This window comes from Dermacentor albipictus, chromosome 4, assembly GCF_038994185.2.
Source record: "Dermacentor albipictus isolate Rhodes 1998 colony chromosome 4, USDA_Dalb.pri_finalv2, whole genome shotgun sequence".
In the NCBI taxonomy this organism is placed as follows: Eukaryota; Metazoa; Arthropoda; class Arachnida; order Ixodida; family Ixodidae; genus Dermacentor; species Dermacentor albipictus.
Window position 1 is genome coordinate 164,163,166 of NC_091824.1, and position 107,713 is coordinate 164,270,878.

Consider the following 107,713-nt stretch of genomic DNA (forward strand, 5'->3'; position numbering starts at 1 on the left):
CACTAGTCTATTCCTTCTAAATTTATACAGTTCACCCAGGCAAAGGAAGGTAAGGTTCAGGGCTCTGCTTCGCAAGGCCCTCAAAATTTCAAGCAACCAGCCACTGTTTATAGTGGGGACTTTAATGCACATCACCAGGAATGGGGTACCCGCCCCAAAGCCCGAAAGGCAGACAGCTGTGGGAAGATACGCATGACATAGGGCTCACTCTGCACACGGACCCTGAGAGTCCAACGAGGGTGTGCAATAGCGTTAGTAAGGGTACATCTCCAGATCTGACATTCTCGAAAAACGTAAAAGATCTAGAATGGCATAATTTGGATCAAAATTTTGGCAGCGACCACTACATAATTGTTTCCATACTGAAAGAGGGCCTTCAAACGCGCAGGGCTCGCGCGCCGGTCGTCGTTGAGTGGGATAAGTTTAGAGATATCAGCAGGGCGCGGGAACCGGGGCCAATCAGAAACATCGAGGAATGGGCGACGGTACTCAAATCGGACGTTAGAGAGACGACAAAAACACTCGAAGGGGATAACGCCCCGGAGATAGTGGACAGCCATCTTCTGCATATGTGGAAGCTAAGCAAAGCATGGAGCGTCGTCTCAAAAATCAGAAATGGAACCGCAATCTCAAAAGAAGGATTGCGAGGCATAATAAGGAAATCGAAGATTATACTTTTACATTATGCGAACAACATTGGGGCAACAAGTGTGACGAAATGGAGGGGAGCATGAACCTCTCCAAGACGTGGAACATACTCCGGCACTTGTTGGACCCCGAAAGCTCGAAGACTCAATCCGGTATAAGATTGGTAAAAGCGAGGCACGCGTTCGAAGGGAACGATGATTATTTCATGAAGAAATTAATTGAGACGTTCGTGGTGGAAACATCGCGAACTCCACTTCCCCGACTATGGTGGAGCGCCTAACGAGGCGTTGGACGCCCCCATCACAAAAGCGGAAATGAGGGCAGAGATTCTAAGACTCAGAACGAAGTCGGCTCTGGGCCCTGACGGGGTAACGAACAAAATGCTCAGGAACTTAGACGATGATTTCATTAGTTATCTAACAAAGTACATGCAGGAATGTTGGGATAAAGGCGAGCTCCCACAACGGTGGAAGACAGCAAGCATTATTTTAATACCGAAACCCAGGAAGCCGCCACAATTGGCAAACTGACGGCCGATTTCCTGAACTTCATGCGTGGGGAAATTGATGGAGCACGTCGTCCAGACCACACTGATGGGCTTCATGGAGCAGGGCGATCTGTGGCCACACGAGATAGTCGGGTTCCGACCTCACTTGTGTACGCAGGACGTCATGCTCCAAATCAAACATGATACAATAGACTCAAGGTCTAAAGATGCAAAACCTATTCTGGGACTGTACCTCACGAAGGCTTTTGACAACGTAAAGCATGAGACGGTCCTGGAAGGGCTGAACAAGATTAATGTAGGTACCATGGAGGACATATCGATACATCAGGGACTTCCTGACGGGAAGAACTGCCTGCATGAGGTTCCAAACGCTGGAATCCCCCACAATTGAGCTAGGGAGTAAGGGTACGGCCCAGGGATCAGTGCTGTCTCCCCTACTCTTCAACGTGGCTATGAGAAAACTCCCCGAGCAATTGGCAAAGCTCGAGGGATTAAAATTTAGTATATATGCGGAAGATATCACCCTCTAGTTCAACCGGGGAAGTGATTCAGCTGTAGAAAGCCTGCTCCAGGCCGCCACCGACATCATATATAGTCGATTACGCGGCCGAGAGAGGCCTAGCATGCTCGCCATAGAAATCAGAATTGTTTATATACAATCCGAAGCACTTAAGGTGCAAGGCACCGTCGGAGATCAAAATTAAAGTGGCGGGTCATGAGGTACCAATAGTCGAGCAAATTAGAATCTTGGGCCTGATTCTCCAGTCATACGGCCACAATGGCGAGACCGTCAAGAGGCTGCAGAATCACGCAGTGCAGACCCTGAGCCTAACTAGGCGGGCGGCCAGCAAAGGCTGAGAGTTAAAGGAGAAAAATTTGATTAAACTATTACAGGCGTACATATTCAGCCGGGTGAGCTACGCAACGCCATATCTCGATTTGAAAGCGGTGGAAAAAGAAAAGACTGATTCTCTAATGAGGAAATGCGTAAAAGGAGCCTGGGACTGCCCACGTGCACATCCACAGAGAGACTGACGGCTCTAGGAGTGCACAACACATGGGCAGAACTGGCGGAAGCGGTGCGAACCTCTCAAATTGAGAGACTTAGCACCACGAGGACAGGAAGAGCCGCCGGCAACGAGACGGCCCACGAGCTGGCTCGAGATCTCTACCGCCGAGCCGCTATTATACGGGGCCCCTCGATGACCAAGGGAGCGGAGAGAGCATGCTAAAATATGGGGAGATCACGCAGCATTATAGAATGGCTCGTAGACTGGTAATCCCGCCCGACCCGAAATTAAACAGCATACAAGCAGTCGCGCGGAGACGACTGCAAACGTATACGTATCCGCACCCGGTTATGGCGAACCACATGTTCCCCGAGACCAGGAGCGATAGGTGTAATCTTTGTGGGGCGAGAGGGACCATCGACCACATAATATGGGAATGTCCGTACTCTCCCGGGGGAACGCACGATATAGGTAGTACAGACACCTGGGAGACCCTGCTGCACAGCTCGGACACTGAGCTCCAGCTCCGGCTCGTCCAACTGGCTGAAGAGGCTGCTGCGACCCATGACCTCCCATGCAGCCTGCATCTGAGGCGGCGGCATTCGCCAGCTGACCTGCGTCTAGGGGAGGGGGGGCAGGGGTAGATCACTTTATCCGTTGGAGAATAAAGTTTATTCTATCTATCCACGCTTCCTCCTTGCGCGCCAGCGATATACGAATGTAGCCGCGAGGTGCCCCTCTTGCGATTGGCGCTGTGGCGACTTCGACGAGCAAAACTATGTAAAACGTGAGCTTGCGCGCGCCGCTACACTCTAAAACAAAATCACACCCTTTGGGTTGTATCTTGCCGCACAACAATAAACATCATCTGTCTTGTCCGCATTTTCTTTCTTTACGGCTGTGAGCCCGGTACTTCTCAGTAACGAACGGCATGCGCGTTATGAGCATGACATAGCATTCTCGACAGGAAGGTAGCGGGCTCGGCGCTTTCAAGATAGAAAACACAAGCAAGCAAGATGACGATTATTGTTCACTCTAAAAACAGTTGCACCCTTTGGGGTGCACATTTGCCACATAACGATAATCGTCATCTGTCTCATTTCCTTTCTGTAACGGGGCGAGCTCGATACTTTCCAGTAACGAAAGGCATGTGCGTTCTCAGCGTGACAGAGCATTCCCGACAGGAAAGTAACGAGCGCAGCGTTTTCAAGGAAGGACTCGCGGGCAAGACAGATGACAATTATCATTGTGTGGCAAATATACACACCAAAGGGTGTAAACTTTTTTTACCCCCGTATGCAGAAATGCAACTTAAGTTGAAGCGCATGCTTGACTTGATCCGAGTGACGCCTATCGGGAACGCGCCGAAGGAAACGCAGTGAGCGTCTCTGGGCACGTTAACACCAGGCGTCATCTAAATCAAGTCAAGCATGTGCTTCGACTTAAGTTGCATTTCTGCATACGGGGGTTAGAGTGTTGTGTGGCAAATATACACCATATAGGGTGTACCCCTGTCTGAGAATGTACGGTCGCTTTTTGTCGACTTACGAGCGCGGACGCATAGGGCCCGGCGAAGAACGCATTAAGTCATTTGTTTTTCTGCGCTGCACCTTTTCGTGCCCAATCTTCGTTGTTTCTTTCCTTTTATGAACGAGGCATTATCCTGCAGAAGAGCGCGGCAGAAAACGCACTCTACACACTTAGGCGGAAGTACACCCTTTGGGGTGTATATCTGCCACACAACGATAATCGTCATCTGCCTTGCCTGCATTTCCTTTCTTGAAATCACCGCGCCCGCTACTTTCCTGTCGGGAATGCTATGTCATGCTGATAACGCGCATGCCGTTCGTTACTGGGAAGTACCAGGCTCACCGCGTAAAAGAAAGGAAATGCGGACAAGGCAGATGACGATTATCGTTGCGGCAAAAGGGTGTGATTTTGCTTAAGAGAGTATACACTCTTTAAAAAGTTTACACCCTTTTGCCACAAAAATAATCGTCATCACTCTTAAAAAAGTTTACACGCTTTGGGGTATATATCTGTCACACAACGATAATCGTCTTCTGCCTTGCTTGCGTTTCCTTTCTTGCAAACGCCGCGCCTGCTACTTTCCTGTCGGCAATGTTATGTCATGCTGATAACGCGCATGCCATTCGTTACTGGGAAGTACCGGGCTCGCAGCGTTAAAGAAAGGAAATGCGGACCAGACAGATGACGTTTATCGCTGTGTGGGAAAATACGACTCAAAGAGTGTAAACTTTTCTGAGAGTGTAGGAGACAGACAAGATGAAAATGAAACGAAGTTTTGCCCGTCGAAGACCCCGCAGCGCCAATCGCATGAGGGGCACCTCGCGGCTACATTCGGATATCGCTGGCGCGCGAGGAGGAAGCGTGGAAACATGCACGCTTGCAGTACCGGAAAGACGCGCTGGCTGCGGGGAAGTGGCAGCCCCGCGTGCAGCAACTGCGCCGATTTGGAGACACTTGAGCACCTCTTACTTCACTGCCCTGCTTTCGGTGTGGAGCGCACGGACTTGTGTGCATCCTATCGACGACTGGGACTGCCTTTCGATACGACGACCGCGCTGCTTCTTCCTGCAGCCCACTCGTCCATCGTAAAGCACGCTCTTTCAGCAATGCTTGACTTCTGCAATGCGACGCACTTGAAAGCGAGGCTCTGAGCCCCGCACTCATTTCTTTTTTTCCCCTTGCCACATTCTTCCTCTCTTTCTCTCCATCTTTTTCTCCCCGCACCCCTTTCCCCATGCAGTGCTGTTGAGGTATCCTCCTGTGAGAGACAGTTACGGCGCTGCACTTATATCTTCCATCTCCCTTCAGAATCACTTCACACACAAGGACGCGCATGCGTGCAGTTGTCGGTCTCGACAACAGGGGTGCGCCGCTAGACGTCGCGGAGAGCCGTTTCACCACCGCGCTCGATCGCGCGGCCCTCAATATTTTGTGGGCGAGTGTACAATTTTTTTTTTCGGACTGGTAAAGAAACCTCACGAAAAATGAGAAATAACCCATGACTGTGCTCCCACTTACATCATAAAGCAGTGCCCTCAAATAAGCTGACTGAAAGCAACTGATTTGCCTCTCGCAAACACGAAGAGACAGCGCATCACCTTGATGGATGATACAGAGGGAGCACCAACAGCAGGTTTCGCGGCTTCGCAGCTATTCCTTCCTATCATTTCTACGTCACACTTATTATCCGACTCCCGATTGATTAGAAAAGCCCCTTGATAACGCGGCTGAAGTGCAGCTCTGACGGAATAGGCGTAGACTGTTTCAGAATCCCGACTCTGCTCGCACCGCATGCATATGAGTGCGCGCGCAACTATATTTCGCACCAGAAACTTCCTTCGGACCAAAGCCAAATCAAAGAGACGGTTTTATATTTCATCAGAGTATACGTGCTCCAAAACAAGCTAGTGGCAAAAAATGAAAGCGAAATGAACAGATCGGGAGAAGACTCACCTGTAGAGAAAATGTAAAACCGACGCGTTCAAAACCGACGCGCCGGCTCCCGCTTTCTCGCCAATTTAAATGTGCCTTTCGCCCAGTTTTGTGCCTTTTCTACTCGGAATCGGATTCTTGAAGTTCTCTTCTACCTAGGGAGACCACATTTCGGCAAGTGCGTGACCTCTGGACTTTTTTACGAGTGATTTCAGCTCTCGCCGCCCCGCTTCGGGCTCTAAGCCTAACGGCGAGTACGGCCGCCACCATTAACCCACGTCTCGACTCCGACCAAGCCGCCGCCGACCCCAGACGTCCCCGCGCCCACCCCGGCTGTGGTGGCCTCCAGCGATCACAACAAACGAGCCTTCCACCCAACAACGACCCTACAGCGATGGCATACGAAGTCAATGGGCAAGACATGAGCCCGGAAGACTTCACCGCAGACGCAGGGTGGACTATCGTGGCGCCGCGCCCGTCAGTAATCAAGACTGCGTTGAGCCAGCCCAACCTCGTTAACCATCAACGAAAGGGAGGATATACGAACGGAACTGTCTCAACAGCCAGAAACGCCTTGATCAAAGCAAGCAGGATGCCCGCGCTGCCCCAAGATGACATCAAGATCGTGATTCGCATACGTGGCGGTATCAACATAGCCAAGGTAGGCCAACTTACGGTCACCAAAGCAATTTGCATGGCTGCTTGCATCGAATCTACCGAGCGAAGCGCGGACACGATATGCCCCAATTTGAAGCAGAACATCATGGTGGTCAGCACACCGTCCGAACCGAACGCAGCTAAATACCTCAGGATCCGCAGCATTTCCATAGGAGAGCAAACGTTTGAAACCACTGCATATAGGACGGCGCCGCACGAAACATGCAAAGGCGTTATAAGAGGAGTTCCGCTCGATGAGACGCAGGACTCCATAAACCGCAAGATCGTCAACCCACGCAACCCGCTCGCTCTGGCGGCAAAGAGAATCAAGGAAACTGGCACGGTCATCATCGCCTTCGACGGCTTTCGAGTCCCGAACTATGTCAGATACGACAACGCCTTGATCAAGTGTTCCCTTTACCGCAAGCAGATCGCCATGTGCCATGTGTGCGGCAGACTCGGCCATCGTGCCGACGTATGCCCCTCGCCCGACGACGCAATTTGCAAAGGCTGTGGACTAGCTAACCCTACCGCAGATCATGTGTGCACCTCGATCAAATGTGCGCTCTGCGAGGGAAATCATGTCACGGCAAGCAAGGAATGCAAGAACCGCTTCCAACTCCCTTACGTCGTCCGAAGAAGACGAGTTGAAAGAAAAATTGCAGCAAACGCAAGCAACAGCACCACGAGATCAGGGCCAATCGCCCTGAGTCAGCACGACTTCCCGCCGCTCAAGGACGCCGAGTGTAGCGCCATCAACCACAACGTGGCCGCCAACGCAGATGCTCGCTTGTCCGGCGAGCGGGGCCGCTCGAGATCGAGGAACCGCGGTCGCCTGTCGTCACGATCGCGAGGACGCTCCAGGAACCCGAGCCAGAGATCCTCGTCAAGGATACGATTCACCCCCAGCTCACGAGTTGGCGGTGATGATCGGTTGACGTGGGCCCAACGAGTTCAGCAGCACCAACAACAGGAGCTACAAGAACAGCAGCACCAACAGCAGGCCGCCAGCCAGGTGAGTCCGATGGCACGGCCAGAGCAAGTAGAAATAGCAAATACGATTAAAAGACTAGAACACGAAAACAAAGAGTTAAGGCAAACCATCACACAACTTGTCGAGGAAATCAGACAACTCAAAACGCCACCACCCCCCGACTCTAATCAAACCGAAGTCACATCAGAACCCATGGTAGTGGAAGTACCGGTCGCGGAATCCACGCGCAATCCGCATAAGAGAAAAGCCGTGACAAACACACATCCATCGGGCACGGACAGCGACATTAGGGAAATCAAGGAACTGCTCAGCGGGCTTGCAACTACCGTCGCGTCACTAAAGGAAGGGCAAGACAAACTTGCGACGAGAGTAGGGACCCTCAAGGAAGGTTACGACAAGATAACGCTACAGATCAACCACATGATGGAGACGATCAACATCCATGGTGCAAGGCTCAACGCGCTAGAAATGGCAGACCACCCGCCTGTGACGTCACAGCCTGCTATCACCAAGCTACCTCGGGCGTTGTCGCTCGATAGACATAGCAACAACGTGGCCTCACAAATGCCACCCAACGCCAACAACAAAGATGGCTGTGCAAACTGAAACGTTTCGTCTTTGGCAATGGAATTGTAGGGGCTACGTCCGTAAAAAGGCCCCCCTGCAACAATACATTCGAGCCAAAAAAGACAAACCCCAAGTCATTCTCCTACAAGAGACAAATACCGCTACACCTTCGCTACCCGGCTATGACGTGACCGCAACGACACCGCAACACAAATGTAGAGGTATCGCCACGTTGGTCAGCACCAAGCTAGCCCACACGACACACAACGTTAATCACGACCGCAGCAATTGCGAATTCATTCTCACGGAAGTCTTCCCTAGAGCCAAGAACGCCAAGAGCATATTCATCCTAAACGTTTACAGCAGCCCCAAGCACAGAGCACAAAAATTTAAGCAAATACTCCAGCTCGCCCGCAACCGTGCCAGCGACAACCCCGTGATCGTGGCCGGGGACTTCAACGCCCCTAACACGGCCTGGGGATACGTCGCCAGCAGAGCCAAAGGCAAGGACTTGCTAAACGACGCCGATGAACTTGACCTAACGCTCATCACGAACGCCGAGCACCCCACAAGAACGGGTAACTCGGTCAACCGCGACACAACGCCAGATCTCACTTTCGTCCGCAACGTTCCAAACTATCAGTGGAACAACCTGTTCGAGGATCTCGGCAGCGATCATCACATTGTTGAGACAACAATTGACACCCCATCCAGAGGACCCAGGAAAATGACGTACGTCGACTGGGACAAGTTCCGCGAGTTCAGACACGAACGCCGAACAGGCAAAGAATCAATGGAACAATGGACGTCGCAACTAAAGGCCGACATTAAGGCGGCCACGAAAGAAATAGAGACAGATCTTCCCGTTCATAGCATGGACAGCCGACTGGCCCACATGCTCGAAGCCAACAATCGCTCACCAGGAGATGGAAAGAACAAAGACACAATCGACGGCTCAGGAAAAGAATTTCTTCCCTCAACCGGCTGATTGCAGAATATTGCACGCAACTATCTAACCAGCAATGGAACGAGGTGTGCGACGCCGCGGACGGCCGCATCAACAGCGGGACGACGTGGCACCTGCTCAAACATCTTTTAGATAGAACCAAAACCAAAGCGGACCAGGGTCGTACGCTGAACAAGATCATGCACGAGGAACTCAAAATTACTACGGAAAATGAGCTCATTGACCGTCTCGCCGACAAGTACCTCCCGCTGGCCAAAAATGTTAGAGGCACGACCGCCGATGCATATCGCGGCAAAGCCAACCCAGAGCTTGATCGGGACTTCTCAACCGAAGAGATACGCACCGCGCTTCAGAACCTAAACAGCAAGTCAGCGCCGGGGCCGGATGGCGTAACTAACAAGACACTTAGAAACCTCGACGAAACCTCAATCGAAACCCTCACAGAGGAAATCAACAACATCTGGAGGAATGGAGCACTACCAGAAGACTGGAAAACGGCCCTTATCGTGCTCATCCCAAAGCCTGGCAAGGCGCCCAACATCAATAACCTCAGACCTATCTCGCTGACGTCTTGCGTCGGCAAGGTAGCCGAGCACGCGGTCCTAAACAGGCTCTCGAAACATCTCGAAGATAAAGATGTCTACCCCGCAGCAATGATCGGCTTTAGACCCGGGCTATCCACCCAAGACGCCATGAAGCTCCTCAAGCATCAGATCATTGACGCAGACACGAGAGACGCGAGAGTAATCCTAGGGCTAGACCTCGAAAAGGCATTCGCTAATTTATCACATGACTACATACTGGACACGATCTCCAACCTCGACCCTCGGCACGAGACTCTACGCTTATACAAAATCATTCCTGAGTGACAGAACGGCCACCCTCCGTCTAGGAGAAATCAAGTCCCAGAAATACAAACTCGGAGGCAGGGGCACCCCGCAAGGTTCTGTCATCTCTCCGACGCTTTTTAACCTTGCGCTAGCCGGCCTAGGCAAGAAATTGGGCCAAATCGAGAACGTCAAATACACGATATACGCCGATGACGTAACGCTCTGGGTCCCCGGAGGTAGCCTGGGATCAATTGAAAGCGCTCTGCAGGAAGCGATCGACGTGATCGAGGAATACCTCGCTCCCACTGGCCTGCGATGTTCGCCTGCGAAGTCAGAGCTCCTCGTCTACAAACCATCGCGGAGCGGTCCCAAACCAAAGAACGAAATCAGAGACACACACGTCGTTACTCTAAGAACAAAAGACGGAGGAACCATTCCACACGTCAGCAAAATCAGAGTCCTTGGGATGTTCATTGAGAGCAACGGCTCTAACGCCGCTACAGTGGAGAAGATCGTAACAAAGTCGAATAATGCCTTGAATCTCATACGACGCGTAGCCAACAGACAACACGGCCTTAAGGAAGAAAATCTCCTCAAGCTAAGACACGCCTTTGCGCTATGCCACTTCACCTACGAGGCGGCCATGCACAGATGGAAGGTAGCGGAGAAGGACAAACTCAACGTACAACTGAGGAAGCTATAGTCAAACAAGCGCTGGGCATCCCCAAGAACACCGAGACAGAGCTCCTGCTGCAACTGGGGGTACACAACACACTTGAAGAAATCGCCGAAGCTCAAGAACGGGCTCAATGGACAAGACTCTCTGGAACCAAACAGGGTAGAGAAATCCTAGCCAAACTAGGCCATGAGACCACAGTAATCGAGACTCTATATCAAAGCGTTCCGACGGACACACGCAACTCCTACACGGTTCGCCCACTGCCGCGGAACATGAACCCCACGCACCATCAACCCAGAAGGCTGGCACGCGGATCGTTCATCCTGCGCGAAATACGTGATAAGAAAATCCTAGCCTGTTTCGTTGACGCGGCACAGTACCCAACCAGGAAGGCCTTCGTTGCCACCACGATCAACAAGCAAAGTCAAGTGAGGAACGCTCTCACAGTCAATACCCACATGTCCGAGATAGCAGAACAGGTTGCCATCGCACTCGCGCTCACAGACCCGACCACCACCCACGTCTACAGCGATTCACGCTCAGCCGTCAAAGCCTTTCAGAAAGGCACAGTTGCAAGACAAGCACTACAAATAATCAATCGATCCGCACCGCTGCAGCATCACGCCATCTGCTGGTTCCCGGCACACCTCGGAGAGATCGAGGACGCCCCTCGCAATCTCAATGAGATGGCTCACAGGAGCGCGCGAGACCTAACCTTCCGCGACGCCACCTATTCTGGTCGTGACCATACCAGCGAGAATCGGGACCCTCCCTCCACATATAACGAGATCATAAAGCACTTTTATCTAGACCGCAGAATATACAGCACACCTCACAATAAGCTCACCGGGCCTCAAACCCTGACGTTCAGAATGCTTCAAACAAACACGTACCCCACGCAGAACAGACTACATCACTACATGCCTGACCTATACAAAACATCACATTGCGAAAATTGCCATAGCACACTAGACGTACATCACTTGCTCTGGCCGTGTGGTCGGACCCACGCAAACAAGGATCAAGACTCCGCCAGGCTACAAGACGCATTACGCAGCACGGACCTGGCGGAGCAGCTCTGGGCCGTCCAGCGAGCCCACGATGCGGCCAGGGAGTTACAACTCCCGGTCCCAACGTGGGAGTAGCCCGCTCTATGGGACCTTGCGCCCCGTAGCTCGCAGGACCTTTCTATAAAGTTACTCCATCCATCCATGTACCGCTTCTAAATAAACTGAATTGCCAATCAAGACCTATGCCCACACACACACAAAAAAAGGGAAATCCGCGCAGAATTTTTTTTTTTTTTTTGGGGGGGGGGGGGGTTTTATCTGAATGATGCGTAAGCATTTCGTAGTACTGGCGTGGTGTTTCGGGGTAGTATGCTGGTGTGTTTCGTATAACCTCGAGAACGAGTGCGAACGAACCGTGAAACGGAGAAGCGCGCTTGCAACACCGAGCTGTTAAGTGAGGCCTGCACGAGACGACGTAGAATAGGCGAGTATAATCAATGTTCACTGCTGTTATAGATAGCCCGTAGCGGATGTGGACGTGGGATGAAATGACCAGGGAGATGTAGCAAATGAAAGAAATACATGCAATATTTATTAGGTACACTGAACCACTATGAACCGTGCTCTGGCGGCGGCGCGGCCCGTATCTTGAAAGCATTCTGCGAAATCAGCAGAGTGCGGCATGTGCTGAGAGCTCCGTGAGCGCTGTGTTCTCGGCGTTTCGTTGGCGTTGAAGCGAGTGATGCAGCGGTGGCATAGAAGTAGAACACCCGCCTCGCGTGCAAGAGGTCCGTGGTTCGAATCCCGGTGCCGCGCAATTTTCCACCGGATTAAAAAAAAATCCGCGTGTTGATAAAATTGCATAAAACAGGTCTGGAGTGTGTCCTGATCCCGGTGACCAGAACGGTAACGCACTCCCTCACCACAGCAGGATTGGCCACCCTGGTGCAGTACTTGGCCACAACCTCCTATATGAACACAATAATCAAACCCCGGCCCCTCAGTCCCCAGCAGCTGCGAAGCAACTGACCACGGCGGCGGTCAGACCTGCGACGCAGCAGAGGGTGCTAAGAATCCCTGGCTCCGGACAGGCCGCCATTGGAACATGAACCTGGCAACGTTTAACGCTAGAACGTTATCTAGTGAGGAGAGTCTAGCAGTGCTATTGGAGGAATTAGAGGGCAATAAATGGGATATAATAGGGCTCAGTGAAGTTAGGAGGCCAAAAGAGGCATGTGCAGTGCTAAAAAGCGGGCACGTCCTGTGCTACCGGGGTTTAGCGGAGAGGCGAGAACTAGGAGTCGGATTCCTGATTAATAAGAATAGAGCTGCTAACATACAGGAATTCTATAGCATTAACGAGAGGGTGGCAGGTCTTGTTGTGAAACTTAATAAGAGGTACAAAATGAAGGTTGTACAGGTCTATGCCCCTACATCCAGTCATGATGACCAGGAAGTCGAAAGCTTCTATGAAGACGTCGAATCGGCGATGGGTAAAGTCAGAACAAAATACACTATACTGATGGGCGACTTCAATGCCAAGGTAGGCAAGAAGCAGGCTGGAGACAAAGCAGTGGAGGAATATGGCATAGGCACTAGGAATAGCATGGGAGAGTTATTAGTAGAGTTTGCGGAACAGAATAATATGCGGATAATAAATACCTTCTTCCGCAAGCGGGATAGCCGAAAGTGGACGTGGAGGAGCCCAAATGGCGAGACTAGAAATGAAATAGACTTCATACTCTGCGCTAACCCTGGCATCATACAAGATGTGGACGTGCTCGGCAAGGTGCGCTGCAGTGATTATAGGATGGTAAGAACTCGCATTAGCCTAGACCTGAGGAGGGAACGGAAGAAACTGGTACTTAAGAAGCCGATCAATGAGTTAGCGATAAGAGGGAAAATAGAGGAATTCCAGATCAAGCTACAGAACAGGTATTCGGCTTTAACTCGAAAAGAGGACCTTAGTGTTGAAGCAATGAACGACGATCTTGTGGGCATCGTTAAGGAGTGTGCAGTGGAAGTCGGTGGTAACTCCGTTAGACAGGATACCAGTAAGCTATCGCAGGAGACGAAAGATCTGATCAAGAAACGCCAATGTATGAAAGCCTCTAACCCTACAGCTAGAATAGAACTGACAGAACTTTCGAAGTTAATCAACAAGCGTAAGACAGCTGACATGAGGAAGTATATTATGGATAGAATTGAACATGCTCTCAGGAACGGAGGAAGCCTAAAAGCAGTGAAGAAGAAACTAGGAATAGGCAAGAATAAGATGTATGCGTTAAGAGACAAAGCCGGCAATATCATTACTAATATGAATGAGATAGTTCAAGTGGCTGAGGAGTTCTATGGAGATTTATACAGTACCAGTGGCACTTACGACGATAATGGAAGAGATAATAGTCTAGAGGAATTTGAAATGCCACAAGTAACGCCGGACGAAGTAAAGAAAGCCTTGGGAGCTATGCAAAGGGGGAAGGCAGCTGGGGAGGATCAGGTAACAGCATATTTGTTGAAGGATGGTGGGCAGATTGTTCTAGAGAAACTGGCCACCCTGTATACGCAATGCCTCATCACTTCGAGCGTACCGGAATCTTGGAAAAACGCTCACATAATTCTAATCCATAAGAAAGGGGACGCCAAAGACTTGAAAAATTATAGACCGATCAGCTTACTGTCCGTTGCCTACAAAGTATTTACGAAGGTAATTGCAAAGAGAATCAAGAACACCTTAGACTTCCGTCAACCAAAGGACCAGGCAGGATTCCGTAAAGGCTACTCAACTATAGACCGTATTCACACCATCAATCAGGTGATAGAAAAATGTGCGGAATATAACCAACCTTTATATATAGCTTTCATTGATTATGGGAAAGCGTTTGATTCAGTCGAAACGTCAGCAGTCATGCAGGCATTACGGAATCGGGGTGTAGACGAGCCGTATTTAAAAATACTGAAGAATATCTATAGAGCGGCTCCACAGCCACCGCAGTCCTCCATAAAGCAAGCAACAATATCCCAATAAAGAAAGGCGTCAGGCAGGGAGATACGATCTCTTCAATGCTATTCACAGCGTGTTTACAAGAGGTATTCAGAGACCTGGATTGGGAAGAATTGGGGATAAAAGTTAATGGAGAATACCTCAGTAACTTGCGATTCGCTGATGATATTGCCTTGCTTAGTAACTCAGGGGACCAATTGCAATGCATGCTCACTGACCTGGAGAGGCAAAGCAGAAGAGTGGGTCTAAAAATTAATCTGCAGAAAACTAAAGTAATGCTTAACAGTCTCGGAAGAGAACAGCAATTTACAATAGGCAGCGAGGCACTGGAAGTCGTAAGGGAATACACCTACTTAGGGCAGGTAGTGACGGCGGATCCGGATCATGAGACGGAAATAATCAGAAGAATAAGAATGGGCTGGGGTGCATCTGGCAGGCATTCTCAGATCATGAACAGCAGATTGCCATTATCCCTCAAGAGAAAAGTATATAATAGCTGTGTCTTACCAGTACTCATTTACGGGGCAGAAACCTGGAGGCTTACGAAAAGGGTTCTACTCAAATTGAGGACGACGCAACGAGCTATGGAAAGAAGAATTATAGGTGTAACGTTAAGGGATAAGAAAAGAGCTGATTAAAGTGAGGGAACAAACGCGAGTTAATGATATCTTAGTTGAAATCAAGAAGAAATGGGCATGGGCAGGACACGTAATCAGGAGGGAAGATAACCGATCGTCATTAAGAGTTACGGAGTGGATTCCAAGGGAAGGGAAGCGTAGCAGAGGGCGGCACAAAGTTAGGTGGGCGAATGAGATTAATAAGTTTGCAGAGACAACATGGCCACACTTAGTACATGACCGGGGTAGTTGGAGAAGTATTGGAGAGGCCGTTGCCCTGCAGTGGGCGTAACCAGGCTGATGATGATGATGATGAAGCGAGAGGCAGCACGCAAGTGAGTTCGCTCGCTGCAGCGGGCGCTATGTTGAAAGCGATCGTCTTGCGGGACGGGCGGTTTTCCCTTGGGCAAGGACAGAAATGCGTGCGCATTTAAAACCATGAGAACTCCGTGTGCCCTTGTTATCTGTAAATTCGTAAGCGCCGTTGAACACCAGAGATCACGCTTAGAGGACGTGTTCGAACAGGTATCCTTCTTCAACTATACGCAGTACTGAGTCCGCTTTATCTTCATGACCGACACTGGAATTCTACGGCAGACATCCGTTATTATTGCCTTGAGCTCATCTTAAGTCCGTCTCGATCATGCATCACGATCGTTCACATAACCCCAAAGAAATAAATCTAACGGAGAGAGGTCAGGTAACCTAGCCGGCCAATTTAAAGGCTTCCAATCTATTGCGTATGCAAAGTCGCATCCAGCCAGTTTCGTGCTCGGCTGCTGCTGTGCGCTGGTGCCCCATCGTGTCGATACCGCAGAAGTGGAAGACGTGACAGCGGGACTTCGCCGAGAAACTCATCCACCATTCCTTCAAGGATTTCGTCCATGTAACGCTGTCCAGTCAGTGTGTAATCGAAGATGAGACCAATTATAGCCCCCCCCCCCCCCCTCCTTAGTCGGCGCTTACGGATGTTACGTGAGCTTAGATTAGGGGGACGCAAGGGACTGGGACCCCCAACGCCTTGCGTCCCCATAATCTAAAACCACCTATAGACCAGAAAACGTTAGTCTCGCACCCAGACTAACCGAACGCATACTCACGCACCCGGGTCGCCCGGTCGACCGGCGCCGTTTTGTACTGGGCTGCCAAAGTGTGTTCACCGGCGACCAGTAGACATGGCAAGCGCCAGCTCTAGGGCTCCAAAGTGCGGAAATGTGCCCGTTCACACGGATCCAAAGTAGAAGAAGTCATCTGGGCATCATTGCGTCGTGTTTTGATGCCAAAACAACCAGCGGAAAAGGAGCAGGTCGCTTAGCGCTGTTTGCGAAGAGCACAACACACGTAGGGAATCGTGTCGGTGCGGTGTTTTCAGCCTGCGCCGATTTCCATCCGCAACGAAGAATGCCAAGCTGCGCCACCGGTGGATAGCTGCAGTGAATAGGAAGAACTACCAACCCAGTGAAAATGCACGAGTGAGTATTCGATCTGTGTATATTTTGGTGCCACGTTCAACTTTGCGCCCTACGAACGTAATACGTGTAACACGCAGGTTTGCTCCGAGCACTTTCTGGGCAACAAGCCTACAGAGCAGAATCCCGCGCCGGTGCTTCGCCTTGGCTATAACAAAAAGGCAAGCCTTTTCGTGTTTTCATTCAGGCAGAGCTCCCGACGGTTAAGCGGAACAGTTGAGTTTGCGGTTAGCGATACTTGCAGCTGGTGCACGGAATGACCATTAAGCGTGAACGACAAGTTGTAGGCCTTGCTGGTGAGCGTTATTGCTAGTGAAAGTAAACCGAAGTCTGCTCGTCACGTAGCATGCGTCCACAAAAACGTAAACGACGACTACTCGTCGCCGAAGGTGTTCTTGCAGCGCACCTACCTTTACGTGCTGGTGTTGCAGGTGTCATTCGTAACGAATTCGTTTGAGCCTCCTGAGCTCTAAACTGCGTGCGGGCTGTTATGCGGGGCAAAGCGCAAAATATTTCATATGGCGAGGAAAATAAAGTGCTTAATTATTCTTGTATTTTGTAACAAAATTTTGATCGTTCTCACTAGTTTTTTTTTACTGCTTTCTTTTCTAAGGGAGCGCCAACAATCCGATGGCCTCGCACAAGCGAAACAGGTCTGGTACCAGGTAGCTGCAGTTGGTGGGATAATTTCTTGGAATGCAGGTGCGGTTGTTGTCTTGTACCAAAGGGGTCCTGATGATGCAGCTTTAAGTAGGGATGGTAATTTTACGTGCCCTGTCATGGTTTGTGCAACTGTACAACATCTGCATCTGTCATGCTCGACCTGTTATACGGGCTTTGAATGCATATGTAGTTGAACATTATAACTACTGTAGTACCTCATTTTCCAATGAGTGCAGGTTTAGCATCATATGCTGCTTGTTCGAGTACTGTAGGCTTTTGTTCTGAATGTTGTACTCTTAAGTGGTTGCAGGATACAATTGGCCTGGTGTATTTTCTATTTCATTTTGAGAGGACTTTATATCTTCGCAACAGTGATGGCATGGGAAAGAACTACAGCCCTTCTTACTATAACATCTATTTTGTTTTCAATGTGCAGATGGTGAAGGGCAGGCGTCTGCTAACCAGGCAGTCAAACGACCTCGCCAGTTGGGTGCCAAACGCGGCCAACCCAGTAGAGACCATGACAAACAAGACCAAACTGAAAGTGCAGATGACAGTGTTCTGCGTGCTTTAATAATATATGGCACCAACACAGTGCTGTAAATTCCTTCACAGGTTACGTGCCAAAAAGCTCACACGTGTTCTAGCATATAGCGCGCGGTTTGTACAAACGAAATAGCGTACCTACCTGATGTATTCGCTTCTGCAGTCTGCACAGCACTCAGTGTGGCCATTGCGGACTTGCATGAGGTCTTGAAGTTTGATAGAATCCAGACAGCGAAAATGACAGGTTAGAAAAAACGCGAAACACGCCTTCTGCCCAGCTAAACAGCCCAAGTTTCGCTTTCGCGCCGGGTCGCATCTCCCGCCGTGGCAGCCCAGGCCTGCTACTTCGCGGCGCTTGGGATAGTTGGCGCGACCGGCGCTCATCAATATGGCGGCGCCCTTTGAATTCACGGTGTTCTGGTGTATACTGTGCGCGAAACATTGTACGACAGGAAGCGGCGCTACTGTCTTAGGCATTGTTTAACGAGCGGTACTCGCTCTTGCCGATGTTCCGGGGTTGAAGCATTTTCTTTGAAGGTTAGCAACACAACGCTGGCGGATGAGCGAATTTCTGTATTGTCGAAGAAAGCCATACATATCGTAGTGCCGGTAACACGCACGGACAGTTGCAGCAGCGGTCCGCGAACTTGGCTACAGATTCATTGCATTCTTTAATACGCCAGCCACTATTTTTGCAGCCAACTACTGCTCGTCTTCAATCCACATGATTGGAGCACAGTGCGTTAGCGAAAACTCAGTTGCATTTCCGACAGCTGGTCGCACAAAATCAAGGTGGAAGCGTATTCGTGCGCTGTCGCTGAAGCGACGTTCGGCGCGCTGTTTCTCTAGAACAAACTGCTCCGCGAAAAGGGTAAAGACTCTATGGTACATAAAGACATGAGTCATCGAAGGTTCCGAGTAATCGCTGGTGCCCGCGTGTTCCAGAAAGTGCTACACAATTCGCGTCGCGCATACATTTACATAAGATTCAATGACGACAGCGGATAGAACCAGCGAAAGGATTCGAGAAACTACCGTTGCATGCTGGCACGACGTGCGCCGAACAATAACATTTTACAGCGAAGCTATGCATGCGGACCCTGTGCCTTGGACTTCGCTAAAAAAAGGGGCCACGTGACCTAGCGGGAGAAGGAAAGAGCAGCTCAAGAGGGGAAAGAGGTTGAATGACCCCTTTCCCCCTGTCTGAATCTTCTACGTTTGTCACGCGGTGCATTTTCGGCGATCACGCCAGATCGGCATCGAATTCATTGAAAGTTGATTCCACCCTGCCGCGAAAGAAATGTTTTGCTAGCGGTTTGTGGCCAACGAACATTGTCCAGCGATTGAAACGAGATACTAGGAGCGCGTGGCTGCTGGTACTTTTCGCGCCAGCGGGAAGTGCCGGCAGCCACGTCAAATTGATCCAACCAATCGTCAAAAATTGGAGGCTTATCAAGGTTAAGCCCAGTGGATGCGAAGCATCCACTGGACTTAACCTTAGCGTATCCTTAGTGTTTGGAGGCATCTTGACCGCATACACGCCCGACGCAAAGACGCTGGCGCGGTTGCGGGCACAGAGACTGACGCGACGGCGGGCGCGCGCCGCTTCATCCCTGGCGTGACGTCACATATCACGTGATGCAGCGATGGTGGCGCCGCCGCCGCGTCGCTCGCGACGGCGCGAACCGAAGCGTGGAGGCCTCCGCCGGGCGACGTCCGACGGCGCGATGAGGCTCCATATGCAGCCGGTGGACGTCATCACGTGACGTCACATCATGTGATCTCACTTCAGGGTCAATGGTGGCCACCGCCGGGAGGCGACCGACGGCGCGATATGAGGCCCCATCTGCAGCCGGTGTGACGTCATCACGTGACCTACTTGATCACTTGAAGGTCAATGGTGGCCACCGCCGGGAGGCGACCGACGGCGCGATATGAGGCCCCATCTGCAGCCTGTGTGACGTCATGTCACGTGACCCCACTTCAGAGTCGATGGTGGCCACCGCCGGGCGTCGCGCGAAGGCCCGAAACCTACGTTATATGCTTCGCATAAAATTATTGCAGCGCCCGCATCTCCAGTGGTGGGCCTAGCGCTAAATTACGGAGCTTTCAATCAGTGGTTCCGCACATTCCATTTCAGCTAGAACTATGGGAAGACCACGAGTAGTGCGTATTCCCGAGGAAGAAACTGCTTACCGCGAGCGTCAGCGAGAGTTGGCTCGTGAACGGGCTCGGCGTCGTAGGGCCGACCCCGTGCTGCGCGCCAGAGATGCAGAGTTTAAACGGCAATGCTCCTAAAGCACACACACCATGCAAAAGCGAAAATGAGGTGAAAGAATGGTGAAACAAAAGATTAATATGCTGGAAAGTTTGACTCGCATGGCGTAACACTCGGTACAACTAGCACAGCTTCCCGAACCATCTTCACATACTGGAAGGGATTTTTTTTTTTTTTGACGGCGGAACACGGTCACGCGATAAAGAAGTACACATGTCAATTTGATGGCGCGCTGTCCAATCGCTGTGCCCGCTTCCTCAGCTTACAATGTACCCATGTAGCTCGCGCTTAAAAAGAATAATCGACTGATAGTTTGTTCAATCCACTGAAAAATCAGGACCTTCTCATAGCTAACTGAAAACATGAACAGCAGAAGCAACTGCATCCACAGCACTGCGTTCAGCGATCCCCCGCTGGACCAGCACACCAAAACCCACAGAAGGGGCCCAATCGATGTTTGAAGAACAAATCAGGGAACACACAGCTCATTTTCAAACGAGAATTTAAGAGAATTTATTCAATACTTTACCCAACGGTTGCATTAATTTGAATATTACAAATTTACACATCCATATAAAGGTAAAGTCCTCAAAGTGTGTGTGTCTCAGAGCCCCCTCTGAATGACCTGACAAAGCATTATGTTTTCGTCAAGAGCTCGTATCATTTATATATATTTATATATTTTATGTATGTATAATATATACATGCACACACACAATACATGCACACCTTGTCCCGTACTAGGTGGGAGTCCATTCCTGTTCTGTCTGGTGCTGCTATCTTCTGCACAATGGTCACACACACTGCAGTTTTCCTGGAGATGCAGCGTGTCTCGTCATCGAGGAAGCGCCATATACATTGTAATGAGAGTCCGTACAGCCGCGCAGCGCGCCATGCACGATCAACAAAAGAAATTTCATGTGTGTGCAGCACAAACAATAAGAAAAAAACAATCAACATGACAAAGAAAAAATGCATGACAAGAAACAAACAAGTCGCCTCTTCCAGCCTTCACACAACAAGGCCCCCAAGGCGAAAACGCATACTTTGCAACAAGCGTAAAGTAGCTGAAGAAACATCAGCTTGACTTCCGCACTATGCAGAAACCCCAAAATAGTTTGGCAAGGCATCGGACGGGGGCAAAAAAAAAAATGCACTGTTAAAACACAACAGGCAAGTATCCTACGAAACTAATATATATATATATATATATATCTCCTCTCAACTATAAACGACGCTCCGAACAATACTGTACAAAACACAGGAGCAATAATAATAATAATAATAATAATAATAATAGTGAATAAATGATTAGGCTTTGTTCTACATTGCAAAAAAAAAAAGACAATAGGCTGCAAACAGCAGATGCTCCGATCCCCCCCCCTTTTTTTTCCTTTGAGCCTAAGAAAAGGGCTGAAAAGCACGGTGAAGAGGAGTGGTGAGAGAATGTCAAGCAAAGTGTAAAGAAGGAAAGAAGAAATTAGAGAAATGGCCAAACGCACGCACACTATTCTCCTCCCAGCCTAGCCCCCCGCCCAGAAGTCGCCGGAACGTCATTGGTGTGCCCCCAGAAAAAGTACAACTACCAAGTTCAACTCCTGCACCATGCACCTATGAAAGCGAAGTCCAGCGCTTTGAAAAAAACTCTGTCCTCCTGCCTTATGTGACAAGAATCAGGTACCAAGTATGTTTTTTTTTCTTGTTTCATCGAATAGGTCACCGAAAAGGGAACTGCGGTAATGATTAAGGATGGAGGGATGAGCCAAAAGCGGGAACCACGCAGGAGAGGAAATCCACCTTTAACTGCAGCGAGACAACACAACACAGGGAAATTGAGGAGAGAGGTTGGGACAGAGATTAACCGCACGCAATGAGGAAGGTGGGGGCAGGCTGTGAAGAGAATGGAGGACCAAGGAGGAACAAGCACTTCGGGAATGACAGTGGAAAGGGGCTTAAGAAGGGGACCATATGCATTGCTCTATAAAACACTAATCATACTCTTTACACACTGTCCTCTTTTAAATAACTAGCATTTTTTTTCCTTATATATATATATATAAAAAAAGATAGGCCTGACATACACACCATACTAAGATACACATTTTGTCTTCTTTTGCACGCGGTCGGACTTCAAAAAAGCTCATTTGCACATCTTTTTGTTTTTCCCTGTCAAACAACACAAACACACCACAGTCGCACAATGCGCGCATGCGCAAGCTTATAAAAAACATCAGCACACACCCCATTTTTTTTTTCTTCTGCTGTTGTCTTCTCACAGTCCTACACGCATACTTCCAGCAACAGCAGCAGCAACAGCAGCAGCAAGGCATTGTGAAAAAAGTAGAGAAGGGGGCTGGGGTTCAGAGAGGGAGGATGAAGTAACAAGTGGAGAGCATGTCACCCTTTCACTGAGGGCGCACTACACCTGTTGTAGCTGAAAACTACACACCCATTTGCTCATTCAGAAGGATGTCTGCGAGAATAAGTGAGACACCATTGTGTGGTTTGTTGCCTCCGTCAGGACGAAACGTCGCACCACAAACACTTTGGGATGGCGACAATGAAGAGCTTTTCGAGGAAAGCCTCTCTCAATGCACCATGGCAAGCAGTCTGTGAACACTGACAAGCTTCCAAATCAGCCCAACTCCCAAACAAACAGGAGGACCAGTGTTTTCCTCGCATTCGCTCACATCCTGGCGTATTTGCAACGTGGCAGTATAATTATGTCCCAGCCCCCGCCTTGGAGAATGAAACATGCGAAAAAGGGTCTGTACCCTGAAGACTCCTAGGCTGCTCTCAAAATGTAGGTCTGCCAGAATAAACAAAAAGAGACAAAGAAAAATGATTGGAGAGAGAGACATGCATACATAAAATACAGTGGGCAGTTGTGTTTTGGTAATCCACATGAAGACTTTGCAGAGGATGAAAGGTGTCATAGAAAATGAGCAACTAGTACAGCAATACTCAATGTTCAATACATTATTGTAAATGTCAGTCATCATGGGGCTGCCAGCTGATACAGAGACTAAAACCAAGCATAACCACTAGCGACTTTGACAAAAAGGTAAAAACCAATACTGTGCGTTACACAGCGGATTCTGATAAGGTCCATCTATAATATGGCCAAAATCCCGCTCTTATGAACACAGCAATTGATTGGCAATTGATTCTAAATGGGTTCACCTAGTGTTGTGAAAAAAAAGGGGGGTGGGGGTGGAATGAAAAAAGAAATATAGCTATACTTCAGCAGCCTAAAAGGGGGTTGTCCTCCAACTGCACCTTTGTCTGGAGAACTGTACTTGTTTGTTTGTTTGTTTGCCCAATATCTAAAACACACATGCACACATTCAAGACAGAAGCATGCTGAGAATAGCAGGTGCAGCACAATCATTCCAAGGAGACGCACAATGGCCAAAAAAGGGAACCAAGCCAGAGCTGCGCATCCACAATACTGCTGACAGGTCTCGGCTATGAGGCCTACTGCGGCACTTCAGGCACCTTCTCGCAGAGCCTGTCTCGCAAGTTGTTTCCCCTCTCCCCCCTAAGCACTTGCACAACACACATTCCCAATGGTTGCGTTTAGGCGCTGACAGAATGGTGTGCTTGCCAAGGAGTGCAGAATTGGACCCACAGCTGTTCCAGAACTCGCAATGACGCACAATGCCACCTGCCATGTTGCCTATGTACAAAACGCTGACTAGGTAAAAGGGTTTGAACAAAACCTGCTGAAAAAAAGAAAAAAAAGAAGGGTGGGGGGAGGGACAAAAACTCGCAAACTGGCAGACAGGTGGGCACTTGTGAACGACACGAGGAGAAAGCAATAGTAAGAAAAATGAAAGAAGGAACTCGCATACAGATGTGCACCAAACACTAGCATATACGAAGCATGGCAATTGGTTTCAAAAGGACTGCCACAAAAGTCCACAAGCGTGGACTTGTTCACCCCTGTCATTATTTGAGCTTGTTAAGGGCAGGCAGGTCTACAAATCTGCAACGAGTGCACTGTACCGACGTACAACCATAGGCTCTGGCACAGATGTGCTGCATCAATGCCTCACCAGTGCGGTGTGACAACACTATTCTCTCATGCTTCCAGCCATGCTGACCAATGTGGCAAAAGTACTTGCAGCTGGCAAGCAGCACACATCCGAACACCTTTCTTTTTTGGCACTCCTTTAAAAACGGACTTAAGAAAAAAGAAGAGAAAACTGGCAGCATGTGCAGGGACAACATACATGGAGCAGCACAAATGTCCTTAAGTGGCTTCAGGGTTGCAACCCTCAAGAAGGTTATCCCAGGCATGTGTAACACTTTCTTATCTAATAGACATGAACAGCAGCTGCTCACAAAGGTATGTTAAAGAAAAAAAAAATCACAGAAGTGTTGTAACAAATTTTCAGTGGAACAAAACAACAGCAACAGAGTGTGGTGGGCATAGCATAATAAAGAGAAAACTTACAGGGCAGCAAGACTGAAACAAGTGTACAGGCTGTGTTTGCGAGTCCAAGAGAAAGGAGAAGCGTCTGCCAAGGTGTGTGTGGCTACAACAAGGCATGTCTTTCATCCTCCCCAGTAATGGCACCACGCAGTGGGTTAAAAGAGTCGCAACCCCCCCTGTTGTAGGAAGAGGCAGGAGAGCAGGACTCTCTCACACGGTCTCTTCTCCTTTATAGGAAAACAAGCATATGTGTTGTCCATATGTGCGCCAGCAAAGTATCCACAGTGATGTCACTCTTGGCATTGTGTTGCCTCCACCAGAGGAAGCAGTGGGGAGCGTCGTCTCTGTCGGTTTATCGCGGCAAGCGATCTTCACCGAGCTTGTGATGTTCTCTTCCTCTTGCAAGCCGGACGAGAGGGAGCAAGATGTGAGAAGGGGCAGAGAGAGAGAAGACAACCTGCCTCCAGGGGTGGGCTGGGGAAAACCTGTGGTCAACTTCAGGCAATTTCTACACTAGGTTGTACTCCTTCAAGTTCAGCTGCAGGATGGTGTCCTTTACGGCGGCAAACACGAACCGGATGTTCTCTGTGTCTGCAGGTAAGAAAGCAGAGGAAACGGGGAAGGGAGACGAGCGTCGCTTTCAAGACAAGAAAATCAGAGAGAGAAAAGAAAATTCGCCAGTAAAATGAGAGTCTGCTAACATCGGGAAGCCCGTAGGATGACAATATAAGTTTTGGGACTGGCACTGACACACGACTGCTTCAGTAAGTACACTGTGTAAACCTGGACAGCACAGTAAAGGATTTTTTTCCACTACCTTCAATGTAAGGTCACTAAAAAAAGAAGGTGCAATGACTGCAGCATGTGTAAACAGTTAGCTAAGAAGCACTGGTCATGGCAGGGAGCACATTCTGAATTGGTTATGTTCAAGAATATTACCTTTAATAAGCGCAGGTTTTTGAAGCCAGTGGGAACTATGCCATCCCAATGAGGTCTCATGCTAAATACTACATTACGCAAAAGTGTAAATATTTTCAAAGAGGTCAATCAAAAACATGTTTCTTGTTTGTGTAACTACCTCAGAGTCCAGTGTTGTTCCATAAGTTGTATAAATATAGACTTTCCACCTACAACTTTTGATCATGCCTCATGAACAAAAGGAAGATCAGAGGCTTTCATGGCTACAATCACATGCCACTGGGTGAATCTAATCCAAACTGGCCACAGTTCCAGTGGTACAAAGACACAAGACATAACTCTTGTGTGCTCATACACTGACCAATGTGACGGCTAACGCAAAAGCCAATTCCCACAGAGATGACCAACGTAACACGATTCTCATACACTGAAATGAAACTAATATGCTCAGACAGCAGCCATCCTCTGCACTACACTAACAGGATTTGCTATGCCAAGCACTCGTGCTTGAAGACTTCACAACCTGGCATCAAAAAAGCATAAAATTTAAAAACCTAAATGGTTGCCGGACCACAATAAAGTTTTCCAGTCCAGTTCCCTAGCAACATATTGGTTAAAACTGGCAACTGCTCCAAAACATTGATGCCCATGTTTCCAGCGTAATATGCTTTGTTTCATAGATGGCAGGCAATGCTGCGGAAACTATGCAAGTAGTTCGATCATACAAGTCTCAATCTGTGTTTCTCGCAGTGTGAGCTACTTCATATCTTAGAAATTGTGGATGCAACTTTATGCCAAATCACATATTTCTTGTGCATACTTCAGCTTCTAGTAGGCGATGCACCATATTTCAGTTGCGAGTGCAAGTGATGCGTTATGGCAGCTGGTCACAGAAACATGCTACTACACTACCGTATTTACTCGCATAATGATCGCACTCGCGTAATGATAGCACCCCTAAAATTTGTCGTCAAAATTCGAGTTTTCTTATTTCCCGCGTAATGATCGCACCCCGAACTTGCCGCAGCGATATGTCGTGTGCTAAGTCTAGCGAATAATGATCGCGCTTACCACCTGTCGAATGCTACGCGAACGACTCTTCCAAGACAAGCCAAGCGGCCTCCACGCACTAAACATTCTTAAGTAGATGCCTCATTTCATTACTTTCATCACTTTCCGCACTTCCATGACAAAATGAGGTACAAACAAACTTGCCTTTATTATGGTTTGGCTTTATAATGGCTGATGTCAACCAAAACAATAAAGGCGCATTTCGATTCTTTTCATCTGCTTTTGCACTCGTGAGCATGCAACAAATCGCGCGCGGCAATGATAGTAGCCACGTTTACTCTGATACGTTAAAAGTGTACCCTATTCATACGCCGACGCTTGTAACACAGCTAAGATATTCGCCCACCCTTAGCGGAAAGTAGTGAAGACAGATGCCGCAGTTTCCGCAGCATGCCCGTCATGTGTTTCTGTCACTGGCAGCTAAGCGCGCCCACCTATTTCTGTCCCCTCAAAGTGGACATGGCTACGTTATTGCCGCAAACTTGCCGATATTAACGATATTATTCATCACTAATACGGAAGAAACTGTTTCAATGCACGTAATGTACTCACGAGAAGAAAAAAAAAATCGCGTTCGGCGCGTTCGGCTCGCTCCGCTAGCCGCCATTTTTGTTTTGGTGTCCCGCACCCGCAATCTCGCATCCCGCAGCAAACGCAGACGAAAAAAAAATTTTTTTCCCCGGTCCCGGGAAATTTAACCCGCGTAATGATCGCACCCCTGAATTTGCTTCAATTTTTCTGACAAAAAAAGTGCGATCATTATGCGAGTAAATACGGTAATATGGTGGTAAATAAGTTTACATCTCTAATGCCTTTAATATGGAATATATATGTTATATTCGGTGAAGTAAAATTAGAAGACTTATGTTACACTGAACAGTCGGTGACTAGTAATTCAGACCCAATGGGGACCACCAGGATGTTTGAATAAGCAGGAGTCTGAAATACCGAATTCGCCCAAAAATAAATGAGCGTTCCACAAGTGGTCAAATGTGGTGTGTCATATTCTAGAATTGTCACTTTCAGAAATACCTTCAATTTAGTGCAACTATAGTGCAAGACACATCTGCATCTAGGAGCACCAGCATTGTTAATCCAGTGTCAAGCACCCTATCTCTGGTGTGACTAGTGCCAGATACAATGGCTTCTACGAGTAGTGGCATTCTTGGCACAGTGCCAAGCATGCTATCTTATCATTGTGTGGAGGCACTGCTGCCCACTGATGGGTACAGTGCTAGTCATGAGAAATATAGCAAAAACGAAAGTATCTTTTAAGAGTGATAGTTCAAGAATGCATCCAAGTTCGTCAACGCAAGCTGCTGCGCATGCATATGCTTGCTTTTGTCCTAGACATACAGTGGCCATGATTTTCTAGCAATGTCTTTTATGCTACTCCGTTTCATGCTTTTTTGCACTTCATCATTGGTCAGTGCTACGCTCCGCACACACTATCAATAGAATTAGCCGGCCATAGACAGTACATGACAAGAGCGGCACAGAATGGAGCGGAAGGCGGCGCTACACTATCTCAGCCTGTATCTCGACCATTATCATTATGTCACTACAGATAGATGAAAGTACAGTCAATGCATGCACCAAATTCTCATTGGCTATTACTTAATTGACTAAGCTTTACTAGTTTCGGTTTCGCGGTGCACCAACGACATGGCTGACGACAACGTTGGTAATATCTCAAAACGAAAATATAGCCATTTCTGCTTGACTCGGTAGCCATATTAGCTCACGGTCATGCAAGCAGAGTCGTAATTGCCATGCGATGAGCTGCAAGGTGTCTGAAATATTGGTCATCCTTACGCACCAAGTCTATGGGGCCACTGGCGGTGCAGTGGGGTGGTCTGAATAATTGAGGATGTCCGAATCATCGCTGTCCGAATAATTTGAGGTTAACTATCTTTCTATCACATGTAAAGCAATATTTTTGGTCACAGATGCAAACAGTGAGAGAAGTATCTCTAGCTTTCACAGCACTGCCTGCTATGTATGAAATGGAGTACAATCATCGGAACATGCAGCCAGCATGTCGTGAAAGTTCGAGTGACCTGTGTGTTCTTGCACTGCACAATGTGAACTCCACCAGAAGAGTGAAAATGAACAAGGCAAAGCAGGACAAACACAGGAAAAAAACAGCGCCACGTAATATATTCCCCCCCCCCCCCCCACCTCCCCATAGGTCTTGTCATCTGGATTTAATTGTGATCCTAACTCACCCAAGTCAAATTTCTCTAAAACAGGAATGAATTTTGGCCTATTCGGACATATACAAAAATTGTCAAAATTTTACCATCAATGTAATTTATGTAATGTAATAAATTTCATCATCCCTGTAAGTACCTAAATATTTACTTTAAAAAATTTGATTTGTTGCAATCTTCTCAATTTGTTTTTTGTGCTGGCAGTTCAACTACGTTAGCTTTAATATCCCTAGCTGACTACATTCGTCACTCGATTATATGGGTAACTTCATTGATTCGGTATTTTTGGACTTCACTAAAGCTTTTGATACGATTATACATAACATACTTTTTACTAAGCTAGAAGCCCTGGGAATAACTGGTCCAGTACTAAAACTCCTAAAAAGTTACCTGCATGATAGAGAACAAAGAGTTTTTCTGGAGGTGCTTATTCTGATGCTAAAGTTATTAACCAAGGTGTACCACAAGGCTCTGTTTATATTAATGATTTACCCACGTGTCCTAAATCTGCACATTGTGCACTATTACACAGATTATATTACTATCTCATTGTGTGACAAATCTTTAACAACCTTAATCCTTAAAGTAAACAATGACCTTGAACATATTGTTGCACCCTGCTATTTTTTCAATCATTTAATTATACATCCTACCAAAACTTGCCATGATTTTCCAATCTAGCCAAAGAATACTACCTGGCTTGCCTGAGATAACTCTAGATGGTTATCACATTCCCATCTTCGACTGTGTATGATTTTTGGATATCAAATTAGATTCTAACCTAAAGTTCTCTCAACACATTGCCTTCATTAAGCAAAAGTGTACCTTTGGCATGAGAACATTAATCAAATCAAGAGCATATTTCTCCAAAGACGCATATTAGCATTATACTTTGCTTTCATTCACAGTCACATTAATTACGGCATTGTTTCCTGGGGAAACATATTACTGTCATATCTCGTCTATTCAGCACTTTCAAAACCAAGCAATACGCATTATTACTAAAAGCAAGTTTTTCATGAGTGCTACTCCATTACTTCGTGAAAATAACATTGTAACAAACTTCTTCAACTATCATCTAATAAGTATGTTTTATAAATTACTTGCTAAACAGCTTTCATATGAAGTCATTGATTCCAGTACCTCATCAATAATAGTAATACCAGGTTTGCACATAACTCAAATTTTCTACTGCCTATGGTTCATTCTAACTATGGAAATATGACATCATCCTTCGCTGCTATAAATTGTGGAATGGTTTACCCAACAGCATTAAACCTTCATGTGTTCATGCATTTAGTCTTGCCCTTAAGCTTTTTTTACATGTATAACTAAGTTTACATCATTCATTACACTCCATTTGCCATTTGTATGTATTGACAGCTTTTTTATGCACAATAGGCTTGTATACTGACAATTGTTTTTGTTTATTTAATTTTTCTATGTTGCATATTTCGCGATTGTGTTTGTTACTTTTACTCAGCTTGCTCATCTTTCATATGTATTTCCATTGTTATTATTAACCGAGGGTTCTGTTGCAGTCTGACTTTGGGACCCTCGTCTGTGTATTCTCTCTTTGCCATTCATTGTATTTGAAGAATAATAAACTGCCAATTGTCAATAGCAAGATGGAAAAATGGGCCCAATCTGGAATGGAAAGGGCGGTGTGGTTTTGTCTCCTGAAGAACACCCCCCATTGAACAACGGCGCATGCCTCACCTAGCACAGCCGCTGCTAAAGACCAGCTCAGCCAAGCACGTTTCAGCAAACCGCCAAATGTACTACATGACAACTAATGTCAATAATGCAACCCATGCCTTTAATGTTTTGATGTTATTTTCTTTACATCCAGGTTGCTGTACATGTCCATAATTTTCTGAGGGTAAAACAGTTGCTGTTCTTTTGAAATAAAACACTTGCCAATCAGCATTTACGTCATTTCTCACTATCACTTGTGATTGTGCTGTTTAGTTGTGCACGTGCAGACATGGATGACATGGGCAGTACTTTAGAATGCAACGTTGCTGGATAGAGCACGTACAAAGATGCATCAACAGGACCAGTGCCACTGGTAAAGTGCCATCATCGCTGACCAATTCATAGAACGCACTTTGCAGTCACGACAGCCCAGTTCTGAATGGACTCAGCCTAAAAATTTCCATGTGCATAGATGCTTGTCCATGGGTAGTTAACCAATGAAGCCTTTGTCAGCAGAGTAGGCAAGACTGGTGACATCAAGGACCGAGATTTTGTGCACTCTGATGCTCAAGGAGAGGAGAATGGAATTTACAGTATGTACAAGAACTGTTGATTCCAAGCTATCGATGATAACAGGGCAATGGAGTGCTTTCTGAGTAGCAAAAATACAGTCCTCAAGTCACTCCAAAGAATGTTTCAGCAGAGTAATAACGAAATATTTGCAGTTGTAGGCTATCTGTGCATTTCCAAATTTGGACCATTCATTTCACACAACTGAGTTCCTCTCAAAGACATCTTTTTTTTTTTTCCTCCCCTACTTTTAACAGTGCTTTCATAATTGCAGGGTTTAACTGCAACACGGTGACTAAATAACAATGATTACATTCACCAATGCCTTGCAAGCCCGTGATGCTATCATCACCAGGTTCAGTGGTCCTGCACCCCGACGAGAATGGAATGAAATCACGAAGCAAACCAATATATGGTAGAGAAAGAGACAGAAGGGAGGAAGGAAAGGCAGGGACGTTAACTAGACTGAGTCCAGTTTGTACCTAACTAAGGTCACGGCTGACATACTGTGGAGCCTGGTGTAGCATGTATCTTTGATACAATCACTTTAAGGGACATTCTTTAATGATGCCATGCTTTGCATAGTAGCTAATACACATGACATGCTGGCCACAAAAATGCTCCAAATACAACAAGGCATTCCCTACAGAGGTCACTGCAGAGCATCCCCACTACTATAAACATGAAACGAGGTCACAAATGCAATGTGCAACTTGGATCAATCTGCCGTATTTGTTCCAATATAATGCAAAGTTTATTCCCCAGAGCCCTAAGCCTCAAAACCATGCCTCAAAGCCTCATATATGAGGCTGATAGAGTCAGTTACTGTTTCGATAATGGCGTGTACATTGTTTTTCCAGTGACAATTTTCCACAGGCTAATAAATATTACAAAGGTATCGCTAGAACTTCTTCTATCATCCTTCTATTCTCTATTAGAACTTTCTTGAATGTTGTTGCCAATTCTATAGGAAAATAATCTTTGTGTAATCACTGTGCACACAAAGCAAATGGTGGCGTACTTTTTGGAATGTACATGAGCACCAGCAATTATGCTGGAATGTATAACACGTTTGACCTGTAGGTCCTATCGGCAAACAACTACTGTGCTCGCCACTATAGTTATGCTTTTAGTGTCACTTGTCTTTCTGGTCACGAGCTCACCCAATAAAAGGTTAAACTTGAGACTCACAGTTTTGATACTGTGTGGTTTGTCACTATTACTATGTGACAATATGGCATCAGCAGCACCATATTTCCGGTGATCCAAATTTTACACGGCAGTACAAATTGTAGCAACTAAAAAACTTTGGCAAATGAGGCAGTATTTGCCATCAAACCAACGCAAAATGAATGCTGTCGATTGTTATTTTCGACGAGCCATTGGGGGAACAAAGTGTCGCCTTGAGTGGTGTACAGCAGTTGCAGGACATGGCACAAAGTGGCGAACCTAGGATGTGTTGATGTTATGAAGTTTCCAAGTCAGATTAGAAATGAACCAAACTGAGTCAGTCACCAAACAATTTTTCGTAAATCATTGCGATGCCACCTCCCTATATATATACAATGACTGCAATTTTAAACACCCCGCAACATGTTGCTCTAACTTTTGAACTACACCTACAGACGACATGAGAACTCTGACACCGCTATGAGCAGAAGGAACCAAGTTTTTGTTTTCCTACACTGCAGGTGCATCCTCAACGCTAAAGGTAATGAGATGGCACTGCTGGCCTAGTCCATAGTCTAGCGAACCTAGTAGTCTCCAACCAAACCAACAAGGCAAGCGAAATAATCGCTGGTGAGCTGCATAATTGCGCACAGGCCTTACGTGTAGCAGACATCCAATGTTTCTTGATTACATAACAAATAGCAACAGGGTCTCAGGCGACCTAGTTGTATTCTTTTACAAGTTTTTGTCACAGAGAATCATTAGCAAACTCCACCCTTACTCTGTCTGTGCAGACACAATCTGCAATGAAGTGAGACAAGTGCCCCGCAACCAAAGTTGTGATCCTGTTATCGTTCTGCTCGTTGAAAGCGGTAAAGTTCTCCAAGTTGCCAGAAGATAAAAATTTAATGCATGCTCTGACTGTACTTTCCTATGTTTATAGGGATGGCAGGACAATGGCCTTTGAAAATAAGCTGCCCTGTTAGCCCGCAAACAAAAGCCCACAACATCGCATGCACAAGCTTTCCTGGCAGCTTGCAAAATCTGGACACTTTTTCACCACAGTGAAACTTTTTGTTTTCTCCCTCTCTCTTCTTTACTTCCTAGTTTTCAGTATTTCAGGCACATGCCACTGAGTGAATGATCCGTTAACTGTATATCGCTTTATAATTGTGACAACCTTATAACCGAAAAAAGATATGGTAGTTCACCAGAAAAGGTAACAAACCTTATTTACAGTGAAAGCAGCACAGCCCAATATCACCATGGAGGGTGTGTGACTATCAGTTAGAGCTAGAGACAAAATTCTAGAAGCAAGTAGTAATCCTTCATTTATGCGTAATTCATAAAATCACTTAGTCTAAACGAACCAAGTTCACAATAAACTATTCTACAATAATGTTCTCAGGAAAAGATTGCAATGCACTCCAGTTAAGACATTTGCAATTCACAACAGAAGCCATTCACCGTTCCAGCAAGACAAAAACTTGTGCCCAAGACGTCATGGGCACTTGCATCTATTTAAAATGTAAATGTATGAGTGAGGTCTTAATGCTCTTCAAGCATTTGCATAATTCAAAACAGCAAGGTGCCCCCGAACTGTATTTTTCTAAAGAGTGTTTACCGAGATGGATGCACATGAGAACCAATATCTTGCAGGAATGTTGAATGTGATTCAAAATGAACACGAGGCACTGGTAGAACTTTCCAAAATGTGAAAATAAGGAGAAAAGTGGCAAGTCACACAAACCCATTCAAACCCAAGGCATGCGGCTCAAAAGGAATGCAGGACTGAGAATGAAAGCATCAGGCAAAGTTGTACTCTTTAAGGTTGTTCTGCATAATGGTGTCCTTGACAGCACAGAACACCATCCGAATGTTCTCCGTGTCTTACGCCCGCAAGGCATGCAAGAGGGAAGAAAAGAAAGGAGGGAAAGAAAGAAATAAACATCACGCACAGGGTGACAGAAAGTGAGGCCAACAAAGCCAGGAGACATTAAAACACTGTAAAGTACAAACCAGAAAACGGGCTGCAGTCAAAGGGCACAACAGTCAAAGAGTGAGGCTGTTCAAAGGAGTGAAGAATTGAATCTAACTCAAGAAAAGCAAATGGTCACAGGAAATGCAAGCTTGGCAACAGTGCTGCAGTGAGGTGCAAACATGCCGAGGACCACCAACGCAGCATTCTGGGAGCAGTGGAGAAGAGTTACGGTGAGTTGCCCATGCAGGCCTCCACCAAAAAACAGCACCAGACAGCAGCAGCAACGCACAGGCCAACAAGGCTGCCACACGCTCCTACCTGTTGCGCATGTGAAATGAGAATAGATGATTTTTTCACTGTCCGGGTTGAGGTCCACAAACATTTTAAGGATGAACTCCCTAGCATGAATGGCATCTTTCTTTGGTCCTACAAGAGCAAACAAATAAAGCAACGTCTACATGAAGATCAGCAGGTAAATGAACCAGAGGGGAAGGGGGGGTTGCCAGCAAGGAGCAACTACATGTTTGCAAAAGTGTCACAAAGAATGAGCATACAGCCGTTTACAGACCACAAGCACTAGTTGTTAAAAATTACTTGAGACTGCAGCAATCAGCTACCTACTGTACGTTAGATACTTATAATGAGAAAAAAAAAAAACAAGACTACTTTGTAACAAAGCAACGTAATAATTTAAGACACTTCTGAAAGCCAAGCTTTAAAACCTACTAGTACACAGTTAAGCAGCCCTCAGCAGAGAGAATGTGTGGCAAGATAAACAGCACAACAGTGCAAGTAATCAAGTGAAAAGTAAGGCATGTTTGCTTGTTCTTTGTAAAAGCGATTGCTGTAACAACAATAACCCAAGAATGGGGCTTGTCACCACTACTAACAAAGCACACAGAACATGGACAGCAATGGCATAAGCACTAACTCTGGACACCTTGATCGCCTAATAGTCACCTGGCCCTGTGCACCACCACACACAAAGTGAAGTTCACAGCTACTAAACAGCATAGGACAGCATTGTACAGTTCCCACAGTGAACTCCCAGGCCACAGGGCACGCCTTAGCTAAACAAGCTCCTGCAAGGGTTTCATCAAGGTAAAGCTCCTGTGCAACTCAATAACTGTCGAAAGAAAGGGTGTTCTAAAAACCACTCAAACACTCAGGAAAGGCACGACTTGAACCCCACTTCACACTCTGAAATCAGCTAGACACCTTTCTAATGAGAGCTTTCATAGAAATGCCATGATTCATGTTGGGATATTGTGACCACTTGTCAGCAGCTGCTTGAAACTACCAAGAATGCAGCATTTCTCCACATTGTTGCAACTGTCGAAAAAGAGCGCTTGGCTCAGTTGTAAGCATGGGCAGTGTGTCAAGCCACGTGCTCAGTGACCCGAGTACTCCCAAAAAGTAGCACAGATACCTCGTGCTCTTTGCTAGCTCTTTCCTACACCATGGTGCTTGTCCTTTGTTGCTTACGATGTGGTGTGCATCCAGTACACTGTCCTTTCTTAACTTGAAAGCAAGCAAGAGCAACTTTATATAGAAAACAAATAAGACGCAGTTCCAATGCACTACTTGCAGTTGCACAGGAATTCTACACACCGAACGAAATTCTACTCACCGTCAGCAGACACCTAAGCAACATCAGGCATACTAAGTTCATGGCACTGCTAGTGAAATGCAAGCACAGTGCCAAGTTTTGTACTCCACACTTGAAGCTTTTGTTGTTGTAACTTATTTTCAATGTTGCTAAGTTAAAACGAACACCACTAAGGAATACTAGTCTCTAACATGAATATATAGTGCTGCATACTTTTTCACTAATGCAAAAGCAATGCCAGCTGTGAGAAGTTTTAATGTAATTCAGGAAGCTGTTACAAATCAACATATAAGTTGTTTAGCAGACCAACAGACCTGACTGACTGTACAAGCAAGAGCAACAAGGCATGTCAAGTTATCACAATCGCATTCATGCACACACAAACTATTCTGTAAAAAAAGAAATGACTAAAGAAGCAAATCTAGACAAAAAATCCATGGAGATTTGGAGATATCCACAGCTTGCGACTAATTGCACACTAATGCAATAAGACTGTATCGTGAGCACAAGAGAACTAGTGAGCATGCTTCCATTTCCACATTCCCCCAATCTGTGAAATCAGTGCGAATCATTCACAGGTAGTTCTGGAGCTAGAGTATATTTATAAAGTCCAGCTGTGCTACAAATGCACATTGCAGTTTTAACTAACTAAACTTGAACAGCTGTGCCACTTTGATGCATCCCATTCATGTGTCATTCAAGCATGCTAGTACATGTTAAACAAGGCAAAAGTGCATAGATTTCATCAAGGTTGCCAGCAGCAACAGGTATCAAAACCAACATTCTGCTATGCTGCCAAGATCAAGCAAGAAAATTATGTTTAACACTGGTTGCACAAGGGCTGAGGACAAACGAGCAGCAAAGGCAAAACCATCCCTTCCTCCAGACACTCGTATTTTCCCCACATGCCAACAGCAAGCATACAATGGCCTTACCAAAAAAAGGCACCCCCCAGAAGCATACCTGCCAGCCTGTGAACAGCAACTCAAAAATCTTAAGCACACTACACTGGAAGGGGACAATAGCACATGTTCTATGTTTGTCCCAAGCACACAGTTTTTTACCGATGATTTATTTTTAAATGCAGGAAACAAGCAGCATCGAACTTGAAATCACAGTAACCGACAAGCAGTCCGTCAAGCAATACAGTGGTTTTAGATCGCAATTACTTTTTCCATGATTCAGCTATTGCTGATTTCGTCTGTTCCAGGAATTTTTCCCAATAATCTTGCTCAACGCGGAGACCCGTCTGGTGCCCTTTCACCATCAGAAGGCCTTTCACTTGTCGGATACCAACAAGTGAAACTTTCTTACAACCTGAATTTACTTTTCGCATAACTTTAGGAAACATTCATAAAATTTTACAACAGGGGAATTGGGGGGGGGGGGAGGGGCAGGTATTTAGCAAATGTCTATCTAGTGGACATATCCTTTTCGTCTGGTGCTGAAGAGCCGATTGGCTGGGAGCACCTGTCTTCTTCTGACGGTGGATTTTTATAGAACGCCTCCCCAGGTCTCAATTAATAAAATTTACACCAAATTTGGGAGAGCTGGCAGGTATGCAGTAGGGAAGAAAGCAGGAGCTTCTCATATGCATTTCCTCGGTGAGCATCATGGAGGAAAGCTAAACTTTAGGAAAGAATGTCATGTGACAATCTTGAAGACTAGTCATAAAAACAGTAATAAAAAAGAGATAATTTAAAAGCACCCAAGCACGTGATGGCAATTGGTCAATTCTAGGCTGTGCTGGGTTCATTGTCATAATTGTCTGCTGCACCATTTGAAAATTGTGCAGATAATCATGCAAACACTTAGAATTGCCACTGCAATGGTAACAATGTTATCAAGTACCGAGGCCAAAAACTAAAGGTCTCGCATGCGCCGCACGAGCTGGAAAAAGCAGTGGAAACACCGGTGGCCTGTCATACTCAAACCTACCACAAAGCAAGTAATGTATGGCATGCTGTTCCCAGGATTTAAAGCATGATGTGCATGTTTGGCGAGTGAAAGCAGGGAGAGAATAGCATCATAGGAGGTTGACTTGCGAAGGCTGACTGGCTCATTAATATCATGCTCCCTCCCATGTTGAACATGTACAAAGAATGTGTACATATACGCCCACTTGTTTCTAGCAATCAACCTAAAATGTAGGGCACAAGGAAAGAATGGACAAAACTGATGGCTTTTTTGCTAGAACCCAGAAGAAATAACTAGCAGAAAGCCTCCCTTACGTCCCTGTAAGGCCAAGCACTACAGCACCTGCTCTCAATGAACTCCCTTGCAGCTAGGCACAGATATCACAATACTGTCTAATGCTTCCCCTCACTTTGCTCTCACCCACTGTTGTGCACTGACGTAACTCAGCTGTTTTACAAAAATCTGAAGAATCGCGCTTAAGTTCCGTCCACACTCTTTTTCGTGTGAATTGGAGGTGCTTCACTCTGCACCTCTGGCTTCAGTTGCCTTGTTAGTCATGACTGTTTTTTTACTGTAATTACTTGCATAAGCAAGTCATGTGCAAATGTGGCAAGTCGCGGCATCCAAATCATACCTGTTTCATTAGTAAGGAAAGCTTGTCGTTGTAAAAAAAAAGGCACATACATCACGACTTGCTTGCTAATCAACTACGTAAGCCACACACATTAAAATCCACAAACCTGCCTTGGCTGGGCTCCCTAACAACCATGGCATAGTAACAATTAATTGTTGACATTTACTACTACTGCCTGGATAGCAACCAGGTTTGATGCTTGTGCAGTGCACTAATCATGTCAATGTGACACTTTGTTCTTATGTGCTGCAGTGGCACCACACACATCAGCTTTTCCTATTGAAACACAAGTCACGATTCCATTAGCTGGAAGTAAGAGAGCTTCATGCGCTAACTGTGTAGCCTTCACAATACAAGCAGTGTTTTTTCACATGCACAAAACACTGCATCTGTGACAGGTTCAATGCTAGCTATAATGGGATGTGGCTCGCAGAGCCTGATTTTTGTCCTCTAATATGCATTTAGCAACTTTTTTTTCCAGAAAGAAGAGTAAATGTGGTACATCTGTCTTGGGCACCACAGCACAGGCTGGATGGTTGCACTGCAAGGTAATGCAGCCTTTGAATGCATGCAGTTTACCAATGTCCTGATGGAAGACTAAACAATAGGGTTGAATGTGCCCTGGTCCAAATACCAGCTGTATTCAAGAAATTGTTTGTGATTTATCTGTTATGATACTTACTACTGCCATAACACAATGGTGACATTACTGTGTTACACTACTGGCTTTCACTGTCCCGACGTAATTGCAAGTGTACTACAAACCAGCATTCAAAAGTGGAATGTGTCCGATTGCACCACACTATAGCTTGTCTGGCTGTTCTGCTGGCTAATGTTGTCCGTGTCTGAGTAAGGCAGTGGCATTTCTATGAGCCATGCTATTTCCAGCCAATTCACTCTGTGGAAGTTTTCCCCACAGTTACTAACTAGCTACCTACTGTTAACATTTCTTAAAAATTCTCTTGGTTTGAGGTGCATTGTACAAACCAACCTGAATGGAAACAGCCTTACATGGAGAATGAGCTTTGAACTGCTGCTTATCGGGCAGGCCATGCAGCCAGTAGAGACCAGGATTTTGTAGCGATGCCTTCCGCTCGATTCTACACCACTCTTATCATCCAGCATTCACAGCCGGATGATTCCATTGATAAAGCAAAAAAAAAAAAGAAGGAAAGGAAAAGCACTGGAAAAGGCATCGCTACAAAATCACTACCCAAAGCACACTGCAAGCAATCTAGGCCCTGTTATGACTGCCATAGATAACATGCTGTTCGTCACACGCAAGAGCACAATGCGAGATCTCGCATTGTACTCTTGCGCGTGACTAACAGCATGTTGTCTACGGCAGTCATAACAGTCCCTTTTACAGCCTTCTGTCTTTAGAGCACACACCATACCTCAAACTGTATCGAGCTCACTGTTGTGGCATCCTGTTATGTTAACAGCCAAGTGCAGCAAATTCCAACAGCCTAGTTTCCGACGTTATACATTTGGAGAAGTTTCTGCCCAAAATTTCATATTTAAAATTACAGTAGTTGCATCACGAAAACACAGTTTTGGTACCAAAACTGGAATTGGAAGAAAATGAAATGCTGCCTTTACTATTCATCGGTAACAACAAACAAGCCAAAACCCCCAACATGGCCTCTAAGATGAGCTGGTGACAGTGGCTCATTGAAAATCTCGGAGGCCATGAGCTCGGATTTGCGTCATATCCACCACCAGGTGTACACATTGTCCGCTTAGGTACTATCTAAAGGTCATTAATAAAAACAAAAAATTACCATTAGTATAAAAGAATTAAATTATATTATGGAGTTTTGCGAGCCAAAACCACTTTGATTATGAGGCACGCTGTAGTGGAGGACTCTGGAAATTTCGACCACCTGGGGTTTTTCAACGTGCACTATCATTGGTATAGCTTTAATAGTATGTTACTTGTTTACTGTCAATTTTGTCAAAATGAAATTTTGCTGCTGTTGGCCTTTACCACGGTGTAAGAAGTATACAGAGAGGTGTTGACACTCTCCCCTCGCAGCCTGCGAGAGCGCCGCCCGCTCGCAGCCACAGTATGTTCGGGGGTAGCAAGCCAGGAGAGGGGGCGTGGTCACAGCCGACGTAGAGGGCGCTGTGAAATGCGGTCCCAAATCGTGGCGAGCTGCCACGTGCGTGCTGCGCTACCTCGCAGTTTTCGCTGGTGCGGCTGCACTTCCTTGGTGTTTTGAACAAGTTTTTTTATTCCCGTGTTTGATGGCCTTGTGTTTAGCTTTCATCGCCATAGAGGCTCACCTCTGGTGGGCATTGCGCAGACGAAAGTAGCAGCGCTTCTTTTTTTTATTATTTTTGAGACGTGTTTGCAATGGGAAGAAAGTGTTCCGTCCCGAACTGCAATTCGCGCTACCGGACTTGCACGGAGCGTGTGCCCCTATTCAAAGCTCCGTCCGACAACATTCGTTTGGAGCAGTGGCTTGTGTGATTCCGAGGGCAGACCGGACTTTGACACCTATCGACCATGTCTGCGCCAAGCATTTTTCAGGGGACGTGATATCCCGGACATATTACGCGAAGCTCAATGGAAAAGTGCTGCTTAACGCCGAAAAGAGGCCTGCACTGTCTAAAGACGCAGTTGCCATCTTATTTCCAAATTGCCCAAAGTACCTCACACGGCCAGACAGACCTCAAAAGCAGCCTTTTACAAGGGAACCTCCTGGGCAAGCACCCAAGCGACGTCAGCCGAAAGTCGACAACAAGAGTGCGACGCAGCACCTGCAAGCTTCTTTGCCCGCTGCGACACCTGTGGACTCTGAAATAGCCTTGGAGCCAGCGGCTAAGTGACACCATCTTCAATATGCTGGGAGAAGGAACTTCAGTGTGGCTTGATAACAGAAGACATGTTCCTCGCCAAGAGCACATCTGAGGACAGAGTCACATCAAAATCCACAAAAGAACTTTGCAATGCTCTCCTGCACGATTACAATTTTAAATATGTTTTGACAAGCAAGATGAATAAAGATCCAATTGAATGTTTCCTTGGTAAGGTAAGATTGGCCGGAAGCCAGAATGACCACCCGTCAATGCCTACTTTCTTGCAGCTGTACCAGATATTATACATTTACACCCTCCTCAAGCCTCCTGAATTTGGCAAGTGCAGAGTAGTTGGAGAGAAGCTGCTACTAGACATATCCGATTTCAGGGCCCTTATAAACCCGAACAATGTCACATCAGTAAATGACTTCGTAAATGCGGTGAAGCATAAACTCGACAGCCTTATCTGTGTAGAGGAGTGGGAATGTGATGATGTCCATTAAGAGCCAATTCAACAGTAGCGAGCGGTACCGCTGTGTGCAGCCGGTGCCCTCGGCGCCGGACATGCCCAACGTGTTTTCGAAGAGACAAAAAACCCGTGTACTTCAGCTGCTGCCACGCTGCTGCGCTACAGAACTTAGATGCGAAATCGCTGTGCTTCTTCGCCCGTTCCCACGGCCTGACACAGGCAACAAGCGACACCGCATCTTGGGAAATGGGCTTTAAGCGCTTCGCGATCCGCATGACATCCTTAACTGCTGTACGTCAGATACTTTCCTATCAGTAAGGCATTAGGCCTGACACACACATGACTTTATTACATGTAAACCATTTTCTTAGCGCTTTCAGTTATACTCACGCTACTAAACTCGAAAATAGAGCGTGGGCAGTGGAATCTCAAGGCGCCAGCCCACTGATCTGAGCCCGCTGGTCGCGGCGCCACCTGTTGTCTCGCAGTAGAACTACAGGGTGCGCCCCGCCGCGGCCAAACATACTATGGACGCGCCGGTGGGCGCAGTGTCAACACCTCAGTATATTCGTACACCGTGGCCTTTACTTCTCATGGTGTGCCTGTGGATAAATACCTTAAAATAGGCCATTCATGGACAAACTAGGGTTTGAAAGAAAGCCTAGGAGAACTTTTAAGTAGACCCAAGGAGAAAAGAAGTCAAACAGCAAATATGCTGTGTGTGTGTGCATCTACACATGGCCTCCAATACACCATTTGCATTAATCCTTGTTCAGCCTCTCTCCTCAACAGCATCCAGCTATCTTGCCTCTCAAATAGTCTGCCAAAGAAGCACAGAAGCTCCCTGTACACACCTATCAAGTGGCTCTGCCAGGGTTGTTTTCCTCAGCTTTTCTAGCCTTTTAAATGTTTTCCAAGCAGTTCCTATATCTGTGGAAAGCTTCTAAATTAAAAACAAAAAAGTCTAGTCTTTCTAGTCAGTTTCATGCATCCACACTGCTTCCTCAAAGCTTAGTAGACAACAACTTCACACAAACTTCAATTAAATTCCTTTTTCGCGACTGCATCAGCCACCTTTGCTCTACTGATAGCAACTTGGCATCGTGTGCTGCCATCTTACAATTTTAAAGAATCCTGTAAAGTCACTACACAACACACAATATCTAGCAAGCTCAAGAAGATGCACAACACATTCTACAGAGATGCTGCTTCTAGGTACCGTATTTACTCAAACCTAGGCCAACAATTATTTTTTTACAAATAATCATATACGAAATTCTAGGATTAGCTCAGATTAGAAAAATTTAGGAAAACACGCAAGTTTTTATTTGAAATAGATAAATATGGCACATAGATAGCACCATCTAGAAAAGTCAGTATCGCGGCTGCTACTAGCCATGCCAGTAGCCAACTGAAGTACACGAGTGGCGTGTCATTTTGACCTGTGTCATATCGGAGTACGGCATGGCATTATGATAACGGCACCAAACAGGCAATGTCACTATGATGCCACTTTCAAACAAAAAGTTGTGCTAGCCACAAAGGCATCGTCAAACGTTCAACCTGGGCGGGACTTCAGCATCAGTGAGAAAAATGCCCATGGTTGGAGAGGGCAATGGGAGACACTTTTTGCATGCGCCAGGCACGAGATGGCAGCGATAAGGAAGACAGCGATGTAGAACGAGCTCGGTGTTGATATTTGATAAATGCAGTTTTCATTTTGTGAATACTGCCCTTGCTTTTGTTGTTCAACCCACATTTGAGGGTTTTTTCCCTCTCTCCTGGCTTCAGACTTTTGGGGATCAGCTTAGAATCGAGGCCGGCCTAAATTTCAGTGAATACGGTAGTGGAGCACTCTTCAAGCTAATCATAAACTAACAAACTGCAAATGGTCAACCATTTCCTCAACTAAAAGCATAAGTGCTGTGTGCCTGTAGCCCAAGCAGTGCTGTCACATTGCCACATGGATCCTAACTGACCTGTGGCTACTGTGAAGTGGGAGTAAACCATACGCTTTTTATCAGGATTCTGATCCAGATACATCTTGAGAATGAAGTTCCTCGCAGCAACGTGATCCTGTTTGGCACCTGTCACAGTCACCGAGTTAATAAGGCCACACTTGAGAAAAACAGATGGTCGTTATATTCAGCCAGACCCTGTGTTGACCCAACGGAGGCATCATCTACGTGCTGAAAAATGCTGTACTAGAGAAAGTATGCTCAACTGCACGCAACAAAATGAGTGCTTCTGTGCTGCATGACCAAACAGCAAAGGCCACAAAGGCACTAAAGGTATCTGGCATACACCACAGGCAAAGGATTTCACACTAACCACTCGGCTTCACAGCATCTCTGCAAAGGAGGACAGTAGAACATTGCAACACACTGCCACTGATGCTAAGAAAATGTCAAATGTACCCTTTGAAGTAACACCAAGTTTCCAGGCATTACCACTTTACTGAGCGGAAGCGTCAGCAAGTGATGCCAAGATTAACCTCATTCTCTTCTTCAGTCCCCTGGTTTGCCACACCATGTGGCATTACCCCCTCCTCCAAAAATTTTGAAAAAAAAAAGAAAAAAAAAATACATAGGCTTGATGTGAAAAGGCCAAGAGGGCCTGTGACAAAAACAAAGGATATAGTCACAATCACTGTGATGTATGGTACAGTCACAAGTCACTGAGTGAAGCAACAAAAACTAACATAAAATGCAAAAAACATGTCCTCCTCCTCGCCCGCCGGCGGGCGAGGAGGAGGACATGGGCTACAGTACGGTTTAACCACAACATGGTACACAATCTCAGATTGTGGTTCTTCACATCGGGGAGGCTGGCTTCCGTCAGGAAGGACTTTGTAATTAACTTGACTAATTCACTGCAAAACTCTGCAGGGTCCGAAGCGGCTGCTCAAAAGTTCCTCGGACAGTCCTTTTCAGCAGATCGGGGCCCAGACCAAAACCTGATCACCAGGTTGGAACTCGACTTGTCGCTTGCCAAAGATTGTAACGGCATGCATTGATGCTCTGTTGTTTCTTTATGTTCACTTCGGCAAGGTGACGCGTTTCTTCCGGACGTTGCACGAAAAGTTTGACATCTTGGGTGAGATCAAGACGAGCAATGCTGTCGCAGGGTAGCACTGCTTCTAGCATAGTCTACACTTCATGGCTGTAAACAACGTCAAATGTCGTGAAACATGTTTCTTGAGTAGCAGTGTTATATGCAAATGTTATATCTCATCCCATGTCTTGTGCTGTACGTCTACATACATAGACAGCATGACAGTCATCGTTTTGTTCAGTCATTTGGTCAAGCCATTTACCTGTGGATGGTAGGCAGTTCCTTTTCGACAGATCGTGTAGCTGTAGCATGTAGGATCGTGAAGTGTTCAATGAGCTGCACTTTTGTAAAGGCTTTGCTTTGGTCTGTGATGACATATGATTGAGGCACCATGCTGTGGTACTATGCTCAGTATGAAAAACTGGCCAACCTCGGAAGCTGTGCCTCGAGGCAGCGCCTTTGTCTCAGCATACCACATTCAATAGTCTGTGGTGACGGTTATCTACTTGTTTTCAGCAGATGACACTGGAAACAGGCCCAGAAGATTTATGTCGACCTGATCGAAACATTTGCCAAGTGGGTCAATCGGATTCAGCTATCTCGCAGGCTTCCTAGCTGGTGACTTTTGGTGCTGCCATTCACGGCAAGCTTGAACACATCGTTTAACACACGCGACAAGTTGTTTGGCCAGTAGTAGGATTTACGCACCCTAGCAAGGGCTTGAGTTAAGCCCAAACGGCCAGACGGAGGCCCTTATGACAGGTGAACAAAACTTCATCACAAAGGTCTGCTGGAACGACCAAAAGGCAGGTCTTGGCAGCAGAGTTGTTCCTGTAAAAGACGTCATGCTGTAAACAAAAAGACGACAATTCCTCGAGCAATATGCCGGGGTATTCATGGGTTTCTTCCTTGTAGGTGTTCGAATAAAAGTCGCAGTGCATTGTCTGCCCGCTGCTGTGTAGACAAATCGGTCACGCTTACAGCCCCAAACAAAGTGTCACCCTCGATGTCTTGGCCGGAAGTGTCAACAGGGGCACGAGAAAGTGCGTTGGCGTCTTCGTGTATGCAGCCCGACTTGTACACGATGGTCATGTCATACCGCTGCAAGCGTAGACTCCACCATGCCAGTGATACAGAGGGGTGCCACAGGTTTTCAAGCCAGCATAACAAGTGATGATCTGCAACAACCTTGAATGACAGCTGTTGAAGTAAGGTCAAAATTTAGCCAGGGTCTACATGACAGCAAGGCACTCTTTCTCGGTGGCGGTGCAGTCGCTCTTTGCACGCGATAGTGTGCGACTTTTGTAGGCGCACTCTTTCAATGCCTTCCTGCTGTTGTACAAGCACCACACTAAGACCAATTTCATTGGTGTCGGCATGGACTTCCGTGTGCGCCTCCTCATCAAAATGGGCCAGAACTGGCACTCGCACCAGGCACTGTGAAAGCTCGATGAAAGCAGTCTCTTGCTCTAAGGTCCAGACAAACAATACAACATCCCACGTGAGGCGAGTCAGCGGTTCCACCATTTTTGGAAAATGCTGTTAATATGTGCAAAGGCCCAGAAAGCGTCAAGACACCTTTCTTGTTGTCGGCGTTGGAAACATGGCTGCAGCAGCAGTTTTTTCGGGAACAGGGCTAATGCCTTCCGCGCTGTCTCCCCGAAACATCAGTTCCTTGTAGCCAAGTGACACTTCTGAGGCTTGAAGGGACGCTAAAGGTTACCAGAAACTCAAGTTAAAGTGGTAGAGCAATGTTCTAGAACGTCTAAGGCGTCAATATAATAGCGAACAGAGCTTTAGTAACCGAGAAATTGAGGTAAATGCATGACACGATTTGAGACCCCCCAGCGACACACCGGTATTAACCCGATGACGAAATCCCCATAATTTGTGTTACTAATACTCAACTACTCGTATTAAAAATATCATTTCATTCGGTTATAAAACAGAAAAAAATGCTACTTGTCTACGTCTATTCGATTCTAAGAAAAAAAATTACCGACGATTACGTTACTTCCTAATGCGAAATTTGAGCGCAGCAAATAAGCCGTTTCACCTTTTCGATAGATTGAGGCAAAGAAATCGAGCAACACATGTATGCACTATCACAGAATTTTTTGCGGTAATTCAGCCTCGCTTACTGCTGGTTGCTCTCGACGGCGGCGATGAGCCTCCGCTTCGGCGGCGCGAACAGCAGGGTCTTCTCGGCGGCGGCGCTTAGCCTCTGCTTCGGCGACGCGTACTCCTGGATCATCTCGACGGCGGCGACGGTAAGCTTCTGCTTCGGCGGCACGCACCTCTGGATTCTGACGGCGACGGCGCTGGGCCTCTGCTCTGGCAGCTCGTTTAGCAGCAGCAGCAGCAGACGGAGGACTTCCATCGGTCGTCTCGCTCATGGCTCAGAAAGAACTGGCAGATAATTTCGCAGTGGCGAACGGCAGAGGAAATTTCGGCTCGGGCGGTGCACATATACAGATCCGCCGCCACCGATTTGGCTCTCTGATTGCCACCGCACAGGGCGAACGGCAGCGGCAATTTCGGCTCGGGCGGTGCACATATACAGATCCGCCGCCACTGATCTGGCTCTCTGATTGCCACCGCACAGGGGTTGCATTGGAGGAGGAGCGAAGAAAGGAATTAAGTTCGAGCCGGCGCTTTGACAACCGGAGACTCGCAGGAAGAGGGGGGAGGTGGGCGGCGTGTACACCCAGCGGCAAACGATGGGGGCAGAAGCGTGCGCAGCAAGCGGACAACACGATAAAGGGAGGAGGGAAGAGATAGCAGCGACTGACTGATGCCGCTGACACCGATAGTGAGTCAACCCCAGCTGCGGAGTTGGTTTCAGGGACAACGCCGCCGATGCTGACACAAACAATATGATACCCTCGCTTCCGCAGCGCTAAGAACCAGGTCTAGCCGTTGGAAGGTGGTCACGTATTCGTCGACGTGCCGGGGCCTACGTGAAATAACCGGCGCGTCGGCAACTGAAGAGCACCCTATCCGCCACACAAGAACAGGGGGGGGGGGACCCTTTCCTCCTCTTTCTGCATGGCGGCGACGGTGTTCTATGCAGTCACGTTATCTTGACTCTCTAGCGGCGTCAGCGGCATCCAGCGGTATCAGTCGGTGGCTGCTAGCGCTGGGGGGATGAAAGGGGGGCGGAGCTGGTTACGAGGCCGACGACAACGCCGACGACGACGCGAAACCCAGGAACGGACGCCAAAGAGCTGCGCTCTAAAAATAACATTTTGACGTTACCCTTCAGTAATATGGGTGTTCGAAAGGTTTCGTTTTCGCTCGACTCTGCGCCACGCACGCTTTGGAGTTTCAGTAGTTTCGTTATCGCGTCGCGCTGTGAGGGTTCTGCTGGCTCGTGAAACTTTCATTTGGAACAAGCAGCGAGAATGCCACGTCCATGTGATGTCGTGGGAAGCCCTCATTGCTTTCCCGCTCCGGAGAGCCGGTGTCGAGGCCGCCGTCGTAGTACGCAACGACGCCGGCAGCGCGAGCCCTCAGCAGCAGGTCGCGCTCGTCAGTGCTCAAATCGCTGAAGTTGAGCCCACCATCGCGAGCCAATCTGTCGGTGTCAGGGTCCATTGCGACGAGCGTCGAAGTTTGCGTCATAGAATGAAGTACCAGCTTATGGGTGTCTTGCGCTGGAGTTTGAGGTATAGTAGCAGTGCCTGGTGGCGGTGCGGGAAACGATATCTGGGTCATACCAGCTTGGGTCGTATTGAGCATAGAGTTTCCTACAAAAATTACTTTGAAGGAAACTCTATGGTATTGAGCCCTGGCTGTGGCGAAGCACGTTTCTAGGCCAAGTTATGCATTGATTTGCACTTTTTTATTCCCTGTTGCGAGTGCGAAAAGGCTCGTCACTTCTCACAGACCACGCCGACCACGCTGCGAGCTCGCCGCAGGCTATAGTTTAACGAAAACGGACTCTTCGTGTGCCGTGGGACGTAATGCTGGGAGCAGAAGGAATCGGTGATGCCGATCCGGAGAGACCTAGCCCAGCCTCGAAAAGGCGTCACCGTCATTACTTCTGCATCGTGGGCTGCCATGACCAAGAAGGCCTGAATCCCAACATCAGATTCTACCATTTTCCTTCAAGGCCTCACCAAGTGGAGCGTCGGGCGTGCTGCATAGCTGCAGTTCGTCGCGCTGAGTAAGTGAAACTTCGTGCCATGCTGACTGCTTTGCCTGTCTTGAAGCTTGCTTGATTATATGCCTTCGAAATTTCGGTCTTTTGCACCTACAGTGCCGACAGCAGACCAACGTAGCAGCAGGCATGGCTGGTAATTCACGATTCGAGACCCGGCCACAGCCAAAATGAACAATTTGACCGATGCGAAGTGGTGAAGTGTGTGCAAATGAGCACAAATGGTCGGGCTCATTCGATGACAATTGACTACTCCACTACGAGCAGCACAGGTCAAGAGAGTTAAATGCGCTCGTCCTTGATCTCAAGCCTGCACGTTGAGGCAGCGCAGCAAGGCAGTATTGATTGCAGCACATCGATGTTCGAGCGCTGTCATTAAAAGCTACATCAAGCGAGCAGTGCACAAGCTCGTGCTACAGCGCGATTCGCACACACGTGCGAGCTCATATCCATTGCATCAGTTTAGCGGCATGCAGTCAACAAAGATTGCAGGAGGCCCGCCGTTTAGGGCATGTTGAAAGACCGCTGCTGTCACGGCACGTACGATCGTGCACTCGAGCAGTTCCGTACACATGATGTCTGCTTATCGCTGCTGTGGATTCATTTATAGCACGCACTTCCTCGTGTTTGTGCGCCTGAATCTAGCAGCTAGCGTGCAAACCTTACCTGTAGTTCCACTTCGTACGCGACTCGCTTCACTTGCGATTGACACCGCGCTAAAACTTCGCCACCTAATTCTTGAACGGCGTACACGTATTCGGCACTGCATAATTTCTTGCCTTTACGCAGCGTGCCACCTCTGAAAAAATCTTCGGCGCCCAATATACGCAGCAGGCCGTGCTACAACACAACCGAAAGTGGCGGGTCCATATTGAGAACGTGCTCTCCGAAGCAGACGACCGAGCTTGGTACGACCCATTCTAGGACAGAGGGTGCTTTTTAGCACCTTTCTCGCAGCGCCCCCTGGGCAATGCAAGAGCCCCATGGTCGCGCGTTTCTCCTTCCGCTAGCCACCATACTTCCGCTTTCGCTCTGCTGTCGGCTCTGTCTTGGCTCTGTTTCTGGCTGCGCGTTTGCGTTTTGCGCAGAAAAGCCGTAGCGCCGTCTGCGGACGCCGTTCTACTCACCGATGGCGCAACGTCACTGTGAGACCATGATGTCAGTACTCCACGATCATAGGGCGGGTGATTTGAACTGCGCTAGAGGTACGCGGACACTTCAGAACGCATTTTCTCTTAAAATAAGTATCTCCTTGGCGCGAAACAAGCGTTTCGAGGTTTCTGGGATGGTATTTCAACAGTCCACGTTGGCTTAATAGTAACCTTTAGTGTCCCTTTAAGCATGAGGTTAACCAATCGGATGTCTCCGAGAGCTTGCCACAGACGTTTCAAGTATTGGTCAAATGTCTCCGAAAAAGCAACCACATTGTCGAGGTAGACGAGGCAGCTTTGCCACTTCAGACCAGCAAGAACAGTGTCCATCATTCGCTGGAACTTTGCTGATGCAGAACAGAGGCCGAAAGGAAGTACTCTGAATTCGTAAATGCCATCTGGAGTGACTAAAGCAGTTTTCTCACGGTTTTGTTAATTTACCTCATTTTTCCAGTAACACCTCCTTAGATTGAGAGCCGAAAAATACTTAGCTCACTGCAAGCTGTCTAAAGAAAAATCGAGATGTGGTAACAGGTACACGTCATTCTTGGTAACATTGCTGAGGTGTATATAAGCAACACAGAAACACAGAATTCAGTCTTCTATATTGACAAGAACGACCGGGGAGAATCGTGGACTGTGCAAAAGCTGACTGACGCCATCACCTATTACCTCCTTGACTTGGACTTGAATTGCCTTACATTCTTTCGGCGAGACACGATAGAGCTGTTGCTTGATGCGTGCAGTGTCATATGCCGTTATTCGGACCTGTGCGATTAGCATTTGGCTCACCTCAGTAGACCGAGAGAAGCATGTGTCAAACTCCTTGAAGAGTTCCTGCAGTGCGCTCTTTTGGTCTTCTATAAGCTCGGAATTTACATCAATGTATTTGAGCGAACTGCCTGTGCCCAGTTCAGAAGCAAAACACTCAATGATGTTCATTGACGGTTTGGCTCAGGCAACGGCAATGCCAGTAAAAGATGTGCCAAAACTCAAAGGTAAAGTTGCTAAGGAGGACCGCTATCTGGCTATCACAAAGTACAACGAGGCTTCGTGCTACACAAATACCTTGGGTAAGCAACAGAGAAATGTTGCCTTCTACAATGGCTTCACCATCTCGTAGCTCGTCAAGACTTCACCAGAACCATCACACTCACACGTGGCAATATCATGATGCTGTCGTCCGAAACACGTGTGGATCTGCATTCAATGGCGTCAGTTTATGCTGTTGCCATCTTTGTCGAGAAAGTAACGCACTGCTGGCAGAGGTCAATAATGGCGCCATATTCCCCTAGAAGTCCACCTTAAGAATTATGTTGCGGCAACACTCGCGCAGAACCGGACAAGTGGCGAGAAAAGTAGCACCGCAAATTTTTACTTTAGCTGTGCGTAAGCCAAGCGGTGTGACGGCGCGGCCGCCTGTCGTACGAACTGGCACCCCAGTCCAGGGCAACGTAACTTTTTTTAAGAATGCTTGTCAGTTTACTACTGAGAATTGAGTAATCTGTGCTGGTACCTACAAGTGCACTCATTTTTCTGTTGTCAATCAACACAGTGAAATCTCGTGAAATCTTGTTTGTGGAAGCTTTCCATTGTTATAACCGATATATTGTTAAAAACCAGAATCGTTATAAGTGGGTTTGACTGTATAGATCAGTTTGGTGCCACATAGCAGCAGCTGACATGCTTCTCAGAAGGAGCGAGGATTGTTACACACTGCACAAACATAGATGCAGTGAAAAAGTGCACGTTCACGAAAAAAATCTGAAGATTACTTTGCTACCTCCTCAGAAATAACATATGCATTTGTGGCTTCTGGAGCATTTACTGTGAAATTTTCCTCGTCTTAACAAGTGGGCATAAATCCACAGTCACCATGGAGTTTCCTACAAAAATTACCAAGGGAGCGCCGGCATTGAGATTGTTCAGTTACTATGGGAATCATGGGCAGTATATAGATTTGTCTCATTTTCATGCTTGTCGCTTCAAATATTTTTGTGTCATTACTTATTACACTTCATATTTCTAAACTTACAAAAAATAATATTTTTCAAAACATGAGAAGGCAATAAGTCTCTGCGCAAATGCATAATCATTGGACATTTTTGCATTTCCAAAGCAATATATAGTTGGAAGTGGTCTATTTGCAAAGTCACAAGGCTGACTGAAGCCGGCAGGATGAAGTTTAGCCAAACCCACACACTCCCCAGCATTCCCACTCAGATTCAACCGCCTAGCTTGCCGCTGCCACAGACACTAGCACCAGAGTTCCCTGTGGCAATTTTTGTTGGAAATTGTACAAGTGTCGGTACTTAACGCCCCCGCCTTTCTACCAGCAGCACATTAATAATATTCTACAGTGCTCATTAATGCTGCATCTGAACAGCAATGCTACTTTAAGCCCTCTCTAAACTGCATTTCATACATAGCAGGCAACGCTACAAAGGCTAGAGAGAATTCTCACTGCTCACATACAAAAGATGGACACATGCATCACGTAATTTCATGTGAACCATGTAAATCCCGTACTTTTATGCCGCAAAACATTACATACTTATCACAGAGAAGGTGTCGCAGGTCTGAGCCTGTTCACCACCCACAGCGCACACAGTGTGTCGCATATTGGAAGCACAAAGGTGCACAAACAATACGCGATTTGGCATAACCTTGCATCTACAAGTTGTAACTGTTATATATGAAGTACTAGCTATTCTGTAAAAACCATCACAGGTCCAAAACAGCACTACAAAGTGCACAGAGTGAGACTTCCCTGACTGAACTACTTGCATAGCTTCCGCAGCATTGCCTGCTAAGTATGATATGGAGCACAGTTGACTTCAGTTAATTCGAACCTGACAGGACCAACAAACTTGAACAAATTATCCAGGAAGTGGAATTAAACAAGAGGCAGTAAAAATGCTGAAATACACTTCACAGCCTACCTTCTACAAGGTCTATTCTTTAGCACATGTGGCAAATTTCGGTTCATAGCTAAAAAGGCATATTCGGCATTTTTTAGGCAGTCCAGATATAGTGATGATCCGTTATAGAAATTGGATTTTCCATTCTTTTTGATAATGTTATAAGCAGACTGCGCTGTATAGCTGTTTTAACCACTGTATACCCAAGCAAAAATAGCATCCAATAAACTAACATCGGTGTCTTAACAAAGCAGAGGCCAAAAAGTTCCATGGACTCACCATCATATTCCGGAAAATAGTCCACTAAATGAGAATACATAATTTTTTCTTCTAGTAAGTCCTTCTTGTTTAGAAATAGAATAACAGACGAGTTTTGGAACCAGGGATATGTGATGATGGTCTTGAACAAAGCTTTGCTCTCCTCCATTCGGTTCTGGAAGGAGGAAAAGTTTGGTGAGACAAACACATTCTCCCATAGGAAAAGTTGAGCTGAACCATACCGCTGAAGAAGGATTCACACAATACAAACCTGCACTTCGAGTGCTCCTTAACAAAACTATACACTTTCCAATAATACATCATCTAATAAAAAAAAAATGTTAGAAAAACAGCACTGGCTGCAAGTGAAAGAGTGAAATGCCATTAGAAAACTACCTCAGAGGCATATTTCCTCCTACAAATAAAACTAAAATTGTTAAATATGCTTAGATGAACAATATCAGACTTAAAGGTGGGAAGTGAACAGTGATCACTCTGAAGACTATGAATGATGGATCACAAAGAACATGTTTAATAAGCTACTGTTGCAGTATCTCTATGAAATGGGCCTGCATGCTTATATTTAGTTTTATAAAGATATTATGGCACATGGCAAGCCAAGTGAATAAAAAAAAAAAGACTACAAGGACTGCAGCATTGCCACAAATACTCAAGGTTTAGAATTACTGTTTCGTCATGTAAACACAAGGCGCGTGAATTACATAGGCAAGTAGCTGATGAAGACTTAAACTGAGAAGGAAGACGTGAGGCCAGTTTCTAGAAGGGTGGCAAGACATCAAATCCATGATACTCTGAAGGGAATGAGTAAATGACAGGACAAAGAAAAAACCTCATAAACAGCTACCATATGCAAAAACAGGGCCCTACTCTTAGAATTTTATGTGACAACTGAAGCAAAGCACAGGCAGCCAATTCATTTACACTTATGCTATTCTGATAGCAATTATACGGACACTCCAGGTGCTTTTTTGCCGTCGGCGTGATGTTCCGTATACAGTCGCCAACCGATTTTCCGGACTCCGAAAATTCGGACATGCCCGATTATTCGGTCAGCTTCGCGGCACCGCCATTCTCCCCATAGACCATAATGTATAACAACTGCCGAAAGTTCAGACACCTTGCAACCTCTCGTCTGATTTTTCAGACACTCCTTGAGCCAACTCGGTCGAGAGCACCATGCACCGACTCTGACCGGTGCACGGTTCCATAGAGTTTCCTACAAAATATACGACAATAAGATTTATATAGCGTAATATACAAAGCCACAAGAACGTCTGAATCCATAAGCACGAAGATCAGACAAATCCATGTACTTCCCATCATTCCCATGGTAGGACAACGACTGCAGCGCCAGAGTTCCCTCTAGTAATTTTTGTAGGAAACTCTATGCACGGTTCGACTTGCTGAACGCCATTTTTGTTTTGAACAGAGCTTCGTTGCTGCCCCACGAAGTAGCGCTACTGGAAATCCCCGCTGATCATCATCGTTTCTGCCTGGTTTGATAGAGTGGCTCTGCAGCAGTTCCGGTTTCAGCTTAGTAAGGCATGTCAAGACAATCCAGCAGCTGATTTCTTTTTTTGTGCAAGACGCTGCGAGGGCCGCAGTTTTCGTTTGTGCGACTGGTGTCGGCACGGTGATGTTTGCCTTGTGTGCTGTGTCGAGGTTTCGGTAATCGGCGGCATTTCCCAGCGCATACTGCGCTGGGAAATGCCAGCAAGCGGGTACTGGGAGGCCTGAATTTGTCGCCTTCCAATGTGCTCCCTACTGACGCGGAAAATGTTCTGCCGAGACCTGCGCAGTGGTTGCATTGCGATTCCGGACACCGTCTCATTTGACAGTTTCATAGGTACTGACACTGCTGTATTGACATGCGCAGGACTCGACGACGGCAAGATCATTCGTCAGGTTTCTGCTGCACTGCCGGACGATGACTCTGAGTCGGAAGATGACGCACCATGTGCTTTGCTGCCGTCGCATGCGGAGCGTGCACAAGCAGTGACTGTGCTTTCAGTCACTAATAGTGACCGTACGACCTTCTCCGAGATTCAGGCTTATCTGATTGCGCGTAAACGGAACAGCATGCAATGGCGCATTCACGATTTCTTGCAAGCCTATCGCCGAGCCCGAATAAGTGCGTGGAAACAAAGGATTTCATTTTTTTTTCTTAATCTGCTTTTTCGGACACCTGTTTATTCGGACATTTTCGCAGTCCCCGTGAGGTCCGAGTAAACGGTCAGCGACTGTAAAGTCCAAGGGTGGTAACACCCTCACAGCGTGTCGTATGCTGTATGTGCAAGTGAAAGCAGGTGAGGGAAGCCAGTGATCGTGGCTCAATCTGTCGTGCGCAAAGGAGAAAGCTGAGAGCAAATGCATCACCTTCCATCGCATTGAAGGCTGTGGGGGGACGGGGCGATGGGCAGCGCTGTGCAACGGCAGAACCTACGCATTGTGCCGTGCTTGCTGATACTAGAGCTTTGTCAGAGAGCGTCTGCACTCATAGAGTGTGACGCGTTCATGATTGTGTGCTTGTTAAGGGGGGGGCACGGCTCTTTGCGGCGAAAAAAATCGCAAAAAAAATCGCAAAAAAATCGATTTTTTGAAAATGAGATTTTCGATATCTACAGCTAATATTCCTTTAATTCACTAAGTTTCGAATATCGGGGAAAAGTATTTCGTCCGCAATATCAATTTATAACATCACTGTGAGTGGAATTCCGCGCAAAAACAGCCCTTTTTATCGCGGCGCGTAGCTCTTTTTCTATGCGCGCGATCGCAGCCATCTTGGTATCGTCGGAAAGAGGAGCCTTCCTTCTTTAATTTCCCGCCAAAAGTGACTTCGTTGGTTCGCCAGTGACGTTGAAATCCGGGGAGAAAAAGAAGTCCGAACGCGCGATCCGATTCGTTGACTAGCGCACGTGACCAAAAACGCGTGCTGTGGTTGGCTGCGCGAGGTTCTCGTCGTCTGCTTTACTCCGCAGGCGACGCGACGGTGTGCCTCGTTGTTCTCAGTCGTACGTTTGTGACAAGTGCGGAACAATGTCCAATCCACCGGGGAAGTTCGCCACGAGGAACAAGTTCGGCAAAAAGAAGAAGCGAACAACTTATAACTTTCAGAAGCGCTCTGTTCCTTCGGAAAACATCGAGAATAGCCCACCGCCAACCGCAAATGTTGCCCAAGCCGCGGACGATGCCGAAGTAGGCCTAGCCAGCTCACCAATGAGTGAAGTTGTTACGGACAGCGGCCGCGTTCGGCATGACACTGCAATGTTGCAACATGTGGATTTGCTGCAGAGGGATATGAATGCCAAAAGAAAACTTCAAGTCCTTGCTTCAACGCCAGCAACAAAACGGAAGTTGGATTCCCTCACTCACGCCGACGACGTTGCGGCCGCACCAGTCGATGTGGAGGTAGGCTTCACTATCGTTTGTTTGGACGCCGTGAACGAACTGATGTCGTTTGTGAAGTGCAAGGTGTGCGGCGGTAGCGTCACAGTAGGCAAACGCAAACGAGAATATGGCCTTGCCATAAAGATTGTTATCGCGTGTGCGTGTTGCGGTGATATGGCGTCGGCGTGGAGCTCGCACCGTGTGAACGGTAACCAGAAGTGCAACCCGTTTGCTGTGAATGTTCTTGCCGCGCGCGCAATGCAAGCCACCGGAAATCGGCGAACGGCGCTGAACGATATTTTTGCCACAATGAACATCTCCCACCGTGGTCTTCATACGAAAACGTGGCAGCGGTATGTGAAAAGGAAGTTGGCACCCATGGCAACACTTGCTGCCGAAAAGCAGACGGCACTGTGCACGCAATCGGTTCGGCAACTGTATGACGAATTGGAGCTTGGAAATCCGGGAAATATTGCCATGTCATACGACGGTTCCTGGATGACGCGCGGCCACTCGTCTCACATTGGTGTAGGCGCCGTCATAGAGCTGTTTACGGGGTTAGTCATCGACTATGTGGTGCTCAGCAACTTCTGCGCTGGTTGTGAGCGTGGGCCAAAGGATAATGACCTGAGTTATAAAGCTTGGAAGGAGAGCCATGCCTGTCAGAAAAACACCTCCAAGAAGGCCGGCGAAATGGAAGTTGAAGCTGCCCTCATCCTTTTCCAAAGGTCACTGCAACGGCATAACCTGAAGTACACCACCCTACTCTCAGATGGTGACAGTCGCGCTTTCCTTGTGCAGCAGGAAGCCAGAGTGTATGGATACATTTCAGTGGAAAAGGAAGACTGTACAAACCACGTACAGAAACGTATGGGCACAAGCCTGCGAAACCTTATCGCAAAGCACAAGGGACCTGGACTGGAGAGCCTTGGTGGTAAAGGCAAACTAACTAACAACTTAGTCACGAAGCTGACACGATATTATGGCTGAGCCCTGAAGACTCACAAGGGTGATGTGCAAGGAATGAAAAGGGCTGTGATGGCAACTTATCACCACACAACATCAAATGGCTTGATATCGGACCACAGCTACTGTCCACCAGGACCAAGCTCGTGGTGCCCATTTATGAGCGCCTGTCTGATGAAAAGCTCCTTGAGCGGTGCCTACGGGGCAGTACTCAGAACAGCAATGAGTCTCTCCACTCCCTGATATGGGCACTGGCTCCAAAGGAACAGCATGCTTCACTGTTCACCGTGCAAGCCGCAGTAGCTGAGGCAGTCATGAAATTCAATGCTGGCTGTGAGACGACCTCTGCAGCAATATTGAAAGAGCTGCACCTCAACCCTGGTATACCCAGCATGAAACGCATGGTGGAGAAGGACTGCCGTCGAGCAGTTGCATCTGCAAAAAAGCGCAAGACCACTACGGACATGCAGAATTCTTTCAGGAAACGCCATTTGGGTGGCCGTAGTCAAAGTGACTACATTCCTGGTGGCTTTTAGCTACTTTCACTGCGAAATAGTGCACAATCTTTTCTGCACTTTTGATTAAAAGTGACTTCACTTCTTTTTTCTTGTTTTCTCAAAACACAGATTTTTTACTTCTTGCTGATTTGCAGCAACCATATCTCTGCCTTCAAGGCAAGTAGAGGCATAATTTTTGTTGTGGCTCGTAGCTGAGTGTACAAAGCACACAGGGGTAGGAACAGATTTTGGAATTTATGCTTTAAAATTTTTCCGTTCTGCTTTAGATCAGACAATAGGGCACCCACAATTGGAACAGTGAAGATTGAATTGCTATAAAATTACTAATATTTAATATATCAAAAAAGTATTCCTACCACTGTGTTTTTTATGTTTTCTAGTACCTAGGCTTGTGTCAATATGAATTTTTGTAGCGCAGTTTTTTTTTCTATTGTTTCCACAAATTATGGACAATGAATTTCATTTATCTTCAGAACTAAATGGCCTATTGGAAAAATAATTACATATTTGAAATCAGAACAAAAACCCTAACATGACTGGAAAGTTTCATTAATATTGATGGAAAAAGATGATGAACATTAATTTAATAGCAGTGTCCCCCCTTAATTCAGTTAGTAAGCAAATTTTTCTAAGTTTATATGGCCAATGAAACTACTATCCTTACTTCATATAGGTCTCTACTAATTTGCTACTGCAATCGAAGCTTTGCCCTTCGAGTGAAACTACAACTTCTTTGTTCTTTTTTTTTTAACGGTCACACCATATTGACTATTTCTTTCTCGGTGCACATACAGTCGAACCTCGCACCCAAGTCACATCTGACACGGAAATATCTTCGTTATATCTAATATTCATTATAAGCCTACACACTGATATCAGCGGAAAGTGAAGACACGATCACTTCAATGTAATGGAAACATAAGCATGATGCCTCCAATGGACCAACAAAGGGTTTTCTGCAGTTTTTAATGGCCTTTCGGTGGCTTGTTACATCACATGAGAACAAGAGTAAATTAAGGACACGTGCTTTGCACAGTTGCTAGTATGCAACCTAACCTAAACCAAAATGTTTATGCACGTCTAGAATGTGCCATTTCAACATGGAGAAATCTTTTTTCTTTCCTCCAAGCATTTCAAGTTGTGCTTGCTTAGTACAGTCATCAATTCACTTTTCAGACCCTAAGGTGCACGCAGACCGAACTCTGTTACAACGACAAGTCTAGCCCATGCATGTGATCTCGTGCAGGATAGCCGATGAGGTCTACTGGTACGAATGTTTTGATGGAGAGCTACCTGCATAGCATGTTGCAAATTCAGCAGATTTGCAACCAGCCATCAGCAAATTTTTCAACATAGCCATATTGCCTAGGCCACTTGAATGGAGAATTGCAGTTTGGCGACAAATTGATGTGGCAGCAAATTTATTCACAGCTGCCACATTTGAAACATCGTCTGTGTGAATTATGTCCGAAAAATTAAACTTAGAGGCATGAAGAATGACGCTAGTTGACACAACATATTGCGTAAACGCGTAAACCATAAAGGTAGTATAATAATTTTAGAGGAAAAGCTTGGCAAAAACGTGGCAACTGCAAATGCGCCAGCATTTCAATACTCCTCATTGTGGCCAGTGCACATCTACAGATTGGCTACTCGCCGTGTTTGCATAGTGGCTTAGGTGTTGCACTGCTAGGCATGCGGTCACGGGATCAAATCCCAGACATTTCAATGGAGGCAAAATACAAAAACACCCATGTACTTAGATTTATGTGCATGTGAAAAAACCCCAGGTGGTCAAAATCAATCCAGAGTTCCAGACTACGACATGCCTCATAATCGTATTGTGGTTCTGGCACATAAAACCCTATAACTAAATCAATTACAAATTGACTAAAGCTAATTTTATACAATAGTAAAAAAACTAAATACAGTGAAACCTCGTTAAACCGTAGTCGGCCGGAGCTCGGAAAAAGTACGTACTAAACGGTAGTACTGTTTAAGCGAAATAGCACGAGATCGCCCACTTACCTGTCGAAAACGGAACTCAGAGAGAGTGGAAGGGGAAAAAACATGCAGTATTTATTCACTTCGCGGGACGTACGTGTTATTTTCGTTTGATGTCGCGGCGGCCTAGCACGACGACAGCGGCTTCAAACTTACTGAAGCTGCATGCCAGCTTCTCAGCCAGCCCCCATCCTCTCGGCAAACACTCGCACGGCAGATTCCTCGTTGGCGTTACGTATTCTCCGTGCACGCGCACAGTAGTGCTGCATAAGTCCCGGGGCGCCTTTTTCATTGCCGGGTGCCGAAGTTCGGAAAACTTTTCGTTTGGAATAGTTACGTTATCGCGCCCCTGTTCTCCTTGCGACGATCGCATTCACGAGGCTGACGTAACACGCAGCTTCTGCCACTGTCGGGCCTGAATAGCACATGCTGTCGCTTTCCGTGTCGTCCTCATCACTGTCGCTAGTTGACACTTCGGCAACAACAGCGGCAACGATGGTGAAAAGTTGAACCTCGTAGCCGACATCTCTTCGCGGTCGCAGCAGCGCTGCCGAGCAACTTCGCATTCCAAATGCCACACACTGTAGTCAACAGCATATCCATGTCACGGGCCAGCGCCGACTTCTTCGCGTCACGTTCGGTAGCACGCACGATGTCTAATTTTTCTTCTATGCTGAGCACCCGGCGTCTTTTTTATCCTCGCTTCGGCATGACGCGAGTCCTCGCTTGCACGACACCACAACGCTCTGGCACGGCGTCCATGCGGCGTCAAAATGATGTTGATGCGGCTTCACGTGCAAACGCACAGGGCGCTTGGAGGCCGTTGTACCGATCTCTGAGGCTTGTTGTTCTGCCGGGCCGCCCGATAGAGACGACGCACTACCGTGTTTGCGCGACGAAAAGTGGAAACGCTACGTTTTAACCGATGCGTACGCAATAAGCTGGTACGGTTTATGCGGATACAACATACATTATGTTCAATGGCCGCTGAGTCGGGGAATGGACTTTACTACTTTTAAACCGAAACTACTGTTTACACGGGTACGGTTTAACGAGGTTTTACTGTATAATGCAACGGTAAGCATTTTCACCTACCACAATTGTACGAACGGAGTGCAAAGTTCTTTCTGTACAATTTTTAAATATGCCCGAAGGTTATTTATAAAATTTACTATGCATGAGAGGGTGCCTCTGCAGGTGCCTTAACTAGATGGCGCCACCCTATCCAGTGAGGCACATGCAAGACAAATTCTTAGAACTATCCATCAGGAACATTTCGAGAATTTCTTAAACAACATTTACTGGTGTAACTCTAAAACCTCAACTCAACTAAATTTGTGATTTAACGAAGTTTCTCGTGGTTAGTATGACTTCGTCATCTCGAGTTTTGACTGTACTAACACCCAGGTGTTGTCTATACATAAGACTGCAAAGCCTAATCTATGCACAGGAAATGCAACTGGTCCTTGAGATGGTCATTTAAGCCATGGAAATGGTCAAGACTAGCGCCAATGCACAATAAGAGATTGAACATGTTCTAGGCATATCGCACTATAGCAATGCCTACAAGGAAAACCTCCAAAGAAACATCGATCACGTGTGTGGCAGCCCTCCAAGCAACACACCACCAACAAACTAAAGCTTCTTATATGCACCAGCCATCCATTTGAGGAGTGCAGGAAAAACTAAAACGACCCCAACATAGACTCAGCCAATTGAACTCTTTCCTTACCACACCACTAGGCATAGACCTCCGGAGAACTATGTTTCTGAGCACCTCTTTAAAAAGAAAGCGTCGTGCTCCTGGACTTCTAGCACAATCTCGGTGACTGTACACAAACTAGAGTTGCCGTTTCTGCATGGTTTACATTTTTACCGCGTGCATAGGTGGGACTGCCCAAAGTCATTTTGTAGCAATTTTTGGAGTAAATTGTATTTTGGAGCAGTTTGGAGCAGACAACATTGTATTTTGGTGCAGTCTGGAACAGAAAAATTTCATTTTGAAACAGTTTGGAGCAGGCCAATCTGAATTTTGGTGGAATAATGTAATATGGCAGCACACTTCGAAACTATGATGAAACACGGAATAAACCAACATGAAGCACCTAAGAACAGAAGGGCGCTAGCTACAGACTGTTTTTTCATGGGCATCACCATATTGCGCACGCAGTGGCGCCATCTATGGGCAGTCGGCATGCTGGCTTGGGCAAGCGCTCCGTCTTGTATCTCAGGTATACGCACGGCGCTGATTTTTGCTGTTTGTTTCGTGCTCGCGCGATCTATTTAGTGTGATGTGGCATTTTCTATGTGGAAAACGGTTCTCCGAGACGTACTGAAGTGGTTCAGGTCGGGATGGCCGGATTTCTGCTGGTGTTGAGGCACATGGAGAATGCAGCACCAATCAGCCTACAATCATCCTTAGAGATTGATTGTGTATTTCTGAAAATTCCACTCACTAATTTAACCTTACAACAATATTCTCCTTTAGTTCCAAGCTCCGGTTTAGGAGCAATGAAACATACGCGACAATCCTAACAGCGTGGGCAGCGTTCTGCTATGGTAGAAGTTGTGCTGTTATACTTTGAGAAGCGGTCAAACTGTTAGTTGTAGATTACATTGCATGACTACTTGGTTCACTAGACGTGATTTCCACCCAAGAATAAAATAGTTTTGTTTAGTAATAACAGCATACCTTACAGTGTCCAGCAAAGCAACCGTTTACGAATTGCGCGAACGTCCAAAGCAGTGGTGGATGCTGGATTATAGATACCTTTGCTCTATATAGCACATGGTCCAAGCATGCGACATCTACGTTTATAGATCTATAAATGTTGCGCGGCATGACCATGCAGTCTTATTGCGGCGTTAACCCGTTTTATCTCTCTCTCTCTCTCTCCTTTTCTTTTTTTGAGAAAAAGGATGATAATAGCATTTTCTTTTCAGCTTTGTTAGTCCCGTTCTCTACGACGCTGTCACCCGTATTATGGAAATTTTGTCCTCGCAAATAGTAGTCGCATTCTTTTTATGTGGTCCCTCTCGGATATTATGAGTGACAGGGCAAAAAAGGCAATGCTGAAGCACATCGCTTATATATGTATCATTCTGGTTCACCAACCGCAGTAATCACTGTGCTGAGCACTGCCATCGGCCTCATACAGGAGGCTAGTGCAGACAGTGATTTCAAGTCTACTAGACTTGAAATGTGCAAGAACAATGCCGGTGTATCACAAATATTTGATAGCAGCTGGCAGTTAGATGTTTCAGAGTTGCCTTAGGTTGGCCATATACGAGCATGAGCTCTTACTTTTCAGTTCCTACGTGAAGCGATCAGATAGCAGATTTTCCATTTCCTGGCAATACACAAATGCCAGTTCTCTTTTTTGAATTAAAACTGATACGCCCAAAATAGTTCACACCACATACACACACCGTGGCTGATAATGCGCGTCACATGCTTGCACCTCCAAGAGATACCGAAATTTTTATTTTCGCGGGAAATTTAACTTTCGTAATGATCGCACCCCTGAATTTGTGTCAATTATTTTGACAAAAAAGTGTGGTCATTATGCGAGTAAATATGATAATTCTTTAAAGAAATGTTGCCAAGTAGTTTGCAACAGCTTGTATATTTCTGAATTTCTGAATGAAATTTTTTTCTGGAGATGTTACTTCTTACTTGAAAATTTGGTGAAAAATGCGTTTTGTTTCTTGTTTAGAAATTTTTCTATGCAAACAAAATTTTTAAATCTGCTTTAAAAAATAAATATTCAAAAACACATTTACTTATATTCACTTTGACACCTTGCAAGACACTGTAAACCTAGTAGCTGTTGCACAAAAAATTTCTAACTCAAACATAAAAGTAGCAGACAATTTTCCTGTGATAAGGAAAGAGTTAATAGCAGCATCTGCCTAAGAGGAGTTCAGAGGGGCCTCAAAGTTGGAGAGAATGCAAATGGAATGCTTACCTCATTGTCAGATTCAAAAAGGATCTGGTCGTATTCACTTAAGGCTACTAGAAATATAATAGACGTCACATTCTCAAAACAGTGGATCCATTTCCTCCGCTCAGATCGCTGGCCACCAACATCCACCATTCTAAAAGCAGAGGGAAGAAAAATGAGAAAAGGTAAGACAAGAGCAGTAAAGAAGCAAATGGAGCAACAGCAGACTAATCCCTCAGCTAGTAGTAGTGGGTTCGACTGTAGTGAGTATGTCTATTTGACTATGCCTAGGGGCTTTTAGGCATTTCGCCACAAAACTTGGTTGTGCATGCTGTGATCTTTGCATGAGGCTTTCGTGAACAAAGTATTATACAGTGGAAGCTCTCTAATACACTTTCTAAGAGACCGTGAGAAAAAAAATATTTTAATGCACAGGAAACATACCTCGTGAACCATGCAGTCAAAATCATGCGAACATGCGGTTAAATATAGACATAGACACATAGACACTATAGACACATAAAACATAGACACTATGTACAGCTCAGTCTCCAAAGACTCTGCATTCGCCGACTATAATGTGAGCTTGACAGGGACTACTTGAAAGATCAAAATATCTGATTCAGCAGAGAATAAGTGACTTATTCCAAAAGCGGCCGAAAAAGGTTCTTCATATTCTCAGATTGTCACTTTCAGGGATACCTTATCTTTCGCAAGATTTTGTGCGACTAGGCTAGACGTGTGGACGTCTACGAGCGAAAGCTTTATTGGTACATTGTTAAGCACCATGTTTTATCCTAGTGTCAGGATCGCTGTCGCCAGTCGACAATGTGTCTGGTGCTACGAAACTGATAGTAGTATCTTCGAAAGTGATCGCCGAAAAACACATGCCGAGAATATGGCCCAAGTTTGTCAACGCATTGCTGCACACATGTACGCTTGCCCGTGACCTCATCAGTCTGTATTTCGACCATTAACATGCGACCACTACAGAAAGGGCTGTGCGGCACACACAGCACATACATAATCATTGCCCTCATCGGTGTTGACATTGAGGGTGCAGTTGGCAGTACTTGAAACTGCTTGAAAAGTCGCCCTGGATCGTGCCGCTATGTAACACGCAAATTAAACATGCTGGACGTGCAGAACTCGCACAAACACAAGCTCTCTTTCGCAGAGCGCTTCATCACCACTGCACATGCTCACAGGCCCGCAACGAGTTGCCCACATGGGACCGCTGCTCTAGCGACATCTCGTTCACAAGCTTGGTGGCCCGCTACCCAGTTAGCCCTAGCACAGCGAGCACGTGTAATTAAGTCTTGCGGCAAGCCTTTGCCCTTAAGCACCGTGACTGTCCCACTACATTTGACGACCGATAATTCAAGCTCCACAGGAAACGTAAACAAGTCCAAACTATCGAATGTTTGAAAAAGCTAATACATCCAAAAGAGATCATTTCATTTACGTTTTAAAGCTCGTGTACAAGAAAAAAGTGGATGATTCATTGCTGCATGCACTTCTGCTTATGTGCAACCAAGTACACCTGTATTTCTACCATTTTTTTGCTGTCGCTGTACAACAATGGAAACCCGCAAGGTGGAGAGAAGTAATTACATACAGTCAACGACTGCATTTTCGAACGCCCAAATTTTCGGACATGCCTGATATTTCGGACGTCTTCGCGGCACCACCACGAGCCCCATAGAATCAATGTATAAGGACATCTTAAGTTTCGGACACTCGAACCCCCCGCCATCCAATTTTCCAGGCTTTTTGATGCGATGGAAGGTCCTTTGGCTCCTCGTGCAGCGCCCTTGCGAAGGAAATAGACTTGCAGCCGAAGCATATCACCGCTTTGAACCACAACTAGCCGAATCTAGCAGTCACACACCGATTTGGTCTGGCCACGCTGGCTACGTTCATTAGTGTTCCTGTATATGCTCCCGCAGGGAGCAGAGTTGCGCATACCTTTTCCGGCGCCGCTCGCACCGCTATTGGCCGAGAGCGAAAAATGACGTCAAATGATCCGCGCCGCTGCGAAGCCAACTTTACGGGCGCATCGCCGACTCATGCGAACTCGTCGTTTCCGTCATTGCCATCGTCATTGCCATTGCAATCAGCGGACCGTCGATCGTGCGTTGAGAGGAGCAGCTGCGGGTTTCAGATACCGTATTCGACGATGTGAAGTCAAGGACCTTGGTGAAGTGATACGAAACACATCGTACTGGCACTTCTATTCCAGTGTGACGGGGTGCAGCGCACCACACTGCACAAAGCGCACGGAAGTCAGCCATAGGAGTAAATGCTTCAGCCAAGCAAACTAGCTGGAGACACACTGATACTATAGTGAGAGTGTTGTTGCTAACAAGTCTGGGCTTCTTGACTTTGAATGCACCCTTCGAGTTTAAAATTGAAATGAATAATATGTACCTCTCTCGTCAACCGCAATTTCTGAAGAGCTAGGACATCTTTGCAGAAAGCAGACAAGGGAACAAGGATAAAACGGGTGCTAAGTTGGCATATGCATAGTTAGCTCTCGAGCTGTGATAATTGTAATATATTCCTTCTCCGTGTGAAGTTTTGAGAACAGTCAAATTGATTCTAGTCAATTTATTGTCTTGAAGTGCACAGGCTTATTTATTTTGTTAACTAATTGCTGCCATAGAAGCTAAGCCGCAATTGTATGTGTGCTAGCTTGTGAGCATCACGTATCAGCCAGTGGAACAAAAACTTGTCGTTCATTTAAACACGCTAGAAATCTACGTTGTGCTTTGGTGAATGCTGTTTCCTGTGGGCGGGAGTGGAGTGAATGCACTGTTGAATGACGTAAAATTTCCTTGCCTCTGATGTGATAGGTCACAAAGCTTTGTAACCTGGCTTTTTGGCCAAAACCTGCTTCAGTGATTTCATTGATTTGATACAGTGTCTTCAACTACTGGCTTTTCTCCGAGTGGTAAGAGATCAAGAAATATGTGTTGTCAGATTACAGTATGCACTGTGTGAATAATTACTCTGCAAGTTTGCCATCTTGATGTGATTAGTGCAATAAAAATAACCTGTTGTTACTCTTATTAGCTTGTTGCCTTTCCAGTTTCTTTGAATTCTGCCCCCAAGGTTCCAAGAACCAGCACACTTGGCCTGCTGCCAGCAGCCGTTCATGCATTCCCTTGTATGAAATAAATTTGATCTAGAAGCTCTTGTATGTTGAATCTTTTTCTACTTGCAGATTTGCTGCTACTATATAGCTGATTAGTCTGCGGTATGAATGAATCGTAAAAGTAAGCTTTGCTTAAAATGTGCGCATGTGAACATTTGAAATGCGCTTAAATCTGTGTCTGCACCGCATGTATCGAAAACTTGCAGCTGTTGTGAACGATGGTTAGTGATAAATGACGCTGTGTTAACGGTCACTGACATAACTGCAGGCACGATAGCTCTCTTGGCGACGGTCATTAATCGGCTGGTTTCGGCAGCCAAAATGCGCTAAGTGTCCACCTTACGTGTGTGAAGTTTTAAACACTTTAAAACATTTCTTGCTTTCTGACAGTGATAAGACAACTTCATATGCATGCTGAAAACCATTGCACCGCGTTTTGTGGCAACGTACTGCGCGTTTGCGAGCAAACTTTGGAGCTGTTCGAGCCACGGGAGTATTTTATTTTGGGGAATCGAAGGCGGTGCTACCCCCTATTTGTACGTTCATGTGTGTGTTTGCATATGCGTGTTTACATAGGTACATACAAAGTTTCGGTTGGTTGGAAGCCCACCCCCTCCGACTGCACGAATGACTCGTTCGAGTGTAGCCTGTATTAAGAAGTGCCCTTTGCTAAGCGCCTGCGAAAAATTGGCGCTTGTAGCTCGCGACCACTAGAGAAAAAGGCGGAACACTGCGCGGCATTTGGCTCCTGCGCGCACGAGAAGTGGCTTCGCTGCAGAGCTGGATCACGACGGTGGACCTATGCGCAACTCTGCTCCCTGTGGGAGCACATACAGGGACACTAACGTTCATCGCTGCACTTCCGCCTCCGGCGGAGTTTCCGGAGCGGCGTCATTTTGCGCAGGCCACGTTTTGGCTAGCGTGGCGTGTGGTTGTGCTGTTGTTCGATGCTCGTCAGCGAACTCCACTGTTCGCAACTTGAGGATTTCGCTTGCCTTCGATGGCCCCCACTCTGTCTTCGTCGTCCTCGCCGATGCTATCAAAGCGCTAAGAGCAGTACCGTCGGACGACGTGATCAACGACTTACGCTCTGCTGGGGTTTCCATACCCACAGAAATAACTTTTGAATAGTTTGTTGACGCTGACAATGAGCTCGCCTTCTGCGCAGAACTGACTGACAAGGAAATAGTCCATCAGGTTGTGGGGGATTCAGAAGACTCGGATGTTGAAAATGAGGAGCCAATGCCTGCGCCACACACGAGCACTGTTGACTCATCGGTGTACAGTGCTGACGTGAACCTTGCTCAGATCGAGGGGAATATGATCGCATGCAACCTGAACAGAACGCCGTCCAAACAACAATCAACAAGTTCTCCAAGCCAGTGCAGCAATAACACCGGCTGCCGGACGATGCACATGTACATAACAAACCGGCAGTCGGCTGCATACAGAGTTTTTGAACGCCACTTCACTGATGCTGTGGCAGGGTTTTGGAAGCCTGTTGCTTCGCCTTTTACCTCTAAATCCGAGAAAAAAAGAAAAAAAGTGCATTTTTTTGCATGCATTCATTTTTTCGGACTGCCTGAATTTTCGGACGTTTTTACGTTCTCTAGAGTGTCCGAAAAATCGGTCGCTGACTGTATTGATAATTAAAAAATTTGTCCCGGACCAGAACAAATTTTTCCTCAACTGCGAGGCTTTTCTTTCAAGGACCCTGTATGGGTTCCCTCTGTAGTAATTGCTACGAAAGGGTGGATACCCGATTTTCCCTTTACTAATTTTCTCCACCTTGCGGTTTTCTGCAGAACTATTACGTCAACCTCTTGCCTTTGCTTTGAGTTGTTGACAAATTCGACTTTGCCCTGCCATCTGCTAGCCGCCTGCTTAGCTCAGATGGTAGAGCAGCTGCCCCGGAAAGGCGGTGGTTCCGGGTTCGAATCCCGGACCAGGACAAATTTTTCCTCAACTGCAAGGCTTTTCTTTTGAGGAACCCGCATGTGTTTCCTTTGTAGCAAATGCTACGAACGGGCGGAGGTCTGATTTTTTCTTTGAATGCATACTGTGTCCTGTGACACTTGCGCCTTCCCATGCTTGCAACGCTTAACCCCAATACTATTGCGTATGCTTCACCAGGTAACATTGCTGTACTGAGGCGAAGCTGACTTTCAGAAACCGGCATTATCCAACGCGTCGTGCTTTCAGAGCTTCGAAGCCAATCGCGAGGGCCGAAAATTCGGAGTTGGTGCCATCGCTGACAACGGTGAATTCTTTCACTGAAAAACACGGCACAGAATGGCAAGAAGCTTAATAGCGAACGTCTAAGCAGCTAGGCCTAGCGTTGCCACGGTGGTGGCTATGGCTGCCAGAGGAGCTGCGTGCATAGCGCCGGTTGGAGGCAGCAAAATAATCAAAATCGCAGCAGTGGCGGTGGCTTTGATTAATGCCATTTCGAACCTGCAGTCACGGCAAAATGTCCCGAAAATCGGACGGCAAAGGGTTCTCGTGTCCGAAATTTCAGATGTTCTTATACATTGACTCTATAGGATATGTGGTGCCGCGAAGCCATCTGAATTATTGGGCATCCGGAAAGTCGGTCGTTGACTGTACACTGGCAAGTCCTCCAGCGGACAACATGGTGTCAAAGAGGTTTCATTACTATTCCTCTCTGTTACTCGAGCCAGCATTACTGCAATTTTCATTGCCTTTCAACAAAATTATTGCTCATTTTCCCTGATAGAAGCACAAATTCCTTGAATTTTTCCAGAGTATTTCCAGACTATTCAAAGCACCTGAGAATTCCCCATTTTCCCAGTTGGTAACACCCTGCATAACACACCAATGGCCTGGCCACATGGCATATGCCTCAGATGATCTACTGATGAGCCTATCCTTTCATGAGGTCTCAACAAGTCTGCAGGGACCATGCTTGCAGTTTGCACTTGTTGAACGCCATTGTACCATTTTCAACTATTTCAGGCCATCACTGCATGATGCACCATAGGTCGTGTCTACACTCCAACCTCTAAGTGACAGTTGTGTCAAAGGAATGGAAGTCAATGGGCTGTATAGCATTGAAAGGAAGAAAAAACAAATGCAGGCATGATGGCACATTGCCATACATTACAATAAAAGAAACTACCTCACAAGAATAAACAACAAAGAAAGCGAATGGCTACTCCTTGGCTTACCTGAAAATGATGGAGTCCAAGTCAAATGGGTATTCGATAATGCCTGTAGTGGGCACTCGTACCCGGAGGATGTCTTGTTGTGTAGGAAGGTAGTTTGGGGCAGCTATTCTGTCCACATCTGTTAGGTAGCTGCATGGCAAGAGTAAAGGCATGCTCAGCGCACTTTGTAGGCAAAACAACATTTAGCTCCTACAAACATCCAACATCTATCCACCCAACAGAGGAACGACGAAAAATAGTGCTGCATCTTCTGACCTACAATAGACTGAACCTGGTTCATATTATGCCAAAACAGCGCAGATGACAGGACGTGTGAAAAACAGACAGGACCAGCGCGTTGTCGTGCCTGTTTCTCACACATCCCGTCGTCTGCGCTGTTTCACCACAGTGTATGTGAACCAACAAGCTCAAATAAGAACCACAGTGGTTTATACGTTTGCAGTGATAAATTTCAGCTGATGATCACCGTTTCAATTGATAAAGCAGACTCAGCGGGGACTGCCTAAAGGTTTGAATAACTAGATGCATAAAATAATGCATTCGCTGTAAGATAAGTGACATTATTCTAGAAGTGGCCAGAAACTTTGTCAATGAATTGCATGCACATACACTTACACACATGAACCTGCCCACTCTGTATTTCAACTTCTGTCCTGCTGCAGCTACAAATAAAGTGTTTATCGGGGATTACAAAAAAAAGGAGACCGTGTTAATTACCAACCAACTGTGCCCATTCTTAAACAACTTTCTTCCAAATTATCTTGAAACATTCAGTTTAAGTCAACTGGAGCTTATTTTAAAAATTCAGAGCCCTTTCACTCTGTGAAGAATGATGACCAATGAAGCTGTGCATGTGGGCCCATTAATGGCGAACTGCACCTCCGCCACGGGTCGGCCCGGTATTACACTTCGGCCCGGTATTGCATGATCTTCGGGATTGGCCCACATGTGGGTAGTGCTTAAAGCCTGCTGCACCTCCACAGCGGGTCAGCCCGGCAGTACACTATGGTCACTTGGTAGTGAAGGTCAAGAAAACAGTAGAAATAGCCAATGAGTGTTGGTGTACGCAGCTACTGGGACAGTCCTGAGCCAGTCCGGGACGACAAATCGAAGAGCATCCACTGAGAACTACATCAGGAGATAATAAGTGGTGATGGACGTGAACGTTTTATGCGGTGGCAGCGGTAGGTTGCGACATCTGCAAGCAGCTGTGTCGCTGAGGCAGCAGCAGCCACTGCCATGTTGCGTAAGCAGCGGCAGCCGTCGGCGCCACCACCGATTGCTTGACCACGTTTTCGTGCAAGCTCCCGCTGGCGCTTGGCATGAGCAGATTCCATCTTTCGAAATGGCGCGCGGCACAGAAACACCTGCCTGTCGCCTCTTTCTCACGCCCCGCACGGATTCTCATTGATTGCCTCCCCACTTGCCTCCTTCACCGTCGCTTTTCTTCTTCTTCGGGAGAGAGCGCTGTGGATCAGACACTGATCCCAGTAAAGATAGCTGTCTAGGAAAGCTGTCTAAGGCAAGGATCTCTGGATTTCTTCGTGGCGTAATGTCAACAGAAAACTACCACCAACTCCCAAATGCAACGGCTCATACCCCAGTAAGACAGAGGCTACAAGCACTCAGCAAAGTGAAGCGAATATTGCAAACATTCTTTGGGATCACGCTTACAACGTGTAGAACAGCATACGTTTTAATAAAGAAAAAGCTCAAAACAAGCATCCGAACCACATAACCGGTGATAATGCGCTCATGCGCCTACATGCAATGCGAAGCACGTAGCGCAGGCTGCAGCAGCGACGGCAGCTTGACTGGAGCATCCTCACTATCGACGTTACTGCTGTCGTAGCCAATGGCACGCCCCACCTTCCGCCGAAGGGTTTCTGTGGTCGGACCACGATCGTTTCACGTGGGCACATACGGCTTCGCTGTAAAAATTCTCGACACCAACCGCGCAAATGCGCTAGTCACTGCTCGCTTGTTCATCGTCGTCGTCTTCCGTTGTGCATAAAACTATCATCAGCAGTAATGGCTCGAGCGTTGTCTTCTACAGCCGGCTCTGTTGCCGCTCATCATTCCAGCATAAAATTTCACTTCTGACGTCGTGTTGAGGAGGCCATGTTTACGGGGGTATGAGCCATTGCTTAGAAGGGTATGAGCTTAAGGGGGTTTCTGTGGTCAGACCGCGAGCATCTCTTCTAGGCATATTAGCGGTGAGAAGTTAGAATGGTGCCCTCTTGCGAGTGACGTAATGGCCAGGATGCCGCTCGCTCTGGCTTGTTTGGTTGCTGCACGTGCTCGCTTCCTTCGTGCATGCTTGGTGTATTGCTGGCTAAAGTCGTGCTTATTGAAGGATATGTTGGCTTCCTTCTGCTGTCATGCCCAAACCTGTTTCTTCAAAACCGCGTGAGCAGAGAAAACTTACGGCTTTGAAATCACAAGCTATGTAGCGTTGAAAGGGTTCCTAATTTTGCAATGCATATATCATCATCATTTATTATTGCCCCATGTGGCGTATTACATAAAAGAAAGCAACAACTGAAAAGACAAAAAGAACAGGTTTTTACATAATTAGTTGCAAATATGGGTGGTTAATAACTCTCGAAATTTTGAAGGGTTTCGCTCTACAACAACGGATTCCGGTAGCGAGTTCCATTGTTCTATTGCAACGATAAGGAAGGATTTGTTGAAAGCGTTTGTAGAACCATGAAGCTGTTGGATACATAAGAATTGAATAGACAATGTGATGAGCGCACAGGTAGAAATAAAAGCGAGGAACGAAGGTCAGGAAAGTTATAGTACAATTTATGGAATAGGCAGAGTTACGAAATTATACGGGTTGATGCTAAAAGGGGTGGATCAATAGATAACTCCAAGTTAGTAATGCTGATAGTGTTGTCATAATTCGATAAGATAAAACGGGAGGCACGATTTTGAGTAGCTTTAAAGTGTCAATCAAGTACTTTTGATGCGGATTCAAAATTGTAGACGCATATTCTAATTTGGTACGGATGAAAATTTCATATGCTAGTTTACGAATCGACGGAGGAGACAAGGATAGGGATCTTTTTATATAATTAAGGGATCTTGAGGCATTGGCTGTTATTTGTAGAACGTGGTTCAACCAATTTAGTTTGTTAGTGGTGATAATGCCAAGGTAGCAGTAACTGCCGACCTCAGATAATTTCACAGAGCCTAAAGAGAATGGAAATTTAGATATAGTGTGTTTACGTGATACACACATTAACTTGCATTTGGAGACATTTAGTTCTATCATCCAGCGTGAGCACCACTTGCCAATGGAATTTAGGTCATCTTGCAGAAATTGGTCAGTGTTAGTAGTGACACGACGGTAAATAACACAGTCATCGACGAATAGATGTATTGTGGATGATATGTTTGTTGGGAGGTCGTTAATGTATATTAAAAAAAGGAGTGGGCCGAGGACGGATCCCTGTGGTACACCCAATATTACTTTGGTAGTATTTGAACAGTGACCGCCAACACAGGTGAACTGGAGGCGATCTGTCAGGAAGCAAATGATCCATGATAGGATTAGTGGGTCGAGGTGAAGGCATGAAAGTTTGGACACTAATTGATGATGAGGGACACGATCAAAAGCCTTTGAAAAGTCTAAGTAAATTACGTCAGTCTAAAATGAAGAATCTAAGTTTATGTTATCTGTGGTGAATTCAAAAAGTTGTGTTTCGCATGATAAGCCCGGACGAAAGCTGTGTTGTTTGCTAAAGAAAAAAGAATTTCTGTCAAGGTGGGACGCTATATGGGAATATATATGTTCTAAATGTTTACAGGCAATACATGTGAGATCGGGCGATAATTGGATGGGTCGGAGCACCTACCAGATTTAAAGACGGGGGTTACTTTGCTTAGTTTTTAGTCTTTAGGCACAGAACCCTCTGTAAGGAAGAAGAAGTGCGCCGTGCCGAGCTACGCTTATAGACTGGGTAAAAATGCTTTGTAATATCTGGCTATAAATGACGTTAGTGGCTTTTAGTATCTTCACCGGTATGTTGTCAGGTCCGGGGGAGCTAGATATATTAGTTTATTGATTAGGCTCGCGATACCTTCAGCAGTTACATCAATGGGAAGCATTTCAGTGCTGCAAAATCTTGGTAAAACAGGAATGTTGGTGGAAGAACCACGTCCAAATATATGAACCAAATATGCGCCATGTCTGTCCATAAATTTTTGCATAAATAGAATGTCTGCAAATTCAACACACGAACTGTGTGAAGCTTCGTTAAGTACTTAAAATTCCCTTAGTACTTAGCTATGAGAGTCATTGCATTTTATATAGCAGAAAAATCTTGCTATATGGTGTCACCATTATAAATCCGTGTTAGGACACTGTCCAGCGAAGCTTTCATCACGATTACTACTATTCTGGTGAGTCGTTTTAGTGAAATACGGCCACTTTATTAATGCATATGAGTTAGGCGCGTTTCGTATGAAAAAGTTTGCTACTTTCATCGTTCTCTGAAACAGGCACCTAGAATATGCATTGCTCATGGCTGTTAGCCTGATGGCGCGTCATGTATAGTATGTACATGCTTCACTAATAACATAGCAGCAATCACCTTAAAGAAAAGTTTCGCAATTAAGATCGAGAGCCAATCAATTGACGTTATGTATATCTTATCACTGTGGCTTTCATAGTGGTCCTCAGTAGCCTTTATCGACACTATGGCACACTCCTGATGCAATGGTGGCAACTGACTGTCATTATGGCAAGGCAGGCATTGTTCTCGAAACCAACCTGTTCACTTCAACTTCGAATTGAAACTGTGATGCAGTTTTTTACAGTGCCAATTGCAATGCCTAAAGTATACTTGAGGCACTATGGCGCAGCTTAGGCTGCCTTGATAATGAAAATGAAATGACGTAGTGAGGCCTTCTGCCTCACTACGTCTTGACCCTGCGTTGTTTATATTATGCAAACTGAGAACTATACACTTCTTCAGTACGTAAAAGAAAACCTCGCATACCCATCTTATAAGGAAGACATCACAAGCCTCACACGAATTCTCTTGACTTTTGACCTCCACTGGGGAATAATGATATCTTCAACACTACTAATGAGTGAGGCTTCAGCTTCTTTCTGGCTGCAGCCCTACAGTCCAAAAGACATAGTTCACTCAAACATTTTGGTTGAACAGCCTGTGTCAGTTCGCATTACAGATTCGTCATGTCTGTTCCTCAATCAAAAGATACCAGTAAATTGTGAGTAAGTGTTGAACGTGTAGCACGGAAAAGGCAATAAATATTGGTATATTCTTTTCTGTACGCTGCAAACAGCTGCAAGCGTTAATTGCGTTTACTTCAAATTACCGCGGCTTAAAATTAACAATTGGTGCAAGCAATTGGTGCTGGTAGAACCTAAACTGCAGAGTTAAGTCCTCGTGTTACTGCCGAGCGTTGCTGTGCAGAAGTGTGAAGTTCTATATTTTACCATGAACTACTAATTGTGAGCAAACATGTTCTAGTGGATAAAAATCAAGGTAAATGTTGCGGAAATCATATATAGCCAGCGTTTGCGAGATGCTTGTTGCATCACAGTAGGTATGATATCCTAATTGGATTCTTATGTACTGTTTTTGTGGTTATGCTTTTATTATTTACTTGAGCTACCACTGTAAAGTGTAGATCCACACGAAAAACTTGCAATGGGCTGGTCCAAGCTTCTTTGACTGGCACCTTTGAGAAATACGGATTGTGAAAATATATTTGAGACAACCGTCATAAATATGCAAGCATAGGGAACTTGGGCGAACAAATGGAAACACTGCAGAGTGCGCCCGGACGCCGCCCAAACTGCAGCAGACGACAAGCACGAGTCCGTGCCCTGACGTCACGCTCGCAGCGCCCCTGTAGGCAATTCCTGTGGCTAATACAGCTTCGCTGTAAAATGAATGCACGTCTTTCACTGCCCGTAAGGGCTCAAATCCCCACAGGTGCATCCGAAAACCTCTGAAGACCTGCAAGTACACTTATTAGGCATGTCGATGCTCACACTGGAACAGGAGATGGCGGGTGCACACGTGTATACTTAAGGAATACATACTGGGTCTCGTGACACTTGCCCCTTCCCACACTTGTTAAGCTTCACCGTAATGCTTCACGTACGCTTCACCGCGTAACACTACTGCATTGAGAAAACCTTACTTTCGGAAACTGGCATAATTACTGGCATAATCGGGACGACACCGATGGTTCGCTGGCATCGCTTACATTCAGCAAAAGGCAGGCGGATGCCGCCACTCGTGTCGCCAGACTCTTGGAATGTGTTTTTGGATAAGGAAAAGAATACTAAATAGGCTTCTTATTGTATTGTTTGCCTTTAATGACTAAACAACTTGGACAAAAGTTTCACACCGGTGCTTACAAACGATTTCCACACATTTAATCGATCTGCAAGCGTTCTAGAGGGCTAGCTTTGCGCCGTCTGGCTACGTTGAGCGGCGGCACCGCGAAGCACAGGCAGAAGGATTTGTGGTTTTCTAACTGACTTTAGTTTACTTTGTGTAAGAGCACATTGTGGTTACTCATGTTTACTTCAGTTTCAGTTCCTGTTTTAAAGCCTCCTCCAACAACAAGCATTTACTACTGCAGCCGGAGAGGATAGAATTATCGGTATTTGGCGTGAAATGGGCCTCTCAGCTGCTCTCGCTCTCAATGCCCTAGGCATTTCGTACACCACCTGGGCCCATGCAGATGCAAGCAGCCACAAGACCAGGCGTGGTCGGCTTCTAGCTATAATCTGTCATCGCTCTTTTCCTTCAAGGCTCTCGGGCAGCAAAAGGGACTTGTCGTTATTGAAGAGCAGGGCTGGTTTCTCACCGAAGAAGCACAAAACCAACCTTTGCGAGCACGCGTGATGACAGCGGAAAAAAAAGAAAAAAGAAGGCTTGGGCGCTGCGAATGACAAGCCGTTTACGTACCCTATACCTGAACCCATATGGGCGGCATCACACACACACAAGGCAATAAGAAAAACAGTACAATGCACACACCATTTTGCGCCATGGAACCTTCGATCGGGTTGGTAAGAAAACTGCTCCTCACTTATAATTATCATCTGTTTCATGAGCCCCTCATTTAAGTTTGTAGACGAAAAATAAGTTTACACAGATTTGTACTCTTAAATATCCAATACCCGGCTGTAATGATCAACGGCATCCCTTTCACGCGCAGAGAGCCCGAAAGTGCGCAGCCAAACTAGCCCAAATGCCCACATTTCGTCGCTTCAGCGCAGCCGCGCGACGGACGCCCCGACTCAAAACCAAAAATAAGCAAAAACCAACCAGCTGCCAGAAGTCGAAGGGAGATTGATCGCCGCGACGCGAGGTGAGTGCGCGAGGCACTCCCGCCACTTTCGCCGGCGATTATCACCGAGCGTCGGTTTTCCAATCGGACAGGGTAGCCGGTGGGAGTAAAATTTTTTTACGCCCAAGGGCAAGCATTCGCCGCCGGCATATTTCGTCGCCTGGACGCTGCGCTCCATGTATCCCAGGCTTTATACAGTTAAAGCTCAATATAACGATGTTGGTAAAATCAGCAATTTGCTTCATTATACAGAAATTTTGTTGTATTGAAATTCTACCTTTTATGCAAATAAGTAGTCACCAAACGATTTTTCATACATGGGAAGTGGCCACAGAATTTTCCAAATTATCGGGCAATCGAAAAAAGCTAATTTGAATGAGAAAACAGCTCATTTTTAGAAATTTGGCAGTCTGCAATGAATGATAAATTTTCATGCCACGTCCACAATATTGTCGCATAGGCAGTACGAATTGAGCAAAGCGAGCCACACTTTCGCGTGCACTCCGCCCCCACGGTTGATAGCGTCGCCCTCACTTGGACAACACTATGAAAAGCGCCGGCAGCGAGGAGCAAATGCTTCATCTGTCTCTCGCTCGATAGGTCACCGAAACTCGGGATTACGCAACCTTCAATATTAAATGTGCAGAAGACAGTCGCTGAAGGATTTTTCAAACTTCGAAAATTCGGACTTGATGGATTTTCCGGACTTCATAAATGAGTCGTCTGGGTTCACAAAGAGCTAATGCATTTTTGCGACTGAATTTAGGCCTGAAAATTCGATTTTGGGACTATATCACTCGTTTCAACCTACATAAGAGATCGTAAGGCCACCATGTTGGATTTCATGCTAGCTTGGCTCCCAGTGGACCGCTCTACAGCCTCCAAAATGGGAGGTGCACTCTATCAATGGCTCAATAATGTGGCTGTTTGGGTGTGTTGCTATGACATGGGCCTGTTTGATTCGCCTGCACCACTGTGAACCAGTTCACGGCGGTTCACGAGAAGTTCAGAAACTGCAGCTCGATTCCGGAGGTGCAGGCCCATCGAATCACTCGAAACGAATGCAAAGGTGCAGACGCAGTGTAGGCATTATGCTATGTCAGACTAATGTTTGAGAGGTCCTGAACTGCAGGTATGATTGGTTTCTGGGGCGTAAATGCACACCACAGTTGCGTAGACACCCCAGACGTGCGTAAGCGGGGTTTTAACGGTGCTCGCGCCCGTGTGCTGCTTCATCTGCAGCGCCGCTGCTTCGCACCTGTATGCCTGCACCAAGTCGGCACCGATAGTGGAGCGGGTTCAGCAAAATCATGAACCAGCCCTGCACCTTTTGAAACGAACGTCGTGGTTCTGCGGGCGCCATTGCTGCACCGCTGAAACAAATGGCAGGGTGCAGCACCTCGCGAACTGGTTCAAGTGGTGCAGGCGAATCGAACGTACCCATGACAAAAAGCGTAAAGTGCACATCTAGTGATGATCCTAGTGCCGTTTCCAATTCCGGCCAAAGCACAGACTGGTGAAAAATCTAGCTACGTGTCAATCTATCAAGAATACACCATCGTCAGGAGAAGCTAACTGCCAAGTGATGCATGAAATTATCGAGGCAGAGATGACTGATAGTTTAGGAGATAACTGTCTGTTCAAGCCATACATTGCTTTACCTTCGAAGGAATTGCAATACTGCAACGTCACTGATAGTTTTGATAGCTGCGCTCGAGTGATGTTCAGCCAAAAAAAGGCTATTAATAGAGAGTGCGTGCCATCCTCTAGTCTCAGAGGCCATGCTCGCTCTTCCTTGGCTGACAAAGTGCTCCATGGGACTTTTTTTTTTCTTTTCAGTCAGCACTATCGTTATAATCACTAGGTGCGTGAGCCGAGGGTTTTTGTTAGTTTCAGTTGCCATTCTGCACGTGTTTCGTCCACAGAGAAAGTGTATTTCGGAGGCGTTGCCACCTCTTTGTGCGTGTTTGTGCGGCTTCGCATTTGTGAGCTCGGCACCACCTCCTGTGCCTTCACGAGAGGCACGTGGTGTGAAGAAACGTGGCTCATTTTTTCAATCTCCATGGTGTTCTCCATTGGAAAAGATTGCCAATGCAGTGATGCTCTTGTCGACTGTGTATGGAGACTTCACTCTTGCGCAAATCCAAGTAAATATGATCGCCTCCAACTGCAGTATGAGGCAAAACATTATTAGGTATATTTAAAGCCACTCCAAGCGTAATACATATATATTAAAAATTTTTTTGGTGATCGAATTTTTTGAACTGTTCAATTTTCGGACTATTTTTCGTTTCCAGCCGGGTCCAGAAAATCGGTCAGCAACTGTATGTGGACTCTCACGAGCAAGTGTCGGCCTTTCATATTTTCGAGGCTGTTGTTGGCTATGTCACGCCAGAGCTGCCCGGCCCCTACAACGACGTAAGCTAGGAATTGGTTCAGACCAAACGCCAGAAGAAGCTCCAGCGGCAAGGAAAACAAAACACGATGGAGACCAGCCCGGCCAATTAAAATACAGTCGCCGACCGATTTTCCGGACTCCAAAAATTCGGACATGCCCGATTATTCGGTCAGCTTCGCGGCACCGCCATTCTCCCCATAGACCATAATGTATAACAACTGCCGAAAGTTCGGACACCTTGCAACCTCTCGTCTGATTTTTCGGACACTCCTTGAGCCAACTCGGTCGAGAGCACCATGCACCGACTCGGACCGGTGCATGGTTCGACTTGCTGAACGCCATTTTTTGTTTTGAACGGAGCTTCCTTGCTGCCCCACGAAGTGGCGCTACTGGAAATCCCCACTCATCATCATCGTTTTTGCCTAGTTCGATAGAGTGGCTCTGCAGCAGTTCCGGTTTCAGCTTAGTAAGCCACGTCAAGACAATCCAGCAGCTGATTTGTTTCTTCGCACACGACGCTGCGAGCAGGCCGCGTTTTTTCGTTTGTATGACTGTTGTCAGCACGGTGGTGTTTGCTTTGTGTGCTGTGTCGAGGTTTCGGTGATCCAACGCGGCATACGGAAACATCTCGTCAAGTGTCTAATGGCGCCGACAGTGCCCGCGCAGACTGCGCTGCGGAATGCCGGCAAGCGGGTGCCGGGAGGTTTAAGATTTGTCGCCTTCCGATGTGCTCCCTACCGACGTGGAAAATGTTCTGCCGAGACTTGCGCAGTGGTTGCACTGCGATTCCGGACACCGTCTCATTGACAGTTTCACAGGTGCCGACACTGCTGTACTGACATGCGCAGAACTCGACGACGGCGAGATCATTCGTCAGGTTTCTGCTGCACAGCCGGACGATGACCGAATCGGAAGTTGACGCACCATGTGCTACGCTACCGTCGCATGCGGAGCGTGTACAAGCAGTGACTGTACGATCCTCTCCGAGACTCAGGCTTATCTGATTGCGCGTAAACGGAACAGCATTTTCCTTCAAGCCTACTGCCGAGCCCGAATAAGTGCGTGGAAATAAAGGATTTCATTTTTTTTTCATAATCTGCTTTTTCGGACACCTGTTTATTCGGACATTTCCGCAGTCCCCGTGAGGTCCGAATAAACGGTCGACGACTGTAATCCTTGCGGAGAAAACTCAGCAAAAGCAAGCCGACCAATGGAGGCCTAGCCACCACTGGCAACGACAGTGGATCAAGAGAGCAGTGCAAGCCTAGGCAGAGGATGCTGCCGCTACCCTGAAACGACTACAAAATCATCATACAATACAAAGAGGACTGGTGGTGAGATCGCTCAAGACGCACCAGTTGTCCGCGCTGTCGTCGATGCGTGCGGCCACCAATGCAAGGACGAGTACCTAAAACAAGGCTTTGCACAAGATCAAACATGATTATCATAAGCACCCCAAATGAGCAAGCTGCACAGCTCGTGAGGCGCATCGCAAGCCTCAACTTCGTGGGACAGGCCTACGAAATGAATGCCTATGTGGCAGCCCCAGAAGAAGTTTTATGTGGCGTGATTCACGGCATCCACTTGGGAAAGTCGCCCGAGGAGCTCAAGACACACATAGGAGTCCAAACCGAGGGAGTGACCATACCCCAGACTCGAGTGCTGGGGAAAGCCAATACAGCCGTCATCACTTTCAATGGGCCCACCGTACTGAAGTATGTCATCTATTAAGGAGGCAAAACGACATGCTATCCGTACTGCCCTACGAGGCAAGTGTGCTACGTATGCCTCCAACAGGGACATCGTTCCGACCTGTGCTCCACATCAAACACGTGTGCAGCCAGTGCGGAATGCAGAAGCCGCCAACCAAAGATTCCTGCACCTCCAAATAAGTAGTCCGTGGCGAGGCCCACCCCACCGGGTCGAAGGACTGCCGCAACCGACTTAAGAAAATTGAAAACCAGCAAGCCAGGCTCGCCACCACCACCGACAACCGCAGCAACGGCAGCAGATGCAATAACAGGAGTCACAGCCATGCGCGGTATACGGCCACTTTGGTTCAGCTCGGAAGGGGAGACATCGCAGCAGCAAGGTAAGCTGGAATGCAGTTGCTTCCGACAATGCTCAGCATTTGGGTAATAATACAGTAAAAGCTTGTTAATTCGAACCGCAAGGGGACGCCATCTCAGTTCGAATTAAACGAAGTTCGAACTAACGAAAGCAATGAAGAAAAACAGGACACCGCGACCAGGAAGCAGCAGGGCATGGCGCCTTTCACGGAAGCGGTGCAGCCACCCATCTGAAGCTGCGAAGTCGTCGTAGCCCAGCCGCAGGGCGAAGTCCGCTGCCTTCGCCAATATGACGGGGCCACTCGTGACAAGACTCCGGCGTCCATTTCCCGTAAGATGTCGCATTTATCCTTCAGTGTTTTGGCGCAGTATTTACCGCGGGCGCACGCCATTCTGAAACCGCACGTCAGCACGGCGAAGCACACCACCGAGGCCTAACTTTTCAAGCGATCTGCACAACAAAGGTCGTAAGCGCGCCGAAAACCAGAAAACTCGAGGCTGCCGAAAGCAGCCGAGACCACCGCGAGTTCAGGACAAAGACGTTGACGAAGGCTCCTCCTATTCGTTCAATTCTCGAGCGCTAGCGGCGCTGCGATGTACTGGAATCGCTGTATTTTTTGTGCTGGTTGCGCCATCCATCGGTTAACAACTGCAGCTATACGACAAGATTATTGGGCCTCTGAGATCGGCGGCTCAAAACCGGAAACTGCAGTTCTCGGAGGTAGAGAGAGGGCGTAGCTGTTGCCACAGCTGTCACCCCTTGCCCTCCAGCCTCTGCGCCGGGTGCTGGCACCGGTTTTACCCGCTTTTTCCTTCTCTCCCCATTTTGGAGGCAACTCAGCTGCTGCAGCCTCGCGACAAGGCCTGCTCTGGCCATGTGCCAGGCGGCACACCGCCCAGGCGCGGCGGCGCGTAGTTCGAATTAACCGTGCAGAACCAACTCACGTCTGAATTAATGGGCTTTTTTATACATGGATTTCTATGGAGCTTGGCCGGACCAAATCGTACAGTTCGAATTATCCCGAAATTCGAATTACTGAAGTTCGAATTAATGATCTTTTACTGTAACACAAACAACGGAAATAAGTGCGCTCTTCAACAGAAAGACGCGGGTGAAAGAGGCACTCAGGCACGAACTAGAAGTTGCCCGCGTCAAACTAAGTGAGCTAGAACGCAGAATTGAGGAGCTCACGAACACGGTCCGAGAGCAGCAGCGAGAATTGAAGTCTCTTAGCCCTTCGTGACTGAACATGCCACAAATAGAGTCATTGCCACAAATGAGCAAAAAGGATAGTTCGAATCTCAAGCAAGAAATACAACACCAAATGCAGCAGATGATGCAGCAAATGACGCAGCAGATGATGCAACGATTACAGCAGATGCAAACAATTCTAGGAACAGCTCATTTAAACCAAGAGCACCATACCCAAGCAAAAACACACTGAAAAACATCAGGAAGAAGGCACAAACCCAAGACACGGATAACCTCAGACAGGATGAGGCGCCAGATGAGCAGGGCAATGATAACGAACTGGAATGTATTCCGAGAAGCATGCGATAGCGATCAACCCGGCATAAGAATGCAAGGGGCATGGGGAAACATGCTAAAGGAGACGCGAGACAGATATATCCAGAAGGTAAACAGAACAGCAGAAACATTCGAGGTGGACAGATGGCTACTTAGACTCTGGGAAGATAGGTGCGGCCTCACAAGGGGCTGCAGGAAGCAAAAGTATGACAGAAAACTCAGGCTCAAGATCACCGAGATCACGGCAAAAGCCAAAGAATATGCCGCACACACACAATCGTAGGGATGTGGTTACAGTCAAACCAGCACTGTTCCCACACCCTTACGCTATTAAAGGCATAAAAACTCCAAGTCGTACGCATGATCACGCGAGTCTTGAACAGACGACATGGCTTGCAAGAAGACACACTCAAGCTAGTCAGAAGTCTGGTTGTCAGCCATATGACATACGGCCTCCCGTACCACAGCTACGTCAAGAGAAAAATCCAACAGGCGGATTTGATAATACGCAAGTGCGCGTAAAACTGCGCTCCGCCTACCCCATAACACTTCAACCAAAAATCTCCCAGCCCTGAGACTGCAGAACATATTCACAAAACTGAGAGAAGCACAACTCACAGCCCAAATGTGCAGACTACAGGACACAGCTACAGGCCGAGCGCCCCTCTAGAGATTTGGCTACGTTAAGCAGATATGGGAAAGCTCGAGGACCGAAGGTATCCCTGAGGAGTACCGCAGCACACTTAAAATAGCACCAATCTCAAGGCACATGAATTCCAACCTCCATAAAGGTCGTAGAGAGGCAATGGCCGAATACCTCCAGAAAGCATACGCTCCCCAAGACAATGGTCGGACTAAGGGGAACCAAGAATGCAGTAGCAACGATGGTCGACTCGGCGCTATGAGAGAGAACCAGTGTTTTGTTACAAGACCCACAGTAGTCGAGGCTGAAGAAGTGGCCATTGCTCTAGCAGCAGTAGAGGGCGATCAAATCGGACAGTCACTAACAATACTCTCGGACTCGCAAACGGACTGGCGCAACTACTTGCATGGCAGAATCAGTCACCGAGCACTCCGCATACTCTGCTCAGCAGTCTGTGAAACACAACAACAAACAGGCACAGAACCACATGAAGCGATCACACACAAGATCGTGTGGGTACTGGGACACACAGAGGTGGCAGGGAACCAAGAGGCAGACAGGATATCTTGAGAGTACACCAATTACCGAGGGTCCAACGTCGACAGCCTCAAGGAACCCACGCCTGTACCCTGAGAGTACTCGGCCATTTTAGACAGTTACAGAGGCAGCAGGAAGCGGTACCCCCAGCCACACAAGTCCCTTAGCAGGGAAGAAGCTGTTACATGGAGACAACTAACCCGACACTGTATAAGGACAAATGTCTATGGCGCAATGAGAAACCTACATTATACAACATAACATGGGCATGTTAACCCAAGTGCAAAGCAATGGGAGAAACTGCTGTCCAGCAGCCGCTGCGAAGACCAGCTAGGTCTAGTTCAGCATGCACAAAGGACAGCAGAAGCCAGCAGAGCCCTGGACTGAGGGCAGTGGACCATTATGATAGAGGATGGACGAAGCAGCGGGCGAAAACTTCCGGGAAGACTCCCCTGAAGAATCTGCCCCAACCGCAAAAGAACACTATTACTAGAGCTCAATAAAGTTTTCGCTCACTCACTCACTCTTGAAAAATCACTTTTGAAAGATACCTTCATTTTCGCAACATTTTGAGTGGCTAGTACTGGTCATGTGGACAGGTAGTAGTGTTTTCGCACTGTGATGAGTTAGCACACTTGGCACTGTGCCAAGAATACAGTCTCCGGCAGATACCTGTGTGTCTTGCACCATAGGCACATGAAACTGAAGGTATCTCCAGAAGTAATGATCCATAAGTATGGCACACCTTTTTTTGCGATTTGTTGAATACTCACTATTTTTGGGTGACACCGGTATTTCAGACTGCCGATAATTCTGCAATTTTGGCGGACTCCGTCACGTCTGAATTACCAGTCAGCGTTTGTATTATGCTGCATGGAACATGTCGCCTTCTCAGAGGCAAAGTAAAGAGGACCACTGTCCTCACTGTGCTGGCAGGGTAGCTGTGCGCATGCTGACTATAATGTAATTTGCCTATTGCCGGTTTAAGAAAGCTGTATCGAGATGCTTACAAACTCCACAAGCCATTTTAATACAGCATCACAGGCAATCAATGTGATCTCACTAGTAGTGCACCCCTTATAACATTAAAAAAAATAGACAAATCAGAAACTTACTATTTGGCAGAATCTGTCAGCTGGTACTCGCGGCGCCTATAGTAGCACTCCTGGATGCCTTCATCAGCCCAAAGCTGCTTGATAGCATCCACGTAGGGCTTCTCAAAGGTCGTGACTGTTTCGTAGTCTACGGACATCACCAGGTTTGCGTTTTCCTGCAGAAGAAGACGAGGAAATAGTTCAAATGGAAGATTAAGGGGGTATGCGGCCCTTGAAAATCGAAAAATCGCAAGAAAGTCGATTCTTGCAAAACCATATTTTTGGGTGGTATGTCACAAACTACCTGTTCTGTAATTATCAGCACCTAATTCAACCGTAAAGTACCAAAAAAAAACGCTACTTTTGAGGCTACCACGGCCCACAAAACACGCGCAAATGCCGAAATGAAGTCAAACTTCGCGCGCGCGCCATTCCCGGCCCATGCGGCCTGCCTGCGCCATCTTGGTGTCGTTTTGACCGTGAATTCCTTGTCTCTATGGGCGACTTGCGCTGGAGTTTGAGGTATAGTAGCGGCGCCTGGTGGCGGTGCGGGAAACGACATCTGGGTCATGCCAGCTTGGGTCGTATTGAGCCCTGGCTGTGGCGAAGCACGTTTCTAGGCCGAGTATAGCGTCAATTCGCACTTTTTTATGCCCTGTTGCGAGTGCGAAAAGGCTTGTCACTTCTCACAAACCAGGTCGACCACGCTGCGAGCTCGCCGCAGCCTATACATTAACGAAAACGGACTCTCCGTGTGCCGTGGGACGTAATGCTGGGAGCAGAAGGAATCGGTGATGCTGATCCGGAGAGACCTAGCCCAGCCTCGAAAAGGCATCACCGTCATTACTTCTGTGTGTCGTGGGCTGCCATGAACAAGAAGGCCTGAATCCCAACATCAGATTCTACCGTTTTCCTTCAAGGCCTCACCAAGTAGAGTGTCGGGCGCGCTGCATAGCTGCAGTTCGTCGCACTGAGTAAGCGAAACTTCGTGCCATGCTGACTGCTTCGCCTGGCTTGAAGCTTGCTGGATTACCTGCGTTCGAAATTTCGGTCTTTTGCACCTACAGTACCGACAGCAGACCGACATAGCAGCAGGCATAGCTGGTAATTCACGATTCGAGACCCGGCCACAGCGACAATTAACAATTCGACCAATGCGAAGTGGTGAAGTGTGTGCAAATGAGCACAAATGATCGGGCTCATTCAATGACAATTCACTACTGCTCTACGAGCAGCACACGTTAAGAGAGTTAAATGCACTCATCCTTGATCTCAAGCCAGCACGTTGAGGCAGCGCAGCAAGGCAATATTGATTGCAGCACATCGATGTTCGAGCACTGTCATTAAAAGCTACATCAAGCGAGCAGCGCATGAGCTCGCGCTGCAGCGCGATTCGCATGTCAGTGCCAGCTCACATGCATTGCCTCAGTTTAGCGGCATGCAGTCAACAAAGATTGCAGGAGGCCCGCCGTTTGGCGGCATGTCGAAAGACCGCTGCCGTTGCGGCGCGTACGATCGTGTGCTTGAGCAGTTCCGTACACGTTTCTGCTTATCGCTGCTGTGGATTCATTTATAGCACGCATTTCTCCGCGTTTGCGCGCCTGAATCTAGCAGCTAGCGTGCAAACCTTACCTGTAGTTCCACTTCGTACGCGACTCGCTTCACTTGCAATTGACACCGTGCTGAAACTTCGCCGCCTAATTCTTGAACGGCGTACACGTATTCGGGACTGTATAATTTCTTGCCTTTACGCAGCGTGCCACCCCTGAAAAAATCTTTGGCGCCCGATATACGCAGCAGGCCGTGCTACAACACAACCGAAAGTGGCGGGTCCATATTGTAAACGTGCTTTCCGAAGCAGACGACCAAGCTTGGTACAGCCCATTTTAGGCCAGAGGGCGCTTTTTGGCACCTTTCTCGCAGCGCCCCCTGGGCAATGCAAGAGCCCCATTTTGCCGCCTTGCAAAATGGCATCGTCGGTGTGGTTGAAGCGCTATTGGCGTTTTCCCGCGATGTGATGCGGAGCGCTGATTGGTCGAAGCAGCGCGTTCAAATCCCGCTGGCTAAAGCGCGCCTGCCATTGGCTGCTGCGCCGGCGGTGGCGGCTGCTCCCTTTGATGCCGCGCCGGCCGCACTCGTGTCGTCGTTGCCCCTTGCCCCGTCCACTTCAACATGAGCTTGCGAGCTGCTATCGCCTTGCGCTACCTTTTAGATTATTTCCTGAGCTTTTCTTTTTTTTCTTTCGCTAGTTCTTCGCTGGACGCGATGCCGGCAAAGCCTAAGACAGTGCAGTTGTTCGGTGCACGGGAGCGTGATATGCGTCTTGCATGAGCATCGAACTTCCGATCTTCCACAGCGAGTGCCGATTGCGTAGACGCTTTTCAGCAGTGGAACTGTGCTTTCGGCTGTCCCCAGGCGAAAATCCGACACACTGAGTGTGCCTGGAGCCGCAAGAGCTAATTAGAAGCTCCGCAGGAGCTTTCTAATAAAAAAAACACATGTGTTCAACTTTAAGGCCTGTTTTCTCGGAATAGATTTTTGCGCTAGTAGTGGTGCTGGGGAAGGCGATATCTCAAGAACCGCTCTTCAGATTTGTATCCCGTTTTTTTTATTCTGTTCCTGAATAACTTTGCCAGGGGGTAACAGGCTTCTTTTTCTGAAAGCTGGTGCAGTTAATTTATAATAAGCTATTAATTTGTAATGAATGTGGTCATTACTGGCTACATCAAATTCAAAGTTGTCTGAAAATATTTTGGAGGGGAAATTAAAGAAAATGGCTCTTTAGCCCTTTGGGATATCTATCAAAGGATCATCACAGTGAATTTCAGCTTCCCACGATGTGCTGGCATTTCTCCAAGCTCTTCCTCAGGCATATACATGAATCACCTAGTTAGACCTCAATAACTCTGGAACTAATAAACATATCTGCATGAAACTTTGCAGTTTCGCATAGTTCGGTGGTGTGAACGTACCCTGAAAGTTTCATATGGATATCTTAAAAAATAAAAAAGTTCGGTCTCCAGGGTAGCCTCCCCCCTTAAAGTGTCAGTAAGCAAAAGAGCGAATATTTTCATCAAAACACAAAAGCCAGAGAGTTGCATCAAACCGGCTACAGTTCAGCCTTCACTACACTAAAAATTTACTTTTCTTTAAGTAGATTTTGAATCTGAATTTATTTACAGCAAGCACCAACAAAGGCAATGCTGCGGCCTAACACCAGGCGTAAAGACTCTGGGGTTCTACATGTCAAAACCACAAGCCAATTACGAAGCATGCCAAAGTCTGGGGACTACACATTAATTTTGACCATCAGAGGTCGTTAATATGCACCTAAATCTTAGTGCATGAGTGTTCCTGCATTTCACCCACATTGAAACACAGCCGCCACAACTGGGATCAAGCCTGCAACCTTCAACTGAACTATGCAATGACATAGCCACCGGATTACCGCAGCAGGCAAAACCAGGCATAACTAATTTTTATGAAGCATATCTCAATCTATTACATGCAGTTGACATTGAGTACCTCCACCTTCAATGAGTCTTTCTATATGGTCAAGCACTGAGACGGCTTAGAGTAGCAGACTAATCTTAATGTGTAACTCCTATCAGAAATGAGACCGACCACCTGGAAGCTATTGTCATCAATGGTAATGCAAGGTAACCTTGTAGGCCATGGTAGCAACTACCTATGTATTCGTGTAAGGCCTGGCCTCGTTCAAGGCCCACACCCCACTTTGGATTGTGAGAATTTAAAGGGGAGGGGGAACCTGCTCTTGAAATACGTTACGTGAAAGTTTTTCGTTGGTGTTTGCAAAAAATGCTGTTCTTGTTTAGAGACTACTTAGAGACTATTCACTATAAATTTTTTACTAACTGTATGGGGTCTTTGGGTCTCACAGGAGTACCAACCACCGCCTCTAGCATGCCACTGTGCACGCGCTCAGGCCACAAGGGGCTACTGAGAGACGCATGCAAGAACACAGTATTGCCCTGCCTTAACAGAAACCATTTATTGTCTCCGGTGGCACCCAACACTGCACAAACGCCTGGTCCCCTGGCCGTGCAGGAATCAATGGGGTCCCGCATCGAGGGCAGAAATAGACAGGGGCACCTATAGCATGTCGCTGCGAGCACAGGCTCAAGCTTGGACAAGCCGCTGGGAAAAGTCCTGGCGGCTATGCTACTTGCTACGATGGGCCAACTCACGAGAGCTCAGGCAATCTCCTTCGGCTTGGGCTTCCAATAAATGTGGCTCGGCGTGGTATGACCTCATGGGAGCCCTAGGCACCCATTCTTCAGCTTAGTGTACGGAAAGGATAAAAACAAAGTATGTGCTTCCCGCACGGGCAAAGGCACCGTGTGCGAGTTCAAGTCCTAGTCGCAAAGGTGTTGGCAGACAGGAGGAAGCATGTATGCACCCAGTGACGTTCTGGAGAAAAGAGACGCTCTGCCGCGAGAGTAGCGAACAGCGCACAGTCCTCACTGCAAACCCTTGCGAGTGGAGCACCACCGCTGACAACCGGTTGCAAGTGGGAAGGGGGTGATGCATAGGGATGGCAGAACAGGTGAACGCGCCCACAGAATGGTGCCGGCTTATTCCTCAAGTTTTACAAGTGTCACTCGAATACTGGCATGCTGGTTAATTTCCACAAGCTGGTACTGTGCTACCGACTATGGCATCAAAATCATCACTGTACCCCACCAGATTACACGGCATTGATCAAGCATGCTTCAATGGTATGTTACAGCTGAAAGCCCCTATGCTCCTGAACTGCTTTTGTGGTCATTTAACAAACCGTATCAAATCCCAACTGGCCGCCACTTCAACAGCTTTGGCTGTACTTTATGAAAAAATTACAAGCATGCACCCCCCCCCCCCCCCCCCCCAGCCGCTTGGATCTCCATAGACGACCTTAAGGAGCGCCTCACCAGGTCTGGCCATCTTGAGCTGACAAGCGTAGAGCATACAATGCGCGCCAACGATCATGTTTGCAAAGAATTACATTGCTACACTCTGCGGAAAGGTCTGAAACTTCAATCCGAACGCCATTTTCCCTTTCCCTCGCGGCAAGCGCGCTCCAAACCTGACGGTGACGTACTCGTTTCTGCAGTGTGACGTCGCTCTTAGTGACACGCGACTTCAAGAATTATTCAAGGCGACATCTATTATTTGTGTGATCTGTTGCTTGAATTGAGAAATTGAAGTTTAGAGAAATAATAAAACACACAAACAGAATGTCTGCGCGTTGTTTTAGTTCGCACCGAAGCAAGAGAGTTCCACTTAGTCTGCTTGTTCTCATGGCCATGCAGCCACGTGTGCGAGTACCGAAACTATGCCATTTTCTACCGTGCTCCAGTGCGTGATCATGCTCTGCGATCCGCTTGTTCTACCTAAGTATTTGTGTAGCACTGAATTATACTGCTAGTCATGTGCCCTTGTGCACAGAGCGCAAAATCGTGCACTGCGCGAAATGAGAGAATCAAAACAGCTCGCACGCAATGCCATCAGCAAAAATACGCAGTGCTGAAAAAAAGAAAAAAAAAACGAGGAGAAAAAAATGAAGGCGGGGCCTGTGTCGTTTGCGCCACGCAATCCTTGAGGCCCGGTATGGCAGAACACAGGGAAGGAGTTTCGCTTGCAAAGGCTAGACAGGGGGAGTGGAGAGTGTCTCACTATACAGTGGAGCTCACCTCCTGAAATCATGGGTTTGTGGCACTGAAATATTTATATCTCGGCTATTCATGAGCCAAGTTGAAAATTTTCTGCAGCAGAACGCTCCTTAGAGGGTGCATAACAACATCCAGCGTATAACCAAAATTTGCTATGGGGCCTGGTGGGGGGCTCTTTAGAGTGAAATTTCTGGGTTCATATTCCAAGTAGATAGCAATGGGCGATCACAAGAAGATCCCTACTAGGCGAGAAAAATGGCAAACCTGCATATAAGTGAGCTTGGATCTTGAATGTGTGATGTGCAGTTTCATTCAAGACTCATCAAGAGCTTCAAAGTGACGGAGATTTCAAACTGTATGGATGGCATAGAGGACAACCAGCTTTGGGGAAGGCACGAACGAGGCAAGCTAGTCGAACAAGAACAGAAGTGACGAGGATGACTCAATAGTAGTGTTCACAGTTGGCCTCCAGTGGTTACGTTCATCTGCATAGCAGTCCGAGTGCAGTTTCAAGCTTCAGTCAGTATCCATAGCCTACCTAATGTAAGGCCCACATTGTGCAAAAACTCAGAAAAAAGTGCAGTCGTTTCAAAACTACAATGGCTTTGGAACATATTGACAAAAACCACCCAAAGCAAACCACATCTGTATATTGTCTTTTACCCATTCATTGTATTTAAAGAATAGTGAACAAACTGAAACAAGCCAGCTCTTCAACAAGGGCCCCTCTCCAGGTTTGGTCATTTTAAACAGACAACTGTAATGTATACAATGCATACTGACAATCGCGTCTACGAAGTATTGCACCACTACGTGCCACAAAAACAGCCGAAATTTCAAACCAAACGCCACATGCCCTTTTTCTTAAGGGAGAGTCGAGGTCAGATGCACAGTACATTATGGTAATTTGCACTGCTGAAACACCACTCTCCACAACACGTGACTTCACAAATTGTGGTCAAAAATAGTTTGAATGCACGTGGGCGTGCTGGCTCTGGGCGCTGCTGAGCCATGGCTGAGCGTCAGCAGACGACAGTTGGTTTCGCCTGGAAGTGCGTCATCCATATGAAAATTTAAAACAATGTTTTCACTTACTTCAGCTTTACTTCAGCCCGTTTAGTTAACTATGTCAATTAATATCCACGGTAACAGTAGGAAGAAGTGCACTGATACAAGCACCCTTCTTGATTTATGTCAGCGATCAGCCAATAGCAGCTGCCTAAGGGAATGTGCTTTATGACGAAATAAAGAACACGGGAGAGAGTGAGAAAACGGCTTCTAGTGAAACGAGAGCGGTTGAGAAAAAGTAACCTCGCACTCCGCTTGTGAGCCCCACGCATCACGCATGAATGCAAAATTTGGCTGAGCCGTTCACAGCAGCGTGTACCATCCACTGAATGTTTTTCGCAAAACCCGAGGGGTGGTTCAGGGCCCCTTGAAGCAATTGACAATATCCCAAATCAACAAATTTTCGGTGATACCAAAGGCGCTCATGTTAAAACACTTCAGTCTGGCAGAAACCATCTTCAACACAGTACAAGTCGGCTATTGAATTGAAATGTGTGAAACAATTGCATAGCTCACGTTGTTAGCTTAACAGCCATGAGTGAAGACATTCAGGATTCCGTGTTTGCTCCATTGCCCATGCTTTGGGAAGCAAGGTAGGGTGAGTTAAGTCCTACATGTTGTCGTCTACTTTTCTCTGCCGTGTGAATGCTAACTGTGAAGTGACCCAGAGTACATCGTACTGCACATGACTTGATTCATCCGCGATCACAGCTGTAGTGTGAAACCAAAAATCCACCTAACTGAGGTGCACAAATACAACAGTGCCTTGTACCGAGATTGTTTACATATAAAGAAATGTCCGAAATGGCTCCCACTAGCACCAGAAACATCACCTGACTTCTCTTCCTTGCTCCAATAATGTATAAACCCCCAACAGCTTTCATTGATCTTAATACCTCACCTGATTCTCTGGATCGCGGAAAGGGATCCTCAGCATTTCCCTTGCCTTGACCATGCTCTGCATGGCCATGAAGATATTTTGATAAACAAGCTTGATGAAGCCCTTTTTATCATTATCATCCTTATAGCCGTCGCCATGGATAATCCGCATCTGCTTGATGAAGGTGCTTTTTCCCGACTCGCCTGTGCCTGCACACAAAACAGGAATGTCAACACACAAGCACACACTTACCAATGAAAAATTATGCAGGCATTCCAAACAGTGATTACTGATCTATGGAACACACACATACGCAAAATACACTTCTCTGCATAAAAGAAATCACACTATACTCAATTTCATACTTAGTAGACAATGTTGCATAAGTTATGCAAGTAGTGTAATCATATAAACCTACCAATCCAGGCATTAAATGTTGAATGGTTGAGGTTAGTGACTCTTATGGAATAAACTTTACAGTATGTACTAAAATGTTCCACTTATGGCAAGCCATGCGATGTCTTTATGCTGCTTTTGCTTGCAATGTATGACACACTTATGTTTTGGTTGCAAACGTAGGCAGTGCACTGAGGAAACTACGCATGAAGCATTATCACACAAACCCATCCTCAGCGTATTTCATGACTCATCAGTTTAGGTATACGGAATCTTCCATCTATTAATACGTAGTAGGCTCCTGTTTAGATGAATTTAGTTAAGCAAAATTTTCAGATAAGAGGAACAATGTGCGAACATTTCATCAGTTTCCCATAGACCAAACAAAAAAAAGATATCTGCTTAACACAAACACTAATTTGGTTAAGCTGGACTTCAGCAGCTGCCACTAATGCCTGGTACTCAGCCCTGCAAGAGGTCTGGATAGGCAAACTTGAAGAAGGTGACTCAACTAATTAGATGAGAAGCAGATGGTATTTATGTAGGCAAACAGCTACATCAGCATCAACGATGACGTGGAAAACTGCATGGCCGACAACATTAACAATCCTTGAGGAGGCCCTTGATGTGCATCTGGAGGCTGGCACCTAGGCGGGGACAGTGCTCAGGAGCCATAAGAACAGCTAAACACAAGAACAGCTTCACAGGAAACAGCTATTCATGCCCTGAATACTTTGGTGCATTCTTTTCAATAGGGGAGCAACGAATTTTTAAGCAAACTAAATAGTGAAATGTTAGCATTGCTTATGGCGTATTCACACGATGGACGGCTCCGCGAAAATCAGTTCCCCAGACGGTTAATCCGCCGCTCGTCCGGCTGCAAATTGCATCCAGACGACGGACGGGGTGAGCAGACGATTACGCCGGAAAAATAAACATGGCGGCACTGCCTGAAGCGGCTGCCGTCCGCCTCGAACCTATCAACTCGTCGTCAATTTCTGCGTGGCACGTAAGTTTCAAAGTTATGCTTGTATTTGCTTTACATTTGTGTCCAGAAGCTTCGACAGCAAAACATCTGTGATGCTTGGGCACAATTTACAAAAGTTGTACTCAGATTCTCAGCGTGTAGGCTTAGAGTGGCTGTATTGGTTGAACATAGCCTCAAAGATTTTGCGGCTGCCTAAGCAGATCTCAGTGGCTGTAAGTTACAAATGTTTGCTTATTTCTACTCTCTCTAAATAGCACCATCAGTGTAATGAAGACTGGATATTTGTTTTTCACTCTGAATGAACATGGAAATTGAAAGGAAACAACAGGTGGCCGCAATGGTTGTTATTTTGTCCGAATTGGAAGATGACGAGCACTTGTTTATTCGAAAGAGGTATTGTTGGCATAAGGACTATACCGCCAAGATGCATAATAATAATAATAATATTTGGGGTTTTACGTGCCAAAACCACTTTCTGATTATGAGGCACGCCGTAGTGAAGGACTCCGGAAATTTTGACCACCTGGGGTTCTTTAACGTGCACCTAAATCTAAGCACACGGGTGTTTTTCGCATTTCGCCCCCATCGAAATGCGGCCGCCGTGGCCGGGATTCGATCCCGCGACCTCGTGCTCAGCAGCCCAGCCAAGATGCATCTGGGTATGCAAAACCACTTCTACCGAGAGATGTTGGTCAGTGAAATTGAGGAATACCGGAGGCTGCTTCGAGTGACAAGAGAGCAGCTTCTTCAGTTGCTGTCGCGTGTCATCGTGCAGGAAGGCAGGACACCGTGATGCAGCGAGCAGTACCAGCGAAACAACGCCACTTCAGGCAAGGCTCTCGCGTCTATGCATTGTTGGCAGACTTATAGAGCATCATAGGCTAAATCCACAGCATTCGACCGGCAGAATCCGGATGCGAAAAATAGCTCGGCATTTTCTGTCCGTGGGGGTCGCGGACGACGCGCAGACGGCATGATTCCGTGACATGTAGTCACGTGATGCACCGTCCGTCGCAGGTAAGACATATTTAGCCCGTCGTGTGGATCCACCATTACTGTGCACAAATTTGCATGGTGGGACAAGCAACAATTACTCCGTAACATCAGAGTGCATAAGCAATACTTTTTATCATGCAAATTTAAGAAATATATCCTTTTACAACTTGTCTTGATTTTAATGCTGTTTCGCATACTATTTTGTATACTATATTTGGCCACACCAGGATTAGCATGTTTCTAGTTCAGTGTAGCAATTTTGTTAAATATAAACTTCCGATAAGACAAACTGATTTTACTCGTCCCTTTGAGTTCGTCATAACAGAAACCTATAGTCATATATTACAGTTTCAATGCATCAAATTAGTGTCACATCGTCATGTATTGTCTTTCTTAACATATCTGATACACTATACTTAGGTTGCGAGTGCCAGCAGTGAGGTTTCGTCCTAGCTTCTGAAACAGTGCCAGATGCCAACTGTGAAATGGAGCAGACATTTGTGTTGTACATTGCCAGTCATTTCATGCCTGCTCTTGTTAGAGCATGAAGAAGATTTGCTGGGCAATCCTGATACTCTGTGCAAACTCTTCAGCTTATGCACAGTGTGCTATGAAAGATGGTTGATATGACCCTTGTCATACCCCATAAACTGTGATCAACTACTGGGAAATTTGGCAGTGGGCCCTGTAAGGGTTGGCGTCAGACACCACGGGCGACAGGTCGTTCCCCCTACCTTCTACCAGGCCAGACACCACAGGCGACACGTCGTTCCCCCTACCTTCTAATAGGCCGGACACCACGGGCGACACGTCGTTCCCCCTACCTTCTTTCTAATAGGCTGGACACCACGGGCGACACGTCATTCCCCCTACCTTCTAATAGGCCGGACACCACGGGCGACAGGTCTTTCACCCGACCTTCTCCCAGGATTCGTGAAAAGAGGGCCGACTTCTCCTGCGAGGGCCAACGTCAGTCAGCTTGCGCAAAAAGGGCCTTCTACCAGGATTCGTCGAAAAGAGGGTTGACTTCTCCTGCGAGGGCCAACGTCAGTCAGCTTGTGCACAAAGGGCCTTCTACCAGGATTCGTCGAAAAGAGGGTTAACTTCTCCTTTCCTTGCTCGGTAATGCAGGAGGAGGGGCCCTCTCTCTGTGCCCGTCACGTGACATCGACGGAAGCAAGATCCCGCCCACGATTGTAGAGAGCCTATTTAGGGGCGCCGAAATGTACTTAGGATATACTTCATGCTCTTCTCATTTTCTTTCAACTACGTTTGAATAAACCGTGCAAGTTTCGCACTAGCAAATCGTTTCGCCCTTGCTCGGTCGCCATGGTCTACCGGATGCCTGCAGCCCGCCGACAACGCTACGCTACCCAATAAGTAATGTCGGTCGAGCTTCGATAGGCAGGCGCCGCTACTTCACGGCAGCAGTACGGTACGCTACCCTGGAGTACGCAACAAACTGGTTGCTAGCGGTGGGATCGCCTCAAAACGCAACAGCCCTCTCAGTGATGCCGTTTTTGTGTCACTGGGCTGGCATTAAAGCAAAAATACAAGAGGATATGGTTGAATGCAGGAAACAACTGACATAAGCACATTTCATGTTCTTTAACATACAATACAGCACAAATTGTGTACTTCCGGATTTCCTAAAAGCATACATATATTGTATTATATAGGTTAGCCAGGCTTATATACGACAATTATTGATGCTGAAGTCAAAGGAACTTGAGATGTCAGTGTCCCAAGCAAATGTGAAACCTAGTTTACAGAGAGAGAAGAAAAAACAATATGCAATGCTAAGCATTAACAACAAGCACTTGAAGCCTACCAATTGATGTTTCAAATCATTATACAGCCTTTCATGATTCTTCACAATTTCACACCCACTTGCAAATTTCCAGTGCAAGATGACGTTTCACAACCACAGCAATGCATAAAACACTTCCCAGTACCCTCTATGAACTGCCTGTAAACTGGTAACATACATTATAAGCTTGCTTTGATTGCATGCAGTATTGCAATTGTGATTTTAAGCGTTTAAAATTCCTGCTTTTGATGGCTGGCCATAGGACGCTTTAATATGCCACCCTCGGCCTTTCTATTGAAACCTTGCAAGCCATCTAGAGTACCATGTTTCTGCTAATAAAGACTGTTATTATTATTAGGTATAATGTCATATTCATGAATGTCTACTATTTCACACTTATCATCAAAAGGAAATGGGGAAACCCGTAGGAACATTGAAACAGAGAATAGCACACTTTTTCCTTAGTACCATGCTATTGTTTTCAGGATGTCTTATCTGTGTAGAATATTAAAAAAGAGCAACTGAATTTGACAGTGCCTAAGAAGGAAAAACTCCTAATCGCCTTTGTTTTATGTGCAATATGCAGATCTGGCACTTTCTTTTTCTGTAGTTGAAAATGTCAGCTAACACCACATGTAAAAAATTAGAAAACAGGCTTAACCAATGTGCATTGAACTTGCAAAAAATCCCATAATGTGAACTGCCAAACACGGTAATTAATGCCTTCACTGGGTCGTCACTGGCTAACTTTTCCAAGAGCTATGGCTGCTATCGTTTGACGTGATCACAGCTGCAAACAGGATGCGACCAATCGGCAAAATAATTAAGCATGACCACGCTATTTTATAGATATGCGATAATGCCTAGAAAGACAAAAGCTATATTCCAGCCATGCAGTTAAACATTTATGGGCAGATGTGGACATTTACGAACTGTTCCTTTTTAACTTGAACGTGACATGCCTGTGCGCTTCCGTGTCGCGACGACCACAGCGCCACTTGAAGTAGGCCAGGCCAAGCGAAACGTTTTGACAGCCTTTACTACGCCCCTACGAACACGCGCCCGCAGGAAACGATAAAAAGAAGCGAACACGCTTGCAGAACCCTTTCAGGTTGCGCTTTCGCGGTCTTGTCCACAACCTCTGACCTCAAGGTTCAACGCTGCGTCCTTTACGCCTTGTTTTCTTTTTCGCGACCACGTCCGGCTGGCTCGCGTTGTGCAAACGGCGCTGTTTACGAGATCGTGCCTTGCCAAGACGCCGCCTGCCCCACCACGCCTACTTCAGTGGCCGGCCTCCGGCTCGTGCGCTTTTTTCTAAACACACACACAAAAATAATATCGTAGCTCCCACGTGCGCCGCCCGGAGCAAGGAAGGGATTTCAGCCCCAAAATAGCGACGCCCCGTTGAAATACACGCAAACCGATTTCGCTGGTAGCTTCACTGCTTTTTAACTGACCAACTGGGTGCGAGTTCCTGCTATTCCATACACGCCGAAGTTCACGGAACTGCAGCAGATCGCACGCTAGCAAATGCATTCCAAGGTGTAACCACTGGGCCTATCTTCGATTGCTTCGGGCCAGCGGTACCGAACAATCGCGCAATGTGCAAGCGGTAAAAGAACAGTGACAAACCGTAATGAGCTGTAAACGAATCGCATGGGAGGTGTGAACGCTGTGCGCAGTTTCTTGGACGCGCTCTCAAACTTGCCACAGCAATCGGACGCGTACAGCACTCCTGACCTGCGTCTGTGTCGCTCAAAACAAACAAGCAGCGCCGGAATAAAACAAATCGGTTCATTCTAGCGATTGCTGCAGCCGGCCCAGCGTTTCTAGTACTATAAGGCGCTAGCACACCGGTGTACGAGCATGCTGTACCTAGTAGATTTCCACTACACTCTTCACGTGCATGGTGCTGCTTCACACGGCTGCGCCCTAGACGTGGTGCGATCGGTGTGAAAGTTTGAGCAGATATTCAGAGCTTGAGGCGCCGTAATAGGCTTAGTACCGGCCAGCGTTTAGGCCTAAATCAACATGGCCGCCCCATACACAGAGCCTGTCATGTAATTTCAGAGTTCAGTTTATCCGTGCGCAGCATGCAATCCGTGCTACTTACCGAGCAGAAGGAGCTTGAGCTCCCGCCGGGCATCACGCTTATCCTTTCGTAGTTGTCGCTCGATCTCTTGATTGATTCTTCTCTGTTCTTTCGCTTCTTCACTAATGCAACACGCCATCATGATCGCGAACTCCTCTGAACACCCGTCGTCCAATTTGTCACTCCGACGACTCCGTGGTGCCACAGTCACAACAGGCGTTCGCCGTACAATCCACAAAGTGATCCAGCCTTTCGGAGAAATGAGGAAAACCGAAAAAAAAAACAAACCCTAGTTCTGAACACCTCGTCACAGATACCCAATCAAGCCTCACGCCGTACTCTCAAGCTTCCTTTACTCCTCTGGGTGTGGTGATAGCCGAGAAATTTGCGCGAGTCCCCCCGTTGTCCGTCACGCAACTAACTCCTTTGCTGCATGCTGATCTCTTCGGCCGACACAAAAAGTGGCCGCATAAATGAATTAGTTGGCGATGCAGGCTTATGCAAGAAGAAGTACCTGCTTAAAGGCTTCCTAATCCAATTTCTAACGTAAGAAAGCACATCATCACAGGGAGTTCGCGCAACTCTGCGAACAGCCGCCACCAGAATGCGGCGCAAAGCATCATGGGACAGAAGTCGTGCCTAAGAGTCACGTGACTTTACCACGTGAGTGCTACTGTGTGTACGTCGGCTGATTGGGCCTGTTGAAAAATGAGTAATCCATTTACATAGTGCAAAAATCCTTTTTTTATTTTTTGTGATCGCGTGGTCCGAACTATCCTGTTATTGTTATTGCTCCTATGCGCAGCCTCGAAGCACATATGTTCCTACAAAAACAATTCTAAGCCGGCCTGTGTTGATCCCCTTCGCGCCGGATTTGAATAAGTGCGGTCGCTATGTTATAAGGGGGAAACACGACCAAGGGAAGTTCCCGTAAGGTTATAGTTTTGTACTTACATGCGATTTCATAAGTATTATACAAGGGTGGGAACGCTATGTGTCCGTATCTTCTAGCGTGCTGTTACAATCGCGGTTACGAACGTGGTTATGCACGCGCAGTTGTACGTAATTGAGAACGTGATGCGTGTTCGCTGTACAAGTACAGTGCAGCTATATTGCAGTTATGTCTGCGCATAACAAAATAATAATAAGTGCTCTTCTTCAAACACTCTGGGCAAGAAGCCGAAGCTTACACCCTCTCCTGCAGCACTTTGCCCTGCATTCCTTACGTTGACATACGCAACGAAAAAGGGAAACGAAGTACGGTACAGCTTCGGCGACGACGAATGCCTCCAGTTATTTAAAACAGTGGATCCGAGACGACATTATACGTTTTATCTAAGCGGAACCTATAAATATGGGGAGAATTAAAGAAAAGTGCTATAATCGTCAACAAACCTCAACCTTAAGCGTCAAGAATTAGCATGTTAATGTTAGCGTACATATTGCTATTTCGGAACTGAACTCGGTTAGTCGGCAATGCAAATCTACTTTGTAGGAATCCCTAGACTAGCCGCAGCCCTCAAACACAATTAAGTTTTACATATATGAGTGATAAACTACAATTTACCACTTGTAAAAGGTACATTTCTTTATTCTATGGGGACATCATGAGTGCTGGTGTTGTATTACTCATCAATGTCAAAATGCTTCTTACACTTCCGGAAAAAACAGTGGTGCCGCCACCTGTTCAAATTTAATCTTCATAACAAGCATTCCTTCTCCTGAATACACACTGCGTTATTATTTGCACACACATAAGTCATAGCAGTCCACGTAGAATATTGATCGCAGAACATGATATATAGGTGCTATAGCCAGTTATTAATGTTTCTAGACTGACCTCAGATCTGCCAGCCAGAAATATATATGTGCTACTGTAAGGGCACATTCACACCAGCGGTTGACAGAGATCACGTGATTGACTGCGACTGCTGACCAAGGAGTGACTCTCGGCAATCGATGTGCACAACGGCAAGCGTGACCTGCCCGGCACCATATCAAAATGTGATGTTCATGTCTGCTCACACTACCATTGTCACATAAAATAAGCATCAGCGTATACACACGTCCTGCTCCTACGCCACTGATTGGTTCAGTAGGTTTGCAACTGCAGTCATGCAACTCAAAAGTTGAGCTGCAAGCAACTGACCGACAACAATCAGTTTTCGACCAAAGTGACCATTTGTGACCAGCTTTGTCACACGACCTTTGCGAGTCGCCGGTCTAAAAGCCCTAAGGGTGACACTGTATTTCAAAAGTCTTGGTGTGATGTAGTCAGAACAGCTAACCAATAAAAAAATTATGTGGGAACGAGCCGCAAGCGAGCGACACCTCCATGCAGCCCCTTGTGAAGCTACACAACCAGCCCACCACACAAAAATGGGGATTCCTGAGCACATGCAGATTCAGCTAGATAGGGAAAAACACCTTCCACTCGGAAGTAATGATATTCACTTTTAAATGGTGCAGTTCTATATGAATACATGTGTGTATGTATATATTGGCATTAAAGAAACCAGATAGTGGGAACTGAACTGGGAAATAAGTCATCTTAATATCAGCATTCAAACAACAGCTGCACCTCTGGAATGTGGTGTACTATGTGTTAAAACTGGCTAATGAGTAACAGTGAAGGAATAGATTTCTTTTTAAATAAGTTTTGATGCCATTGACGAATACCTTGTTGTTCCTACAGTGGTCAAAAATCAGTATAAAACAACACATGCTGCCTCTACAAACTTCATTCTCTTCTGTGTCTGGCATTTGCCATAGGGTGTAGTAACAATACTGGTTTGTGAAAGCACTCAACGTTTGATAAAAAGGTTGCAGGAAAGGCATACAAGTGCTCCTCAGAGTTAAAGAAAATTATCACACGAAATATTTCTGTATTTAATTTTCTAGCTTATACAAATTTTTAATGCAGATTTCATTATGCAAATAAAATGATTCAGCATTCTTTCTATCATATTTTTCATACTCTCCCATTACATTTCTAAAGCTTGTGGCAGAACTTTATATACATGCAAATTTACCAGTTGTTCATGTCTGTGTCTAACAGCTATTTTGAAAAATCTCTACAATGCTTATTGAATGGTGTCATCCCTCATGATAATTTCTATGTGGCTTAAGCAGAACTTCAATTACCTTTTCCCATTACCTACTGCGGCAGCTATGGTCATCTGCTGCTGACCACAAGGTCACGCATTCAATTCCCAGTTGCCATGACCATATCCCAATGAGGATGGAATGCAGAAATTGCTCGCTTGCTTGCTTGTTTGTTTGTTAGGCTTTCATAGCTCAGCAGCCAACCAAGATTGACTATACTGCATCAAGATGACGATAAATTTTATTGTGTCAGATGTTAAGTTTTAAATGCACTCATGGAATGTTTCATAGAACAGTTTTCTACGAATAAGATAAAAATACAATAATTAACCTTCCATTGTAGTGCTCATAATTTGTTGCAAGATCTGCCTTACCCACCAGGATGGCTATGTTGTTGCGCTGCTAAGCACAAGGTGATGTGCTTTCCAGCTGCATTTCGATGGGGATGAAATGCAGATATGCTCGAGTAATTATGTTTATGCGCATGTTGAAAAACTACAGGTGATCAAAATTAATCTGGTGTCCCCACTACGGCTTGCCTCATAATCAAACTAAACCTTTTCTTTTATGCATTCTCTTTGCCGTACTCAAACCACCTACAGAGTAACAGGCTAAAATGCATTGTTTTTGTGGTTTTAACCAGAGTGTTGTGCCGAAATATTTTTTATTCTGGTTATCATTCTGGTTCAGCAAAAATGGTTTGAGTTGTGGTTCAAGTTAAAATTGTTAGAATTAGTTCGAGCTTGGTTTGTGTTCATTTAATATTAAAATACCTATAAAAAAAGCATTATAATTTTATTTGTACAACAAACAAATCTCACGATGACTGTTGACGGTAATGTGCTAGCATTGAATCACTATAGCCACACAGCGTATTGCCACCATCGAAACGAGTTATGTATGAGGTGTGTACTGCAGCGGGACTCTCCTTTTGAGCTTCCCTAAGAACACTTGGCATTATCTAGTGCCATTGCCAAGAAACCTTGAGTGCGTCATGCGACAACCGGACACCTCTCACACTTCTTTCTGGACGTGTTAGATGTGCTGGACATCTAGTGGCACTGCCGAGAAGTTCAGGCATGACCTCCAAGACGAGAGGTGTGGCGTGCCAGTTTCTGCGAATGCTGAGAATTGTTTTCTTGCTTGCCACACACTCAGTGGAACCTACTCATTTCATTGACCCAAGTTGGCGAGAGGTTCATTGGACAGCTGCACATACCCAGCGTTCTCATGGTGCAGCTCGCTAAAACATTGGTGTAAAAGGCATTCATTGAAAAGCAGCACATACCTAATGCATTTGTGGCACAGCCTGCTAATGCATCAGATTGCTGTCCTTAAGAGGAAGCTTTAGCTCGGGCCCAACTCCGATGTGGCCTATTCAAATACATGTAAAACGCAAAAACGCTTTTCTTAAATAGCCTCTGGACCAATTTTGATGAAATTTGTTGTATTTGAAAGAGAAAGTTAAGTTCTAGTGACTGCTGGAATCGGGATTTCAATTTAGGGCACGCATTTTGTGAAAATAATTTGCAAATATTCGAAAGATCAAAAAACAAAATATAGATGCATGACATTTATAAAATTAATAACTCGGCATCAAGAATAGATATGGCGGTTCTGTAAACAGCATCTATTAGATAATCTAAAGTAGACAAATTCGATGTCATTTTATATCTTATGTGAACTTGTTACGTTGTATACAAGGGTTCTGCAAAAGATGTATGTACATATTACTGAATTTTTCTAGGTTCATGTGTAACATATCAATTTTTGACGCTTTAGATGTACTATCAGATGAATTTCACAGAATTGTGATATCAATTTTCCTTGCCGAGTTACGCAGTTGTAAACTTGATAGTTTCGTTTTCTGAAAATTTTCGGTTCTTGCCAATTTTTAATAAAAAATTGAGGATCCAAATAATAAATTCGAAACCAACAGTCACTAGATTTTAAGTTTTTCTTTTAAATGCAATAAATTCTGTTAAATTCGGTGCAGTGGTTGCCGAGAAAAACGAATTCTTTTTTTACATGTATTTAGATAGGAGCACCCGAGCTAAAGCTTCCTCTTAAGGAAACCTTGCGACGTGGATTCCATTCCTCTAAGCACCGGAAAAATTTAAGGGATCTTTTCTATCCCTGTAGGGCGGCACACTTTCAGTGGCACGTGCCTAGTCACCAAAGTTGGCGTCAAAGATGTTAATTGAAGAGTGGCGCGCACCTACTGGCACACACCCAGTAACCCAAGTGGGCATCATATAGGTCCATTGAATACCAGCACAGACCAAATGGCACATACGCAGTGCCCCAAGTTGACGTCAAAGAGTTTCTTTGAACCGTGGTGCCTACCCAGTCCTGCATCTGCAGTCGACCATTGTAGTCACCCACTGAAGAGAGACACATATGTACACGTTGGCACATACTCAGTGACCAAAGTAGATTCGATGGTTGGCTTTGAACACCTCAGCACAGCAGCCCAATGCGCTTACCATTTGACCATGGACTACCCAGTGAACCAAGTAGGTGAGAAAACAGTTAGATACAAACACACATAGACAGATAGCCCCTGGAAATTAAATGAAGTACCCTAAGAATGCAAACACATTAAAAAAAGCGCAGCTTTGCTCAAGGGGCGAAGCACGGAAAGTGACACCAAAGTTTAGCATTGCACTCGACTTTGCTTTGCTTTTCAGATCACTTTAGCTTGACCTAAAATTGCACATTAATTCAAGCTATGCACAACAGGATTTTGTCACATTTGCTCATTTAAACATCGCTTCATATCCGAGAGCTCCTACAGATCTGGGATCTTCCATGATTACAATTTATTTACACACTTTCCATTGCACCTTTTTATATTAAACATATAATGCAAGTTTTTTAGCACTAATTAATGGAGTGGCCACAATCAAAATGTTGCAACACACCAATCGAGAACAAATGTACGAGGCTGCTGAAAACATTCAAAACTCACCTTCCTGCTTTCACTGATTTAGCAAAGTTGTTACCAGTGGAAATTTTGTTTGGTTGAAACCAGAAAGTCAAAAGCATGTGAGGCGACTCTTTCTGCACAGTAGAAACAGCACCCTGGCAGCTATTAGGTGTCTCACAACACTGGCATAATGAGTACCGCCATAGGCATCGTAGGTGTTGAACCTCAATAATGCATGAGATACCGAAGTTTGTAGCTTGAAGAGTACTGTCTGTTTGGCTCGGACCACTGCAAGCAGCAGTGTGACATGTGCACAGCTGCTCAGCAGGAATGCTACAAGTGTTTTTTTTGTGCGCAGTGTACATGCCAGCAGAGGGAAGCAAGACACTGCCCTGGCTCTATTGCAGAGCTTATTGAGCAGAGCATGAGGATGCACTCACTTGGATAGCTCTAGAGATCTAGAACGTCTCTAGAGATCTCCTAATGCTCCACACACATGCGCATTGACACCGCAAGAGAATAACGACAATTGCGACGGCACGAATGCACTTTGAGCGTCCTTATAATTGCGATCACACTGAAACTCAACAGTGTTTCTGAATTACATGGAAGACTTAATAAAAGGTATGGATGATGCTCTTCAGGCCACAAGTAGTTGCAAAAAATCACGTTCTGGAAGCACACCCCAGAAGCAGTAGGTCGGAAGCAATACTTCATTTCTGTCGCACCTATTTTGGTTTACATACCAGTGTGATCAAAAGTGACTGCTCAGCTAGGAACAAGAGGCCAATTTGATGGTCATCAATTCCAAATGCTCACAAGTGTATTACTAGCATGTCCGTCTCCCAAGGAGACATGCCGAAAATTGCACTAATGGTGCTCCGACTTATAAATATACAGCAAGCTTGTGTGCATATACAAATGAGGTAGTTCAGCTAAGTCACAAGTCCAGGCAATTCATGTACGAAAAGCTCCAGAGAAGGTGGCCAACCTGAGCCAAAAACCATTATTTTATTGTTTTATTTTCATTCTGGAATGGACTCTAGTTCAGTTCCAGTTTGTGCAAAAGTAACAGGGAGAAGGGGGAGTTCTGATATTTGGTTCACTTTCAGCTTGATACTGTGGTGCCAACAACTTAATCTGAGAAATGCTTAATAATATAGTCACTTAAGCAAGGCTCCCTGATCTTATACATTTACATACACCATGCCGGCTGGTGCCAACACTGTATTGCATCTGGAGGACAATCCCACCACTGTCCACCAGTTATTGGATTTTGCCGTTGAGTGCAGGAGTTGGCCGACGTTGAGGAGGATATTAAGATGAAAACTCGAGGTTTATTTACATTATTTACAGTAAGAATACAAATAAATTAACAGTAATAAAGTCATTGATGGCCGGCAGCAAGTTGGACGCTGCAGCCCATGGCAAGAAACCCGAAAGAGATGAATGAAGGAATGCTCCTCTCTGCTCCCTGTCTCTGGCTTATTTTAACCCCTTCGGTGTTTCGGGGTCACGTCATTTTCGGCCAATCGTTGAGCCCGCTCGGGTGTCATCATTTTCCTTCAATGGTAGGTGCCCATGCGAGTGCAGTCACATTCGGCTCAGGGGGTCGCTCCATGGGCTTCACGGTCCGAGGGATGACTTGCCATAGCGTTGCCTCCGGGTTTGCAAGTGCTCAGCGGTGGGAAGACTGGTTGTTTTCGAGCGACCTTTCAGAGCTGCAAAACAACTTCTTTCGGGACCCAGATTACCTGGTACCGTGGCAGGCTCCCGTTGCACTTTCAGGAAGAGTCAAGCAGTGGGACAATAGCTCCATGTACGGCGCACAAGCTGGGAGTTTGCCAACTTGTCTGACAGGACTGGGAACGTGTTAGACATGCTTTTATGCACCTTAATTGGGTGCGACAACGATTCTATGTGGTCTGGTGAACTCGAAGGATGCCAGGAAAAGGGTCCATATCTAACAGCTCCTCCTCGCCCCAGAAGTTCGGAATAGCCGGTGATATCAATTCACTGGCCATGAGG

The 107,713-nt window shown here is 46.4% G+C and overlaps 1 protein-coding gene across 3 annotated transcripts; it reads right to left on the bottom strand.

Moving 5' to 3' along the window:
- Positions 1-20,394: 20,394 nt before the first annotated feature.
- Positions 20,395-100,270, bottom strand: LOC135899971 (guanine nucleotide-binding protein G(q) subunit alpha). 3 transcript variants are annotated; one of them, XR_010563755.2, is made up of 8 exons: positions 99,673-100,270; positions 93,391-93,578; positions 85,771-85,925; positions 70,134-70,262; positions 63,813-63,942; positions 52,970-53,123; positions 33,738-33,876; positions 20,395-24,938 (listed from the first exon to the last, which is right to left on the bottom strand). XR_010563755.2 is itself a non-coding variant. In XM_065429381.2 (8 exons), the coding sequence occupies exons 1-8, from the start codon at positions 99,791-99,793 to the stop codon at positions 24,856-24,858; spliced, it is 1,068 nt and encodes a 355-aa protein (XP_065285453.1). In that variant the 5' UTR covers positions 99,794-100,267; the 3' UTR covers positions 20,395-24,855. The 3 variants fall into 3 exon arrangements, 2 of the variants coding, with proteins under 2 accessions (XP_065285453.1, XP_065285454.1); XM_065429381.2 differs by lacking the exon at positions 33,738-33,876 and adding an exon at positions 34,287-34,394 and having other exon boundaries at positions 99,673-100,267; XM_065429382.2 differs by lacking the exon at positions 33,738-33,876 and having other exon boundaries at positions 99,673-100,269.
- Between the last annotated feature and the right edge of the window lie 7,443 nt (positions 100,271-107,713).

Coding starts and splice junctions, on each gene's coding strand:
- LOC135899971 (XM_065429381.2), bottom strand. CDS start 99,793: ATGATGGCGTGTTGCATTAGTGAAGAAGCGAAAGAACAGAGAAGAATC. Junction 70,263..85,770: donor CTGACAGATTCTGCCAAATA/GTAAGTTTCTGA, acceptor CTTGCCATGCAG/CTACCTAACAGATGTGGACA. Junction 34,395..52,969: donor CTATTTTCCGGAATATGATG/GTGAGTCCATGG, acceptor TTGCTCTTGTAG/GACCAAAGAAAGATGCCATT.